At 43.3% G+C, this 141,051-nt stretch overlaps 15 protein-coding genes and 3 pseudogenes across 27 annotated transcripts in view; 5 read left to right on the forward strand and 13 right to left on the reverse strand.

Annotated features, from left to right (window-relative positions):
- The window catches only part of LOC310713136 (proto-oncogene Mas-like), a 1,222-nt gene extending 123 nt beyond the window's left edge, over positions 1-1,099 (reverse strand). Inside the window, exon 1 of the mRNA XM_083516948.1 lies at positions 1-1,099. This exon is cut by the window's left edge and continues 123 nt beyond it. Within this exon, the coding sequence (XP_083373074.1) occupies positions 89-1,087 (999 nt within the window). The 5' untranslated portion in view covers positions 1,088-1,099 and the 3' untranslated portion in view covers positions 1-88.
- Positions 1,100-12,726: 11,627 nt separating this feature from the next.
- LOC310713143 (mas-related G-protein coupled receptor member H-like) lies at positions 12,727-15,241 on the forward strand. Its single transcript, XM_083516959.1, has 2 exons — positions 12,727-13,196; positions 13,976-15,241. Exon 2 carries the CDS (start codon positions 14,016-14,018, stop codon positions 15,009-15,011), a length of 996 nt encoding a protein of 331 aa, XP_083373085.1. The 5' UTR covers positions 12,727-13,196; positions 13,976-14,015; the 3' UTR covers positions 15,012-15,241.
- Positions 13,574-22,920, forward strand: LOC310713130 (proto-oncogene Mas-like; annotated as a pseudogene). Its single transcript, XR_014530102.1, has 2 exons — positions 13,574-13,651; positions 21,871-22,920. The product of XR_014530102.1 is annotated as a proto-oncogene Mas-like (transcript).
- Positions 22,921-32,744: 9,824 nt separating this feature from the next.
- On the forward strand, positions 32,745-35,826 carry LOC310713153 (proto-oncogene Mas-like). The gene is made up of 2 exons (XM_083516977.1): positions 32,745-32,872; positions 34,762-35,826. Exon 2 carries the CDS (start codon positions 34,806-34,808, stop codon positions 35,787-35,789), a length of 984 nt encoding a protein of 327 aa, XP_083373103.1. The 5' UTR covers positions 32,745-32,872; positions 34,762-34,805; the 3' UTR covers positions 35,790-35,826.
- A 6,456-nt stretch (positions 35,827-42,282) lies between these two features.
- LOC310713138 (proto-oncogene Mas-like) lies at positions 42,283-67,738 on the forward strand. Of its 2 annotated transcripts, none has more exons than XM_083516950.1 (2): positions 42,283-42,327; positions 66,420-67,738. In XM_083516950.1, the coding sequence occupies exon 2, from the start codon at positions 66,518-66,520 to the stop codon at positions 67,514-67,516; it is 999 nt and encodes a 332-aa protein (XP_083373076.1). In that variant the 5' UTR covers positions 42,283-42,327; positions 66,420-66,517; the 3' UTR covers positions 67,517-67,738. The 2 variants fall into 2 exon arrangements, with proteins under 2 accessions (XP_083373076.1, XP_083373075.1); XM_083516949.1 differs by lacking the exon at positions 42,283-42,327 and adding an exon at positions 65,525-65,704 and having other exon boundaries at positions 66,074-67,738.
- On the forward strand, positions 42,426-43,388 carry LOC310713801 (proto-oncogene Mas-like; the record flags this gene model as incomplete). Its single annotated transcript, XM_083518371.1, has 1 exon — positions 42,426-43,388. The coding sequence occupies one exon, from the start codon at positions 42,426-42,428 to the stop codon at positions 43,386-43,388; it is 963 nt and encodes a 320-aa protein (XP_083374497.1).
- LOC310713133 (proto-oncogene Mas-like) lies at positions 53,523-54,735 on the reverse strand (the record flags this gene model as incomplete). Its single annotated transcript, XM_083516945.1, has 1 exon — positions 53,523-54,735. The coding sequence occupies one exon, from the start codon at positions 54,733-54,735 to the stop codon at positions 53,734-53,736; it is 1,002 nt and encodes a 333-aa protein (XP_083373071.1). The 3' UTR covers positions 53,523-53,733.
- On the reverse strand, positions 58,771-99,790 carry LOC310713137 (mas-related G-protein coupled receptor member H-like; annotated as a pseudogene). Its single transcript, XR_014530103.1, has 3 exons — positions 99,704-99,790; positions 78,177-78,715; positions 58,771-59,917 (listed from the first exon to the last, which is right to left on the reverse strand). The product of XR_014530103.1 is annotated as a mas-related G-protein coupled receptor member H-like (transcript).
- LOC310713656 (mas-related G-protein coupled receptor member H-like) lies at positions 72,533-74,328 on the reverse strand (the record flags this gene model as incomplete). The annotated part of the gene is made up of 2 exons (XM_083518096.1): positions 74,297-74,328; positions 72,533-73,567 (listed from the first exon to the last, which is right to left on the reverse strand). Exon 2 carries the CDS (start codon positions 73,511-73,513, stop codon positions 72,533-72,535), a length of 981 nt encoding a protein of 326 aa, XP_083374222.1. The 5' UTR covers positions 73,514-73,567; positions 74,297-74,328.
- On the reverse strand, positions 76,383-78,159 carry LOC310713802 (proto-oncogene Mas-like; annotated as a pseudogene). The gene is made up of 2 exons: positions 78,141-78,159; positions 76,383-77,311 (listed from the first exon to the last, which is right to left on the reverse strand). The product of its transcript is annotated as a proto-oncogene Mas-like (transcript).
- On the reverse strand, positions 80,831-81,946 carry LOC310713140 (proto-oncogene Mas-like; the record flags this gene model as incomplete). The annotated part of the gene is made up of 1 exon (XM_083516952.1): positions 80,831-81,946. The coding sequence occupies one exon, from the start codon at positions 81,944-81,946 to the stop codon at positions 80,948-80,950; it is 999 nt and encodes a 332-aa protein (XP_083373078.1). The 3' UTR covers positions 80,831-80,947.
- Positions 86,945-89,252, reverse strand: LOC310713131 (proto-oncogene Mas-like). 3 transcript variants are annotated; one of them, XM_083516942.1, is made up of 2 exons: positions 88,989-89,252; positions 86,945-88,191 (listed from the first exon to the last, which is right to left on the reverse strand). In XM_083516942.1, the coding sequence occupies exon 2, from the start codon at positions 88,149-88,151 to the stop codon at positions 87,150-87,152; it is 1,002 nt and encodes a 333-aa protein (XP_083373068.1). In that variant the 5' UTR covers positions 88,152-88,191; positions 88,989-89,252; the 3' UTR covers positions 86,945-87,149. The 3 variants fall into 3 exon arrangements, with proteins under 3 accessions (XP_083373068.1, XP_083373067.1, XP_083373069.1); XM_083516941.1 differs by having other exon boundaries at positions 88,953-89,252; XM_083516943.1 differs by lacking the exon at positions 88,989-89,252 and adding an exon at positions 88,356-88,395.
- LOC310713144 (mas-related G-protein coupled receptor member H-like) lies at positions 91,941-96,428 on the reverse strand. 2 transcript variants are annotated; one of them, XM_083516961.1, is made up of 2 exons: positions 96,356-96,428; positions 91,941-93,017 (listed from the first exon to the last, which is right to left on the reverse strand). In XM_083516961.1, exon 2 carries the CDS (start codon positions 92,971-92,973, stop codon positions 91,978-91,980), a length of 996 nt encoding a protein of 331 aa, XP_083373087.1. In that variant the 5' UTR covers positions 92,974-93,017; positions 96,356-96,428; the 3' UTR covers positions 91,941-91,977. The 2 variants fall into 2 exon arrangements, with proteins under 2 accessions (XP_083373087.1, XP_083373086.1); XM_083516960.1 differs by lacking the exon at positions 96,356-96,428 and adding an exon at positions 94,099-94,187.
- Positions 99,791-99,992: 202 nt separating the features above from the next.
- LOC310713145 (proto-oncogene Mas-like) lies at positions 99,993-102,466 on the reverse strand. Of its 4 annotated transcripts, none has more exons than XM_083516962.1 (2): positions 102,023-102,466; positions 99,993-101,254 (listed from the first exon to the last, which is right to left on the reverse strand). In XM_083516962.1, exon 2 carries the CDS (start codon positions 101,212-101,214, stop codon positions 100,219-100,221), a length of 996 nt encoding a protein of 331 aa, XP_083373088.1. In that variant the 5' UTR covers positions 101,215-101,254; positions 102,023-102,466; the 3' UTR covers positions 99,993-100,218. The 4 variants fall into 4 exon arrangements, with proteins under 4 accessions (XP_083373088.1, XP_083373089.1, XP_083373090.1 ...); XM_083516963.1 differs by having other exon boundaries at positions 99,993-101,258; XM_083516964.1 differs by lacking the exon at positions 102,023-102,466 and adding an exon at positions 101,582-101,599 and having other exon boundaries at positions 99,993-101,258.
- A 5,891-nt stretch (positions 102,467-108,357) lies between these two features.
- On the reverse strand, positions 108,358-120,166 carry LOC310713146 (proto-oncogene Mas-like). Of its 2 annotated transcripts, none has more exons than XM_083516966.1 (2): positions 119,628-120,166; positions 108,358-109,615 (listed from the first exon to the last, which is right to left on the reverse strand). In XM_083516966.1, the coding sequence occupies exon 2, from the start codon at positions 109,569-109,571 to the stop codon at positions 108,576-108,578; it is 996 nt and encodes a 331-aa protein (XP_083373092.1). In that variant the 5' UTR covers positions 109,572-109,615; positions 119,628-120,166; the 3' UTR covers positions 108,358-108,575. The 2 variants fall into 2 exon arrangements, with proteins under 2 accessions (XP_083373092.1, XP_083373093.1); XM_083516967.1 differs by lacking the exon at positions 119,628-120,166 and adding an exon at positions 114,044-114,326.
- On the reverse strand, positions 117,447-118,693 carry LOC310713139 (proto-oncogene Mas-like). The gene has a single exon (XM_083516951.1). It carries the CDS (start codon positions 118,635-118,637, stop codon positions 117,639-117,641), a length of 999 nt encoding a protein of 332 aa, XP_083373077.1. The 5' UTR covers positions 118,638-118,693; the 3' UTR covers positions 117,447-117,638.
- Positions 120,167-123,080: 2,914 nt separating the features above from the next.
- Positions 123,081-126,266, reverse strand: LOC310713151 (mas-related G-protein coupled receptor member H-like). 2 transcript variants are annotated; one of them, XM_083516975.1, is made up of 3 exons: positions 126,190-126,266; positions 125,857-126,044; positions 123,081-124,599 (listed from the first exon to the last, which is right to left on the reverse strand). In XM_083516975.1, the coding sequence occupies exon 3, from the start codon at positions 124,550-124,552 to the stop codon at positions 123,569-123,571; it is 984 nt and encodes a 327-aa protein (XP_083373101.1). In that variant the 5' UTR covers positions 124,553-124,599; positions 125,857-126,044; positions 126,190-126,266; the 3' UTR covers positions 123,081-123,568. The 2 variants fall into 2 exon arrangements, with proteins under 2 accessions (XP_083373101.1, XP_083373102.1); XM_083516976.1 differs by lacking the exon at positions 126,190-126,266 and having other exon boundaries at positions 123,081-124,596; positions 125,857-126,138.
- Positions 126,267-130,729: 4,463 nt separating this feature from the next.
- On the reverse strand, positions 130,730-133,087 carry LOC310713155 (mas-related G-protein coupled receptor member H-like; the record flags this gene model as incomplete). Its single annotated transcript, XM_083516979.1, has 2 exons — positions 132,927-133,087; positions 130,730-131,757 (listed from the first exon to the last, which is right to left on the reverse strand). Exon 2 carries the CDS (start codon positions 131,711-131,713, stop codon positions 130,730-130,732), a length of 984 nt encoding a protein of 327 aa, XP_083373105.1. The 5' UTR covers positions 131,714-131,757; positions 132,927-133,087.
- Between the last annotated feature and the right edge of the window lie 7,964 nt (positions 133,088-141,051).

The raw sequence follows: 141,051 nt of genomic DNA on the forward strand, positions 1-141,051 counted from the left end.
TAATAAAATAGTGAGTACAGAGGAAAAGAAGTACCAAGAAATACACCAAGAGATAGAACATGACACTTTCTGAGCTACTTTGAAGTCTTCACATCCGGGTTTGAACTGAAACTTCTTGTTCCTCTCTGCAGTTTTCCTCCTCTTTGAAAAGTTTCTGGAGTATGACCTTCATGCTCTCCCTGGAACGAGCCTTCTTGTTTCTCCCAATCAGGAAATAAATCAGTGGGTTAATACTGCTATTCAGGCAGCTGCATAATAACCCAACAGATATTGCAACAAAGTACATTTTATAGTCTATATCTGGAGGGAAAAAACTGATTAATGAAATGCAAGATAATGGAAAATCTAAGAAGAGGAAGAAGAGGAGGGCAAGTAGGATGGCTGTTACAGCTTTTCCCTTCTTTCTCTGTTGTGATCTGAAGTAAACTTTTGTAAACAGGACCAGAGTGGAAACAGTCATGAGTGGGAGGCAAAGTATAGCATTCAGTAGAAAGTGGAATAAAAGTGTATACCGTAGAACAATAAAAATAGCAACAATCAAGTTGATTGCAATGAACAGGAAAGAAATGATCCATATTGTGGCACACACAAGGGTGGAAAAGTGTGGTGGTCGGTGGCATCGATGCCAAAGTGGGAAGACGACAGAAACACACCTGTCCATGCTAATAGCTGTCAGCAGATATTGACCAGTGTTGTACATGAAGAAAAAAAGAATGGAAACCACTGTGACAATCCAATGCATGTAGGGAGTTAAGAATGACTCCAGAAGATATATAATGGAAAAAGCAAATAAGCATATGAGAGCCCCAAGGTCAGCCGCAGCCAGATGCAGGATGAAGGTGGTGAAAGGATTCCTCTTCATGCAAAAGCCAAGAAACCAGATGACAGTTCCATTCCCAATGATTCCAAAAATGCTAATAAGTAAAATGGAGATAAGTAAAATGGGGATAAGAATGTCTGCTATACGATATGGTGATAATTCATTTTCAAAACCATCCTGGGGAGTTAGGTCAGTTTCATCTTCTGCTCCAATATCTTCCAACGAAGCATTCAAAGTGGACGAGGATCCCAGGCCATCATTGCTCATCTTGTTGGATCTCTACTTCTGAGATTTTTCTTGTATAGCTCTTACTACCAGGAGAAAATAAACAAAGGTGGAGCCCGTTTTAGCTATAAAGTTCAACCTATTAAATTGAGACAAACAATAATAAAAGAGACATGCTATAGTGGGAATTAATGACTGATAAACAAACACATTAGGAATATGGTTCACAGGAATGTTTGTCACAACTTATCAGTTTCAAAGGCTTAGGGGGGAAATGGAGTTTGCCAATGTGTTGTGGATCTTTCTTCTAAGTAAAAAAACTGCATTCACAACATCAGTAAGCACATCGTTTTAGAACTCAAATTCTCCTCTTCTGCTCTCTGACTCAGCCTTAAGATCAGAAACTAACCTCTTGTGTCGTGAACTTTGGTTGGTTGGGTGTTGGAGAAGAGGAGTGTGAGAAGGAGTTGAAGAGCTCTTGTGATTCTGAAATGAATTGGGAAGGCATGTGTAATTTTATTGTTATTGAAATGTGATTTTGAACAAAAGTGGGTAAATAAAATTCAAGTTGAATAGGGATTGTTAAGAAATATGAAAATTAGAAAAAGCCCCACAATAGATTAGCAAGACAGCAAGAGTTGCGGAATGTAGAATGTATTAGACAAACCATTGCTCTATCCTGCGTAGTACTTTCTGCTCTGACTGGATGTGGGAACCAAAAATTTCTGCCGTCTTCACCAGCCATCCACCTGGTATCCTTCTAACAGAACACTCCAGGGAGTTAGCTTGTCCCACCTATCAGCCAAAGGTGCACAGCATTGTCATTCAGCTACAGATCCCCTCTTACCTTTGCTAATGAATGATACCAAAAGTAGCTATTCGCATTGCTCTCAAAAACTTTGGATCAGCATCCCTCCAGCATGGTGAGTGGGAGCAGCAAGTGGTGCTGGAATAAGCAGGTAATTGGAAGATTTTCAGAAATTGTTAAGGCGCCTCATCTTGCTCTTAGCAAGATGTGTAGGATTCTGCCCATGTGTCTTCAGTTCTGTGTAATCCATTTGCCAGCATCGTGTGATAAGCTGGTTGCTTTGTGCCTTGGGTCTCAGGATAGCATTTGGCAAACTCAGGAGGAGATTCTTGCCTTCTAAAGTTCAGTGTCCCAAGCAAGCACTCTTGAGAAGAGAGAGTTTGCAAGTGGTAAGCAGGTCCAACTTCTCTTTGCCCCTATCTGGAGAAATATCTTCCTTGATTAGAGTGTCACCTGATCCATTAACAGAAAGACTAACCAGTGTATTCAGAGAGTAATCAGTTTGCGATTGGTTCTGCTGGGGAAGAACTTAGGCTGGGGTGGAGAATTATATCTGAAGAACAAAAAAAGAGAGTCCTTATATATCAGGTCAGTGGCCCTTGCAGTCAATTGTCCTGGTCTCACAGTGGCCAAACAGATGCTTCAAGGAAGACGACAACAGCTTCTGAACACAACAGTACTCTGCTCCCCCGTGATGTTCTGCTGGCAGGCCTCAATCGCCTTAATTTTCCAACCCCCTTGGGAAAACTCTGACATGTCTGGGAGGCCAATCTGCTTTTTTGGGTGGGTTGTGGGCACACTTCTGTCCGATCCCATATGCACCTGTTCTTTACAGCCTCTATTTATTGATATCGAGCACTCTTCATTCCATCTTGGCGACAAGGAAAAAAATAATTCTCAGTCTGAATAAGGCTGCAATCTAGCCAGGTCAAGGGATTGTGTGTGTGTGTGTGTGTGTGTGTGTGTGTGAGAGAGAGAGAGAGAGAGAGAGAGAGAGAGAGAGAGAGAGACCTACTGCATGCCCCCTTCCACCTGGTTCTTAGTTTTTTTCCATTCAGTCATTCCATATCCCATTCCACTGAATTTTTTTCGGGTTGTTCTGGGGGTTTTATGCCCCTCTCAGCGCTACACAAAGCATGTCTCTTATGCAATGGTGGTATAGTTTTGGATACAGAAGCCCAAACATGGGAAGTATCAGCTTGATATTGCTGCACATGAGACTTAGATATGTGATATAGAAGACTCTGTATGAGAATGGTCTACTGGGCACATGTTCAAGACCGTTAAATGCTAGGACATTGTTATCCCCCACCAGAGCTATCTTGCTTGAACTTCTGTAGCACCCTGCTTGTGGTTAACGCTTAGCTGGAATGAAATATTCAACGCAGCAATAGAGAAATTAAAATAATTATTTATTTGTCAGACAAATAAATGAGAGGCACAGTGGTATATGGTTACCAAGCTCTGGCCTGCCCTCCTGCCATTATGGCCAGCCCTTATATTCCCTTAATCCAGCCCCCTTTGCTCCTCCTGTGGCTGCCTCTGTCCAATCAGCCTGGTTGGATTTCCTATTGGCTGATTGCTAGAACCAATCACAAAAAGATACACCCATATTCTCCTGTCCTTATATGGAACACAAAGAGCTATATATTGTTACATCTATAAATGACAAATAAGTAGTAATATATCTTACATGTGTCTCAACAAGGAATCTTAATTACCAGCTCACCTCTTGCCCTCCTTGCCCTATTGCCTTCTAAAACAAATGGTTAATCTTAAATTTTTATCTTAAACATATGTCAAGGATCTTGAGTTTCACATCAACATTGAAAGATCTCCTTCATTTGAAGGTTTCCAAACAAATGTCTGACAGCCATATATCAGGACCGCTTGGATGGCGTCTTCCTGTCTGGCAAGAGGGCTGGGCTGGTGGCTGACTTAATTCCAGGATAAATACTCTTACAACTATATGAAATCTAGCATTTCTTAAATCCTTTGCATAATTACATTTAAGCCAATATATTTAATACACAACACAAGTAGCCTCTTAAAAGGAATAAGGTCTTTGTAAAGAAGGAACTCAGTTTAAAACAGTTTCAGAAGAAACCTCTTTAGTTTACATCCCCCCCTTCAGCCAGCTGCTTTCCCCTTAGCTCTTCCCAACATTTATTGCCCTTAAACTCTCTCAGTTTAAGAAAGAAACAGCTTTAAAAAGACTTCCCAAAAATGCTTTAAAAAGACTTCCCAAAAAGCCTCTCTTTCTGCCAGCTAGATGCTTTCTCCATTTGGCCTTTAACCTTGGAAAGAAGATATGGCTCATTTTACTGGGAGGCACATTGGCATTATTTTACTATTTACTCATTCCTAATTATATTTATCTCTGCCTTTGTTATCTTCTGTAACATGTAGGGTCAGTGTCCTTACTCAGTCTGTAATTTCAGCTTTTACGACTTTGAGAATTGTTTTCTGCTATCAATCAAAAAGGGGCCCCTTGTCTAGGAGGAAAACACTGTCAGTGTTTTCTTAAGCAGCTGGTCTGCCTGGCATGAAACTTTTGAAAATTAAGCTCTCTCTTTAATATACAAGTCCTGATCAAACATTAATAAAATGCAGGCTTATGCCTGATGCCTCACTTCTGCAGAAGATAGTTGGGTGTTTCCTGTGAGAGGAGACAGTTACAAAAGCATCAAACCCAAAAATTATATTATGGGGGGAAATAACTACCGTATTTTTCACTCCATAGGGCACGCAGGACTATAGGGTGCACCTAGTTTTTAGGGGGGGGGGGTTCAAGAAAAAAAAATATTTAAACGGAGTGCTGAGCAGAGCCTGTATGCATCCCAGGCTCTGCTCAGCGCTCCCTTTCACAAGCCGCGTGGAGTGTGTCTGTGGCTCTTGGGGGCTTTTCCCCGAGGAGGGAGAAGGGCAGCCCTTCAGTGATTGACTCTCCTCCTCCCTCCTTGGGGGAAAGCCCCCAAGAGCATCTCCGGAGGGCAGCGGGATGAAGGCTCGCTGCTGCCCTGTGGAGGCTTCGTGGGCTACCCCAGAGCTGCTCAGGAGCTTATCGGGGCTGGCGTGGAAAGCCCAGACTTCCCCCACCAGCCCCAACAAGCTCTGGGAGTATTCCCCATCTCCCGCAGAATCCGCACACTCTTTAAAGGGGCTGCACGGCTTCTACTGGCTTTTCTACTGGCAGAAGCCGATCGCTCCTTAAAGGGGCTGCGCGGCTTCTACTGGCTTTCCCCCCACCTCCCACAGAAGCCGCACACTCTTTAAAGAGCGCACCGCTCTTGGGGGCTTTTCCCTGAGGAGGGAGAAGGGACTAACTGGCTGCGTCAGTCCCTTCTTCCAACTCATAGAAAAGCCCGCAGGAGCCGCACGCTCTTTAAAGGGCGCGTGGCTCCTGGGGGCCTTTCTACAAGGTGGGAGAAGGGACTGATGAGGCCAGTCAGTCCCTTCTCCCTCCTGGGGAAAAGCCCGCAAGAGCCACACGGAGCTTGTGTGAGGCTCTTGGGGGCTTTTCCCGCCTGCCTCCCCCCTGCATTCGCTCCATAAGACGCACACACATTTTCCCTTGCTTTTTAGGAGGGAAAAAGTGTGTCCTATGGAGCGAAAAATACGGTATATATGCAATAATGATATGCAAAAGAATTCCAAAACATAATGGGGGTAATTAAAGTTCTGGGCCTCAGACCAAATCCAGTTCTGAATCCTTGGGTTCAATCCTTCTGCATCAGTCCAACAGCAAGTTAATTCCTCTCTTTTGAAACATCAGATTTACTTTCATTAATCGTGCACACACACACACACACACACTTAGAGAGAGAGAGAGAGAGAAAGACAGACAGACAGACAGACAGACAGAGAGATACAGAGACTGCAGGAGCTGGGTTTGAAGACAGTAATCTTTCTCTGCCACCCATCAGGGCTTTGTGCCATTCTGATGATGAGTCTTACTTGCTCATGCTGATTTTCGGTTAACCTTTTATGTGAGCAGCTTGCACACTGTGGTGGGTCACTTAGGTTGTGCCAGTGAAAAGCTAATCAGCTTAAGAGGAACCCAATCATCTTCCCCCCTGCTCAGAGGTGACTCTTTGCTCTGCAATGCACAGTGGACTGCATGGTTTCACCTGACTGCTTTATTCTGATGCCCCATCCCAATCCTTCTTAATAAGTATTGACCAGAATGATGTGTCATGGATGATGTCTCTATCCATAGCGATTTCAGTTCTTCACCATGCAGAGGAGTCTAGTGTAGCTTTGGATATAGGCTTGATGGCTAGCATTGAGTGGAAAGTGCATTGAGGCATGTTATGGAACCCCCCCTCCCAGTATGCTCTGGATTTCCCCCAAAGAACTTTTTGGGAAAGATAGTGAAGCATTGATGTCATGAATCACTTCTGCTAATTGTCACATTGCCCTATAAAGTTGTAGATGGCAGAATTTTGTGGATTTCTATATCCACATAGTTACAATGTCTATATCACTACCTTCGTATAATAAGCAGGGATATTTTTCAGCCAGAACTTTCCGGAACTCAATTCCGGCACCTCTCAGATGGGTGCCATTGAAATTGTAATAGAACAAAGGAGACCTTTATGGTGAGTTTCTGCACCTCTTTTTCTAGAAAAATAGCACAGAAAATAGGGGTTATACTGGTGGAATGTCCCATAATGCACTTTTTTCAAAAAATCTGGGGAAAATATTTTCTTCTGTTTTCTTCAAACATTTGGGCCCTACGTGTGAAGATTTCTTTACTTCATTCACTTTGGCAACAAATCTCTTTTCTATACCATTTAGCAAGTAATCCCACTTGTCAAAGTCTGTTGAAGTGGCATTTCTTTTTATTTTATTTCTTTTTATTTCATTTTCTCAAACATGTAAAACACTTATCCTGCAAATTAGGGGAATCCAAGGGGCTTGTAATGATACTACTGAAACGAGGACAGAAATTAAGAGTAAATGAATCCAAAATAATTAAAAAATGGTGAGTACAGAGGAAAACAAGTACCAAGAAATACACCAAGAGATAGAAAATGAAGCTTTCCTAGCTAGTTTGAAGTCTTCACATCTGGGTTTGAACTGGAACTTCTCGTTCCTCTCTGCAGTTTTCCTCCTCTTCGAAAAGTGTCTGGAGTACAACCTTCATGCTCTCCCTAGACTGAGCCCTCTTGTTTCTCCCAATCAGGAAATAAATCAGTGGGTTAATACTGCAATTCAGGCAGCTGCATAATAACACAACAGATACTTTAAAAGATGAAACATTATAGTCCAAAGGTGGATTGAAAAAATAGATTAATCAAATAAGAAGATAAGCAAATGAGGGTCCCAAGGTCAGCAACAGCCAGATTTAGTATGAAAGTGGTGAAAGGATTCCTCTTCATGCAAAAACCAAGAAACCAGATGACAGTCCCATTCCCTATAAGTCCAAAAATGCTAATAACTAGAATTAAGAAATATAGAATATTTACTGCTGTAAGATATAGTGATGATTTGTGATCAAAACCATCCTGGGAGGTTAGGTGGTCAGTTCCATTTTCTGCTCCAATATCTTCCCATGAAGCATTCAAAGAGGACGAGGATCCCAGGCCATCGTTGCTCATCTTGCTGGATCTCTACTTTTGAGCTACTTCTTGTATAGCTCTTACTACCAGGAGAAAATAAACAAAGGTGGAGCCCGTTTTAGCTATAAAGCTCAACCATATTAAACTGAGACAAGCAATAATAAAAGAGACATGCTATAGTGGGAATTCATGACTGATAAACAAACACTTTAGGAATATGGTTCACAGGAATGTTTGTCACAACTTATCAGTTTCCAAGGCTTTGGAGGGAAATGGAGTTCGCCGATGTGTTGTGGATCTTTCCTCTGAGTAAAAAAAACTACATTCACAACATCAATAAGCATATCATTTTAGAACTCAAATTCTCTTCCTCTGCTCTCTGACTCAGCCTTAAGATCAGAAACTAATGTCTTGTGTCGTAGACATTGGTTGGGTTGTGGAGAATATATAATTGGTGGTACTGCTATTATTGCAATATGGAAAGATTTGCTTTGATTTGTCATTAATTCAAGATTTTCAATGAAAAAGAATAAAAATTAGTTAAAAAACAAAAAAAGAACAAGAGAGATATAGTTAGAAGTGAAAATCTTTTGAAAGCATCATAACTGAGTGCTGTAGGTTTGAGTTGTGGAGCTCTCTCTCTCTCTCTCTCTCACACACACACACACAGACACAAACACACACACACACCCCAACCAACACACACAGAGAGACTGCATGAGCTAGATTTGATGAAAGTAATTTCCCCCCAAAAGCCACTGGTTGTTTCATGCCATTCTGATAGTGAGTGTTCCCTGTTTAGGCTGACATTCTGTTAGCTGTTGATGTCACTTTTAGAATGGGTGAGCTGCTTGCTGCCAGTGGGTTGGATAAGCACATTAGCGCATTGTGCTGGGGCAATTAGTTTGTTCAAGTCCAAAATGAATCAGTTTAAGAGGAGCCCAGTTATTGACCCCCCCCCCCTTAGGAGATGGTGTGTGGAAGGCAGAAGGAAGTAGAATATTCTGTGCTGATAAAAGTAGGGGGACAGAGCATTTTCAGAAATGAATGTAACTCCAAAGAAACAGCAGATGTTTCGTCAAGCTTCCAGCTAGATGTTCAGCACTCCAGCCACTATTTTTTATCTGTTCTTCAGCAGCTTCTCAATATCACGTGGTAAGATTTCCCCCCACCATTGGTTATCAATATGGCTTATGTAGGAGAAGAATCTTAACTTCTAAAGCTTCATGTCATACAAAGGAGTTCTTAAGGAAAGTGGGTAAGCAACTTCTAGGCAGAAGGAACCAGGCAACCAGGATACAAAAATATCCTTACTGATGATGCCATGTTTTACCTTTATCTTCCCATGTTCAAGCCAGTTAACAGCATTGTGAGTACACAATAAATGATATGCATACAAGGGTGTATCAAACACAAGACACATCATAATAAGAAAATAATTCATAAAACAAGCTCTTAATGAATGCCAACTCTTCAGTTTCCCTTCATGACTTATGATGTGTCTTAATATATATATTAGGTGGGCTTACGACAAATAACCATTCAGACCTTCTGACATCAATGCCCAATTCTATTCACGGGATTTCCAGGATGTTTCCCAGCACAAATACCTCATTGTTGACATTTATTTTCTCCACTCTCCGAGCTTATGGAGTATGGCCAATGGGAATTTTTAATTAGAAAAATGCTTGACTTTCGGTCAGAGAGCCACACCACTGTCACTGGTATAAGCTGGTATAGCAGATATTATTATTATTATTATTATTATTAATAATAATAAATAATAGCCAGGAACAAAGTAAAAGAACCACAAAGAACTGCTAGCATCACTCATCTGAGACCTCCAGCTATAGGACAGTATATGAATTCAAAAAATAATATTAATATATAATTCTGTCATTGAAAATAATGGAAAGAGGGTTTACCTCTATGTCTCCCCAGAGATATACAATCTGTGGATATTAACAAGTAGACTTATAGTAATAAGTTACAGAGTTCAGAGTAGAACAATTACCTGTCATGGTCCAGTTTACGGGCGGTCGAAGTCCTGGCAGAGGAAAAAAATAAATGCTCAATCTGAATAAGGCTGCAATCTAGCCAGAACAAGAGATGGTATTTCTCTTTCTCTCTCTCTCTCTCTCTCTCTCTCTCTCTCTCTCTCTCTCTCTCTTTCTCTCTCTCTCTCTCTCTGTGTGTGTGTGTGTGTGTGTGTGTGTGTGAGAGAGAGAGAGAGAGAGAGAGAGAGAGAGACCTACATCATGTCCCCTTCCACCTGGTTCTTAGTGGTGATATAGTTTTGGATACAGGAACCCAAACATGGGAAGTATCAACTTGATATTACTGCACATGAGACTTAAATATGTGATATAGAAGACTCTGTATGAGAATGGTGTATAGTGGACACTTGGATTGCGAACCTAAGTGACCCACCACAGTGTGCAAGCTGCTCACATAAAAGGTTAACCAAAAATCAGCATGAGCAAGTAACACTCATGATCAGAATGGCACAAAGCCCTGATGGGTGATAGAGAAAGATTACTGTCTTCAAACCCAGCTCCTACGGTCTCTGTCTCTGTCTGTGTCTCTGTATCTCTCTCTCTGTCTGTCTGTCTGTCTGTCTCTCTCTCTCTCTCTCTTAGTGCGCGCGCACACACACACGAGCACGATTAATGAAAGTAAATCTGATGTTTCAAAAGAGAGGAATAAACTTGCTGTTGGACTGATGCAGAAGGATTGAACCCAAGGATTGAGAACTGGATGTGGTCTGAGACCCAGACCTTTAATTACCCCCATTATGTTTTGGAATTCTTTTGCATGTCATTACAGTGGTGCCTCGCAAGACAAAATTAATTCATTCCGCGAGTTTTTTCGTCTTGCGATTTTTTTCGTCTTGCGAAGCACGGTGTCGGGAAAGTTTTGGGAAAGCTTCAAAAATCACCAAAGTCTTCAAAAACCTCAAAAAAGGGGGGTGCTTGGGAGGGAGGGAGAGGCGGGCACGGGCGTGGGGGGAGGTGGGGCGGAGGTTGCTGCCTGAGCCCCCAGGATCGGTTCGGCTCGCCTTGCTCCGACTCTTTGCACTACAGTCGGTGCCATCTTGCTGCTGCTGCTGCTGTCGCCGTGGTAGTCAAAACTCCTACCGGCCTAAAAGTTGTCTGGTGCAAAATCCTTTCTGCAGCAGCAGCCCGAAAGAAAGCGAGAGCACCAGCCAGCCAGCCGCCCGCCACGGGCAGGAGGGAGGGAGGAAGCGTCGGCGACGGTGGATGCCTATTGCCCCTGTTGCTGCTGCAGCCGGCCAGCCAGCCAGAAGCGCGCGAGCGGAGAGGGGTGCATCCAGCCCGTTGGAGAGGAGTGCGGGGGCGTGTCCCCGGTGGCTCCTGAGCTGACCTTGCCTGGCCCGGCGCCTTCCGAGCTGCCAAAGGGCGACTCACCTGCTGCCTGCGCTGTGCCGGGACTAACTCGAGCGGGGCGAGGAGAACACACACTCGCGCACACACACACCGAGAGGCAAACTTGCCGCAGCCGGCGACGTCGCGGGGTTGGAAAGCGCGGAGATGCAGGTAGGGGGCGCCCCTCGCAGGGCGAGCGCTGGAGGGCCCGGGCAGGTGCTCTTGTCACCACCAGGGGGCTGGGGGGAGAGAAGGAAGGAGCCCCGTCCGAAGAGCCCCAGAGCCTGGCCTCCCTAACTGGGAGTTGTGGGGAGGGAAGTGTGCGCGCCTTGCTATTTTTTGTCGAAACAAAGCTCCCTCTCCCTCAGAACCCTCCTTCATGCGTTCTTGCCCCTACAGAGACGCACACCGCATGCTATGAGTTGCTCCTCGAAGTCAAGTCGCAACTGTATTAACGGTTTTAAGAAAAAGGAAACAAACTTGCAAGACGTTTCCGTCTTGCAAAGCAAGCCCATAGGGAAAATTGTCTTGCGAAGCAACTCAAAAACGGAAAACCCTTTCGTCTTGTGAGTTTTCCGTCTTGCGAGGCATTCGTCTTGCGAGGTACCACTGTATTGCATGTATAGTTATTTCCCCTCATAATATAAGTTTTGGGTTTGATGCATTTGTAACTGTCTCCTCTAACAGGAAACACCCAACTATCTTCTGCAGAAGTTCAAGCAAGATAGCTCTGGTGGCAGATAACAAGGTCCTGGCATTTAACGGTCATGAACATGTGCCCAGTAGACCATTCTCATACAGAGTCTTCTATATCAGATATCTAAGTCTCATGTGCAGTAATATCAAGTTGATATTTCCCATGTTTGACCTCCTGTATCCAAAACTATGGGGATGCGGGTCACGCTGTGGGTTAAACCACAGAGCCTAGGACTTGCTGACCAGAAGGTTGGCGGTTCAAATCCCCGTGACGGGGTGAGCTCCTGTTACTCGGTCCCTGCTCCTGCCAACCTAGCAGTTCGAAAGCACATCAACGTGCAAGTAGGTAAATAGGTACCACTCCAGCGGGAAGGTAAACGGTGTTTCTGTGCACTGCTGCGGTTCGCCAGAAGCGGCTTAGTCATGCTGGCCCCATGACCCGGAAGCTGTACACCGGTTCCCTCGGCCAGTAAAGCGAGATGAGCGCTGCAACCCCAGAGTCGGCCACGACTGGACTAATGGTCAGGGGTCCCTTTACCTTTACCTTTTATCCAAAACTATACCACCATTGCATAAGAGGCATGCTTTCGTAGCACGGAGAGGGGCATAAAAACCACAGAACTACCCAAAGAAAATTCAGTGGAATGGGATATGGAATGGCAGAATAGAAAAAACTAAGAACCAGGTGGAAGGGGCATGATGTAGTGCTCTCTCTCTCTCATACTTATACTTATACTCATACACATAAACACACACACACACAGAGAGAGAGAGAGAGAGAGAGAGAGAGAGAGAGAGAGAAATACCACCTCTTGGTCTGGCTAGATTGCAGCCTTATTTAGAAAGAGAATTTATTTTTTCCTTGTCACCAGTATGGAATGAAGAGTACTCAGAAAAAAGAGAGGCTTTAAAGGATTGATGCATCTGGGATTGTGCAGAAGTGTGCCCACACCCCACCAAAAATAGCAGGTTGACCTCCCACATGTGTCATGTCGTCCCAAGGGGGTTGGAAAATTAACGCGATTGAGGCCTGCCAGCAGAACATCACGGGGGAGGAGAGTACTGTTGTGTTCAGAAGCTGTTGTGGGCTTCCATGAAGCATCTGTTTGGCCACTGTGAGACCAGGACAATTGACTGCAAGGGCCACTGACCTGATCTAGAAGGACTCTTTTTTTTTCTTCAGATATATTTCTCCACCCCAGCCTACGTTCTTCCCCTGCAGAACGAACCGCAAGCTGATTTCTCTCTGAATACACTGGTTAGTCTTTCTGTTAATGGGTCAGGTGACACTCTAATCAATAAAGATGTTTCTCCAGATAGGGGCAAAGAGAAGTTGGACTTGCTTACCACTTGCAAACTCTCTCTTCTCAAGAGTGCTTGCTTGGTGCACTGAACTTTAGAAGGCAAGAATCTCCTCCTGAGTTTGTCAAATGCTATCCTGAGACCCAGTGTGGAATACAGTCATCTTATAACATGATGCTGGCAAATGGATTACACAGAACTGAAGACACATGGGCAGAATCCTACACATCTTGCTAAGAACCAGATGAGGCGTCTTAACAATTTCTGCAAATCTTCTGATTACCTGCTGATTCCAGCACCACTCGCTGCTTCCACTCACCATGCCGGAGGGATGCTGATCCAAAGTTTTTGAAAGCAATGTGAATAACTACTTTTGATGTCATTCATTAGCAAAGGTAAGAGGGGATCTGTAGCTGAATGGCAATGCTATGCACCTTTGGCTGATAGGTGGGACAAGCTAACTCCATGGAGTGTTCTCTTAGAAGGATACCAGGTGGATGTCTGGTGAAGACGGCAGAATTTTTTGGTTCCCACATCCAGTCAGGGCAGAAAGTACTAGGCAGGATAGAGTAATGGTTTGTCTAATACATTCCACATTATAAAACTCTTGCTGTCTGGCTAATCTATTGTGGGGGTTTTTTCTTCTAATTTTCATTTTTCTTAATAATCCCAATTCAACTTGAGTTTTATTTATCCACTTTTGTTCAAAATCACAGTTTAATAACAATAAAATTACAAATGCCTTCCCAATTCATTCTAGCTTTTGTTTCCCGAATCACAAGAGCTGTTCAACTCCTTCTCACACTCCTCTTCTCCAACACCCAACCAACCAATGTCCGTGACACAAAAGGTTAGTTTCCGATCTTAAGGCTGAGTCAGAGAGCAGAAGAGGAGAATTTGAGTTGTAAAACAATATGCTTACTGATATTGTGAATGTAATTTTTTTACTCAGAGCAAAAGATCCACAACACATTGGCGAACTCCATTTCCCCCCAAAGCCTTTGAAACTGATAAGTTGTGGCAAACATTCCAAAGACTATATTCCTAAAGTGTTCATCAGTCATGAATTCCCACTATAGCATGTCTCTTTTGTTATTGTTTGAGTGTCTCAGTTTCATATGGTTGAGCTTTACAGCTAAAACCGACTCCACATTTGTTTATTTTCTCTTGTTAGAACTATACAAGAAAAGGCCCAAAAGTCCAGATACAGCAAGATGAGCAATGATGGCCAGGGATCCTGGTCCACTTTAAATGCTTCATTGGAAGATATTGGAGCAGAAAATGGAACTGACTTCCTAACCCCCCAGGACGGTTTCGATCACGAATTATCACCATATCATATAGCAGACATTCTTATCTCCATCTCCATTTTACTTATTAGCATTTTTGGACTTATGGGGAATGGAACTGTCATCTGGTTTCTTGGCTTTTGCATGAAGAGGAATCCTTTCACCACTTTCATACTACATCTGGCTGTTGCTGACCTTGGGGCTCTCATGAGCTTATCTTCTCATTCGATTATGAGAATTTTGAGTTTATTTTCATCCTTACCTTTGTATAGTTACTTGTTCATAGTATTCGACTATTTCTTGTTGTTCATGTACAACACTGGTCAATATCTGTTGACAGCCATTAGCATTGACAGGTGTGTTTCTGTTGTTTTCCCACTTTGGCATCGATGCCACCGACCACCACACTTTTCCACCCTTGTGTGTGCCACAATATGGATCATTTCTTTCCTGCTCTCTGTAATCAGCATGATTCTTTTTATTTTTAGAGATACAATGAATCCCCTTTTCTATCTGCTTCTAATGAATGCTATACTTTGTCTCCCACTCATGACTGTTTCCACTCTGGTCCTGTTTATAAAAGTTTACTTCAGATCACAACTGAGGAAGAAGGGAAAAGCTTTAAGAGCCATCCTGCTTGCCCTCCTCTTCTTCCTCTTGTTAGCTTTTCCATATACTTGCATTTTATTAATCAGATTTTCCCCTCCACTTATAGACTATAAGGTTATATTTTTTGCAATACCAGTTGGGTTGTTATGCAGCTGCCTGAATTGCAGTATTAACCCACTGATTTATTTCCTGATTGGGAGAAACAAGAGGGCTCGATCCAGGGAGAGCATGAAGGTCATACTCCAGAGACTTTTCAAAGAGGAGGAAAACTGCAGAGAGGAACAAGATGTTCCTGTTCAAACCTGGATGTGAAGACTTCAGAAAAGTTCAGAAAGCTTCATTTTCTATCTCTTGGTGTAATTCTTGATATTTGTTTTCCTCTGTACTCACTATTTTATGATTTTGGATTTATTTACTCTGTTAATTTTTGTCCTTGTTTCAGGAGTATCGTTAAAAGCCCCGTGGATTGCTCATTTGGCAGGATTAATATTTAGTATGTTTTAGAAAATGAAATAAAAATAAATGCCGCTTTAACAGTGTAAGTTGAGTGGGATGACTTGCTAAATGGTATAGAAAGCAGACTCATTGCCAAAGGGAATGAAGTAAAGAAATCTTCACATGTAGAGCTCGAATGTTTGAAGAAAACAGAAGAAAGTATTTTCCGCAGATTTTTTAAAAAGTGCATGATAGTAAATTCCACCAGTACAATCCCTATTTTCTGTGCTATTTTTCTAGAAAATGAGGTGCAGAAACTCACCATAAAGGTCTCCTTTGTTCTATTACAATTTCAATGGCACCCATCTGAGAGGTGCCGGAATTGAGTTCCGGAAAGTTCTGGCTGAAAAAGATCCCTGCTTATTATACGAAGGTAGTGATATAGACATTGTAACTATGTGCATATAGAAATCCACAAAATTCTGCCATCTACAACTTTATAGGGCAATGTGACAATTAGCAGAAGTGATTCATGACATCAATGCTTCACTATCTTTCCCAAAAAGTTCTTTGGGGGAAATCCAGAGCATACTGGGGGGGGGGGGGTTCCATAACATGCCTCAATGCACTTTCCACTCAATGCTAGCCGTCAAGCCTATATCCAAAGCTACACTAGACTATTTTCCATGGTGTAGAACTGAAATCGCCATGGATAGATACTCACATTGACACATCATTCTGGTCAATACTTATTAAGAAGAATTGGCATGGGGCATGAGAATAAAGCAGTCAGGTGAAACCATGCAGTCCACTGTGAATTGCAGAGCAAAGAGTCACCTCTGAGCAGGGGGGAAGATGATTGGGCTCCTCTTAAGCTGATTAGCTTTTCACTGGCACAACCTAAGTGACCCACCACAGTGTGCAAGCTTTGGTTAACCAAAAATCAGCATGAGCAAGTAACACTCATCATCAGAATGGCACAAAGCCCTGGTGGGTGATAGAGAAAGATTACTGTCTTCAAACCCAGCTCCTGCAGTCTCTGTATCTCTCTGTCTGTCTGTCTTTCTCTCTCTCTAAGTGTGTGTGTGCGTGTGTGCACGATTAATGAAAGTAAATCTGATGTTTCAAAAGAGAGGAATTAACTTGCTGTTGGACTGATGCAGAAGGATTGAACCCAAGGATTCAGAACTGGATTTGGTCTGAGGCCCAGAACTTTAATTACCCCCATTATGTTTTGGAATTCTTTTGCATATCATTATTGCATATATACCGTATTTTTCGCTCCATAGGACACACTTTTTCCCTCCTAAAAAGCAAGGGAAAATGTGTGTGTGTCTTATGGAGTGAATTCAGGGGGGAGGCAGGTGGGAAAAGCCCCCAAGAGCCTCACACAAGCTCCGTGTGGCTCTTGCGGGCTTTTCCCCAGGAGGGAGAAGGGACTGACTGGCCTGATCAGTCCCTTCTCCCACCTTGTAGAAAGGCCCCCAGGAGCCACGCACCCTTTAAAGAGCGAGCGGCTCCTGCGGGCTTTTCTATGAGGTGGGAGAAGGGACTGACGCAGCCAGTTAGTCCCTTCTCCCTCCTCAGGGAAAAGCCCCCAAGAGCAGTGCGCTCTTTAAAGAGTGTGCGGCTTCTGCGGGAGGTGGGGGGAAAGCCAGTAGAAGCCGCGCAGCCCCTTTAAGGAGCGATCGGCTTCTGCCAGTAGAAAAGCCAGTAGAAGCCGCGCAGCCCCTTTAAAGAGTGTGCGGATTCTGCAGGAGGTTGGGAATACTCCCAGAGCTTGTTGGGGCTGATGGGGGAAGTCTGGGCTTTCCACGCCAGCCCCGATAAGTTCCTGAGCAGCTCTGGGGTAGCCCGCGAAGCCTCCACAGGGCAGCAGCGAGCCTTCATCCCACTGCCCTGTGGAGATGCTCTTGGGGGCTTTCCCCCGAGGAGGGAGGAGGGCAGCCAATCACTGAAGGGCTTCCCTTCTCCCTCCTCGTAGAAAAGCCTGCAAGCGCCGCACACACACTCCACGCGGCTTGCGAAAGGGAGCGCTGAGCAGAGCCTGGGATGCATACGGGCTCTGCTCAGTACTCCCTTTAAATATATTCTTTTCTTGAACCCCCCCCTAAAAACTAGGTGCGCCCTATAGTCCTGCGCGCCCTATGGAGCAAAAAATATGGTAGTTATTTCCCCCCATAATATAAGTTTTGAGTTTGATGCTTTTGTAACTGTCTCATCTCACAGGAAACACCCAACTATCTTCTGCATAAGTTAAAGCAAGATAGCTCTGGTGGCAGATAACAAGGTCCTGGCATTTAACGGTCCTGAACATGTGCCCAGTAGACCATTCTCATACAGAGTCTTCTATATCTCATATCTAAGTCTCATGTCCAGTAATATCAAGTTGATACTTCCCATGTTTGGGCTTCTGTATCCAAAACTATACCACCATTGCATAAGAGACATGCTTTGTGTAGCGCTGAGAGGAGCATAAAACCCCCAGAACAACCCAAAGAAAATTCAGTGGAATGGGATATGGAATGACTGAATGGAAAAAACTAAGAACCAGGTGGAAGGGGGCATGCAGTAGGTCTCTCTCTCTCTCTCTCTCTCTCTCTCTCTCTCTCTCTCTCACACACACACACACACACACACACACACACAATCCCTTGACCTGGCAGCCTTATTCAGACTGAGAATTATTTTTTTCCTTGACGCCAAGATGGAATGAAGAGTGCTCGATATCAATAAATAGAGGCTGTAAAGAACTGGTGCATATGGGATCGGACAGAAGTGTGCCCACACCCCACCAAAAAAAGCAGATTGGCCTCCCAGACATGTCAAAGCTTTCCCAAGGGGGTTGGAAAATTAACGCGATTGAGGCCTGCCAGCAGAACATCACGGGGGAGGAGAGTACTGTTGTGTTCAGAAGCTGTTGTGGTCTTCCTTGAAGCATCTGTTTGGCCACTGTGAGACCAGGACAATTGACTGCAAGGGCCACTGACCTGATCTAGAAGGACTCTTTTTTGTTCTTCAGATATATTTCTCCACCCCAGCCTAAGTTCTTCCCCAGCAGAACCAATCGCAAACTGATTACTCTCTGAATACACTGGTTAGTCTTTCTGTTAATGGGTCAGGTGACACTCTAATCAAGGAAGATATTTCTCCAGATAGGGGCAAAGAGAAGTTGGACCTGCTTACCACTTGCAAACTCTCTCTTCTCAAGAGTGCCTGACTGGGACACTGAACTTTAGACGGCAAGAATCTCCTCCTGAGTTTGCCAAATGCTATCCTGAGACCCAAGGCACAAAGCAACCAGCTTATCACACGATGCTGGCAAATGGATTGCACAGAACTGAAGACACATGGGCAGAATCCTACACATCTTGCTAAGAGCCAGATGAGGCGTCTTAACAATTTCTGCAAATCTTCTGATTACCTGCTGATTCCAGCACCACTCGCTGCTTCCACTCACCATGCCGGAGGGATGCTGAGTCAAAGTTTTTGAGAGCAATGCGAATAGCTACTTTTGATGTCATTCATTAGCAAAGGTAAGAGGGGATCTGTAGCTGAATGGCAATGCTATGCACCTTTGGCTGATAGGTTGGACAAGCTAACTCCCTGGAGTGTTCTTTTAGAAGGATACCGGGTGGATAGCTGCTGAAGATCACAGAAAATTTTGGTTCCCACATTCAGTCAGAGGAGAAAGTACTAGGCAGGATAGAGTAATGGTTTGTCTAATACATTCCACATTGTAAAACTCTTGCTGTCTGGCTAATCTATTGTGGGTTTTTTTTCTAATTTTCATATTTCTTAACAATCCCTATTCAACTTGAATTTTATTTACCCACTTTTGTTCAGAATCACATTTTAATAACAATAAAATTACACATGCCTTCCCAATTCATTCCAGAATCACAAGAGCTCTTCAACTCCTTCTCACACTCCTCTTCTCTAACACCCAACCAACCAAAGTCCACGACACAAGAGGTTAGTTTCTGGTCTTAAGGCTGAGTCAGAGAGCAGAAGAGGAGAATTTGAGTTCTAAAACGATGTGCTTACTGATGTTGTGAATGCAGTTTTTTTACTTAGAAGAAGAAATAAGGAAGATATTTCAAAAATATTATAAGGACTTATATAAAAGAGGAAAGGAAACAAAACAAGAAATAGAGCAGTTTTTGCAAGAACATCATTTAAAACAAATCCCAAAAGAAGAAAAAGAGATACTAGACCTGGAAATTACCCAAGAAGAGATAAAGAAGGCTATTAAAAAGATGAAAAACGGGAAAGTGCCAGGCAAATATTTGGCGTGGCAAATAAGAGAAAGAAGAAAACAAAACACGATTAGTAAGATAAGGGAAGGAGAAAGATTGTGGAAGAGCCAAAAGAAATAAGGGGAGTCCAGGATACAAGAGGTTAGTTTCTGATATTAAGGTTGAGTCAGAGAGCAGAAGAGGAGAATTTGAGTTCTAAAACGATGTGCTTACTGATGTTGTGAATGCAGATAAGAAATGACCAGCAGGTTAAAGGTGTGCAGGTCGGAGCTAAACATTATAAGTTAAGAGCGTTTGCAGATGACCTAGTATTGACTTTGCAAGAGCCAAACACTAGTACGAAAAAGGTTTTAGAAATAATACAACAGTTTGGCCAGGTAGCTGGATTTAAGTTGAACAAGCAAAAAACTAAAGTTTTAGGGAAAAACTTAACAGATATGGAAAAGGAGAAATTTCAAGAGGAAACAGGTTTGACTGTGGTAAAGAAGGTGAAATACCTAGGGGTTTATTTAACATCTAAAAATCTGAATTTGTATAAGGACAACTATGAAAAATGTTGGTCAGAAATTAAAAAAGATCTAGAAATATGGTCAAATTTGAAACTGTCAATGCTAGGCCGAATCGCTGTGATTAAAATGAATGTATTGCCTAGAATGCTTTTTCTGTTTCAGACCTTGCAGATTCTCGACAAGATGGAATGTTTCAAGAGGTGGCAGAAAGATATTTCGAAATTTGTCTGGCAGGGCAAAAAGCCCCGAATTAAATTTAAGATATTGACAGATGCCAAAGAAAGAGGGGGTTTTGCCCTGCCGGACTTAAAATTGTACTACGAGGCAGCAGCTTTCTGCTGGCTGAAAGAATGGATGCTCCTCGAGAACACTGATATCTTGGATCTAGAAGGTTTTAACAATGCTTTTGGTTGGCATGCATATCTTTGGTATGATAAAGTAAACAGCGCTTTTAAAAATCACATTGTTAGGAAAGCATTGATTAATGTTTGGATAAGATACAAAGATCTATTGGAAAATAAAACCCCTAGATGGGTGTCACCAGTGGAGGCCAAAGCAGTGAAGAGACTCAATACGGAGGCCGGATGGCCGAAGTATTGGGAAATCTTAGAACAGGATGGAGACAAGTTCAGACTACAAAGTCAGGAGAAATTGAAGCATAAAGTTGGAAACTGGTTTCAATATCGTCAAATAATGGAATTTTTTAAACAGGACAGGAAAATTGGTTTCCAGGTGGAAAAATCAAAATTAGAAACTGAACTGTTAGAACCCAATACTAAGATTTTATCTAGAATGTATAACTTGCTGTTGAAATGGAACACACAGGATGAAACAGTAAAATCTGCTATGATTAAGTGGGCTCAGGATGTTGGACATAACATCATGTCAGCTGACTGGGAATGGTTATGGAACACCGGTATTAAATTTACGGCATGTAATGCCTTAAAGGAAAACATTATGAAAATGGTATACAGGTGGTACATGACCCCAGTCAAGCTGGCAAAAATCTATCATTTGCCTGATAATAAATGTTGGAAGTGTAAAGAGACTGAAGGTACCTTTTATCACCTTTGGTGGACTTGCCCGAAGATTAAGGCCTTCTGGGAAATGATCTATAATGAAATGAAAAAGGTACTTAAATGTACCTTTCCCAAAAAGCCAGAGGCCTTTCTTCTGGGCATTGTCGGCCAATTGGTGACAAAGAAGGATAGAACTTTTTTTATGTATGCTACAACAGCGGCAAGAATACTCATCGCAAAGTATTGGAAGACACAAGATTTACCCACTCTGGAAGAATGGCAGATGAAAGTGATGGACTATATGACATTGGCCGAGATGACAGGCAGAATCCGTGACCAACGAAAAGAGACGGTGGAAGAAGACTGGAGAAAATTTAAAAGTTATCTGAAGGATTATTACAAACTTAATGAATGTTAAAAATGTCGTGGTTTTCAGAAACAAGGGGGTACAGGGATATATGGTTAGAGGATAGAAAAGGACTAAGTTGACAGAGATTTGAAAGCAATAATTGGGAGTTGCTAGTTGAAGTATGGACATTGGGATGCAGAGAGGGGGGTATGGGGAAGTCCAAGAAAAGAGGTTTATAAGAAAATATGTATGAAACTATGCGTGTTTGTTTGTCATTTTCATTGTTTGTTTGTCTTTTTAAAACGTTGTAAAACCAATAAAAATTTTATAAAAAAAAAAAAAAACTGATGTTGTGAATGCAGTTTTTTTACTTAGAGGAAAGATCCACAACACATTGGCAAACTCCATTTCCCCCCTAAGCCTTTGAAACTGATAAGTTGTGACAAACATTCCTGTGAACCATATTCCTAATGTGTTTGTTTATCCGTCATTAATTCCCACTATAGCATGTCTCTTTTATTATTGTTTGTCTCAGTTTAATAGGTTGGACTTTATAGCTAAAACGGGCTCCACATTTGTTTATTTTCTCCTGGTAGTAAGAGCTATACAAGAAAAAGCTCAGAAGTAGAGATACAGCAAGATGAGCAATGATGGCCCGGGATCCTGGTCCCCTTGGAATGCTTCATGGGAAGATATTGGAGCAGAAAATGGAACTGACCTCCTAACTCCCCAGGATGGTTCTGATCATGGATTGCCACAATATCGTATAGCAGACATTCTTATCCCCATTTTACTTATCTCCATTTTACTTATTAGCATTTTTGGAATCATTGGGAATGGAACTGTCATCTGGTTTCTTGGCTTTTGCATGAAGAGGAATCCTTTCACCACCTTCATCCTGCATCTGGCTGCTGCTGACCTTGGGGCTCTCATATGCTTATTTACTTTTCCCATTATATATCTTCTGGAGTCATTCTTAACTCCCTATATGCATTTGATTGTATTATTGGGTTCCATTCTTTTTTTCTTCATGTACAACACTGGTCAATATCTGTTGACAGCCATTAGCATGGACAGGTGTGTTTCTGTCGTTTTCCCGCTTTGGCATCGATGCCACCGACCACCACACTTTTCCACCCTTGTGTGTGCCACAATATGGATCACTTCTTTCCTGCTCATTGCAATCAACTTGATTGCTGCTATTTTTAACATTCTACCGTATACCATTTTATTCCAGTTTCTAATGAATGCTATACTTTGCCTCCCACTCATGACTGTTTCCACTCTGGTCCTGTTTAGAAAAGTTTACTTCAGATCACAATAGAGGAAGAAGGGAAAAGCTTTAACAGCCATCCTACTTGCCCTCCTCTTCTTCCTCTTCTTAGCTTTCCCATTTTCCTGCATTTCATTAATCAGTTTTTTCCCTGTAGTTATAGACTATAAAATGCAATTTGTTGCAATATATGTTGGGTTATTATGCAGCTGCCTGAATAGCAGTATTAACCCACTGATTTATTTCCTGATTGGGAGAAACAAGAGGGCTCAATCTAGGGAGAGCATGAAGGTCATACTCCAGAGACTTTTCAAAGAGGAGGAAAACTGCAGAGAGGAACAAGAAGTTCCAGTTCAAACCCGGATGTGAAGAAATACTTCAAGATAGCTGAGAAAGCCTCATTTTCTATCTCTTCTTTCTATCTATTTCTTGGTACTTGTTTTCCCCTGTCCTCACTATTTTATTATTTTGAATTCATTTACTCTGTTAATTTTTGTCCTTGTTTTAGCAGTATCGTTAAAAGCCCCTTGGATTGCCCATTTGGCAGGATTAATGCTTTGTATGTTTTAGAAAATTAAATAAAAAAGAAATGCCACTTCAACAGACTTTGAGTTGAGAAGGATGACTTGCTAAATGGTATAGAAAACAGACTCATTGCCAAAGGGAATGAAGTAAAGAAATCTTCACATGTAGAGATTGAATGTTTGAAGAAAACAGAAGAAAGTATTTTCCCCAGGTTTTTTAAAAAGTGCATGATAGTTAATTCCACCAGTACAATCCCTATTTTCTGTGCTATTTTTCTAGAAAAAGAATGCAGAAATTCACCATGAAGGCCTCCCTTGTTCTCTTATAACAGCCATGGCACCCATCTGAGGGGTGTGGGACTTGAGCTCTGGTGAATTGTGGCTGAAAAAAAAGCCATGTTTATATCGATGTAGTGATATAGAAATTATAACTATGTGCATATAGAAATCTACACCTTTATAGGGCAATGTGACAATTAGCAGAAGTGATTCATGACATCAATGCTTCTCCAACTTTCCAATAATTTTTTGGGGAAAAAACACCAGAGCATACCGGGGGGGAGATGGCTCCATATCATGCCACAATGCACTTTCCACTCAATGCTAGCCGTCAAGCCTATATATTCAAACATGCACTAGACTCTTTTGCATGGTGAAGAACTGAAATCACCATGTATAAAGACTCACCTTGACACATCATTCTCGTTAACACTTATTAAGAATGATTAGGATGGGGCATGAGAATAAAGCCGTCAGGTGAAACCATGCAGTCCACTCTGCACTGCAGATCAAAGAGTCCCCTTTGAGCAGGGGAGAAGATGACTGGGCTCCTCTTATGCTGATTAGCTTTTCACTGGCACAAGCTAAGAGACCCACCACAATGTGCAAAGGCTCTAATGCAATTGAGAGGAAGCAAGATGCTCACATAAAAGGCTAACCAAAAATCAGCTTGAGCAAGTAACACTCATCATCAAAATGGCACAAAGCACCTGATGGGTGTCAGAGAAAGATTACTGCCTTCCAACCCAGCTCCTACAGTCTGTGCGTGTGTGTGTGTGTGTGTCTGCGCGCGCGCGCGCGTGATTAATGAAAGTACCGTAAATCTAATTATTCAAAAGAGAGGAATTAACTTGCTGTTGGACTGAAGCAGAAGGACTGAACCCAAGGATTGAGAATTGGATGTGGTCTGAGGTCCAGAACTTTAATTACCCCCATAATGTTTTGGAATTCTTTTGCATATCATTATTGTATATATAGTTATTTTCCCCCATAATATAAGTTTTGGGTTAGATGCTTTTGTAACTTGTCTCCTCTCACAGGAAACACCCAAATATCTTCTGCAGAAGTTCAAGCAAGATAGTTCTGGTGGCAGATAACAATGTTCTGGCATTTAACGGTCATGAACATGTGCCCAGTAGACCATTGCGTGTTGAGTCCCACAAAGCCACCCTCACCAATAACTCACACTTCACACGTTAATTTTGTTTAAGGTTTTTGGCATGATTTTGGCCACAACTTTATTAAAATACATATACGTGAGTGGTTGCTTAGGCATTGGTTAAGACTATCTGTCCTTGCCCAGGGACAGGGCTGGCCTTCCGGATTCCAGCGGAAGCCAGCCTGGGAAACAAGTATTGGGTGAGAAGGTGAGGCTGGGTAACAGTCCCACACCTCTCACCCTCATGTTCCTGTGGGGCTTGCACGGCCCAGGTCCGACTCCGGGGACAAGGACGAAAGAATGGCAAGCCCCTGGATTCCTTTAACGGAATTCCCTTTCCGCCACCATTGGAGGGGTAGGCACTTACCCCTCCCAACCAATTTTAAACCAATGCCTAACCGCCAATGGAGCCTTAGCTCGCCGCCAAACCACTCACGAACTCAGCCAAGACCTTAGCTTAGCCACCACAGCACCCAACCACGCCTTATTCCCTAAGGCCGAAAGATGCACCCCATCATCCCTGAATAGAGATTCCTCCCTAGGCAGAATCTCAGGATGGGAAATCACGTCACCTCCCAACTCGAAAACTTTTTCCGAGACCGCTGAATTGATCCGCTTCCTAGCCCTCTCAGTGGCAGTTGGGCAACGACTGCCTCTCCAACTGCGCCTTTGCAAAAACTTTGACCAGAAAATTTTTGTTGCCGGCACCATTGCCCGCAGCACTTCAAGATCTCCCAGGATAGCAGCACGTAACGAAGCACAGTCCATAGAAACCAGGTCGTTCTCACCCAACTGCACCACAATGGCCGTGGGCGGCCCTTCCTCTGCCAGCTGCCTACGAATCAGTGGCAGAAACTCAGTCCAGGACATCCCCCTTCTGGCCAGCCAAGATACGCGCACGTGAGGAGGAAGGCCGAGACCCGGTCCCAATCTGAGCTGCCTGGCTCCAACAGCGGCCCAATGTACGATACTGTGCCCCACCATCCATATGCGTACGGCTGCTAAACCTGGTATAGAGAAACAAAATATAAAACATCATGTTAGCGAACATAGCCTCTAAACGCGTTCGACTTCCAACGACCCAAGTTCTTTATCCTGCCCGCAGACAGGCCCCAATGTGCTGCCATCGTGGCAGCCCCGATCCTGAAAGAATGTGGGGCAAAATCACTAGCAGAAGCACCACAAGCCGCAATGGCCTTCCGCATCACCCTTGCAAACTGTCGCCTAGACAGAGGCGACCCATCTTCGTGCTGCAATAATGGACCTTCTCCCGGAGCCCGGAGGGACAAGTACCTCCTGACATCTTTGACCGGACACGGACCCACCTCCCTTGCGGCCGGTAAACGAATGAGGGCTCCCCTTCCACCCTGATCCGTTTTAGAATTCCTGATGAGGAGTCTTAGCTCATCTGGAGATAGCTGTGCATCCTGAAACAATAACCCCCTGGAACGACCATTATTGTGCTCCTCCCATACGAGCTCACCAACCCTTAGTGCTCCGAAGAAGGCAATAGAAAAGGCCGCAGAAAAAAGGCGAGCCTCATACCTAGACCAGCAAACGCTCCTCAGCTCTTTGCGCATCTTGCACAGCAAATCATATGATATAGGGTGCCTAGTAGCTGGCTGGGAAGGACAAAGCCTACCCCATCCCTCAAGAGCCTTACGTACGGAAAACTTAGCGCAAGGATCCTTGTCAAAATAAGCTTTGCAGAAAAAGGCAATGGCAGCTGCCTGAATTCTTAGCGTCTTCGCTGCACGTCCTAACTGAAACAGGTGCGCCAAATATCTTAGCACCTGAGAAGTCAAGGGGGAAGCCCCCCTTTGCTCCCCGGCCGACTGATATGTAAAGGACAAAAAATCAGCCCATGCTTTGGTGTATGACCTGAGTGTAGAAGGAGAAATAGAAGCCATTACTCCCTGAAACACTAGCTCCTGCCAAGGCTCCAGAGATGATCCGGGAAACATTCCGGACGTTTCCGAGCCTCTGGAACCAGAAGTCTGAACCGCTCCATCTGAAAACGGGACAGAGCATCAGCAATTTCGTTAGACACCCCCGGAACAAAACGTGCGGAAAAGACTATATTATAGCGTAAACAATGTAAAACAAAAGCCCGTAAGAGGGCCGACACCCTAGGAGAGCGGGAGGACAGCTTGGCCAACACGTTTACCACCGCCTGGTTATCAGTCCAGAAGCAGACTCGTCGGTCCCTGAACTCTTCGACCCACAAGTGCACTGCCACTGCAATGGGAAAGAACTCAAGAAAAGTTAGGTCCCGAGTAATGGCTGTTCCCTGCCAATCAAGAGGCCAGCGCTTGGCACACCACCTACCCATCCAATATAGACCAAAACCTTGGGATCCTGCAGCATCTGAATGCACCTGAAAATCGTTCTGCAAGTTCAGAGTATCTTGCCATAACGATACCCCATTAAAATCCTCCAAAAATTCCAGCCATATGCTGAGATCAGCCCTCACCTCCCTGGAAAGACGAACACGATGATGCGGGGCCTTCAAGCCCACCGTGAGGCGAGCCAATCGAGAGCAAAAGGGGCGGCCAGGGGCCACCACCCTACAGGCAAAATTCAGGTGACCTAACAGCGACTGGATCTGCAGTAGGGACACCTTCTTTAAGGGAAGCAATTCCTCTATAACATTTTTCAAAGCCACCAGCTTATCCTTTGGCAAGCTAGAGGTTTGAGACACCGTATCCAAAAGGATGCCCAAATACGTAAGCTGAGTCGAGGGGCCCTCAGTCTTTTCAGCCGCCAATGGGACCCCTAGCTCCTCAGTAAGGGCAGCTAAAGCACGCAACAGAACCGAGCAATTGTCAGTATTACACTCAGAAGCCAATAAAAAATCATCCAAATAATGAGTAACCCCTTCCAACCCGGTTTTCAGCTTGAGGGCCCATTCCAAAAAGGTGCTAAAAGATTCAAAAGCAGCGCACGCTATAGAGCAGCCCATGGGCATGGCCTTGTCAAAATAGTATTTTCCCTCAAACTGGAAACCGAGCAGCCAGAAATCCTCCGGATGAATCGGGAGCAAGCGGAATGCCGACTCAATGTCGCATTTTGCCAATAACGCAGCTGGTCCAAACTTCCGGATCATCTTGATCGCGTGATCAAGAGAGGCATACCTAACTGAGCAAAGTTCTGGAGGAATCACATCATTAACTGAAGTACCCCTAGGGTGAGATAAATTATGAATCAAACGGAATTCACCAGGGGCCTTCTTTGGCACGATGCCCAGTGGGGAAACATGCAAATTAGTAAATGGAGGGGCACAAAAGGGGCCAGCCATCCGATGCATAGCCACCTCTTTCGTCATCTTCCTTCGGGCAATCTCTGGCAATTCACGAACTGATTTCTGATTAGACGAATTCCGAGCCACGGGAGGCTTGGCTACCGGAATCCGAAAACCAACTGAAAAACCGTCGCTCAGGTAACGAGCGGCCTCCCTATCCGGGTAAAACCTGAGCCACTCTTTTAGGGCCGGCAGACGAATAGGAGTCTGGGCCAGTGAAGTCAGCACCTCATTTTGCTGTTCCTGAGGTTGAGGGTGTGGGGGGGGCTGCCTTGGGGGGTTGTTGAGAGCCCCCTTTTCCCCCACGAAAGGGCCGCCGCCCACCAAAACAAGAGGAAGCCGGATGCAATCCATTGCACTTCTCACAAGTGTGCGCAAATCTACAAGTTGAACGCTGACAGGAAGTCCTGTTAAAATCCCAACACGGCAATCGACGGCCAGGTCTGAAGGCAGAGACACCCTGTTTCTGCTGCTCCGGTACCTTTTTGTCAATGAGTGGGGCAACATGAGTAGTCCACACATCGAGATCTTTCCGATCCCAGCGTGCAGACGGAATCTTGGCCGCACGACGCCTAAAGTTCTCATCATATTTGATTGCGGCTTTATCGCCAGCCTTGGTAAAGGCAGAGCGTACAATCGACAGATAAACTAACAAATGAAGGGACCTACGTGGATAAGCTGCCATGACTATACCGGCGAAGACCTGAAAACAGTCAAGCCAGTGTTCGAAGGTCCTGCCCGCCGCAGAAACCCCTGAGCGCTTTTTAGTAGAAGCGCTTCCTTTTTCCTGCTCTTCAGAAGGCGGGGCTAACTTGAAAATGTCTACATAGCGTCCATTTAAAATCCTGGCCCGCCATTTCGATGACAAGTGTGAGCCTGGGATAATATCCCTGGCCGAATTGGTTGAGACTTTAATGTCGGGAACCAACACACCATCCCTGCATTCTTGAACAGCTCCATACTTTGCCCGATGAGCGTTGGACCTGCGCTCCCAAGCCCACCTAGGAAGCCCCGAAGCCGATTCACCAAAACCCCAATAAAGTTCCAAGTGAGTACCCTCATCGTCGGAGCTAGAGGAAGACGTACCCGAAGTGGAGGAAGTGGAGTCATCCTTCCTGCGCTTTGCACGTTTCCGAGACGCCCTCTTGTGGCGACGCTTCCCTCCCAAGGACTTCCTGGCGGGGACCGGGAGACTGTCTTCGACAGAGGATTCCGAATCAGGGTGCTGCTGAGACGGAACTGAAACAGACTGCATAGAGACAACATGTGAGATACCAGAACCGGATGCCACAACCGGTAGAGAGCGAGCAGGTGTGCGCCGGCGAGTGGACGCAGCCAACGGTGCGCTCCTTCCCGAGGCCCGCCTGGAAAGGCGGCCTGACCGCCGAGGCCAGTTCTGTATTACAGGTAAGCCAGGAGACTGGGATAACTGTGGATTCCTAATTAAACCCTGTGGTGACGATCCTTCTCCCTCATCCTCGCTAGATGACGATGAAGCCGGAGGCGGCACCACTGCTGAAGAGGGCGGGCCCCCAGACGTGGACGGTTGAGAAGAACGATGTTGCAGGAAAAGGTCCAAATCAGCTGCGAAGCGAGATAGAGCCGCAGGGTCACCTGCCATGCCTGCCACCAACGATTGCACTCGCCCCACCGGTTGATTGGTGGGGGGAGAGCGGAGCACTTGGGATGGACCTCTGATAGGCCGTTTTGACGTGATGGCAGAGCTGGAGCGCGTAGCAGCTTTCTTTGGAGCCATACCTGCTAGCAGGAGATAAAATCAAAACCAGTTAAATTACCGATCGCAACAGCAAAATAAGGCTAGCAACCTCCAGACAATAAGCCCTGCTGGGCCTTCCACCAGCTGTTACTAGATCACCTCAAATGAATTCTAGGCCGCAGCTCGGAAAAGACTGTCTCTTGGCCAAGGCAATAGCCAGGTGTATTCGTCTCTTACAGTATCTATCTATCTATCTATCTATCTATCGGAAAATAAAACAAAGATGCAGTCGTAAGCACTGATGCCAGCCCAAGAGGCCCCAGCAGGCCCAAACGCAAATAAATTACCACCAAGCAGCAGTAATATTACTTGCCCAGTCACTTATTTAGCGGCAGTGTGATAAATTAGCAGCCAGCAGGGGCAGGGGTAGGGGGGGTGGGGGGTGAGGCCCAGTCCCTCACAAAACAATTGAGGCGCAGTACCTCTCAGAGCCACTAGGGGGAGCCTCCGTCGGCAAGACGATGCCCCAAAATGGCGGAGCCAACCAGAATGACTCGGCAATAGTAGCTAGGCCGCGAGCGCGCCCAGGGCCGCGGCGCTGACGCGACGGGCCTGTATTTGCCCCCCCCGCACGCCCACGCGAGGCGGGCGGGCCCGCTGGCTCAAGAATGGGGCCCGCTGAAATCACCCCGGCGGGGCGCTCCCCCGCCGCCGCCGCCGCGCGGCCGCCGGACACAGCCCCGGAGAACGGGGCGTCGCCGACGCGGCAGCGACCTCGGCGAATTGGGCCTGGATCCCGCCGCCCGCCGCGACCCCAGGTAGGCCCGAGTGCACAGGAGCCGCAATGAGGGCGGGGGGGGGGGTCTAAGGCGCTCCGCTACGGAGCTATGGATGGGAGAAGGGCGGGCCGCGGCCCTGCGAGGGCACGGGCGCTTCCCCCGGCGCACGGGAGGAGGCCTCCCCTGGACTGGGGGGGGCACCCCCGCTCCCACTAAACTGCAATTAAATTAACTAAAGAAGCCAAATTAAATTAACTAATAAATAAACAAAAGGACAGATCTAGACGAAAGAGGAGGAAGGGAAAAAACGGGAAGGAAATAATAAAGGGAGAGGAACAGAAGGCAATAAGGCCCAAAGAAAATCAACGTCCAATAAACAATTCTTTATACTCAGCAACCGGCTCCAGACAATCTGCTCCGTGATCCGATGCAGAGGCCAAGAGGACTTCCCCACGTGAGTAACCTGTATTTATAGCCTCTGTCCTTCTCTCTCAATTGGAAACATGCTAAACTCCCCAGCAACCCAATTAACCCTTTAAGGGATTCTACTTTGTCCAAACCTGCCTGGTAACAGCAGGGTGGCTTGTATTCTCCCACCCGCAACCCATGCTCTCTTTTGATGGAGAACACGCTTTCCCATACAGAGTCTTCTATATCACATATCTAAGTCTCATGTGCAGCAATATCAAGCTGATACTTCCCATGTTTGGGCTCCTGTACCCAAAACTATAGCACCATTGCATAAGATACATGCTTTGTGTAGCACTGAGAGGGGCATAAAACCCCCAGAACAACCCGAAGAAAATTCATTGGAATGGGATATGGAATGACTAAATGGAAAAAAACTAAGAACCAGGTGGAAGGGGGCATGATGTATGTTGGTCTCTCTCTTTCACACAAACACACACAGAGAGAGAGAAAGAGAGAGAGAGAGACCATCTCTTGGTCTGGCTAGATTGTAGCCTTTTTTCCTTGTCCCCAGGATGGAATGAAGAGTATTCCCAAAAAATAGAGGCTTTAAAGAATTGAGGCATGTGGGATTGGGCTGAAGTATGTTGAAGACCCAGCAAAAAAAGCATATCGGCCTCCCACACATTTCAAAGTTTTCCCAACAGGATTGAAAAATCAAATAGATTAAGGCCTGCCAGCAGATCATCATGAGGAGGATAGTCCTGTTGTGTTCAGAATGAGAAATGGTGGTCAGTTTTGCATCTACGCTGCAGCAAGAAGAAAAAAGAGGAACTAGTGGCAGAACGAACAGCACAGTCAGATGCACTTTGCCCATGCTTGAAATCCTAAGTAACACAAAATGTATACAGTGGTACCTCGGGTTACATACGCTTCAGGTTACATACACTTCAGGTTACAGACTCCGCTAACCAAGAAATAGTGCTTCAGGTTAATAACTTTGCTTTAGGATAAGAACAGAAATCGTGCTCCGGCAGCACAGCTTCAGCAGGAGGCCTCATTAGCTAAAGTGGTGCTTCAGGTTAAGAACAGTTTAAGGTTAAGTACGGTCCCCTCTCCATTTGTGTCTTTTCCCCAGCCATTTAAATAACATATTTATCGTGAAAATTGATAATGGCCATATCTGCCCAATTCAAACTACACAAATTTTCAAATGTTTCCATTCATGTCTATGACTGACCCTCTAACATCCACTGGGATATATAAAAACAGGTTCTCAGGGCTCCTCCACACCTCATTTGGCCTTCCATTTCCCACCAGGAAAACCTTCTCCTTACTTCTGAATCGAAACAAATGACCATTGGGTTTTAACACAGATTGCTGTTCATTTCAATTCAGAGGGAACGAGCATGGTTTTCAGGGGAAAGCTGAACAGCAAAGACAATGTCACTCGGACCGGTGCCTGGAAAGAACCTGAAAACTGCGTGAAACTGTGCCTTTTTGGAATGGGACTGGTGGAAGGTGGACAAGCCCTCAATCTGAACAAGGAAAATGATCCAGCCAGAAAGTGCCATGTTATTTACTCTACATAGATGTTTACATACATATGTGTGTCTGACATCTTATTCAGCCATTCCATTCTGTTCTCCTCTCCCTCCTGGTTCTCCATTTCCCCCCTCTTAGATATTCAGAAGCCCCCTCCCCCCGGTCTGATTTCCAGGTTCCATAGTTACACCTGTGGGGCTCCATACACACCATGTAGTCAAAGCATATCATTTCCCCCAAAGAAAACCAGACACTGTAGTTTTACCCCTCACCCAGTTGTTCCTGGCAACTTATTTACTCACTTTTCTCAAGAATGCTTCTCTATGACATCAAGACTTTGGAGGCAAGAACCTCCTCTTAACTTTCTTGACAACCAGTGAACAAAATTCTTCTTGCCACAGGATGTTGGCATACTGCTTAAGAACAGATGAAGAGTAATGGCTGGAGCCCTAAACATCTTGGGGAGAGCTTGGTGATACATCTATTTTCTCCTCCTTGGGTCTGTAGTCAGTTCTGCCAATCTTCCGACTACCTCCTCATTCCAGCACATGATTTTTTGCTTCTTGCTGCCTCCAACTCACCATTTTCTTAGACTGCTGATCAACAATTGCTCACAGGTATGTGAATGTCTCAAGTTGACATGGTTCATTTGCAAAAGTGGGAGAGGAACCAAAGGCAGAAGTGTACATGCATTTCGGGCAGAAAAGCCCAGGTTGAATACTGGGCTGGACCAACCAATAAACTGCCTCACAAGTGCCGTACAGTAGGGATACAACAGTTTACTGGTGGTGGCAATTGTCCTTCTTATGATAGGAAATACTATGTGAGAGACAAAGAATGGGGATTGAGGAGGGTCAATAGGAGAGGAATTAAAAATGACCCTATTTTCATCTGAGGAATATTCAGGGATATGTCAATGTATTGGGGATTGAACAGAAGTGTCCCCATGTCCCGTAAAAAAACAAAAAAACAAAAAAAACAAAACAGGTTGCTCTTCAAAGTTGCCCCGAGTGGGTTGGGAAATTAAAGAGCTGATGGGCCAGTAGAAAACCAGAGGAGTGGAGATGACTGTTGTGTTCTGAAGCTGTTTGTAGGCTTCCCTTAAGCATCTGTTTGGCCATTGGGAGACCAGGACAGTGGATTTCAGTTGAGATTTATTTTATCTGGTTTTGTTAAATATCACATTTTAATAATAGTACAAACTTACATGTGCCTTCCCAAAGCATCGTTTTGTTATGGTTTTTTTATGTTGAAAGCTTTCCACTGTGGCTGGGGAAAGCAGTCAGATGTGTGGTGTACTAATAATCAAAATGGCTTTTGTTTTGGTGGTCACCAGAGCTGCTCAACTCCTTCTCCCGTTCCTCTTCTCCATTCTAGATTTGAAGCACTGAGCCCATCCAACCATCCCACTCCCAGGGTTTAGGACACGGTATGTTAGTTTGAGACGTCAAGTTTGACTCACAGAGCAGTAGAGGGGAATTTTAGTTCAAAAATGAAATGGTTAAAGACTTTCTGAGAGATCAGACACAAAGAGTAAGGATTGGACCTGTTACATCTACCTTCCTGAAGCTCAGCACTGGCACTCCACAGGGACGCGTGCTAAGTCCATACCTGTATTCGTTGTATACATATGATTGCATTTCATCTGACCCATCTACTGCAATTATTAAGTTTGCTGATGACACCACCATAATGGGTTTTATTACAGGCGGAAATGAATCTGCGTACAGGGGGGAGGTTCAAATGGTATCCACATGGTGCTCAGAGAACAATCTGCACCTAAACATTGGCAAGACAAAGGAGATGGTGTTGGACTTTTGGAGGAAGAGAGGGGAGCTAGTCCCGTTGTTTATCACGGGGGGCTGTGTGGAGAGAGTCTCTTCCTTTAAATACCTGGGAGTCCATCTTAGTGAAGACCAAACTTGGAAGGTCATACAGCACAGGTGGTTAGGAAGGCCCAAAAGAGACATCATTTCCTTAGGGTCTTGTGAAAGAACAAGGTTGGACAGCAACTGATGATTTCCTTCTATCAGCCTCATACTGTATTATGGTGTGGTACGCTGGTTTGACAGCCATAGACAGAGTTCCTATGGAGGGTGGTTAAGACAACACACGATATCGTGGGCTGTCCCCTGAGTCCACTAGATGTCATTTTGGGAGACCGTTGTCTCAGAAGAGTGAGGAACATTCTAAGGGATGACTCACACCCTGGCCAGCACATGATAAGCTGCACCAACAGACTAAAAAACATTTTCTACCCATGGGCTGTGAGGCTGCTGAATGGAAGACAGCAACATTGCAGCTGACGTTCAGGGTTGGTACGTACGACAGCACACAGAGTGTAACAAGGACTGAGAGATTGGGGGGGGGGGGTTATTTAATCTCACTGTAAACAAGTGTACAGTGACAATAAAGTATTTCTATTTCTAATATGAGTGTCTCACTTTAATATGGTTGAGCTTTGTAGGCAAAACTGACTCCACATTTGCTTCTTTTCTCCTGGTAGAAAGAGCCATTGAAGGAGTAGCTCAGAAGCAGAGATCCTGCAAGATGAACAATGATGGCCTGGGATCCTTGTCCCCTTGGAATGCTTCATGGGAAGACATTGGAGCAGAAAATGGAACTGACATCCTAACCCCCCAGGACAGTTTTGATCATGAATTATCACTAAATCATCCTATACCAGCAATTATTCTATATTTCATAATTATAGTTATTAGCATTTTTGGACTTATGGGGAATGGAACTGTCATCTGGTTTCTTGGTTTTTGCATGAAGAGGAATCCTTTTACCACTTTCATACTACATCTGGCTGTTGCTGACCTTGGGGCTCTCATGACCTTATCTTGTTGTTCGATTATGAGAATTTTGAGTTTATTTCAATTCTTCACTTTTTATATTTACTTGTTTGAAGTATTCGAGTATTTGTTGCTGTTCATGTACAACACTGGTCAATATCTGTTGACAGCCATTAGCATGGACAGGTGTGTTTCTGCTGTCTTCCCACTTTGGCATCGATGCCACCGACCACCACACTTTTCCACCCTTGTGTGTGCCACAATATGGATCCTGCTCACTGTAATCAGCATGATTCTTTATCTTTTTAGAGATACAATGAGTCTCCTTCTCTATCTGCTTCTAATAAATGCTATACTTTGCCTCCCACTCATGACTGTTTCCACTCTGGTCCTGTTTATAAAAGTTTACTTCAGATCACAACTGAGGAAGAAGGGAAAAGCTTTAACAGCCATCCTACTTGCCCTCCTCTTCTTCCTCTTCTTAGCTTTCCCATTTACTTGCATTTTATTAATCAATTTTTTCATTTTAGACTATAATGTTGTATTTTTTGCAATACCAGTTGGGTTATTATGCAGCTGCCTGAATAACAGTATTAACCCACTGATTTATTTCCTGGTTGGGAGAAACAAGAGGGCTCGATCCAGGGAGAGCATGAAGGTCATACTCCAGAGACTTTTCAAAGAGGAGGAAAACTGCAGAGAGGAACAAGAAGTACCAGTTCAAACCCAGATGTGAAGACTTCAAAATAGCTCAGAAAGCTTCATTTTCTATCTCTTGATGTATTTCTTGATATTTGTTTTCCTCTGTACTCACTATTTTATGATTTTGGATTTATTTACTCTGTTAATTTTTGCCTTGTTTCAGGAGTATCGTTAAAAGCCCCATGGATTGCTCATTTGGCAGGATTAATATTTTGTATGTTTTAGAAAATGAAATAAAAAGAAATGCCACTTCAACAGACTTTCAGTCGAGGATGACTTGCTAAATGATATAGAAAACAGATTCATTGCCAAAGGGAATAAAGTAAAGAAATCTTCACATGTAGAGCTTGAATGTTTGAAGAAAACAGAAGAAAATATTTTCCCCAGATTTTTAAAAAAGGGCATTATGGAACATTCCACCAGTACAATCCTTATTGGCTCTGCTATTTTTATAGAAAAAGAGCTGCAGAAACTCGCCATAAAGGTCTCCCTTGTTCTCTTATGCAATCCACGTGAGAGATGCCAGAAATGAGTTCCGGTGAGTTCTGGCTGAAAAAAACCCCTGCTTATTATATGGATGTAGTGATATAGAAATTATAACTATGTGCATATAGAAATAAAAAGAATTCTGCCATCTAACCTTTATAGGGCAATGTGACAATTAGCAGATGTCGTTCATGACATCAATGTTTCTCTATCTTTCCAATAAAGGTTTTGAAAAGAACACCAGAGGATACAGGGGGGGAGATGGTTCCATATCATGCCACAATGCACTTTCCACTCAATGCTAGCCATCAAGCCTACATCCAAACCTACACTAGACTCCTTTGCATGGTGAAGAAGCAAAATCACCATGGATAAAGACTCACCTTGACACATCATCCTATTTAGAAGGATTGGGATGAGGCATGACAATAAAGCAGTCAGGTGAAACCATGCAGTCTACTCTGCAATGCAGAGGGAAGGGTCACCCCTGGACATGGGAGAAGATGACTGGGCTCCTCTTAAGCTGATTAGCTTTTCACTGGCACAACCTAAGTGACCCACCACAGTGTGCAAAGGCTCTAATGCAATTGAGAGGCAGCAAGCTGCTCACATAAAAGGCTAACCAAAAATCAACCTGAGCAAGTAACACTCATCATCAGAATGGCACAAAGCCCTGATGGGTGACAGAGAAAGATTACTGTTTTCCAACCCAGCTCCTACAATCTCTCTCTCTCTCTCTCTCTCTCTCTCTCTCTCTCTCTCTCTGTGTGTGTGTGTGTGTGTGTGTGTGTGAGAGAGAGAGAGAGAGAGAGAGAGAGAGAGAAAGAACCTTAAATTTGATTATTCAAAACAGAGGAATTAACTTGCTGTTGGACTGATGCAGAAGGATTGAACCCAAGGGTTGAGAATGACTTGTGAGCCCAAGGATTGTGAATAGAATTGGGGATTGATGTCAGAAAATCTGAATGGTGAGGAAAGGGAATGATTCTGACATCTGAGTGTTGGATTGATTGGACAGCCAAGCTAATTCAGAGCTGAGCAGTTCACCCTTCCCCATGTGAGAGATAGACAGAGAGAGTGTGAAGGTATTTGTCCATAAGCCCAGCCACCTTTTCTCCACATCCCACTGATCCTGCTGCTATAGTCAAACAAATAGATATCAAACATAAGGCACATTGTAAGAAGAAAACAAGTCATAAAGGCCAGCTGAAGAGTTGGCCTTTATGAAGAGCTTGTTTTATTAATCATTTTCTTATTATGATGTGTCTTGTGTTTGATACAACCTTGTATGCAAATCATTTATTGTGTACTTGCCGATCAGAAGGTCAGTGGTTTGAATTCCCACGACGGGGTGAGCTCCCGTTGCTCGGTCCCTGCTCCTGCCAACCTAGCAGTTCGAAAGCACGTCAAAGTGCAAGTAGATAAATAGGTACCGCTCTGGCGGGAAGGTAAGCGATGTTTCTGTGCGCTGCTCTGGTTCGCCAGAAGTGGCTTAGTCATGCTGGCCACATGACCCAGAAGCTGTACGCCGGCTCCCTCGGCCAATAAAGCGAGATGAGCACCGCAACCCCAGAGTCTGCCACGACCGGACCTAATGGTCAGGGGTCCCTTTACCTTTACCTTTACCTATAGCTCTGTTTAGAGTAGGTAATGTCTTGATAATATAATGTTTTAAGTTTTTTTGAATTAATCCAGCATATTTCCTTTTAATTGTTGAATGATTCTGTGTACATTGCGGCAGCCTTTGGCTATGTGCAATAAAACTGACTGACTCAGGTATGTGAATGTTTCAAGTTGGTGAAGTTCATTTGCAAGAGCAAGAGGGGGACCATAATTGGGTGGCAGAGGTGAACGTGCAGGAGGACTACTCTTGAAGCGAAACCAGTTTCTTTGTGACATAAATGGTCCTGTTGTTCTTCTTCATTATATGCATTCTGTGATTAGAGAGCATGGAAGAGAGCAAATTGGGGTATAATAAACTGTAGGTTAAAATAATGTGTATTTTTTTTCCATATGTCAGTAGCTGACTGGATTGTTTGTCTGTGTATTTAATATGTGGATTTAGGAACAGACCAAGATGTGTAATTCCAAGTCGGACTTTCTGATCCCCTTGGTCAGCACTGTCTGCTGTAAAGGGGGGGGGGAGCATTCTCAATGATCCTATAGGATCTCAAGGAGAGGATCTCCAGGATTTCCCCTCCCTTGGTCCCTTGAACTAGAGTCACCACAGCTTAAATTTTGGCACCTCTGCATGTAACATATGTATTATAATCCCCAAACTATAGTCCCTCTCCAGAACCACTTCTTATTATAGCTGCACAGACTGTGATTTTCATTTTTTTAAAAAAGTGATGAAAAAGAGAATTTAAATTGGACCAATAAGAACAATGACCGCTCCCCACATCAAATGGGGGGTGCCTTTTGCCTGGTTGCACACAGCCCCCCCCCCAGATCCCAGTGTGGACCCTGGTAGTTTGGGCTGGCTTCATCCTCCCCAGGTTGGATATCTGGAGGTCTCTGCCTACCTCAGCCAATTGCCCAATCCCGCCTGGGGAGGCGTTACAAGGAGTTCGGCCAGGTAAGGGGAGGGACCACCCTGCCCACACAACAGAAGGTGAATCCTACCTGCGAAGTGTCAGTTGATTCCAGAGCTTCTCCCACCCTGCCCTCCCTCCGTTAAGTCTTCTTTTGCAGGTTAACCTCTTCTGCACAGGTATGCAGGCGCTGCTATGTCTTGGTCACTGTTGAAGGGCCGGAAAGGAATTTTCCAGCATTGGCAGGTTTTGCCTTTCCAGTAGCAAAACATCAAAACTTTGGCAGTTTCAGGCCTTGGGCGGGATCCTTTAGTCTATCTTCCTAAATGGGGTGTGTGTGTGAAGTGGTGACCCACGCCCCCCTTGCGGCGGTCAGCCCAGGGTTCACTGTTAAAGGGGTCTTGAGGGGAGGCATTGGCGAAACACCAAGAGGTTGTCATTGCTGTCCCCTCCAACGGCGGCGAAACAGGGGCGGGCTCTCTGCTTGAACATATGTTCTCCAGAGCCAGCACAATCCCCACACATTCTGGGTAACCCTGATGTCTTCCAGATCCCCGGCTGCGGATTCGGAAGGATAAACGCCCAGTGCCTGAGCCAAGGTCTCCCTACACCTGAAATTTAATAAAGTTGTGGCCAATTGCAATCCCATAGCACGTTGTTTTGAGTCATTATTCCGCTCAGGGGTTGCCTGGGGTTGGGGGGACTCTGCCTGTCCACGCAAAAGTTACATACACTTTTTAACACTGCTGCTGTTGTTTTCCCAATATATTGCCTTGTTTTTGCCTCATTATCCTTTGAGTTACTCCACCATAAGTACCAAGCCCCATAAGTGCCAATCATAGGTACGAAACTCAGAACCAAGAAATCAAAGGAAGTCTTTAGATTCACAACTGAGATTCTTCTTGGTGTCCTATCTGTTATCAGATTTCTGTTTCACACTTAACAGCTAAGTTCTGATTGTATCAGAATAGGAAATAGTGGTTAGTTTTGCAACTAGGTTGCAGCAAGAAGACAAAAGAGGAACTAGTGGCCGAATGAACAGCACACTTAGATGCTCTTTGCCCATGCTTGAAATCCAAAGAAACACAAAATGTATACTTGGAACATAGAGGCAAATGTCCAGGGTTTTGGCAGGAACAATAGGTGAGTATTTCAAGTAATCAGTTCCCTGTTTCTTCTCTGTCACTTTGCAAAATCCTATTGAGCTCAATGAGCATTGGATTAATTGGAGGGTCCCCTCTCCATTTGTGTCTTTCCCCCCAACTATTTATTTGATATATCTGTTGTGAAAAATCAATAATGGCCATATCTGCCCAATTCAAACTACGCAAATTTTCAAATGTCTCCATTAATGTCTATGGCTGACCATCTAACACAGTGGTGGCCAAACTTGGTCCTCCAGCTGTTTTGGGACTACAACTCCCATCATCCCTAGCTAACAGGACCAGTGGTCAGGAATGATGGGGATTTTAGTCCCAAAACAGCTGGAGGACCAAGTTTGGCCACCACTGCTCTAACATCTCACGGGGCATATAAAAACAGGTTCTCAGGGCTCCTCCACACCTCATTTAGCCTTCCATTTCCCGTCCAGGAAAACCCTCTCTGTACTGCTGAATCGAAACAAATGACCATTGGGTTTTCTGCAGATTGCTGTTCATTCCAATTCAGAGTCAAAGAGTGTGTTTTTCAACGGAAAGCTGCACTGCAAAGGCAAGGTCACTTGGACCAGTGCCTGGAAGGTCCCCGGAGAAGGCTTGAAACTGTGTCTTTTTGGAATGGGACTGGTGGATGGGTGGATGAACCCTCAATTTGAACAAGGAAAATGACCTAGCCAGAACATGCCATGTTATTTACTGTACATAGATCTTTACATACATATGTGTGTGTGTGCCATCTCATCCAACCATTCCATCATGTTCTCCTCTCCTACCTGGTTAACCATTGTCCACCTCTTAGTCATTCAAAAGCCCCCCCCCCCCCATGATTTCCAGGTTCCATAGTTACGCCTGTGGGGCTCCATACACACCATGAATTCAAAGCATATCATCCCCCCCAAAGAATCTCAAGCACTGTAGTTTTGACCCTCACCCAGTTCCTCCCTGCAATTTATTTTCTCACTTATCTCAAGAATGCTATTCTATGACATCAAGACTTTGGAGGCAAGAACCTCCTGTGTAATCAGCTCTCTTGACAACCAATGAACAAAATTCTTCTTGCCACAGGATGTTGGCAAATTGCTTAAGAACAGATGAAGAGTAATGGGTGGAGCCCTAAACATCTTGGGGAGAGCTTGGTGATACATCTATTTTCTCCTCCTTGGGTCTGTAGTCAATTCTGCCAATCTTCTGACTACCTCTTCATTCCAGCACATGATTTTGTGTTTCTTGCTGCCTCCAACTCACCTTGTCTTTAGACGGCTAATCAACAGTTGCTCACAGGTATGTGAATGTCTCAAGTTGACATGGTTCATTTGCAAAAGTGGGAGAGGAACCAAAGGCAGAAGTGTACATGCATTTAAGGCAGAAAAGCCCAAGTTGAATCCCTGAAGAAGGAATACTGGGATGGAGAAACCAATAACCTGCCTCACAAGTGCTCTACAGTAGGAATACAACAGTTTACTGGTGGTGGCAATTGTCCTTCTTATGATAGGAAATGCTATGTGAGAGTCAAAGAATCGGGATTGAGGGGGATCAATAGGAGAGGAGTTTAAAATGACCCTATTTTCATCTGAGGAATGTTTGGGGATATGTCAATGTATCTGGGATTGAACAGAAGTGTCCCCAATGCCCTGTAAAACAACAACAACAGGTTGCTCTTCAGAGTTGCCTGAAGTGGGTTGTGAAATTAAAGAGCTGATGGGCCAGCAGAAAACCACAGGTGTGGAGATGACTGTTGTGTTCTGAAGCTGTTTGTAGGCTTCCCTTAAGGATCTGTTTGGCCATTGGGAGACCAGGACAGTGGATTTCAGTTGAGTTTTATTTATTCTGGTTTTGTTAAATATCACATTTTAATAACAACAACAACAACAACAACAACAACAACAACAACAACAACAACTTACATATGCGTTCCCAAGGCATTGTTTCATTATGTTTTTATTTATGTTGAAAGCCATCAACTGTGGCTGGGGAACCCAGTCAGATGGGCTGGATACTAATAATAATAATGGCTTTTGTTTTCCTGATCTCCAGAGCCATTCAACTCCTTCTCCTGTTCCTCTTCTCTTCTCCACTCCAGTTCTGAAGCACTGAGCCTATCCAACCACCCCACTCCCAGGACAAAATACGTAAGTTTCAGATGTTAAGACTGACTCCGAGAGCAGAAGAGGGGAAATTTAGTTTAGCTTACTGATGCTGTGCCTGCAGATTTTTCTACTGGGTGGAAAAATCTATAACCATACTGCATTTCCCCCTAAACCTTTGAAACTGATAAGTTTTGACAAGAATTCCAATGAACAATATTCCTAAAGTGATTGTTTGTTTGTTTATCGGTCATGAATTCCCACTACAGCATGTCTCTTTTGTTATTGTATGAATGTCTCACTTTAATATGGTTGAACTTTATAGCAAAAAAATGAATCCACATTTGTTTATTTACTCTTGGTAGGAAGAGCCATACAAGAAATAGCTGAAAAGCAGAAATTAAGCAAGATGAGCTATGGTAGCCTGGGAACCTGGTCCACTTTGAATGGAACCGGCAATGGAACTGGGCTCCCCAACTCCCAACATGGTTCTGGTGATATATTTTCATCGATTTTTTTAACAGAAATTATCATCATCTCCGTTTTACTTATTAGCATTTTTGGACTTATGGGGAATGCAACTGTCATCTGGTTTCTTGGCTTTTGCATGAAGAGGAATCATTTCACCACCTTCATCCTGCATCTGGCTGCGGCTGACCTTGGGACTCTCATATGCTTATTTACTTTGTCCATTATACGTCTTCTGGGGTTATTTTCATTTTCATTCTTAGATTATTATTATTTGTTATTACCTTGGGGTTCCATTCTTTTTTTATTCATGTGCAACACTGGTCAATATCTGTTGACAGCCATTAGCATGGACAGGTGTGTTTCTGTCGTCTTTCCCCTTTGGCATCGATGCCACCGACCACCACACTTTTCCACCCTTGTTTGTGCCACAATATGGATCATTGCTTTCCTGATCTCTGTAATCTTCATAATTCTTTATGTTTTTAGACTTCCAATGAGTTCCCTTTTCTATCTGCTTCTAATGAATGCTATACTTTGTCTCCCACTCATGACTGTTTCCACTCTGGTCCTGTTTATAAAAGTTTACTTTAGATCACAACAGAGGAAGAAGGGGAAAGCTTTAACAGCCATCCTACTTGCCCTCCTCTTCTTCCTCTTCTTAGCTTTCCCATTAACTTGCATTGTATTATATATTCTCTGCAATGGTGGAAACAATACTAAACTATTTCTTGGCCTCTTATGCAGCTGCCTAAACAGCAGTGTTAACCCACTGATTTATTTCCTGGTTGGACGAAAGAAAAACAGTCCATCAAGGGAGAGCTTGAAGGTCATATACCAGAGGGTTTTCAAGGAGGAAGATTGCAGAAAGAAGCGAGATGTTCCGGTCCAAACCCAGATCTGATGACTTTAATAAAGAATTGAGCCATAAAAAAGATTATGAACTGAAAGTGGAGATGACAGATGTACCTTTCCCTGTTTATCTGTTTGCTTTGTAACACAAAGCCTTTAATGTATTTATTTTTTTAAAAAAAAATTGATTAGGTTTTTCCCCAGAAGGCTTCATTTTCTATCTCTTCTTATATTTCTTGGTACTTGTTCTACTCTGAACTCAGTATCATATTATTATGAATATATATGTTAATATCCACAGATTGTATATCTCTGGGGAGTCATAGAGGTAATCCCTCATTTCCATTTTTTTTTCAATGGCAGATTATTATTCATTGAATTTATATATTATTAGTATTTATTGAATTTATATACCACCCTATACCTGGAGGTCTCAGATGAGTAAAGCCTGCAGTTCTTTGTGGTTCTTTTAATTTCTTCTTAACTGTTTCATTATTTATTATTATTATTATTGATTTTTTTTTTAAAAAAATGCTATACCAGCTTATGCAGTGATGGTTGTGTGCTCTCTGAACAAAAGCTAAGCATTTTCCTAATTAGAAATTGCCACTGGGCCATACTCCATAACATATGACAGTGGGGACAATTAATGTCAAAATGAGGTATTTGTGCTGGGGAAAATCCTGGATATCCCATGAATAGAATTGGAGATCGATGTCAGAAGGTCTGAATGGTGAGAGAAGGGAATAATTCTGACACCTGAGTATTGGATAGATTGGACAGCCAAGCAAATTCGGAGTTGAGCAGTTCATCCTTCCCCTTGTGAGGGAGGGACAGAGAGTGTGTGAAGTGAGGAAGCAGAGCTGAGTATAAAGGTATTTGTCTTAATCCTACCCACCTCTCCTCCATTGTCCACTGATCCTGAAGCCATAGTACAACAAATAAATATCGAACATAAGGCACCAAAGTCCATTATCTTCATGTTATTTTAGATGCTGTTCAATTGTGCAGCAAAACATTGTCATCTGACCGATTAATGAAAGAAAATCTAATGTTTCAAAAGAGAGGAATGAACTTGCTGTTGGACTTCTGCAGGATTGAGCCCAAGGATTGAGAATTGAATGTCGTCTGAGGTTCCAGATCTATAATCATCCCCATAATGTTTATGCATATAGTTATTACATATATAGTTATTTCCCCCATTATATAAGTTTGGGGTCTGATGCTTTTGTAACTGTCTTCACCAACAGGAAACACCCAACTATCTTCTGCAGATGTCCAAGCAAGATAGCTCTGGTGGTAAAAAAACAAAGTCCTGGCATTTAACTGTCAAGAACATGTGCCCAGTATACCATTCTTATACAGAGTCTTCTATACCACATATTTCAATCTCATATGCAGTACTATCAAGTTGATACTCCCTATGTTTGGGCTCGTGTAGCATAAAAGGCATAAACCCACAGAACAACTCAAAGAAAATTCAGTGGCATGGGATATTGAATGAGTGAGTGGGGGAAAACTGAAAACCTGATGAAAGTGTTGGTTTACAAGCCCCCTCCAGAGAGGCTGGCCCCTCTCACTGCTCTTTTTTTTTCCATATAAGTATTTATTGATTTTCCAAAAGTAAGAAAAAGAAAAAAAGAATAAGATACCAAAGCAAAGATTAAAGAAAAGAAATAACAGCACAAAACAGATACTCCGTATATACAATAAAATTTTCCATCTGTCAAATTAACATGGTCATCTCTTTCTGGACTTCCTTCAGCCCGCCTGTGAATCTTCCGCAATAAGAATCTAAGATACACATTACCTATTATGTATTGTCATTAGATACTCTTTTACCTCTGTTTTCCTTAGACAATACCTCTTCCTCTTTCACAGTGCTTCTCTGAATCCCCTTAACGTTATTTGACCTTCACTAAGGTGTTCCAAGTAATCTACATATTTCCCCCATTCCTTGACAAACTTTTGGTCTCTTAGATGTCTGATCTTTCCCGTTAACCTATCCAAATCCACGTAGTCTAGTAACTTCGATCTCCACTCCTCTATTGTTGGCATTTCCTTTTTTTCCACTTCTGAGCAAGGACTATCCTTGCAGCTGTTGCTGCATAGTACATAAATTTGTGATCTTTCTTTTTAATTTCATTCCCTAGTATTCCTAGCAGGAAGATTTCAGATTTTTTGGTGAATGTATACTTTAGGACCTTCTTTAATTCAATATATACTTCTTCCCAAAATTCTCTCACTCTCCTGCACTCCCACCACATGTGGTAGAAAACACCCTCCTTCTCCTCACAAGCAAGAAGACAAAAGAGGAACTAGTGGCAGAATGAACAGCACTGTTAGATGCACTTTGCCCATGCTTGAAATCCAAAGAAATACAAAATGTATACTTGGAACATAGAGGCAAATGTCTAGGGTTTTGTCTGGAACAATAGGCGAGTATTTCAAGTAATCAGTTCCCTGTTTCTTCTCTGCCATTTCCCAAAATCCTATTGACCACAATGAGTAATGGATTAATTTGGAGGGTCCCCTCTCCATTTGTGTATTTTCCCCAGCTATTTAATTAACATATTTATTGTGAAAATAGATAATGGCCATATCTGCCCAATTCAAACTATACAAATTTTCAAATGTTTCCATTCATGTCTATGGCTGACCCTCTAACATCCACTGGGATATACAAAAACAGGTTCTCAGGGCTCTGCCACACCTCATTTGGCCTTCCATTTCCCACTAGGAAAACCCTCTCTTTACTGCTGAATCGAAACAAATGACCATTGGGTTTTTCCGCAGATTTTTGTTCATTCCAATTCAGAGGCCAAGAGTGTGTTTTTCGGGGGAAACTTTTTGGAATGGGACTGGTGGAAGGTGGACAAGCCCTCAATCTGAACAAGGAAAATGATCTAACCAGAATGTGCCATGTTATTTACTCTACATAGATCTTTACATATATATGTGTTTCTGACATCTTATCCAACCATTCCATTCTGTTCTCCTGTCCCACCTGTTTCTCCATTTTCCCTCTCTTACAGAAGCCCGCCCAGCACCTTTCCATGTTCCATAGTTACACCTGTGGGCCTCCACACACACCATGCATTCAAAGCATATCATTCCACTCAAAGAATCCCAAGCACTGTAGTTTTTCCCCTCACCAGTCTGTGGCTCTTGGGGGCTTTTCCCCGAGGAGGGAGAAGGGCAGCCCTTCAGTGATTGGCTGCCCTCCTCCCTCCTTGGGGGAAAGCCCCCAAGAGCATCTCCGGAGGGCAGCAGGATGAAGGCTTGCTGCTGCCCTGTGGAGGCTTCGCGGGCTACCCCAGAGCTGCTCAGGAGCTTATCGGGGCTGGCGTGGATATAGAAGCGCTGGGAGTATTCCCAACCTCCCGCAGAATCCGCACACTCTTTAAAGGGGCTGCGCGGCTTCTACTGGCTTTTCTACTGGCAGAAGCCGATCGCTCATTAAAGAGGCGGCACGGCTTTTACTGGCTTTTTCCCCACCTCCCACAGAAGCCGCACACTCTTTAAAGAGCGCACCGCTCTTGGGGGCTTTTCCCTGAGGAGGGAGAAGGGACTAACTGGCTGCGTCAGTCCCTTCTCCCACCTCATAGAAAAGCCTGCAGGAGCCGCACGCTCTTTAAAGGGCGCATGGCTCCTGGGGGCTTTTCTACAAGGTGGGAGAAGGGACTGATGAGGCCAGTCAGTCCCCTCTCCCTCCTGGGGAAAAGCCCGCAAGAGCCACCCTGAGCTTGTGTGCGGCTCTTGGGGGCTTTTCCCGCCTGCCTCCCCCCTGCATTCACTCCATAAGATGCACACACATTTTCCCTTGCTTTTTAGGAGGGAAAAAGTGTGTCCTATGGAGCGAAAAATACGGTATATATGCAATAATGATATGCAAAAGAATTCCAAAACATAATGGGGGTAATTAAAGTTCTGGGCCTCAGACCAAATCCAGTTCTGAATCCTTGGGTTCAATCCTTCTGCATCAGTCCAACAGCAAGTTAATTCCTCTCTTTTGAAACATCAGATTTACTTTCAATAATCGTGCACGCGCGCACAGACACACTAAGAGAGAGAGAGAAAGACAGACAGACAGACAGACAGACAGAGAGATACAGAGACTGCAGGAGCTGGGTTTGAAGACAGTAATCTTTCTCTGCCACCCATCAGGGCTTTGTGCCATTCTGATGATGAGTGTTACTTGCTCATGCTGATTTTTGGTTAACCTTTTATGTGAGCAGCTTGCACACTGTGGTGGGTCACTTAGGTTGTGCCAGTGAAAAGCTAATCAGCTTAAGAGGAGCCCAATCATCTTCCCCCCCTGCTCAGAGGTGACTCTTTGCTCTGCAATGCACAGTGGACTGCATGGTTTCACCTGACTGCTTTATTTTCATGCCCCATGCCAATTCTTCTTAATAAGTATTGACCAGAATGATGTGTCTGTTGGGAAACTGCCAGGGAGATAGTGTCCATCATGAGCCCCCAAGCCGGAGTTCTGGACGTCCATCGGCCTCCCGTACTCACGCAGATCCAACAGTTAGGGGCACAAAGCCTTTGGAAATTCCTGGCATCATTCCTAGGCTGGTGCACCCTCTTTATCAGCAGAAACACAGCCAAAAGCTTGCATCACAGAAGAGCATAATTTACAGACTTTATTTAGCGTTTAACAGAACAAAAGAAAACACGTCCATTCTGTCAGCGTGTCTGAGCCGACTGCAAAAACGAAAGGAATCAGCAAACATAAACATCCTGTGAATAGGACATGCGCAGACTCTGTAACTTACAAAAGCCTGCTCCATTTTAAGGTGGAACGGAAATATCCTAACATCCTCCCCCTTTCCGTGTAACCTGTTGTACCTGTGGTTCACCCAATTGCAACCTTTGTACATAAACCTTAAGTTGTTCTTTGTTAACAACCTTAGACAACAGATCAGCAGGAATTTCATTTCCTGCCATGTAGGACACCTGAATCAGTCCTTTCTGAATACACTCTCTTGCACGATGTAGCTTAATCTGCAAATACTTGGTTCTCTGCTTGCAACTCTCGGAGTTCAGCAAAGCCAAACACGATCTATTGTCTTGATACACTTGTATAGGACATTTCACAGACACCCTGATGTCCTTAAACAGTTGCATCAACCATTCACAATCCATGAGTGAAAATGACAGAGCATTGAGTTCTGCTTCACAGGAACTTAGGCTCACTGTTGTCTGCTTCCTGCACAACCAGTCAAACAGGCAGTGGTTGTACATGTAGCATACTCCAGAAGTGCTTGTACCATCCGTGGTGTCACTTCCAAAACTAGCATCTGCAAAGATTTCAAGACCTCCAGTCTTCTGACTGGTGAACCTCAGCCTGTGGTGCATAGTCCCTTTCAAATAGCGGGCTATGCGCTTCAGAGCTTTCCAATCCTGAACCGTAGGATTGTTGGCATGTCTGCTAAGCAGATTACAGTTTACAGCTATGTCAGGTCTTGAACATCTGGCAATGAAATTCAGCTTGCCTAGAATGCATCTGTACAGCGTTGTGTCAGAAAACGCTTCAGCAGTACTGTCTACCTGGTAACCTGTCACCATCGGTGTGTCTGCTGGATTTGCATCAACCAAATTCAACCTGGTTAATACATCAGCAATTTTCTGTGTTTGGTGTACCAGAAAATTACCTGCTTGGTCCTTCTCCACCTGCAGAGAAAGATAGTTGGATACCTCACCAAGATCCTTCATGTCAAAGTGCTCCTTCAGCTGAGCTAGGGTGCTTTGGTAAAAAGCCTGATTCTTCCAAAACATCAGAAGATCATCAACAAAACATAAACAATACAGTTTGTTTTGCCCCTCCTCCTTGACAAACACACATGGATCAGCTTTGCCCTGGTGAAAACCTAGAGAAAGCAATGTCTCAGTGAGTTTTGTGTTCCAACACCTGGCACTCTGCTTGAGACCATATAAGGATTTCCGCAGTTTACAGACCATACCCTTCTGTATCTCCATCCCATCAGGTGGAAGCATGAACAGCTGTTCATTCAAAATCCCGTACAAAAAAGCTGTATTAATGTCGTGGTGGGAAACATGCAGTTTCTCCTCCGCAGCGACCTTGAGCATCAGCCGAATGCTCTCATATTTGACTGTGGGAGAGTAGGTCTCGTGGTAATCCTGTCCTGGTACCTGTGAAAAACCTCTGGCAACCAATCTGGCTTTGTGTCTGACTACCTTGCCATTCTGGTCTGTCTTGGCCTTGAAGACCCATTTGCTGCCAACCAGTCTCATTCCTGGGACTACCGGTACCAATTCCCAAGTTTGGTTCCTGTTCAAGGAATCAACTTCAGCCTTCATGGCATTAAGCCAAGGCTCAGCATCTTTAGAGGTTAACTCCTGAACCTCTTTGAAGCTTGAAGGTTCCCATACCTTCTCTGAGCTACTAAGAACAGCAGTTGCTGTCTTAGCAAACTCATCAGCATACCTCTTTGGAGGTCTGCCTTTGGTCGCCCTTTCAGATCTGCGTACTAGACGCAAGTCTTCTGGACTCATCTCCTCTTTCTTAGGAGAAAAATGACCAATGGTGAACAGTGGTTCTTCCAGTTCATTGTCAGACGCATCAGATGGTCTGACTGAGGCCTTTGCGCTCTGGTAGTCTGCTGTGTCATCACTTTCACTGACATCAGCAGCAGCGCCGCCCACTGAACTGGAATCCGAACTCTGATCATCATCATCATCCTCATCCTCATCCTCATCATCATCAGCAGCATCAGCAGCTTTAGCTGCTTGCTTGACATCACCTTCATCCTCCTCTGGGTAACTCTGGAAAATTCCCACATTTTTCCCCCACTTAGGATTGTACTCAACACTCCTTGTGAACTTAATGGATTTAGAGTCAGTCATCCATACCCTGTATGCACCTTTTTCGTACCCCATAAACAAACCATGTGCCCCACGCTTCCCAAGCTTGTTGGTTTGTTGTGTGCGTACCCACATGTCCGAACCAAAGATTCTCATGTGTTTGGTGTTGGGTTTCTTGCCAAACATCTTCTCATAGGGGGTACAACCAATGGGTGATGACAATCTGCGATTATAACTGTAAACCAAATTCCCCAAAGCCTCCCCCCAAAACTTATCAGGGAGATTGGCATCATGCAACAAGGTTTTGATTCCTTGCAGCAATGTTTGATTTGCTCTCTCCGCAAGCCCATTCATCCATGGCGATCTGGGCGTTGACATGTCATGCTGGATTCCCTTCTCAGTCAGGAAAGCTTCAAACTGCTGAGAAGTAAACTCCCCGCCCCGATCAGTAAACAAACAAGAAATACGTTTACTGTGCACATTCTCCAACCAAGCACAGAATTCCTTAAACTTCGGAAACGCTTGCGATTTCTGTTCGAGCAAATACACATGAATGTACCTGGAAAAAGAATCAATCAGAATCATGAAGTACCTTGCTCCTCCTAAAGAGGGCGCTAGTGGACCAACCAGGTCCGCATGCACTAGCTGGTAGGGTTTGGAAGCCTGCCTGCTAGACTCCTTGCCTTTTGGAGCAACCTTCACCTTGTTCTCTGCACAAGATACACATTTCATGTGAAATTTACAGGGTTTGATGTTCAAACCTTCAACCACCTCTGGCATCTTGGCCAGTGCCTTCCAAGAGAGGTGACAAAATCTTCGATGTGCATCATGAATGCAACCTGCATGAAGAACTTTGTTAGTTTGTGCAACACAACAAGAATCAGCATTAGATACAGCAACAGTGTCATCATAAGTTATATGGAACAAACCATCCATAAACTTTGCATGCAAATAGTCCTCTTTGCCTTTACTGATGACACAGACGCTCCTCTTGAAGGAAATCTGAAAACCACGCCCAGTAAGCTGTGGGACACTCAACAAGTTGCTTGCAGCGCCTGGAACATATAGTACACCACTGATGGTTGTGTGCAAACTTGCAAGTTTCACAGTCCCTTCTCCAGCAATTTGCAACGTCCTTCCATCAGCCAGGTGGATCTCACCTTCCTGAGGCTTGAAGGAGATAAAAAGATGCCTGTCCTTGGAAACGTGGCGGCTGGCACCTGAGTCCACAATAAATCTGCCTTTGGCTGTTGGAGCAGTCCTTACAGCAAGCAAACCCTTGTTTTTCATTGGCGTGGGCTTTTGCAGCTTGCCCCCCTGCTGCTCCTGGCCAGCAGACGTGCCTTTAGCCTTTGGTGAAGCTGTGCCAGCAAGCAAAACCTTGCTTTCCACTGGCGTGGGCTTTTGCAGCTTGCCCCCCTGCTTCTGGCCATCTGCAGACGTGCCTTTAGCCTTTGGTGAAGCTGTGCCAGCAAACAATGCTTTGTTTTTCTCTTGCGCGGGCTCTTCACCCTCCCTCTGCTCCTGGCCATCTGTAGGCATCTGTTTACCTTTGCCTTTCCGGCCTCTGCAAAGGCGATGGCCTTGGTTCTCACGAGAACCAGAGCTCTCAGCTGCCGACTCCTTGGCTCCCCCTGGAGGCTGGAATGCTGCCTGGGATGACGTGACGGTCAGCTCCCCCTGCAGCTTGCAACCGGTGCCCTCAGCATCCCTGCAATCACTCGCATTCTGGGAAACATCTAGGACCTCCGATGCATTCAAACTCTGGGCTGGGATTATTGGCTTGTGAGCTTTTTTTAAAGCAGACCACATTGCACGTGCAGTGGTGTTGCCAGCCAGCGTCTTAATTTCCTCAAGAGATACAGATAGGACTATTATGTCAATCGCTTTCGAATTCTGGCCTTTCCATCTCTCTGTCAGAGGAACTGGGGGGGCTTCAGAAACAACATGCCAGACCCCAAACTGACGCAGCAAAGATTCACACCATTTTGCCCAGGGTTCATAATTCTGCCCATCCAACTTAGGACACGGAGCAGTTCCCTCTGAAGCTTCAAAAGCGTGGAAATACTCCATTCCAGCTTTTGGCAGTAGCCGTGAGTCTATTTTAACTTGAAAGACTCCTTATCTTGGCAGCTCATTAATCACGAAGCCTTTCTGGCTCGGCTCCCAGGCCAATTAAGCCTTGCCGTAGATCAAAGGCTCTTTGCTGAGGTATAACAGAAAAAGCGTCCGGCCCTTTCGCTTTTCCCCCCTTCATACCTCTAACGCAGTCTGTTGCAGCTTTACTCTCCTGTAGGTGCCGTGAATCTGGGCCCGAAACCTTGTTGTTGGGAAACTGCCAGGGAGATAGTGTCCATCATGAGCCCCCAAGCCGGAGTTCTGGACGTCCATCGGCCTCCCGTACTCACGCAGATCCAACAGTTAGGGGCACAAAGCCTTTGGAAATTCCTGGCATCATTCCTAGGCTGGTGCACCCTCTTTATCAGCAGAAACACAGCCAAAAGCTTGCATCACAGAAGAGCATAATTTACAGACTTTATTTAGCGTTTAACAGAACAAAAGAAAACACGTCCATTCTGTCAGCGTGTCTGAGCCGACTGCAAAAACGAAAGGAATCAGCAAACATAAACATCCTGTGAATAGGACATGCACAGACTCTGTAACTTACAAAAGCCTGCTCCATTTTAAGGTGGAACGGAAATATCCTAACATCGTCAAGGTGAGTATCTATCCATGGCGATTTCAGTTCTTCACCATGGAAAAGAGTCTAGTGTAGCTTTGGATATAGGCTTGACGGCTAGCATTGAGTGGAAAGTGCATTGAGGCATGTTATGGAACCCCCCCCTCCCCAGTATGCTCCGGATTTCCCCCAAAGAACTTTTTGGGAAAGATAGTGAAGCATTGATGTCATGAATCACTTCTGCTAATTGTCACATTGCCCTATAAAGTTGTAGATGGCAGAATTTTGTGGATTTCTATATGCACATAGTTACAATATCTATATCACTACCTTCACATAATAAGCAGGGATCGTTTTCAGCCAGAACTTTCCGGAACTCAATTCTGGCACCTCTCAGATGGGTGCCATTGAAATTGTAATAGAACAAAGGAGGCCTTTATGGTGAGTTTCTGCACCTCTTTTTCTAGAAAAATAGCACAGAAAATAGGGATTGTACTGGTGGAATTTACTATCATGCACTTTTCAAAAAATCTGCGGAAAATACTTTCTTCTGTTTTCTTCAAACATTCGAGCTCTACATGTGAAGATTTCTTTACTTCATTCCCTTTGGCAATGAGTCTGCTTTCTATACCATTTAGCAAGTCATCCCACTCAACTTACACTGTTAAAGCGGCATTTATTTTTATTTCATTTTCTAAAACATACAAAGCATTAATCCTGCCTAATGGGCAATCCAAGGGGCTTTTAACAATACTGCTGAAACAAGGACAAAAATTAACAGGGTACATGAATTCAAAATAATAAAATAGTGAGTACAGAGGAAAGGAAGTACCAAGAAATACACCAAGAGATAGAACATGACACTTTCTGAGCTACTTTGAAGTCTTCACATCCGGGTTTGAACTGAAACTTCTTGTTCCTCTCTGCAGTTTTCCTCCTCTTTGAAAAGTTTCTGGAGTACAACCTTCATGCTCTCCCTGGATCGAGCCCTCTTGTTTCTCCCAATCAGGAAATAAATCAGTGGGTTAATACTGCTATTCAGGCAGCTGCATAATAACCCAACAGATATTGCAACAAAGTACATTTTATAGTCTATATCTGGAGGAAAAAAACTGATTAATGAAATGCAAGATAATGGAAAATCTAAGAAGAGGAAGAAGAGGAGGGCAAGTAGGATGGCTGTTACAGCTTTTCCCTTCTTTCTCTGTTGTGATCTGAAGTAAACCTTTCTAAACAGGACCAGAGTGGAAACAGTCATGAGTGGGAGGCAAAGTATAGCATTCAATAGAAAGTGGAATAAAAGTGTATACCATAGAACATTAAAAATAGCAACAATCAAGTTGATTGCAATGAGCAGGAAAGAAATGATCCATATTGTGGCACACACAAGGGTGGAAAAGTGTGGTGGTCGGTGGCATCGATGCCAAAGTGGGAAGACGACAGAAACACACCTGTCCATGCTAATGGCTGTCAGCAGATATTGACCAGTGTTGTACATGAAGAAAAAAAGAATGGAACCCAATAATACAATCAAATGCATGTAGGGAGTTAAGAATGACTCCAGAAGATATATAATGGAAAAAGCAAATAAGCATATGAGAGCCCCAAGGTCAGCAGCAGCCAGATGCAGGATGAAGGTGGTGAAAGGATTCCTCTTCATGGAAAAGCCAAGAATCCAGATGACAGTTCCATTCCCAATGATTCCAAAAATGCTAATAAGTAAAATGGAGATAAGTAAAATGGGGATAAGAATGTCTGCTATACTATATGGTGATAATTCATAATCAAAATTATCCTGGAGGGTTAAGAGGTCAGTTTCATCTTCTGCTCCAATATCTTCCCATGAAGCATTCCAAGTGGACCAGGATCCCGGGCCATCATTGCTCATCTTGCTGTATCTCTACTTCTGAGATTTTTCTTGTATAGCTCTTACTACCAGGAGAAAATAAACAAATGTGGAGCCAATTTTAGCTATAAACCTCAACCTGTTAAACTGAGACAAACAATAATAAAAGAGACATGCTATAGTGGGAATTAATGACTGATAAACAAACACATTAGGAATATGGTTCACAGGAATATTTGTCACAACTTATCAGTTTCAAAGGCTTAGGGGGGAAATGGAGTTTGCCGATGTGTTGTGGATCTTTCCTTTAAGTAAAAAAACTGCATTCACAACATCAGTAAGCATATCGTTTTAGAACTCAAATTCTCCTCTTCTGCTCTCTGACTCAGCCTTAAGATCAGAAACTTACTTCTTGTGTGGTGGACTTCAGTTGGTTGGGTGGTGGAGAAGACAAGTGTGAGAAGGAGTTGAACAGCTCTTGGAATTCTGGAATGAATTGGGAAGGCATGTGTAATTTTATTGTTATTAAAATTTGATTTTGAACAAAATTCAAGTTGAATTGGGATTGTTAAGAAATATGAAAATTAGAAAAAACCCCACAATAGATCAGCCAGACAGCAAGAGTTTTACAATGTGGAATGTATTAGACAAACCATTACTCTATCCTGCCTAGTACTTTCTCCTCTGACTGAATGTGGGAACCAAAAATTTATGCCATCTTCAGCAGCCATCCACCTTCTAAAAGAACATTCCAGGGAGTTAGCTTGTCCCACCTATCAGCCAAAGGTGCACAGCATTGTCATTCAGCTACACATCCCCTCTTACCTTTGCTAATGAATGATACCAAACGTACCTATTCACATTCCTCTCAAAAACTTTCGATCAGCATCCCTCCGGCATAGTGAGTGGGAGCAGCAAGTCGTGCTGGAATAATCAGGTAATTGGAAGATTTGCAGAAATTGTTAAGACGCCTCATCTGGTTCTTAGCAAGATGTGTAGGATCCTGCCCATGTCAATTCGGTCCTGTGTAATCCATTAACAGAAAGACTAACCAGTGTATTCAGAGAGAAATCAGCTTGTGATTGGTTCTGCTGGGGAAGAACTTAGGCTGGGGTGGAGAAATATATCTGAAGAAAAAAAAAGAGTCTTTCTAGATCAGGTCAGTGGACCTTGCAGTCAATTGTCCTGGTCTCACAGTGGCCAAACAGATGATTCAAGGAAGACCACAACAGCTTCTGAACACAACAGTACTCTCCTCCCCCGTGATGTTCTGCTGGCAGGCCTCAATCGCGTTAATTTTTCAACCCCCTTGGGAAAACTTTGACATGTCTGGGAGGCCAATCTGCTTTTTTTGGTGGGGTGTGGGCACACTTCTGTCTGATCCCATATGCACCAGTTCTTTACAGCCTCTATTTATTGATATCGAGCACTCTTCATTCCTTCTTGGCAACAAGGAAAAAAATAATTCTCAGTCTGAATAAGGCTGCAATCTAGCCAGGTCAAGGGATTGTGTGTGTGTGTGTGTGTGTGTGTGTGAGAGAGAGAGAGAGAGAGAGAGAGAGAGACTTACTGCATGCCCCCTTCCACCTGGTTCTTAGTTTTTTCCATTCAGTCATTCCATATCCCATTCCACTGAATTTTTTTTCGGGTTGTTCTGGGGTTTTTATGCCCCTCTCAGCGCCACACAAAGCATGTCTCTTATGCAATGGTGGTATAGTTTTGGATACAGAAGCCCAAACATGGGAAGTATCAGCTTGATATTACTGGACATGAGACTTAGATATGTGATATAGAAGACTCTGTATGAGAATGGTCTACTGGGCACATGTTCATGACCGTTAAATGCCAGGACATTGTTATCTGCCACCAGAGCTATCTTGCTTGAACTTATGCAGAAGATAGTTGGGTGTTTCCTGTGAGATGAGACAGTTACAAAAGCATCAAACCCAAAACTTATATTATGGGGGGAAATAACTACCGTATTTTTGGCTCCATAGGGCACGCAGGACTATAGGGTGCACCTAGTTTTTAGGGGGGGGGTTTCAAGAAAAGAATATATTTAAAGGGAGTGCTGAGCAGAGCCAGGATGCATCCCAGGCTCTGCTCAGCGCTCCCTTTCACAAGCCGCGTGGAGTGTGTGTGTGGCTCTTGGGGGCTTTTTCCCGAGTAGGGAGAAGGGCAGCCCTTCAGTGATTGGCTCTCCTCCTCCCTCATCGGGGGAAAGCCCCCAAGAGCATCTCCGGAGGGCAGCGGGATGAAGGCTCGCTGCTGCCCTGTGGAGGCTTCGCGGGCTACCCCAGAGCTGCTCAGGAGCTTATCGGGGCTGGCGTGAAAAGCCCAGACTTCCCCCACCAGCCCCAACAACCTCTGGGAGTATTCCCAACCTCCCGCAGAATCCGCACACTCTTTAAAGAGCGCACCGCTCTTGGGGGCTTTTCCCTGAGGAGGGAGAAGGGACTAACTGGCTGCGTCAGTCCCTTCTCCCACCTCATAGAAAAGCCTGCAGGAGCCGCACGCTCTTTAAAGGGCGCATGGCTCCTGGGGGCTTTTCTACAAGGTGGGAGAAGGGACTGATGAGGCCAGTCAGTCCCCTCTCCCTCCTGGGGAAAAGCCCGCAAGAGCCACCCTGAGCTTGTGTGCGGCTCTTGGGGGCTTTTCCCGCCTGCCTCCCCCCTGCATTCACTCCATAAGATGCACACACATTTTCCCTTGCTTTTTAGGAGGGAAAAAGTGTGTCCTATGGAGCGAAAAATACGGTATATATGCAATAATGATATGCAAAAGAATTCCAAAACATAATGGGGGTAATTAAAGTTCTGGGCCTCAGACCAAATCCAGTTCTGAATCCTTGGGTTCAATCCTTCTGCATCAGTCCAACAGCAAGTTAATTCCTCTCTTTTGAAACATCAGATTTACTTTCATTAATCGTGCACGCGCGCACAGACACACTAAGAGAGAGAGAGAAAGACAGACAGACAGACAGACAGACAGACAGACAGAGAGATACAGAGACTGCAGGAGCTGGGTTTGAAGACAGTAATCTTTCTCTATCACCCATCAGGGCTTTGTGCCATTCTGATGATGAGTGTTACTTGCTCATGCTGATTTTTGGTTAACCTTTTATGTGAGCAGCTTGCACACTGTGGTGGGTCACTTAGGTTGTGCCAGTGAAAAGCTAATCAGCTTAAGAGGAGCCCAATCATCTTCCCCCCCTGCTCAGAGGTGACTCTTTGCTCTGCAATGCACAGTGGACTGCATGGTTTCACCTGACTGCTTTATTCTGATGCCCCATCCCAATCCTTCTTAATAAGTATTGACCAGAATGATGTGTCATGGATGATGTCTCTATCCATAGCGATTTCAGTTCTTCACCATGCAGAGGAGTCTAGTGTAGCTTTGGATATAGGCTTGACAGCTAGCATTGAGTGGAAAGTGCATTGAGGCATGTTATGGAACCCCCCCCTCCCCAGTATGCTCTGGATTTCCCCCAAAGAACTTTTTGGGAAAGATAGTGAAGCATTGATGTCATGAATCACTTCTGCTAATTGTCACATTGCCCTATAAAGTTGTAGATGGCAGAATTTTGTGGATTTCTATATGCACATAGTTACAATGTCTATATCACTACCTTTGTATAATAAGCAGGGATATTTTTCAGCCAGAACTTTCCGGAACTCAATTCCGGCACCTCTCAGATGGGTGCCATTGAAATTGTAATAGAACAAAGGAGACCTTTATGGTGAGTTTCTGCACCTCTTTTTCTAGAAAAATAGCACAGAAAATAGGGGTTATACTGGTGGAATGTCCCATAATGCACTTTTTTCAAAAAATCTGGGGAAAATATTTTCTTCTGTTTTCTTCAAACATTTGGGCCCTACGTGTGAAGATTTCTTTACTTCATTAACTTTGGCAACAAATCTCTTTTCTATACCATTTAGCAAGTAATCCCACTTGTCAAAGTCTGTTGCATTTCTTTTTATTTCATTTTCTCAAACATGTAAAACACCTATCCTGCAAATTAGGGAATCCAAGGGGCTTGTAACGATACTACTGAAACGAGGACAGAAATTAAGAGTAAATGAATCCAAAATAATTAAAAAATAGTGAGTACAGAGGAAAACAAGTACCAAGAAATACACCAAGAGATAGAAAATGAAGCTTTCCTAGCTAGTTTGAAGTCTTCACATCTGGGTTTGAACTGCAACTTCTCGTTCCTCTCTGCAGTTTTCCTCCTCTTTGAAAAGTTTCTGGAGTACAACCTTCATGCTCTCCCTGGAACGAGCCCTCTTGTTTCTCCCAATCAGGAAATAAATCAGTGGGTTAATACTGCAATTCAGGCAGCTGCATAATAACACAACAGATACTTTAAAAGATGAAACATTATAGTCCAAAGGTGGATTGAAAAAATAGATTAATGAAATGCAAGTAAATGGGAAAGCTAAGAAGAGGAAGATTATGAGGGCAAGTAGGATGGCTGTTAAAGCTTTTCCCTTCTTCCTCTGTTGTGATTGAAACCAAACTTTTATAAACAGGATCAGAGAGGAGACAGTCATAAGTGGGAGGAAAAGAACAGCATTTAACAGATGCTGGTAGAAAAGGAGGCCCAGAAAAATATTAAAAATAAAAAGAATCAAGTTGATTACAAAGAACAGGAAAGAAATTATCCATATTGTGGCACACACAAAGGTGGAAAAGTGTGGTGGTCGGTGGCATCTATGCCAAAGGGGGAAAACGACAGAAACACACCTGTCCATGCTAATGGCCGTCAACAGGTATTGACCAGTGTTGTACATGAACAAGAAGAAAAACTCAAACAAGTGTACACACAAGATAATATTCACAGATTAGGATGAAAATGACACCACAAGATACACAATCAAATAAGAAGATAAGCAAATGAGGGTCCCAAGGTCAGCAACAGCCAGATTTAGTATGAAAGTGGTGAAAGGATTCCTCTTCATGCAAAAACCAAGAAACCAGATGACAGTCCCATTCCCCATAAGTCCAAAAATGCTAATAACTAGAATTAAGAAATATAGAATATTTACTGCTGTAAGATATAGTGATGATTTGTGATCAAAACCATCCTGGGAGGTTAGGTGGTCAGTTCCATTTTCTGCTCCAATATCTTCCCATGAAGCATTCAAAGAGGACCAGGATCCCAGGCCATCGTTGCTCATCTTGCTGGATCTCTACTTTTGAGCTACTTCTTGTATAGCTCTTACTACCAGGAGAAAATAAACAAAGGTGGAGCCTGTTTTAGCTATAAAGCTCAACCATATTAAACTGAGACAAGCAATAATAAAAGAGACATGCTATAGTGGGAATTCATGACTGATAAACAAACACTTTAGGAATATAGTTCTTTGGAATGTTTGTCACAACTTATCAGTTTCCAAGGCTTTGGAGGGAAATGGAGTTCGCCGATGTGTTGTGGATCTCTCCTCTGAGTAAAAAAAACTACATTCACAACATCAATAAGCATATTATTTTAGAACTCAAATTCTCTTCCTCTGCTCTCTGACTCAGCCTTAAGATCAGAAACTAATGTCTTGTGTCATAGACATTGGTTGGGTTGTGGAGAATATATAATTGGTGGTACTGCTATTATTGCAGTATGGAATGATTAGCTTTGATTTGTCATTAATTGGAAGATTTTCAATGAAAAAGAATAAAAATTAGTTAAAAAACAAAAAAGAACAGGAGAGATATAGTTAGAAGTGAAAATCTTTTGAAAGCATCGTAACTGAGTGCTGTAGGTTTGACTTGTGGAGCCAGTGTGGTGTAGTGGTTAAGAGCGGTAGTCACGTAATCTGGGGAACCGGGTTCGTGTCTCCGCTCCTCCACATGCAGCTGCTGGGTGACCTTGGGCCAGTCACACTTCTGTGAAGTCCCTCAGCCCCACTCACCTCACAGAGTGTTTGTTGTGGGGGAGGAAGGGAAAGGAGAATGTTAGCCGCTTTGAGACTCCTGAAGGGGAGTGAAAGGCGGGATATCAAATCTAAACTCCTCCTCCTCCTCCTCCTCCTCTTCTTCTTCTTCTTCTTCTTCTTCTTCTTCTTCTTCTTCTTCTTCTTCTTCTTTTCTCTCTCTCTCTCTCTCTCTCTCTCTCTCTCTCTCTCTCACACACACACACACACACACACCCCAACGAACACACACACAGAGACTGCATGAGCTAGATTTGAGGAAAGTAATTTCCCCCCAAAAGCCACTGGTTGTTTCGTGCCATTCTGATAGTGAGTGTTCCCTGTTTAGGCTGACATTCTGTTAGCTGTTGATGTCACTTTTAGAATGGGTGAGCTGCTTGCTGCCAGTGGGTTGGATAAGCGCATTAGCACATTGTACTGGGGCAATTAGTTTGTTCAAGTCCAAAATGAATCAGTTTAAGAGGAGCCCAGTTATTGACATCCCCCCCTTAGGAGATGCTGTGTGGAAGGCAGAAGGAAGTAGAATATTCTGTGCTGATAAAAGTAGGGGGACAGAGCATTTTCAGAAATGAATGTAACTCCAAAGAAACAGCAGATGTTTCGTCAAGCTTCCAGCTAGATGTTCAGAGCTCCAGCCACTAATTTTTATCTGTTCTTCAGCAGCTTCTCAATATCACATGGTAAGATTTCCCCCCACCATTGGTTATCAATATGGCTTATGTAGGAGGTGAATCTTAACTTCTAAAGCTTCATGTCATACAAAGGAGTTCTTAAGGAAAGTGGGTAAGCAAGTTCTAGGCAGAAGGAACCAGGCAACCAGGATACAAAAATATCCTTACTGATGATGCCATGTTTTACCTTTATCTTCCCATGTTCAAGCCAGTTAACAGCATTGTGAGTACACAATAAATGATATGCATACAAGGGTGTATCAAACACAAGACACATCATAATAAGAAAATAATTCATAAAACAAGCTCTTCATAAATGCCAACTCTTCAGTTTCCCTTCATGACTTATGATGTGTCTTATGTTATATATATATATATATATATATATATATATTTGCTTTCGTAGATTTTCACGGGTACAGGAATGCAGGTTTTGGTGTCTTCGGGTGTCTTCCCGTGTAAGAGTTGGGGTGTCTAGGCGACGTTTCGACGAGGTCTCACTCGTCATCTTCAGGCTGGTGCTTTCGGCTTCTTGTTACTCTGTTCCAGTAACAAGAAGCCGAAAGCACCAGCCTGAAGATGACGAGTGAGACCTCGTCGAAACGTCGCCTAGACACCCCAACTCTTACACGGGAAGACACCCGAAGACACCAAAACCTGCATATATATATATATATATATATATATATATATATATATATGTATGTTGTACTATGGCTTCAGGATCAGTGGGAAGTGGAGGAGAGTTAGGTGGGCTTACGACAAATAACCATTCAGACCTTCTGACATCAATGCCCAATTCTATTCACCGGATTTCCAGGATGTTTCCCAGTACAAATACCTCATTATTGACATTTATTTTCTCCACTCTCCGAGCTTATGGAGTATGGCCAATGGGAATATTTAATTAGAAAAATGCTTGACTTTCTGTCAGAGAGCCCCACCACTGTCACTGGTATAAGCTGGTATAGCAGATATTATTATTATTATTATTATTATTATTATTATTATTAAATAATAGCCAGGAACAAAGTAAAAGAACCACAAAGAACTGCTAGCATCACTCATCTGAGACCTCCAGCTATAGGACAGTATATGAATTCAAAAAATAATATTAATATAAAATTCTGTCATTGAAAATAATGGAAAGAGGGTTTACCTCTATGTCTCCCCAGAGATATACAATCTGTGGATATTAACAAGTAGACTTATAGTAATAAGTTACAGAGTTCAGAGTAGAACAATTACCTGTCATGGTCCAGTTTACGGGCGGTCGAAGTCCTGGCAGAGGAAAAAAATAAATGCTCAATCTGAATAAGGCTGCAATCTAGCCAGAACAAGAGATGGTATTTCTCTCTCTCTCTCTCTCTCTCTCTCTCTCTCTCTCTCTCCCTCTCTCTCTCTCTCTCTCTCTGTGTGTGTGTGTGTGTGAGAGAGAGAGAGAGACCTACATCATGCCCCCTTCCACCTGGTTCTTAGTGGTGATATAGTTTTGGATACAGGAACCCAAACATGGGAAGTATCAACTTGATATTACTGCACATGAGACTTAAATATGTGATATAGAAGACTCTGTATGAGAATGGTGTATAGTGGACACTTGGATTGCGAACCTAAGTGACCCACCACAGTGTGCAAGCTGCTCACATAAAAGGTTAACCAAAAATCAGCATGAGCAAGTAACACTCATCATCAGAATGGCACAAAGCCCTGATGGGTGATAGAGAAAGATTACTGTCTTCAAACCCAGCTCCTACGGTCTCTGTCTCTGTCTGTGTCTCTGTATCTCTCTCTCTGTCTGTCTGTCTCTCTCTCTCTCTCTTAGTGCGCACGCACACACACACGAGCACGATTAATGAAATAAATCTGATGTTTCAAAAGAGAGGAATAAACTTGCTGTTGGACTGATGCAGAAGGATTGAACCCAAGGATTGAGAACTGGATGTGGTCTGAGACCCAGACCTTTAATTACCCCCATTATGTTTTGGAATTCTTTTGCATGTCATTACAGTGGTGCCTCGCAAGACAAAATTAATTCATTCCCGAGTTTTTTCGCCTTGCGATTTTTTTCGTCTTGCGAAGCACGGTGTCGGGAAAGTTTTGGGAAAGCTTCAAAAATCACCAAAGTCTTCAAAAACCTCAAAAAAGGGGGTGCTTGGGAGGGAGGGAGAGGCGGGCATGGGCGTGGGGGGAGGTGGGGCGGAGGTTGCTGCCTGAGCCCCCAGGATCGGTTCGGCTCGCCTTGCTCCGACCCTTTGCACTACAGTCGGTGCCATCTTGCTGCTGCTGCTGCTGTCGCCGCGGTAGTCAAAACTCCTACCGGCCTAAAAGTTGTCTGGTGCAAAATCCTTTCTGCAGCAGCAGCCCGAAAGAAAGCGAGAGCACCAGCCAGCCAGCCGCCCGCCACGGGCAGGAGGGAGGGAGGAAGCGTCGGCGACGGTGGATGCCTATTGCCCCTGTTGCTGCTGCAGCCGGCCAGCCAGCCAGAAGCGCGCGAGCGGAGAGGGGTGCATCCAGCCCGTTGGAGAGGAGCACGGGGGCGTGTCCCCGGTGGCTCTTGAGCTGACCTTGCCTGGCCCGGCGCCTTCCGAGCTGCCAAAGGGCGACTCACCTGCTGCCTGCGCTGTGCCGGGACTAACTCGAGCGGGGCGAGGAGAACACACACTCGCGCACACACACACCGAGAGGCAAACTTGCTGCAGCCGGCGACGTCGCGGGGTTGGAAAGCGCGGAGATGCAGGTAGGGGGCGCCCCTCGCAGGGCGAGCGCTGGAGGGCCCGGGCAGGTGCTCTTGTCACCACCAGGGGGCTGGGGGGAGAGAAGGAAGGAGCCCCGTCCGAAGAGCCCCAGAGCCTGGCCTCCCTAACTGGGAGTTGTGGGGAGGGAAGTGTGCGCGCCTTGCTATTTTTTGTCGAAACAAAGCTCCCTCTCCCTCAGAACCCTCCTTCATGCGTTCTTGCCCCTACAGAGACGCACACCGCATGCTATGAGTTGCTCCTCGAAGTCAAGTCGCAACTGTATTAACGGTTTTAAGAAAAAGGAAACAAACTTGCAAGACGTTTCCGTCTTGCAAAGCAAGCCCATAGGGAAAATTGTCTTGCGAAGCAACTCAAAAACGGAAAACCCTTTCGTCTTGTGAGTTTTCCATCTTGCGAGGCATTCGTCTTGCGAGGTACCACTGTATTGCATATATAGTTATTTTCCCCCATAATATAAGTTTTGGGTTTGATGCTTATGTAACTGTCTCCTCTAACAGGAAACACCCAACTATCTTCTGCAGAAGTTCAAGCAAGATAGCTCTGGTGGCAGATAACAATGTCCTGGCATTTAACGGTCATGAACATGTGCCCAGTAGACCATTCTCATACAGAGTCTTCTATATCACATATCTAAGTCTCATGTGCAGTAATATCAAGTTGATATTTCCCATGTTTGACCTCCTGTATCCAAAACTATGGGGATGCGGGTCACGCTGTGGGTTAAACCACAGAGCCTAGGACTTGCTGACCAGAAGGTTGGCGGTTCAAATCCCCATGACGGGGTGAGCTCCTGTTACTCGGTCCCTGCTCCTGCCAACCTAGCAGTTCGAAAGCACATCAACGTGCAAGTAGGTAAATAGGTACCACTCCAGCGGGAAGGTAAACGGTGTTTCTGTGCACTGCTGCGGTTCGCCAGAAGCGGCTTAGTCATGCTGGCCCCATGACCCGGAAGCTGTACACCGATTCCCTCGGCCAGTAAAGCGAGATGAGCGCTGCAACCCCAGAGTCGGCCACGACTGGACTAATGGTCAGGGGTCCCTTTACCTTTACCTTTTATCCAAAACTATACCACCATTGCATAAGAGGCATACTTTCGTAGCACGGAGAGGGGCATAAAAACCCCAGAACAACCCAAAGAAAATTCAGTGGAATGGGATATGACAGAATAGAAAAAACTAAGAACCAGGTGGAAGGGGCATGATGTAGTGCTCTCTCTCTCTCATACTTATACTCATACACATAAATACACACACACACACACACACACACAGAGAGAGAGAGAGAGAGAGAGAGAGAGAGGGAAATACCATCTCTTGGTCTGGCTAGATTGCAGCCTTATTTAGAAAGAGAATTCATTTTTTCCTTGTCGCCAGTATGGAATGAAGAGTACTCAGAAAAAAAAGAGAGGCTTTAAAGGATTGATGCATCTGGGATTGTGCAGAAGTGTGCCCACACCCCACCAAAAATGGGCAGAATCCTGCACATCTTGCTAAGAACCAGATGAGGCGTCTTAACAATTTCTGCAAATCTTCTGATTACCTGCTTATTCCAGCACCACTTGATGCTCCCACTCACCATGCCGGAGGGATGCTGATCCAAAGTTTTTGAGAGGAATGCGAATAGCTACTTTTGATGTCATTCATTAGCAAAGGTAAGAGGGGATCTGTAGCTGAATGACAATGCTGTGCACCTTTGGCTGATAGGTGGGGCAAGCTAACTCCCTGGAGTGTTCTGTTAGAAGGATACCAGGTGGGTGTCTGGTGAAGACGGCAGAAATTTTTGGTTCCCACATCCAGTCAGGGCAGAAAGTACTAGGCAGGATAGAGTAATGGTTTGTCTAATACATTCCACTTTGTAAAACTCTTGCTGTCTGGCTAATCTATTGTGGGGGGTTTTGTTTTTTTTTAATTTTCATATTTCTTAACAATCCCAATTCAACTTGAGTTTTATTTATCCACTTTTGTTCAAAATCACATTTCAATAACAATAAAATTACATATGCCTTCCCAATTCATTCCAGAATCACAAGAGCTGTTCAACTCCTTCTCACACTCATCTTCTCCACCACCCAACCAACCGAAATCAATGACACAGAGGTTAATTTCCGATCTTATGGCTGAGTCAGAGAGCAGAAGAAGAGAATTTGAGTTCTAAAATGATGTGCTTACTGATGTTGTGAATACAGTTTTTTTACTTAGAGGAAAGATCCACAACACATCGGCAAACTCCATTTCCCCCCAAAGCCTTTGAAACTGATAAGTTGTGACAAACATTCCTGTGAACCATATTCCTAATGTGTTTGTTTATCAGTCTTTAATTCCCACTATAGCATGTCTCTTTTATTATTGTTTGTCTCAGTTTAATAGGTTGAGCTTTATAGCTAAAACTGACTCCACATTTGTTTATTTTCTCCTGGTAGTAAGAGCTATACAAGAAAAAAGCTCAGAAGTAGAGATCCAGCAAGATGAGCAATGATGGCCTGGGATCCTGGTCCACTTTGAATGCTTCGTTGGAAGATATTGCAGCAGAAGATGAAACTGACCTCCTAACCCCCCAGGATGGTTTTGATCATGAATTATCACCATATCATATAGCAGACATTCTTATTTACATATTCATTTTACTTATTAGCATCTTTGGAATCATTGGGAATGGAATTGTCATCTGGTTTCTTGGCTTTTCCATGAAGAGGAATCCTTTCACCACCTTCATCCTGCATCTGGCTGCTGCTGACCTTGGGGCTCTCATATGCTTATTTCCTTTTTCCATTATAAATCTTCTGAGGTTATTTTTATATTTACCTCCCTATATGCATTTGATTGACACATTGGTTTCCATTCTTTTCTTCTTCATGTACAACACTGGTCAATATCTGTTAACAGCTATTAGCATTGACTGGTGTGTTTCTGCTATCTTCCCACTTTGGCATCAATGCCACCGACCACCACACTTTTCCACCCTTGTGTGTGCCACAATATGGATCATTTCTTTCCTGCTCACTGCAACCAGCATGATTCTTTATCTTTTTAGAGATACAATGAATCCCCTTTTCTATCTGCTTCTAATGAATGCTATACTTTGCCTCCCACTCATGACTGTTTCCACTCTGGTCCTGTTTATAAAAGTTTACTTTAGAACACAACAGAGGAAGAAGGGAAAAGCTTTAACAGCCATCCTCCTTGCCCTCCTCTTCTTCCTCTTCTTAGCTTTCCCATTTTCCTGCATTTCATCAATCAGTTTTTCCTCTCCAGATATAGACTATAAAATGAAATTTGTTGCAATATCTTTTGGGTTCTTATGCAGCTGCCTGAATAGCAGTATTAACCCACTGATTTATTTCCTGATTGGGAGAAACAAGAGGGCTCGATCCAGGGAGAGCATGAAGGTCATACTCCAGAGACTTTTCAAAGAGGAGGAAAACTGCAGAGAGGAACAAGAAGTTCCAGCTCAAACCCGGATGTGAAGATTTCAAAATAGCTCAGAAAGCGTCATATTCTATCTCTAGGTGTATTTCTTGGTACTTGTTTTCCTCTGTACTCACTATTTTATTATTTTGGATTCATGTACCCTGTTAATTTTTGTCCTTGTTTCAGCAGTATTGTTAAAAGCCCCTTGGATTGCCCATTTGGCAGGATTAATGCTTTGTATGTTTTAGAAAATGAAATAAAAATAAATGCCACTTTAACAGTGTAAGTTGAGTGGGATGACTTGCTAAACGGTATAGAAAGCAGACTCATTGACAAAGGGAATGAAGTAAAGAAATCTTCACATGTAGAGCTTGAATGTTTGAAGAAAACAGAAGAAAGTATTTTCCGCAGATTTTTTAAAAAGTGCATGATAGTTAATTCCACCAGTACAATCCCTATTTTCTGTGCTATTTTTCTAGAAAAAGAACTGCAAAAATTCACCATGAAGGCCTCCCTTGTTCTCTTATAACAGCCATGGCACCCACCTGAGGGGTGTGGGAATTGAGCTCTGGTGAACTGTGGCTGAAAAAAAGCCATGTTTATATCGATGTAGTGTTATAGAAATTATAACTATGTGCATATAGAAATCTACACCTTTATAGGGCAATGTGACAATTAGCAGAAGTGATTCATGACATCAATGTTTCTCCAACTTTCCAATAATTTTTTGAAAAAAACACCAGAGCATACAGGGGGGAGATGGCTCCATATCATGCCACAATGCACTTTCCACTCAATGCTAGCCGTCAAGCCTATATCCAAACATGCACTAGACTCCTTTGCATGGTGAAGAACTGAAAACACCATGTATAAAGACTCGCCTTGACACATCATTCTCGTTAACACTTATTAAGAAGGATTAGGATGGGGCATGAGAATAAAGCAATGAGGTGAAACCATGCAGTCCACTCTGCACTGCAGAGCAAAAAGTCCCCTTTGAGCAGGGGGAGAGGTTGACTGTGCTCCTCTTAAGCTGATTAGCTTTTCACTGGCACAAGCTAAGTGACCCACCACAGTGTGCAAAGGCTCTAATGCAATTGAGAGGAAGCAAGATGCTCACATAAAAAGCTAACCAAAAATCAGCTTGAGCAAGTAACACTCATCACCAAAATGGCACAAAGCACCTGATGGGTGGCAGAGAAAGATTACTGCCTTCCAACCCAGCTCCTACAATCTGTGTGTGTGTGTGAGCGCGCGCGTGCTCGCGATTAATGAAAGTACCGTAAATCTAATTATTCAAAAGAGAGGAATTAACTTGCTGTTGGACTGATGCAGAAGGACTGAACCCAAGGATTGAGAATTGGATGTGGTCTGAGGTCCAGAACTTTAATTACAACCATAATGTTTTGGAATTCTTTTGCATATCATTATTGTATATATAGTTATTTTCCCCCATAATATAAGTTTTGGGTTATAGTCTCCATAGATGACTTTGGTGTCTTTACAGCTCTCCTCAGTATTATTTTGCCTGTTGTAATTCTCTGTGGGGAATTCTATTCTGTTTATGTGAATAAAATATTATTATTTGAACTATTTTTCTTCACATATTCTGTTGGCCAGCTTCTACTGACAGCCATCAGCAATGATACGTCTGTGGCTGTTCTCTTCCCACTTTGGCATCAATGCTACAGTCCAACACATTTATTCACCATTATCTGTTTCCTTTTTTCTGGAATTCACTTTACCCTTTCTAAATGCTCCTATTGCTCTATCCCAGCACCTGCCAATCTAGCAGTTCAAAAGCAAATAAACAAATAAATAGGTACCGCTGCAGCAAAAAGGTAAACGGTGTTTCTGTGGGCTCTGGCCCTCGTCACAGTGTTCTGTTGCAGCACAAGAAGTTTAGTCATGCTGGGCACATGACCCAGAAAGCTGTCTGTGGACAAACAGTGGTTCCCTCATCCTGCAAAGCAAGATGAGCGCTGCACCCCATAGCCACCTTTGACTGGACTTAACCGTCCAGGGGTCCTTTACTTTTACCTCTACATATTGTCCAAAGAATGAGATTTAGACTAGGAGTTCTGAGTTGAATTATTTCCTTTGGAAAGAAGAACCCTTTCCAAAGGAAACAGATTTATGCTTGAGCACAAACGTCTCCACCCCTATAAAATCTAAAAGGTTGTGCTAAATCTTCTTTCTCAATGCCTACCCCATTATAATATTGACCCATAGACCCATGTTCTGGCCCATAGACAGCAGTGGGACATCATGGCATGACATAGCCACCACCATAACTACAGCCCCTTGCTCATGCTGCCTGAGGTGGCAACCATATGGCAGGCACAAGCTTGCTCTAGGCTAAACCACTTGTAGCTATATAGTGATCAGGCCCAATCCCAACTAGTGTTGACTGTAGTGTCAGTTCAGAATCCACCAAATCCCTTTGTATCTCACCTAATTTCTGTCTCCAGGAGCCTGGGAAGCCCTCTGGAATGTCTTTCTACCTACTATTATATTGCCAGGCAGAACAGGAAGTTCTTTGCCAATGGGGGGGGGGCTATAAGGTCACTCCTTGGGCAGAGGCCAAGGGACCAGAGGCTTGGAATGTGCACCAAGAACCTCAATCTGAATTAAATCACTCAGTAGGAAGAACGCAGAAGGCCATCAAAATGCAAGCAGAAATTCCCCAATGGCAGACCTCTTCAACACACATCAGGTCCTAAGGAAGTTTATGGATGAGGCTCTACTCTACTTTTATTATTATTATTATTATTATTATTATTATTATTATTATTATTATTATTACTCTACGATGCCTCTGCATGGAGTCTGCTTCAAACAGCTTTTGTGCAGTGGTAGATTGAGTGGTACAGCCTCACACAAAGATGCCACTAAAGTTCATGTCTTCTACTAAAGAATCAGATGGCAAAAAAAAACACAAAATTATTTGGAGATCCGGGGTGTCTCAATGCATGTTAGACCAAAAAATGGAGTGGAAAGGAAGCAAACATTGGTGAAAGACACTGTAGCTTATGAAAGACCTTTGATGTTTTATTGTATTTTTAATATTCTGTTGGGAGCCACCCAGAGTGGCTAGGGAAGCCCAGCAAGATGGGTGGGGTATAAATAAATTATTATTATTATTATTATTATTATTATTATTATTATTATTATTATTATTATTATAGCTGAATGTCTTTCTTGGACACACAAATATCACTTTTCCTGCTTTAAGCATCTCCCTCTTTCACTTTTTTAAAAAATCATCCTGGTCAGTTTGTTCTAAGACACTCTTTTGGGCCTAGATACTTGGGTTTTGGGTTGATGCATGGTTTTCCCTCAGATGTTTTGATATTTCCCAAAATCCATTTTATTTTTATTTTCTGTTTATTCCTGTGTAAGACTCCAACTTCACTACAATTTTAGACACATTCATCTTTTTTTTTTCTTTTTTTGAACCCAAATTCATTTTCCATTTGGAGCCCTCTGAGCCACATGCATTCCGTACACTTTTCCAAACTCTCTCCCTGAGTCCACAGGATCCTGTTCAGCAGATCCCTCCCTGATCCTTAGGTTGAACTGCTATGTACTTTGGAATTAAGTAAGCTTTGAACTAATTAGATTGGAAGATGCAGTTTAGAACACAGGATTTGTGTTATTGATAGCTGCTTGGTCGGTACTTAAAAAACAACCACCACCTATCAATTATTTCTTTTAGTTATAGCACAATCCCACCCCCACCCCCCATTTTGGGGGATTTGCACCAACTGATGCTGAACAGGGTTTGGATCTATTGTAACTTGACACCAGCTTAAATTACACCGATTTTCTTCAGGCCATCTTGTGCATAGGTTTGCTTCATTAGTCAATAAGCAGCACTACTGCTGCTGCTCCTGCTGCTCCTCCTCTTCCTCCATAGAAGTATACAGGCAAACTGCATAAACCCTGATCAGATTAGAAACCATAGGAAGGATACTGAGAAAGCAAATGGCACATGAGTGACAAGGATACTACTACTACTACTACTACCAATAATAATAATAATTTTTTATTTCTACCCCACCACTCTGGGTGGCTCCCAACAGAATATTAAAAACACAATAAAACATCAAACATGAAAAACTTCCCTAAACAGGGTTGCCTTCAGATGTCTTCTAAAAGTCAGATAGTTGTTTATTTCCTTGACATCTGATGGGAGGGTGTTCCACAAGGCGGGCACCACTTCCGAGAAGGCCCTCTGCCTGGTTCCCTGTAACCTCACTTCTCGCAGGGAGGGAACCAGCAGAAGGCTCTCAGAGCTGGACCTCAGTGTACGGGCTGAACGATGGACGTGGAGATGTTCCTTCAGGTATGCTGGGCAGAGGATGATGAGTGGAGAAGATGCCAGGCCTAGGGAGCTGGTATGAGTTTTCATTTCATTTCATTTCACTTTTAATTTGTATACCACTTTTCTATATTGCTATACACAGGAAAGTTTACAAGCTGAAGAAACAACAAAATAGACAGCAAATCTATCACACACCTAATAATCTGATCCAATATAGAAAGTCATAATAAAAAACATAACTTTAAAATAGACAACCTAACCAAATATAGCAATATTCAATAATCCATTTGAATATAATAGTAAACTTCAAAATTAAATATCAGCAAATAATAATTAAACAGTTTACACTACTACCAAGAAGGCCCTCTGCCTAGTTCCCTGTAGCTTCACTTCTTGCAGTGAGGGAACAGCCTGGAATTGTTGTCATTTATTAATTTATATGCCACCCAATGCCCAGATTAGTTTTGCATTTAAAAAGCAAAATAAGAAGCCCATAGAACGCATTATCCAACTAAATGGAATAAAGTAAAAATAGATGTATATGCCCCTTAATTCCCGTATTAGCTTCTAAGCAAATTGTAAGTGTAAAATCCAATGATGCAAACATTTTTGAAAATCAACATCCGTAATTAAAATATGCATTGAGTTCTGCAGAAAAACCGGATCTGTGGAAGCTTTTCCAGAAGCGAATATTGCATTTGGTTATCTCTTATGAAATCCCCACAGCATAGCTTATCGGGGGGATTTAAGAAGTCATCATCATTGAATCTGTCATGGTTGGAGGATTCTGATCCTCTGTGCAATCAGCTTTGTCAGTAAATACTCTTTCCAGCACTACCTTCAAGGGTTCTCTGGGTCGATGTTTCTTTCCCCTTCCAATTAGGAAGTAAAGGAATGGATTAACACTGCTGTTGATAATAGCACATGTCATACATATTAGTGGTTCCCATAACATGCTTTGAATGTCAATCAGTTGAAAAGCTAGAAGGGTCATCAGCGCACTGAATGGTACACCGAAAATAAAGAAGAAAAGAAGAGCAAGGAAGAGGACTGTGTAGAACTTTTCCCGTGGGCGTCGATGTAAACTGCAGCAGACCTTGGTGAAAAGGATCACAGTACAGATGACTACAACAATTGGGCAAAATACAGAGTTGATCGTGGAAATGACTTGAAAAGTTATGGTAGATTGTATTTCAAAGAAATCCGTTCCAAAGAATAGGCTGGACATTGCCCATATTAATGCACAAACAATTGCAGACAGGTGTTCTGGACGGTGGCATCTGTACCAGATTGGGAAGACAACCAAGAGACACTTCTCAACACTGATGGCTGTCAGGAGATATCCGCTCGTGGTATATGTGTAAAAAAGCAGCTCTTGTGATATGGAGTCTAGGGAATTAGGATCACTTTTATTCAAAGAGAAAGCGAAAACTACCGCAGAAACAAGGACACAAGCATCAGCAACAGCCAAGTTGAAGATGTAGGTGGTGATGGGGTTCTTCTTAAGAATAAAGCAGAGATAATAGATGACGATTGCATTCCCCACCAGACCACATATAAATATTATAAGGATGATGAGAATACCAAAGAGCAGTAGGCAGTCTATGAAGGAAGAAAGCTCAGATTCAATATCATCTTCTGGGAATGTTGAAGGGCTGAATTTTCCAGAGACCCCATCAGTGGTGTGTGTTAAAATAAGTGATACTGCTGTGCTCAGCTCTGTCATGATGAAATCTCTTCCTTTGGATTCTACCTGATTTTTCCTTTACCTACACAACTGCTGCAAGCAGAAAGGATGAAGATCAGAAGAAATCATCACTAAAGGGCAGTTAAAACGCATACCTAATGCATAGCAATATATCTTTTTCCTTAACTGAAGTTTCTCCACGCATACTCTCCAGGGCTTATCCCAAGGCAGTCACTCATAACCCCATTTATGTCTCCTCACTCAAACCATAATTAAGAACTATTTGGGAGGAATAACAAAATAAGATTACACATGAACATAACATATTTAGAACAAAATATATTCAAAGCCCTGAATTGTACATTGTGGCTTATGAATCTGAGGAAAATAAGAAGATCAATTTTTTTGTGAAAATGAAAACCACATTTGGGTGATTTTCCATGATGTTTTTAACATTTCAAACTGTTTCAAGTTCATTGCATACACTGCCTTGAGCAGTCACAAAAAAGGTAAACATTTGTTTTTTAAAATATTAAAAGTAACACTCCCAAATGCTTTCTGAATAATATCTACAGATGGCTTCCTAAGCATGTCTACTCAGAAGTAAGTTTCCATTAACAAGTTCTACTTATCTTGGTGGTAACTTACTTTGCATAGTAAGTGCACTTAGGACACTAAACCATAATATCCCAGTCTACTCATGGAAGTCTCATTGAACTAAACAGGACTTAATTTGCAAGTAAGTGACAATTTGCAAAGCTTATAACTTTTTTTCAAAAAAAAGTAGCACTGGAAAAAGATTAAGTTTTTGGCAATACTCACCTGCTGAAGATTCAAGAAGAATTAAAAGGGTTGGGTGAAGCAAAGATGAGGCACAACTTTCCAAATGCATATGAATTTGACTTCTGGTTACACAATCTTCGCTTACCCCTCCTCTAAGATGCTATCTAGGCCAACTGTTGAGACTGTTTATCAGACTGCAACCCAAGGGAAGCATGTAGGACAGAAGAGAACTTGTGGACACGTTTTGAGATAGTACGATTTGAAGCAAGCCTTCCCCAATCTGGTGCCCTCCAGATGTTTTGGACTACAACTCCCATCTGGCTGTGCCGGATGGGACTGTTGGGAGTTGTAGTACAAAACATGGTGGTCACCAAGTTGGAAAAACAAAGTAGTAGAAAAGATTATGTTGGCAAATGTTGTCTGTTATGTAGTGTAGTTTCACCCTGGGCCAACAGGGGGATACTGTATATAGTTTTCACTCAGGTCTGTAGATAGTTTTCACTCAGGTCCGCGGCAGTTATTTTTGGCGGGAACTCTGGGGTTGTGGTTACAATGTTGACAGCCGGCTGCCTATAAATACAGGCCGGCTGAGCTGTTCGCAGTCAGTTCTATTTCAGCTTACCAGAATAAAAGAGCTACTTGAAGAAATCGCTGTGCCGGCTACTATGTCAACCCACGACTTAACATTGTCCCTATTTTCAAAAAGGGGAAAAGAGAGGACCCAAAAAATTACCGCCCAGTCAGTCTGACATCAATACCAGGGAAGATTCTGGAGCAGATCATTAAGCAAACAGTCTGTGAGCACCTAGAAAGGAAAGCTGTGATCACCAATAGTCAGCATGTATTTCTGAAAAATAAGTCATGTCAGACTAACCTGATCTCGTTTTTTGACAGAATTACAAGCCTGGTAGATGAAGGGAACGCAGTGGATGTAGCCTACCTTGATTTCAGCAAGGCATTTGACAAGGTGCCCCATGATATTCTTGTAAAGAAGCTGGTAAAATGCGGTCTTGACTATGCTACCACTCAGTGGATTTGTAACTGGCTGACTTACCAAACCCAAAGGGTGCTCATCAATGGTTCCTCTTCATCCTGGAGAAGAGTGACTAGTGGGGTGCCACAGGGTTCTGTCTTGGGCCCGGTCTTATTCAACATCTTTATCAACGACTTGGATGATGGACTCAAGGGCATCCTGATCAAATTTGCAGATGACACCAAACTGGGAGGGGTGGCTAACACCCCAGAGGACAGGATCACACTTCAAAACGACCTTGACAGATTAGAGAACTGGGCCAAAACAAACAAGATGAATTTTAACAGGGAGAAATGTAAAGTATTGCACTTGGGCAAAAAAATGAGAGGCACAAATACAAGATGGGGGACACCTGGCTTGAGAGCAGTACATGTGAAAAGGATCTAGGCGTCTTGGTTGACCACAAACTTGACATGAGCCAACAGTGTGACGCGGCAGCTAAAAAAGCCAATGCAATTCTGGGCTGCATCAATAGGAGTATAGCATCTAGATCAAGGGAAGTAATAGTGCCACTGTATTCTGCTCTGGTCAGACCTCACCTGGAGTACTGTGTCCAGTTCTGGGCACCACAGTACAAGAAGGACACTGACAAACTGGAACGTGTCCAGAGGAGGGCAACCAAAATGGTCAAAGGCCTGGAAACGATGCCTTATGAGGAACGGCTAAGGGAGCTGGGCATGTTTAGCCTGGAGAAGAGGAGGTTAAGGGGTGATATGATAGCCATGTTCAAATATATAAAAGGATGTCACATAGAGGAGGGAGAAAGGTTGTTTTCTGCTGCTCCAGAGAAGCGGACACGGAGCAATAGATCCAAACTACAAGAAAGAAGATTCCACCTAAACATTAGGAAGAACTTCCTGACAGTAAGAGCTGTTTGACAGTGGAATTTGCTGCCAAGGAGTGTGTTGGAGTCTCCTTCTTTGGAGGTCTTTAAGCAGAGGCTTGACAACCATATGTCAGGAGTGCTCTGATGGTGTTTCCTGCTTGGCAGGGGGTTGGACTCGATGGCCCTTGTGGTCTCTTCCAACTCTATGATTCTATGATTCTATGAGATAGAATATGATGCTTTCTGAGCTATTTTGAAGTCTTTCTTCACATCCGGGTTTGAACTGAAACTTCTTGTTTCTCTCTGCAGTTTTCCTCCTCTTTGAAAAGTTTTTGGAGTATTACCTTCATGCTCTCCCTGGATCGAGCCTCTTGTTTCTCCCAATCAGGAAATAAATCAGTGGGTTAATACTGCTATTCAGGCAGCTGCCTAAGAACCCAACAGATTCTGCAAAATAGGCTATAAATGGAGTGAAAAAACTGATTAATACAAGGGAAAGCTAAGAAGAGGAAGAAGAGGAGGGCAAGTAGGATGGCTGTTAAAGCTTTTCCCTTCTTCCTTTGTTGTTATCTAAAGTAAAGTTTTGTAAACAGGACCAGAGTGGAAACAGTCATGAGTGGGAGGCAAAGTGTAGCATTCATTAAAAGGTGGTAGAAAATGGTATACAGACTGTAAAAAATATAAAGGATGCTGACGATTACAGTGAGCAGGAAAGCAATGATCCATACTGTGGCACACACAAGGGTGGAAAAGTGTGGTGGTCGGTGGCATCGATGCCAAAGTGGGAAAACAACAGAAACACACCTGTCCATGCTAATGGCTGTTAACAGATATTGACCAGTGTTGTACATGAAGGAAAAAAGAATGGAAACCAACGATGCAATCAAATGCATATAGGGAGGTAAAGATAAGAATGACCTCAGAAGATGTATAATGGACATATGAGATAAGCATATGAGAGCCCCAAGGTCAGCCGCAGCCAGATGCAGGATGAAGGTGGTGAAATGATTCCTCTTCATGGAAAAGCCAAGAAACCAGATGACAGTTCCATTCCCAATGATTCCAAAAATGCTAATAAGTAAAATGGAGATAAGTAAAATGGGGATAAGAATGTCTGCTATACGATATGGTGATAATTCATAATCAAAATCATCCTGGGGGTTTAAGAGGTCAGTTCCATTTTCTGCTCCAATCTCTTAAAATGAAGCATAAGTACCTAGCTATATCTGTACTTTTGGGTACTTTTTCTTGTATAGATCTAACTACCAGGAGAAAATAAACAAATGTGGAGTCAGTTTTAGCTGTAAAGCTCAACCATATTAAATTGAGACACTGAAACAATAACAAAAGAGACATGCTATAGTGGGAATTCATGACTGATGAACACTTTAGGAATATAGTCATTGGAATGTTTGTAACAATTTATCAGTTTCAAAGGCTTAGGGGGGAAATGGAGTTCGCCAAGGTGTTGTGGATCTTTGCTCTGAGTAAAAAAATTACATTCACAACATCAGTAAGCATATTGTTTTAGAACTCAAATTCTCCTCTTCTGCTCTCTGACTCATCCTTAAGATCGGAAATTAACCTCTTGTGTCATGGACATTGTTTGGTTGGGTGTCGGAGAAGAGGAGTATGAGGAGTCGAGCAGCTCTTGTGATTCTGGAATGAATTGGGAAGGCATGTGTAATTTTATTGTTATTAAAATGTGATTTTGAACAAAAGTGGATAAAATAAAACTCTAGTTGAATTGAGATTATTAAGAAATATGAAAATTAGGGGGGGGAACCCCACAATAGATTAGCCAGACAGCAAGATTTTTGCAATGTGGAATGTATTAGACAAACCATTACTCTATCCTGCCTAGTACTTTCTGCTCTGACTGGATGTGGGAACCAAAAATTTCTGCCGTCTTCACCAGCCATCTACCTGGTATCCTACTAACAGAACACTCCAGGGAGTTAGCTTGTCCCACCCATCAGCCAAAGGTGCACAGCATTGTCATTCAGCTACAGATCCCCTCTTACCTTTGCTAATGAATGACATCAAAAGTGACTATTCACATTGCTCTCAAAAACTTTGGATCAGCATCCCTCTGGCATGGTGGGTGGGAGCAGCAAGTGGTGCTGGAATAAGCAGGTAATCAGAAGATTTTCAGAAATTGTTAAGATGCCTCATCTGGCTCTTAGCAAGATGTGTAGGATCCTTCCTTTGTGTCTTCAGTTCTGTGTAATCCATTTGCCAGCATCATGTTATAAGGTGATTGGATTCCACATTGGGTCTCAGGATAGCATTTGACAAACTCAGGAGGAGATTCTTGCCTTTTAAAGTTCAGTGTCCATATCAGGAACTCTTGAGAAGAGAGAGTTTGCAAGCAGTAAGCAAGTCCAACTTCTCTTTGTCCCTCCTGCTGATACAGGAGCCCAAACATGGAAAGTATCAACCTATATTACTGCATATGAGACTGAAATACGTGATAGAGAAGAGTCTGTATGAGAATGATATACTGGGCACATGTTCATGACTGTTAAATGTCAGGACCTTTTTATCTGCCACCAGAGCTATCTTGCTTGAACTTCTGCAGAAAATAGTTGGGTGTTTCCTGTGAGATGAGACAGTTACATAAGCATCAAACCCAAAACTTATATTATGGGGGAAAGTGACTACAGTATATATGCAATAATGATATGCAAAAGAATTCCAAAACATTATGGGGGTAGTTAAAGTTCTGGGCCTCAGACCACATTCAGTTCTCAATCCTTGGGTTCTATCCTTCTTCAGCAGAACAACACCAAGTTAATTCTTCTCTTTTGAATAATCATATTTACTTTCATTAATAGCACACACAGACAAGCACACACACACTAAGAGAGGGAGAAAGACAGCCATAAACACGGACACAGACACAGACTGCAGGAGTTAGAATTGAAGACACTAATATCTCCCTGTTACCCATCAGGTGCTTTGTGCCATTCTGATGATGAGTGTTACTTGCTCAGGCTGATTTTTGGTTAGCCTTTTATGTGAGCAGCTTGCTGCCTCTCAATTGCATTAGAGCCTTTGCACGTTGTGATGGGTCACTTAGGTTGTGCCAGTGAAAAGCTAATCAGCTTAAGAGGAGCCCAGTCATCTTCTCCCCTGCTCAGTGGTGACTCTTTGCTTTGCAGTGCTGAGTGGACTGCATGGTTTCACCTGACTGCTTTATTCTCATGCCCCATCCCAATCCTTCTTAATAAGTGGTTCTTCAACGTGCAAAGTAGTCTAGTGTAGCTTTGGATATAGCATCAATGGCTAGCATTGAGTGGAAAGTGCATTGTGACATGATATGGAACCATCTGCCTCCTGCATCCACTGGTGTTTTTTTCAAAAACTTTATTGGAAAGATAGAGATACATTGATGTCATGAATCACTTCTGCTAATTGTCACATTGCCCCAGAAAGGTGTAGATGGCAGAACTTTGTGTATTTCAATATGCACATAGATGGGATCCTCATAACAGAGTCCTGGTTGCGCTCGGGATCCAAGAGCTCACCTGACAGGGTTAAAATGGGGGGGGGGGGAGCAGGAAGTCCTGGCCATTCCACTGGGAGCATGCTAGGTGGTTTTCGCCAATAGCCAGTAGGTGGTGTGATCCCAGGTGCTTTAAAAACAGCAGTGTGATGCAAGTGAGGCACTTGCATTTGCACGACTGAACACCCGCCCACCCTCCCAAGTTTAGGTAGAGTCGTTTGGCCTTGCTTTGGTTTGGGTCGCCTGTATTGGAACAGGGGCTGGATAGGATTCCCCCCCCCCCATTTGGCAGATTGGCTTTAGCCATTTGATTTTTGCCTACCCCTCAGCAAATCATCACATCTTCTAAGGTGGCGGTTAGGCATTGGCTCAGTTGGATTGTGGGGAGGGGAGGTGTGGCCATCACCTGCCCCTCCAGGAACTGGGTATTCCGTTAAAGGAATCTGTGGGTCCCGGATCTTGTCCAAAGTCCACTTGAGGGGCTAGGGTCATGCCAGGGCCACAGGAACCCCAGGGTGAGCTTAGGTTGGTTCTCATCAAGCTTGCTCCCTCATTTGGTTTACCCCATTTGACGATCACCCTGAGAGGTGGAGTCAGTTATAGTGGGGAGTCAATGCCTAAGCCAATACCGCTCACGTGATTGTATTTCAATAAAGTTTTGGCCAAAGTTTGCCCCAAAAGTTAAACTAATACAAGTGTCCAAGTGTATTTATTTTAGGGGTAGGTCTTGGGGTCTTGATACGCAATTATAATTTATGTATCACTACATCCATATAATAAGCAGTGCTCTTTTTTAGCCGTAACTAATTGGAACTCAGTTCCAGCACCTCTCAAGTGCTTGCCATTGAAATTATAACAGAACAAGGCAGGCCTTTATGGTTAGTTTCTGCAGCTCTTTTTCTAGACAAATAGCACAGAAAATAGGGATTGTACTGGTGGAATGTTCTATCATGCACCTTTTAAATAATCTGGGGAAAATATTTTCTTCTGTCTTCTTCAAACATTCGAGCTCTACATGTGAATATTTCTTTACTTCATTCCCTTTGGCAATGAGTCTGTTTTCTATACCATTTAGAAGTCATCCTTCTCAACTCAAAGTCTGTTGAAGCGGCATTTCTTTTTATTTTATTTTATAAAACATGTAAAACATTAATCCTGCCCAATGGGCAATCCAAGGGGCTTTTAACGATACTCCTGAAACAAGGACAAAAATTAACAGAGTAAATAAATCCAAAATAATAAAATAGTGAGTACAGAGGAAAACAAGTACCAAGAAATACACCAAGAGATATTAATGAAGCTTTCTGAGCTATTTTGAACTCTTCACATCTGGGTTTGAACTGGAACTTCTTGTTCCTCTCTGCAGTTTTCCTCCTCTTTGAAAAGTCTGTGGAGTATGACCTTCATGCTCTCCCTGGATCGAGCCCTCTTGTTTCTCCCAATCAGGAAATAAATCAGTGGGTTAATACTGCTATTCAGGCAGCTGCATAAGAACCCAACAGATATTGCAACATATCCCACATTAAAGGCTATAAATGGAGTTAAAAGAATGAATAAATAAATGCAAGTAAATGGGAAAGCTAAGAAGAGGAAGAAGAGGAGGGCAAGAAGGATGGCTGTTAAAGCTTTCCCCTTCTTCCTCAGTTGTGATCTGAAGTAAACTTTTCTAAACAGGACCAGAGTGGAAACAGTCATGAGTGGGAGGCAAAGTATAGCATTCATTAGAAAGTGGAATAAAATGGTATGTGGTAGAATGTTAAAAATAGAAACAATCAAGTTGATTGCAGTGAGCAGCAAAGAAGTGATCCATATTGTGGCACACACAAGGGTGGAAAAGTGTGGTGGTCGGTGGCATCTATGCCAAAGTGGGAAGACGACAGAAACACACCTGTCCATGCTAATGGCTGTCAACAGATATTGACCAGTGTTGTACATGAAGGAAAAAAGAATGGAAACCAACAATTCAATCAAATGCATGTAGGGAGGTAAAGATAAGAATGACCTCAGAAGACGTATAATGGACAAAGTAAATAAGCATATGAGAGTCCCAAGGTCAGCCGCAGCCAGATGCAGGATGAAGGTGGTGAAAGGATTCCTCTTCATGCAAAAGCCAAGAAACCAGATGACAGTTCCATTCCCAATGATTCCAAAAATGCTAATAAGTAAAATGAGGATGTACATAAGAATTTTTACTATGTGATATGGTGATAATTCATGATCAAAACCATCCTGGGGGGTTAGGAGGTCAGTTCCATTTTCTGCTGCAATATCTTCCAATGAAGCATTCAAAGAGTACCAGGATCCCAGGCCATCATTGCTCATCTTGGTGGATCTCTACTTTTGAACTACGCCTTGCATTGCTCTTCCTACCTGGAGAAAATAAAGAAATGCGAAGTCTGTTTGCGTTATAAAACTCAATGATATTAAACCGAGAGACTGAAACAATAATAAAAGAGTAATGCTATCCCAGAAATGATATGCTTTGATATGCACGGTGTGTGGGGAGGCCCACAGGTGTAACTATGGAACATGGAAGGGTGCTGGGCGGGCTTCTGTAAGAGACGGAAAATGGAGAACCAGGTGGGACAGGAGAACAGAATGGAATGGTTGGATAAGATATCAGAAACACATATATATGTAAAGATCTATGTAGAGTAAATACCATGCCACATTCTGGTTAGATCATTTTCCTTGTTCAGATTGAGGGCTTGTCCACCTTCCACCAGTCCCATTCCAAAAAGGCACAGTTTCACACAGTTTTCAGACACCGGTGCAAGTGACCTTGCCTTTGCTGTGCAGTTTCCCCTGAAAAACACACTCTTTGCCTCTGAATTGGAATGAACAAAAATCTGCGGAAAAACCCAATGGTCATTTGCTTCGATTCAGCAGTAAAGAGAGGGTTTTCCTAGTGGGAAATGGAAGGCCAAATGAGGTGTGGAGGAGCCCTCAGAATCTGTTTTCATATGTCCGGTGGGATGTTAGAGGGTCAGCCATAGACATAAATGGAGACATTTGAAAATTTGTATAGTTTGAATTGGGCAGATATGGCCATTATCTATTTTCACAATAAATATGTTAATTAAATAGCTGGGGAAAATACACAAATGGAGAGGGGACCCTCCAAATTAATCCATTACTCATTGTGGTCAGTAGGATTTTGGGAAATGGCAGAAAAGAAACAGGGAACTGATTACTTGAAATACTCACCTATTGTTCCAGACAAAACCCTAGACATTTGCCTCTATGTTCCAAGTATACATTTTGTATTTCTTTGGATTTCAAGCATGGGCAAAGTGTTGAATGGTTTCTTTAAATGTAAAGGTTCATCATTGTTCCACTCCATGTGTATGTCTTTAAGGGGCCGGAGCAAGGGCCAGAGCAAACTAACGAGACCCAGCTTTACAGCTGTGAAACATAGCAGGTGCTGCTGAGTTGTATTTGATTAAGGTGTGTCAGCATTTGGGTAGAGTATATAAGGAGCAGCATCTAGCTCTCCCATTACCCTGGGGGATGGGTTGGTGGTTGGGTCTGGTTTGTTGATGTATTTAGTGTAAATGGAGTTTTTGTTTTTCTTATTAAAACCTTCTTTAAGTTATTTTTGAGTCCCTTCTTTTTAATGCATGGTCTCCCCAGCAAGCTCTCTGCAGCGTCACTATACTGCAAAAAGCCAACACAAAGTGCATCTAACAGTGCTGTTCATTCTGCCACTAGTTCCTCTTTTGTCTTCTTGCTGCAGCGTAGATGCAAAACTAAGCACCATTTCTCATTCTGATACGATCAGCACTTAGCTGTTAAATTTGGAGCATAAATCTGATAACAGATGTCACCGAGTTGTGCCAGAGCACTAAGAATAAGCATATGTAGCTTTTTTTACTATTTATCCAATTTTGTTCCGTAGAGAAACACATCTGGGTCTGTTCCTTAATCCACATATCAAATACACAAGCAAACCAGTCAGTCATGGTTCACATATGGAAAAACAACAATGATATTTTAATCTACAGTTTATTGTGCCCTAATCTGCTCTCATCCGTGCTCTCTAATCACAGAATGCATATAGTAAAGAATAATAGGAATGCCATTTATGTCCCAAAGGAACTGGTATCTCTTCAAGGGTATTCCTCCTGCATGCAGACCTCTGCTACCCTATTATGGTTCCCCTCTTGCTTTTACAAATAAACTGCATCAACTTGAAACATTTGCATACCTGTGAGAAACTCTTGATCAGCAATCTTCAGAGATGGTGTGTGGAATGCAGAAGGAAGTAGAATATCCTGTGCTGGAAGAAGTAGGGGGGTCAGAGCATTTTCAGAAATGAATGTAGCTCCAAAGAAACAGCAGATGTTTTATCAAGCTTCCTGCTAGATGTTCAGGGCTCCACCCACTAATTTATATCAGTTCTTTTATCTGTTCTTGTCAATATCATGAGGTAAGATCCGCCCCCATTGGTTATCAAGATGGCTGGTGTAGGAGGAGCTTCTTAACTGCATTCAAGGTTGTATCAAACATAAGACACATCAGAAGAAAATGATTCATAAAGACAAGCCCTCCACAAAGGCCAACTCTTCAGCTTGCTTTTATGATGTGTTTTCTTCTTACAATGTGCCTTGCGTTTGATAGATGGCCCTTGTGTTCTCTTCCAACTCTATGATTCTATGATATCTATTTGTTGTACTATAGCAGCAGGATCAGTGGGAGGTGGAGGAGAGGTGGGTGGGCTTACGACAAATAACCTTCTACTCAGCTCTGCTTCCTCACTTCACATTCTCTCTGTCCATCTCACATGGGGAAGGCTCAGCTCTGAATTTGCTTGGCTGTCCTATCTATCTAACACTCAGGTGTCAGTAGCATTCCCTTTCCTCAATGTTCTGACCATCTGACATCAGTGCCCAATACTATCCATGGGATTACCATGGTGTTTCCCAGCACAGATGCCTCACTGTTGACATTTATTTTCTCCACTCTCCTAGCTTATGAAGTATAGTCCACTGCCAATTTCTGATTAGAAAAATCCTTGACTTTCAGTCAGGGAGGCCCACAACCATCTCTGCATAAGCTAGTATAGCAGTGGAAAAAATTCAAATGAAAAAAATAGCCAAGACGAAAGTAAAAAGACCACAAAGAACTGCTGGCATCAATCACTTGAGACCTCCGTCTATAGGACAGTATATAAATTCAACTAATGATGATGATGATGATAATAATAATAATAATAATAATAATAATAATAATAATAATAATAATAAAAAAATCTATCGTTTAAAAAAATGGAAAGAGGGTTTACCTCTATGTCTCCCCAGAGATATACAATCTGTGGATATTAACAAATAGATTAATAATAATAAGATACTGAGTTCAGAGTAGAACTAGAACCTGTCATGGTTCGTTTTATGAGTGGTTGAAGTATTGGCAAATGAAAAAAAAATGCTCATATAGCTTCTGAACAAAACAGGACTATGCTCCCCATGATGATCTGCTGGCAGGCCTTAATCTATTTAATTTTTCAATCCTGTTGGGAAAACTTTGAAATGTGTGGGAGGCCGATATGCTTTTTTTGGTGGGTCTTCAACATCCTTCAGCCCAATCCCACATGCATCAATTCTTTAAAGCCTCTATTTTTGGGGAATACTCTTCATTCCATCCTGGGGACAAGGAAAAAAGGCTACAATCTAGCCAGACCAAGAGATGGTCTCTCTCTCTCTCTCTCTCTCTGTCTGTCTCTCTCTCTCTGTGTGTGTGTGTGAAAGAGAGAGAGAGACCAACATACATCATGCCCCCTTCCACCTGTTTCTTAGTTTTTTCCATTCAGTCATTCCATATCCCATTCCAATGAATTTTCTTCGGGTTGTTCTGGGGGTTTTATGCCCCTCTCAGCGCTACACAAAGCATGTCTCTTATGCAATGGTGGTATAGTTTTGGGTACAGGAGCCCAAACATGGGAAGTATCAGCTTGATATTGCTGCACATGAGACTTAGATATGTGATATAGAAGACTCTGTATGATAATGGTCTACTGGGCACATGTTCATGACCGTTAAATGCCAGAACATTGTTATCTGCCACCAGAGCTATCTTGCTTGAACTTCTGCAGAAGATAGTTGGGTGTTTCCTGTGAGAGGAGACAAGTTACAAAAGCATCTAACCCAAAACTTATATTATGGGGAAAAATAACTATATATACAATAATGATATGCAAAGAATTCCAAAACATTATGGGGGTAATTAAAGTTCTGGACCTCAGACCACATCCAATTCTCAATCCTTGGGTTCAGTCCTTCTGCATCAGTCCAACAGCAAGTTAATTCCTCTCTTTTGAATAATTAGATTTACGGTACTTTCATTAATCGCGAGCACACGCGCGCTCACACACACAGATTGTAGGAGCTGGGTTGGAAGGCAGTAATCTTTCTCTGCCACCCATCAGGTGCTTTGTGCCATTTTTATGGTGAGTGTTACTTGCTCAAGCTGATTTTTGGTTAGCTTTTTATGTGAGCATCTTGCTTCCTCTCAATTGCATTAGAGCCTTTGCACATTGTGGTGGGTCTCTTAGCTTGTGCCAGTGAAAAGCTAATCAGCTTAAGAGGAGCCCAGTCATCTTCTCCCCTGCTCAAAGGAGACTCTTTGCTCTGCAGTGCAGAGTGGACTGCATGGTTTCATCTGACTTCTTTATTCTCATGCCCCATCCTAATCCTTCTGAATAAGTGTCAAGGTGAGTCTTTATACATGGTGATTTCAGTTCTTCACCATGCAAAGGAGTCTAGTGCATGTTTGGATATATAGGCTTGATGTCTAGCATTGAGTAGAAAGTGCATTCTGGCATGATATGGAGCCATCTCCCCCCTGTATGCTCTGGTGTTTTTTTTCAAAAAAAATTGGAAAGTTGGAGAAGCACTGATGTCATGAATCACTTCTGCTTATTATCACATTGCCCTATAAAGGTGTAGATTTCTACATGCACATAGTTATAATTTCTATATCACTACATCAATATAAACATGGCTTTTTTTCAGCCACAATTCACCAGAGCTCAAGTGCCACACCACTCAGATGGGTGCCATGGCTGTTATAAGAGAACAAGGGGGGCCTTCATGGTGAATTTTTGCAGTTCTTTTTCTAGAAAAATAGCACAGAAAATAGGGATTGTACTGGTGGAATTAACTATCATGCACTTTTAAAAAAATCTGGGGAAAATACTTTCTTCTGTTTTCTTCAAACATTCAATCTTTACTTCATTCCCTTTGGCAATGAGTCTGTTTTCTATACCATTTAGCAAGTCATCCTTCTCAACTCAAAGTCTGTTGAAGTGGCATTTCTTTTTTATTTCATTTTCTAAAACATACAAAGCATTAATCCTGCCAAATGGGTAATCCAAGGGGATTTTAACAATACTGCTAAAACAAGGACAAAAATTAACAGAGTAAATGAATCCAAAATAATAAAATAGTGAGTACAGGGGAAAACAAGTACCAAGAAATACACCAAGAGATAGAAAATGAAGCTTTCTGAGCTATCTTGAAGTATTTCTTCACATCCGGGTTTGAACTGGAACTTCTTGTTCCTCTCTGCAGTTTTCCTCCTCTTTGAAAAGTCTCTGGAGTATGACCTTCATGCTCTCCCCGGATCGAGCCCTCTTGTTTCTCCCAATCAGGAAATAAATCAGTGGGTTAATACTGCTATTCAGACAGCTGCATAATAACCCAACATATATTGCAACAAATTGCATTTTATAGTCTATACCTACAGGGAAAAAACTGATTGATGAAATGCAGGAAAATGGGAAAGCTAAGAAGAGGAAGAAGAGGAGGGCAAGCAGGATGGCTGTTACAGCTTTTCCCTTCTTTCTCTGTTGTGATCTGAAGTAAACCTTTCTAAACAGGACCAGAGTGGAAACAGTCATGAGTGGTAGGCAAAGTATAGCATTCAATAGAAAGTGGAATAAAAGTGTATACCATAGAACATTAAAAATAGCAACAATCAAGTTGATTGCAATGAGCAGGAAAGAAATGATCCATATTGTGGCACACACAAGGGTGGAAAAGTGTGGTGGTCGGTGGCATCTATGCCAAAGTGGGAAGACGACAGAAACACACCTGTCCATGCTAATGGCTGTCAACAGATATTGACCAGTGTTGTACATGAAGAAAAAAAGAATGGAACCCAATAATACAATCAAATGCAGATAGAGAGTTAAGAATGACTCCAGAAGATATATAATGGAAAAAGTAAATAAGCATATGAGAGCCCCAAGGTCAGCCGCAGCCAGATGCAGGATGAAGGTGGTGAAAGGATTCCTCTTCATGCAAAAGCCAAGAAACCAGATTACAGTTCCATTCCCAATGATTCCAAAAATGCTAATAAGTAAAATGGAGATAAATAAAATGGGGATAAGAATGTCTGCTATACTATATGGTGATAATTCATTATCAAAACCATCCTGGGAAGTTAGGAGGTCAGTTTCATCTTCTGCTCCAATATCTTCCCATGAAGCATTCCAAGTGGACCAGGATCCCAGGCCATCATTGCTCATCTTGCTGGATCTCTACTTCTGAGCTTTTTCTTGTATAGCTCTTACTACCAGGAGAAAATAAACAAATGTGGAGCCCGTTTTAGCTATAAAGTTCAACCTATTAAACTGAGACAAACAATAATAAAAGAGACATGCTATAGTGGGAATTAATGACTGATAAACAAACACATTAGGAATATGGTTCACAGGAATATTTGTCACAACTTATCAGTTTCAAAGGCTTAGGGGGGAAATGGAGTTTGCCGATGTGTTGTGGATCTTTCTTCTAAGTAAAAAAACTGCATTCACAACATCAGTAAGCACATCGTTTTAGAACTCAAATTCTCCTCTTCTGCTCTCTGACTCAGCCTTAAGATCAGAAACTAACCTCTTGTGTCGTGGACTTTGGTTGGCTGGGTGTTGGAGGAGTGTGAGAAGGAGTTGAAGAGCTCTTGTGATTCTGAAATGAATTGGGAAGGCATGTGTAATTTTATTGTTATTGAAATGTGAATTTGAACAAAAGTGGGTAAATAAAATTCAAGTTGAATAGGGATTGTTAAGAAATATGAAAATTAGAAAAAAACCCCACAATAGATTAGCCAGACAGCAAGAGTTGCGGAATGTGGAATGTATTAGACAAACCATTACTCTATCCTGCCTAGTACTTTCTCCTCTGACTGAATGTGGGAACCAAAAATTTATGCCATCTTCAGCAGCCATCCACCTGGTATCCTTCGAAAAGAACACTCCAGGGAGTTAGCTTGTCCCACCTATCAGCCAAAGGTGCACAGCATTGTCCTTCAGCTACAGATCCCCTCTTACCTTTGCTAATGAATGATACCAAAAGTACCTATTCACATTCCTCTCAAAAACTTTGGATCAGCATCCCTCTGGCATGGTGAGTGGGAGCAGCAAGTCGTGCTGGAATAATCAGGTAATCGGAAGATTTGCAGAAATTGTTAAGACGCCTCATCTGGCTCTTAGCAAGATGTGTAGGATTCTGCCCATGTGTCTTCAGTTCTGTGTAATCCATTTGCCAGCATCGTGTGATAAGCTGGTTGCTTTGTGCATTGGGTCTCAGGATAGCATTTGGCAAACTCAGGAGGAGATTCTTGCCGTCTAAAGTTCAGTGCCCCAGTCAGGCACTCTTGAGAAGAGAGAGTTTGCAAGTGGTAAGCAAGCCCAACTTCTCTTTGCCCCTATCTGGAGAAATATCTTCCTTGATTAGAGTGTCACCTGATCCATTAACAGAAAGACTAACCAGTGTATTCAGAGAGTAATCAGTTTGTGATTGGTTCTGCTGGGGAAGAACTTAGGCTGGGGTGGAGAAATATATCTGAAGAACAAAAAAGAGTCCTTCTAGATCAGGTCAGTGGCCCTTGCAGTCAATTGTCCTGGTCTCACAGTGGCCAAACAGATGCTTCAAGGAAGACCACAACAGCTTCTGAACACAACAGTACTCTCCTCCCCCGTGATGTTCTGCTGGCAGGCCTCAATCGCGTTAATTTTCCAACCCCCTTGGGAAAACTTTGACATGTCTGGGAGGCCAATCTGCTTTTTTTGGTGGGGTGTGGGCACACTTCTGTCCGATCCCATATGCACCAGTTCTTTACAGCCTCTATTTATTGATATCGAGCACTCTTCATTCCATCTTGGCGTCAAGGAAAAAAATAATTCTCAGTCTGAATAAGGCTGCAATCTAGCCAGGTCAAAGGATTGTGTGTGTGTGTGTGTGTGAGAGAGAGAGAGAGAGAGAGAAAGAGAGAGAGAGAGAGAGAGAGAGAGAGACCTACTGCATGCCCCCTTCCACCTGGTTCTTAGTTTTTTCCATTTAGTCATTCCATATCCAATTCCACTGAATTTTCTCTGGGTTGTTCTGGGGTTTTTATGCCCCTCTCAGCGCCACACAAAGCATGTCTCTTATGCAATGGTGGTATAGTTTTGGATACAGAAGCCCAAACATGGGAAGTATCAGCTTGATATTACTGGACATGAGACTTAGATATGTGATATAGAAGACTCTGTATGAGAATGGTCTACTGGGCACATGTTCAGGACCGTTAAATGCCAGGACCTTGTTATCTGCCACCAGAGCTATCTTGCTTGAACTTCTGCAGAAGATAGTTGGGTGTTTCCTGTGAGAGGAGACAGTTACAAAAGCATCAAACCCAAAACTTATATTATGGCGGGAAATAACTACTGTATTTTTCGCTCCATAGGGCGCGCAGGACTATAGGGTGCACCTAGTTTTTAGGGGGGCGGGGCTTCAAGAAAAAAAAACATTTAAAGGGATTGCTGAGCAGAGCCTGTATGCATCCCAGGCTCTGCTCAGCGCTCCCTTTCACAAGCCGCGTGGAGTGTGTGTGTGGCTCTTGGGGGCTTTTCCACGAGGAGGGAGAAGGGCAGCCCTTCAGTGATTGGCTGCCCTCCTCCCTCCTCAGGGGAAAGCCCCCAAGAGCATCTCCGGAGGGCAGCGGGATGAAGGCTCGCTGCTGCCCTGTGGAGGCTTCGCGGGCTACCCCAGAGCTGCTCAGGAGCTTATCGGGGCTGGCGTGGAAAGCCCAGACTTCCCCCACCAGCCCCAACAAGCTCTGGGAGTGTTCCCAACCTCCCGCAGAATCCGCACACTCTTTAAAGAGCGCACCGCTCTTGGGGGCTTTTCCCTGAGGAGGGAGAAGGGACTAACTGGCTGCGTCAGTCCCTTCTCCCACCTCATAGAAAAGCCCGCAGGAGCCGCACGCTCTTTAAAGGGTGCGTGGCTCCTGGGGGCTTTTCTACAATAATAATTTATTTATAATAATAATTTATTAATAACCCACCCATCTGGCTGGGTTTTCCCAGCCACTCTGGGCAGCTTCCAACAAAGATTAAAAATACAGTAATCTTTCTCTGCCACCCATCAGGGCTTTGTGCCATTCTGATGATGAGTGTTACTTGCTCATGCTGATTTTTGGTTAACCTTTTATGAGAACAGCTTGCAAACTGTGGTGGGTCACTTAGGTTGTGCCAGTGAAAAGCTAATCAGCTTAAGAGGAGCCCAATCAGCTTCCCCCCTGCTCAGAGGTGACTCTTTGCTCTTTGACGGCTAGCATTGAGTGGAAATGCACTGAGGCATGATATGGACCCCCCCCCCGTATGCTCTGGATTTCCCCAAAAAACGTGTTTGGAAAGATAGAGAAGCATTTACATCATGAATCACTTCTGATAATTGTCACATTGCCCCATAAAGTTGTAGATGGCAGAATTTGTGGATTTCTATATGCACATAGTTACAATGTCTATATCACTACCTTTGTATGATAAGCAGGGATCTTTTTCAGCCAGAACTTTCCGGAACTCAATTCCGGCACCTCTCAGATGGGTGCCATTTAAATTGTAATAGAACAAAGGAGACCTTTATGGTGAGTTTCTGCACCTCTTTTTCTAGAAAAATAGCACAGAAAATAGGGATTGTACTGGTGGAATGTTCTATCATGCCCTTTTTTAAAAAATATGGGAGAAATATTTTCTTCTGTTTTCTTCAAACATTCGAGCTCAACATGTGAAGATTTCTTTACTTCATTCCTTTGGCAATGAATCTGTTTTCTATACCATTTAGCAAGTCATCCCTCTTAACTCAAAGTCTGTTGAAGTGGCATTTCATTTTATTTGATTTTCTAAAACATACAAAGCATTAATCCTGCCAAATGAGCAATCCATGGGGCTATAAACGATACTCCTGAAACAAGGACAAAAATTAACAGAGTAAATAAATCCAAAATCATAAATAATGAGTACAGAGGAAAACAAATATCAAGAATTACACCAAGAGATAGAAAATGAAGCTTTCTGAACTTTTCTGAAGTCTTCACATCCGGGTTTGAACTGGAACTTCTCGTTCCTCTCTGCAGTTTTCCTCCTCTTTGAAAAGTCTCTGGAGTATGACCTTCATGCTCTCCCTGGATCGAGCCCTCTTGTTTCTCCCAATCAGGAAATAAATCAGTGGGTTAATACTGCTATTCAGGCAGCTGCATAAGAACCCAACAGACATTGCAACAAATCCAACATTATGGTCTATAAGTGTAGGGGAAAGTCTGATTAATAAAATGCAAGTAAATGGGAAAGCTAAGAAGAGGAAGAAGAGGAGGGCTAGCAGGATGGCTGTTAAAGCTTTTCCCTTCTTCCTCAGTTGTGATCTGAAGCAAACTTTTATAAACAGGACCAGAGTGGAAACAGTCATGAGTGGGAGGCAAAGTATAGCATTCATTAGAAGCAGATAGAAAAGGGGATTCATTGTATCTCTAAAAAGATAAAGAATCATGCTGATTACAGAGAGCAGGAAAGAAATGATCCATATTGTGGCACACACAAGGGTGGGAAAGTGTGGTGGTCGGTGGCATCGATGCCAAAGTGGGAAGACGACAGAAACACACCTGTCCATGCTAATGGCTGTCAACAGATATTGACCAGTGTTGTACATGAACAACAACAAATACTCGAATACTTCAAACAAGTAAATATAAAAAGTGAAGAATTGAAATAAACTCAAAATTCTCATAATCGAACAACAAGATAAGCTCATGAGAGCCCCAAGGTCAGCCACAGCCAGATGTAGTATGAAAGTGGTAAAAGGATTCCTCTTCATGCAAAAGCCAAGAAACCAGATGACAGTTCCATTCCCCATAAGTCCAAAAATGCTAATAAGTAAAATGGAGATGGAGATAAGAATGTCTGCTATTTCATATGGTGATAATTCATGATCAAAACCATCCTGGGGGGTTAGGAAGTCAGTTCCATTTTCTGCTCCAATGTCTTCCCATGAAGCATTCCAAGGGGACAAGGATCCCAGGCCATCATTGTTCATCTTGCTGGATCTCTACTTCTGAGCTACTCCTTCCATGGCTCTTCCTACCAGGAGAAAAGAAACAAATGTGTAGTCAGTTTTGCCTACAAAGCTCAACCATATGAAAGTGAGACACTCATATTAGAAATAGAAATACTTTATTGTCACTGAACCACTTGTTTACAGTGAGATTAAATGAGCCCCCCCCCCCACAATCTCTCAGTCCTTGTTACACTCTGTGTGCTGTCATACGACCACCAACCCCAAACGTCAGCTGTAATGTTGCTGTCTTCCATTCAGCAGTCTCACAGCCCATGGGTAGAAAATGTTCTTTAGCCTGTTGGTGCAGCTTATCATGTGATGGCCAGGGTGTGAGTCATCCCTTAGAATGTTCCTCACTCTTCTGAGACAACGGTCTCCCACAATGACATCTAGCGGACTCAGGGGACAGCCCACGATATCGTGTGTTGTCATAACCACCCTCCATAGGGACTCTGTCTATGGCTGTCAAACCAGCGTACCACACCATAATACAGTATGAGGCTGATAGAAGGAAATCATCAGTTGCTGTCCAACCTTGTTCTTTCACAAGACCCTAAGGAAATGAAGTCTCTGTTGGGCCTTCCTAACCACCTGTGCTGTATGACCTTCCAAGTTTGGTCTTCACTAAGATGGACTCCCAGGTATTTAAAGGAAGAGACTCTCTCCACACAGCCCCCCGTGATAAACAACGGGACTAGCTCCCCTCTCTTCCTCCAAAAGTCCAACACCATCTCCTTTGTCTTGCCAATGTTTAGGTGCAGATTGTTCTCTGAGCACCATGTGGATACCTTTTGAACCTCCCCCCTGTACGCAGATTCATTTCCGCCTGTAATAAAACCCATTATGGTGGTGTCATAAGCAAAATTAATAATTGCAGTAGATGGGTCAGATGAAATGCAATCATATGTATGCAACGAATACAGGTATGGACTTAGCACGCGTCCCTGTGGAGTGCCAGTGCTGAGCTTCAGGAAGGTAGATGTAACAGGTCCAATCCTTACTCTTTGTGTCTGATCTCTCAGAAAGTCTTTAAGCATTTATTTTTGAACTAAAATTCCCCTCTTCTGCTCTGTGAGTCAGACTTGACATCGCAAACTAATATACCGTGTCCTAAACCCTGGGAGTGGGATGGTTGGATGGGCTCAGTGCTTCAAATCTGGAGTGGAGAAGAGGAACAGGAGAAGGAGTTCAGCAGCTCTGGTGACCAGCAAAACAAAAGCCATTATGATTATTAGTACCCCACACATCTGACTGCTTTCCCCAGCCACAGTGGAAAGCTTTCAACATAAAAAAACCATAACAAAACGATGCTTTGGGAAGGCATGTGTAAGTTTGTACTATTATTAAAATGTGATATTTAACAAAACCAGATAAAATAAATCTCAACTGAAATCCACTGTCCTGGTCTCCCAATGGCCAAACAGATGCTTAAGGGAAGCCTACAAACAGCTTCAGAACACAACAGTCATCTCCACTCCTCTGGTTTTCTACTGGCCCATCAGCTCTTTAATTTCCCAACCCACTCGGGGCAACTTTGAAGAGCAACCTGTTTTTTTGTTTTTGTTTTTTTACGGGACATGGGGACACTTCTGTTCAATCCCAAATACATTGACATATCCCTGAATATTCCTCAGATGAAAATAGGGTCATTTTTAATTCCTCTCCTATTGACCCTCCTCAATCCCCATTCTTTGTCTCTCACATAGTATTTCCTATCATAAGGACAATTGCCACCACCAGTAAACTGTTGTATCCCTACTGTAGAGCACTTGTGAGGCAGATTATTGGTTTGTCCAGCCCAGTATTCAACCTGGGCTTTTCTGCCTGAAATGCATGTACACTTCTGCCTTTGGTTCCTCTCCCAGGAGGGAGAGGAGAAGAGAATGGAATGGCTGAATAAGATGTCAGGCACACATATGTATGTAAACATCTATGTAGAGTAAATAACATGGCACTTTCTGGTTGGATTATTTTCCTTGTTCAGATTGAGGGCTTGTCCACCTTCCACCAGTCCCATTCCAAAAAGGCACAGTTTCACTAAGTTTTCAGGTACTTTCCAGGCACCGGTCCAAGACCTTGTCTTTGCTGTTCAGCTTTCCCCTGAAAACCATGCTTGTTCCCTCTGAATTGAAATGAACAGCAATCTGTGGAAAAACCCAATGGTCATTTGTTTCGATTCAGAAGTAAGGAGAAGGTTTTCCTTTGGGAAATGGAAGGCCAAATGAGGTGTGGCAGAGCCCTGAGAACCTGTTTTTATATGTCCCATGGGATGTTAGAGGGTCAGTCATAGACATGAATGGAGACATTAGAAAATTTGTGTAGTTTGAATTGGGCAGATATGGCCATTATCTATTTTCACGATAAATATGTTAATTAAATGGCTGGGGAAAAGACACAAATGGAGAGGGGACCCTCCAAATTAATCCATTGCTCATAGTGGTCAATAGGATTTTGGGAAATGACAGAGAAGAAACAGGGAACTGATTACTTGAAATACTCACCTATTGTTTCAGACAAAACCCTAGACATTTGCCTCTATGTTCCAAGTACAGTGGTACCTCAGGTTAAGTACTTAATTCATTCCGGAGGTCCGTACTTAACCTGAAACTGTTCTTAACCTGAAGCACCACTTTAGCTAATGGGGCCTCCTGCTGACGCTGCGCTGCCGGAGCACGATTTCTGTTCTTATCCTAAAGCAAAGTTCTTAACCTGAAGCACTATTTCTGGGTTAGCGGAGTCTGTAACCTGAAGTGTATGTAACCTGAAGCGTATGTAACCCGAGGTACCACTGTATAGATTTTGTGTTACTTAGGATTTCAAGCATGGGCAAAGTGCATCTAACTGTGCTGTTCGTTCTGCCGCTAGTTCCTCTTTTTTCTTCTTGCTGCAGCGTAGATGCAAAACTAAGCACCATTTCTCATTCTGATACAATCAGCACTTAGCTGTTAAATTTGGAACATAAATCTGATAACAGATGTCACCGAGTTGTGCCAGAGCACTAAGAATAAGCATATGTAGCTTTTGTTACGATTTATCCAATTTTGTTCTGTAGAGTAACACATCTGAATCTGTTCCTAAATCCACATATCAAATATACAAACCATCCAGTCAGTCATGACTCACATATGGAAAAACAACAGTGATATTTTAATCTATAGTTTATTGTGCCCTAATCTGCTCTCATCCGTGCTCTCTAATCACAGAATGCACATAGTAAAGAATAATAGGAATGCCATTTATGTCACAAAGGAAGTGGTATCTCTTCAAGGGTATTCCTCCTGCATGCACACCTCTGCCAGCCAATTATGGTTCCCCTCTTGCTTTTACAAATAAACTGCATCAACTTGAAACATTTGCATACCTGTGAGAAACTCTTGATCAGCAATCTTCAGAGATGGTGTGTGGAATGCAGAAGGAAGCAGAATATCCTGTGCTGGGATAAGTAGCGGGTCAGAGCATTTTCAGAAATGAATGTAGCTCCAAAGAAACAGCAGATGTTTTATCAAGCTTCCTGCTAGATGTTCAGGGCTCCACCCACTAATTTATATCAGTTATTTTATCTGTTCTTGTCAATATCATGAGGTAAGATCCACCCACATTGGTTATCAAGATGGCTGGTGTAGGAGGAGATTCTTAACTGCATTCAAGGTTGCATCAAACATAAGACACATCAGAAGAAAAACATTCATAAAGACAAGCCCTCCACAAAGGCCAACTCTTCAGCTTGCTTTCATGATGTGTTTTCTTCTTACGATGTGCCTTGTGTTTGATATCTATTTGTTGTACTATAGCAGCAGGATCAGTGGGAAGTGGAGGAGAGGTGGGAGGGCTTACGACAAATAACTTTCTACTCAGCTCTGCTTCCTCACTTCACACTCTCTGTGTCCATCTCTCACATGGGGAAGGGTGAACTGCTCAGCTCTGAATTTGCTTGGCTGTCCAATCTATCCAACATTCTGGTGTCAGAATCATCCCCCTTCCTCACCATTCAGACCTTCTGACACCAATCCCCAATTCTAGTCACAGGATTTCCAGGATGTTTCCCAGCACAAATACCTTATTGTTGACATTTATTTTCTCCACTCTCCTACCTTATGGAGTATGGCCCACTGGCAATTTCTAATTAGCAAAATGCTTGACTTTCAGTCAGAGAGCCCCACAACCATCTCTGCATGAGCTGCTATGGCAGATATTATTTTTGAATAATAACAATAGCCGGGAAGAAAGTAAAGTGGTACCTCGGGTTAAGTACTTAATTCGTTCCGGAGGTCTGTACTTAACCTGAAACTGTTCTTAACCTGAAGCACCACTTTAGCTAATGGGGCCTCCTGCTGCCGCCTCGCCGCCAGAGCCCAATTTCTGTTCTTATCCTAAAGCAAAGTTCTTAAACCGAAGCACTATTTCTGGCTTAGTGGAGTGTGTAGCCTGAAGTGTATGTAACCTGAAGCGTATGTAACCTGAGGTACCACTGTAAAAGAACCACACAGAACTGCAGGTGTCACTCACCTGAGACCTTCGTCTATAGGACAGTATATAAATTCAACAAATAATAAAAATATATAAATCTGTGGTTGAAAAAAATGGAAAGAGGGTTTACCTCTATGTCTCCCCAGAGATATACAATATGTGGATATTAATAAATAGATTTATAATATTAAGATACTGAGTTCAAAGCAGAAGAAGTACCAAGAGATATAAGAAGAGATAGAAAATGAGGTGTTTTTTGGAGAAAAACTTAATCAGTTTTTTATTAAAGCCTTTGTGTTACAAAGCAAACAGATAAACATGTCGTCTCCACTTTTAGTTCATAGCCTTTCTCATGGGTTGATTTTTTTTTAAGTCATCAGATTCAGGATTGGATCTGAATATCTCTCTTCTTTCTCCCACCTTCCTCCTCCTTGAAAACCCTTTGGATTATTACTTTCAAACTCTCCCTTGACCGACTATGTTTCTTTCTTCCAACCAGGAAATAAATCAAAGGGTTAACACTGCTGTTTAGGCAGCTGCATAAGAGCCCAAGAAATATTTCAGTATCATTTCCATCTTTACTGGAAAAATGGATTAATGAAATGCAAGTAAATGGGAAACCTTATAAGAGGAAGAAGAGGAGGGCAAGTAGGATGGCTGTTAAAGCTTTCCTCTTCTTCCTTTGTTGTGATCTAAAGTGAACTTTTATAAACAGGACCAGAGTGGAAACAGTCATGAGTATAGCATTCATTAGAAGCAGGTAGAAAAGGGGATTTGTTGTAACTCTAAAAATAAAAAGAATCATGAAGATTACAATAAGCAGGAAAGCAATGATCCATATTAAGGCACACACAAGGCTGGAAAAGTGTGGTGGTCGGTGGCATCGATGCCAAAGTGGGAAGACAGCAGAAACACACCTGTCCATGCTAATGTCTCTGTGTGTGTGTGAGAGAGAGAGGGGGGGGGAGAGAGAGACCTACAGAATGCCTCCTTCCACCTGGTTCTTAGTTTTTTCCATTCAGTCATTCCATATCCCATTCCACTGAATTTTTTTCGGGTTCTTCTGGAGTTTTTATGCCCCTCTCAGCGCTACACAAAGCATGCCTCTTACGCAATGGTAGTATAGTTTTGGATACAGGAGCCCAAACATGGGAAGTATCAACTTGATATTACTGCACATGAGACTTAGATATGTGATATAGAAGACTCTGTATGAGAATGGTCTACTGGGCACATGTTCATGACCGTTAAATGCCAGGACATTCTTATCGGCCACCAGAGCTATCTTGCTTGAACTTCTGCAGAAGATAGTTGGGTGTTTCCTGTGAGAGGAGACAATTACAAAAGCATCTAACCCAAAACTTATATTATGGGGGAAAATAACTATATATGCAAAAATGATATGCAAAAGCATTCCAAAACATTATGGGGGTAATTAAAGTTCTGGACCTCAGACCACATCCAATTCTCATTCCTTGGGTTCAGTCCTTCTGCATCAGTCCAACAGCAAGTTAATTCCTCTCTTTTGAATAATTAGATTTACGGTACTTTCATTAATCGCGAGCGCGCGCACGCACACACACACAGATTGTAGGAGCTGGGTTGGAAGGCAGTAATCTTTCTCTGGCACCCATTAGGTGCTTTGTGCCATTTTGATGATGAGTGTTACTTGCTCAAGCTGATTTTTGGTTAGCTTTTTATGTCAGCAGCTTGCTTCCTCTCAATTGCATTAGAGCCTTTGCACACTGTGGTGGGTCACTTAGCTTGTGCCAGTGAAAAGCTAATCAGCTTAAGAGGAGCCCAGTCAACTTCTCCCCTGCTCAAAGGGGACTTTTTGCTCTGCAGTGCAGAGTGGACTGCATGGTTTCACCTCATTGCTTTATTCTCATGCCCCATCCTAATCCTTCTTAATAAGTGTTAACGAGAATGATGTGTCAAGGTGAGTCTTTATACATGGTGTTTTCAGTTCTTCACCATGCAAAGGAGTCTAGTGCATGTTTGGATATAGGCTTGACGGATAGCATTGAGTGGAAAGTGCATTGTGGCATGATATGGAACCACCTCCCTACTGTACCCTCTGATGATTTTTTCAAAAAAAATATTGGAAAGATAGAGAAACATTGATGTCATGAATCACTTCTGCTAATTGTCACATTGCCCTATTAAGGTGTAGATAGCAGAATTCTAACAATTTTTATAACATCCATATAATAAGCATGGCTTTTTTCCAGCCGCAACTCACCAGAACTCAATTCCCACACCTCTCAGGTGGGTGCCATGGCTATAATAGGAGAACAAGGCAGGCCTTTATGGTCAGTTTCTGCACCTCTTTTTCTAGAAAAATAGCACAGAAAATAGGGATTGTACTGGTGGAATTTTCCATCATGCATTTTCTCAAAAAATCTGGGGGAAATACTTTCTTCTGTTTTCTTCAAACATTCGAGCTCAACATGTGAAGATTTCTTTACTTCATTCCCTTTGGCAATGAATCTGCTATATATACCATTTAGCAAGTCATCCCACTCAACTCACACTGTTAAAGTGGCATTCATTTTTATTTCATTTTCTAAAACATATAAAACATTTATCCTGCCAAATGGGCAATCCAAGGGTCTTTTAACGATACTCCAGAAACGAGGACAAAAATTAACAGAGTAAATGAATCCAAAATAATAAAATAGTGAGTACAGAGGAAAACAAGTACCAAGAAATACACCAAGAGATATTAATGAAGCTTTCTGAGCTATTTTGAAGTCTTCACATCTGGGTTTGAACTGGAACTTCTCGTTCCTCTCTGCAGTTTTCCTCCTCTTTGAAAAGTCTCTGGAGTATGACCTTCATGCTCTCCCTAGATCGAGCCCTCTTGTTTCTCCCAATCAGGAAATAAATCAGTGGGTTAATACTGCTATTCAGGCAGCTGCATAATAACCCAGCAGATTCTGCAAAATAGGCTGTAAATGGAGTGAAAAAACTGATTAATAAAATGCAAGTTAATGGGAAAGCTAAGAAGAGGAAGAAGAGGAGGGCAAGTAGGATGGCTGTTAAAGCTTTTCCCTTCTTCCTCTGTTTTGATCTAATGTAAACTTTTATAAACAGGACCAGAGTGGAAACAGTCATGAGTGGGAGGCAAAGTATAGCATTCATTAGAAACTGGAATAAAATGGTATACGGCAGAATGTTAAAAATAGAAACAATCATGCTGATTGCAGTGAGCAGGAAAGAAGTGATCCATATTGTGGCACACACAAGGGTGGAAAAGTGTGGTGGTCGGTGGCATCTATGCCAAAGTGGGAAAACAACAGAAACACACCTGTCCATGCTAATGGCCGTCAACAGGTATTGACCAGTGTTGTACATGAAGATAAAAAGATTGGAAAACAATAATACAATCAAATGCATATTGGGAGGTACAGATAAAAATGACCTCAGAAGATATATAATGGAAAAAGTAAATAAGCATATGAGAGCCCCAAGGTCAGCTGTGGCCAGATGCAGGATGAAGGTGGTGAAAGGATTCCTCTTCATGCAAAAGCCAAGAAACCAGATGACAGTTCCATTCCCAATGATTCCAAAAATGCTAAGAAGTGAAATGAAGATAAGTAAAATGGGGATAAGAATGTCTGCTATACGATATTGTGGCAATCCATGATCAGAACCATCCTGGGTGGTTAGGAGGTCAGTTCCATTTTCTGCTCCAATATCTTCCCATGAAGCATTCCAAGTGGACCAGGATCCCGGGCCATCATTGCTCATCTTGCTGGATCTCTACTTCTGAGCTTTTTCTTGTATAGCTCTTACTACCAGGAGAAAATAAACAAATGTGGAGCCCGTTTTAGCTATAAAGCTCAACCTATTAAACTGAGACAAACAATAATAAAAGAGACATGCTATAGTGGGAATTAATGACTGATCAACAAACACATTAGGAATATAGTTCACAGGAATGTTTGTTCACAACTTTTCAGTTTCAAAGGCTTTGGGGGGAAATGGAGTTTGCCGATGTGTTGTGGATCTTTCATCTGAGTAAAAAACTGCATTCACAACATCAGTAAGCACATCGTTTTAGAACTCAAATTCTCCTCTTCTGCTCTCTGACTCAGCCATAAGATCGGAAATTAACCTCTTGTGTCATTGACTTGGTTGGTTAGGTGTTGGAGAAGAGGAGTGTGAGAAGGAATTGAACAGCTCTTGTGATTCTGGAATAAATTGGGAAGGCATATGTAATTTTATTGTTATTAAAATGTGATTTTTAACAAAAGTGGATAAATAAAAATCAAGTTGAATTGGGATTATTAAGAAATATGAAAATTAGAAGAAAAAACCCCCACAATAGATTAGCCAGACAACAACATTTTTATAATGTGGAATGTATTAGACAAACCATTACTCTATCCTGCCTAGTACTTTCTGCTCTGACTGGATGTGGGAACCAAAAATTCATGCCGTCTTCACCAGCCATCCACCCGGTATCCTTCTAACAGAACACTCCAGGGAGTTAGCTTGCCCCACCTATCAGGCAAACGTGCACACCATTGGCATTCAGCTACAGATCCCTTCTTACCTTTGCTAATGAATGACATCAAAAGTAGCTATTCGCATTGCTCTCAAAAGCTTTGGATCAGCATCCCTCCGGCATGGTGAGTGGGAGCAGCAAGTGGTGCTGGAATAATCAGGTAATCAGAAGATTTTCAGAAATTGTTAAGGCGCCTCATCTGGTTCTTAGCAAGATGTGTAGGATTCTGCCCATGTGTCTTCAGTTCTGTGTAATCCATTTGCCACCATCGTGTGATAAGCTGGTTGTATTCCACATTGGGTCTCAGGATAGCATTTGACAAGCTCAGGAGGAGATTCTTGCCTTTTAAGGTTCAGTTTCCCAAGCAGGAACTCTTGAGAAGAGAGAGTTTGCAAGTGGTAAGCAAGTCCAACTTCTCTTTGTCCCTCCTGTTGATACAGGAGCCCAAACATGGAAAGTATCAACCTGATATTACTTCATATGAGACTGAAATATGTGATATAGAAGACTCTGTATGAGAATGGTCTACTGGCCACATGTCCTTGACAGTTAAATGCCAGAACATTATTATCTGCCACCAGAGCTATCTTGCTTGAACTTCTGCAGATGATAGTTGGGTGTTTCCTGTGAGAGGAGACAGTTACAAAAGCATCAAACCCAAAAATTATATTATGGGGAAAATAACAATATATGCCGAAATGTTATTCAAAAGCATTCCAAAACATTATGGGGGTAATTAAAGTTCTGGGTCTCAGACCACATCCAGTTCTCAATCATTGGGTTCAATCCTTCTGCATCAGTCCACCAGCAAGTTACCGTATTTTTTGATCTATAAGACTCACTTTTTCCATCCTAAAAAGTAAGGGGAAATGTGTGTGCGTCTTATGGAGCGAATGCAGGCTGCGCAGCTATCACAGAAGCCAGAACAGCAAGAGGGATTGCTGCTTTCACTGCACAGCGATCCCTCTTGCTGTTCTGGCTTCTGAGATTCAGAATATTTTTTCTTCTTGTTTTCCTCATTCAAAAACTAAGTACGTCTTGTGGTCTGGTGTGTCTTATAAAGCGAAAAATACGGTAATTCCCCTCTTTTGAAACATCAGATTTACTTTCATTAATCGTGCGCACACACACAAACACAGACAGACAGACTGACTGACTGCAGGAGCTGGGCTGGAAGGCAGTTACCTTTCTCTGCCACCCATCAGGTGCTTTGTGCCATTCTGATAATGAGTGTTACTTGCTCAGGGTGATTTTTGGTTAGCCTTTTATGTGAGCAGCTTGCTTCCTCTCAATTGCATTAGAGTCTTTGCACACTGTGGTGGGTCACTTAAGTTGTGCCAGTGAAAAGCTAATCAGCTTAAGAAGAGCCCAGTCATCTTCTCCCATGTCCAGGGGTGACCCTTTCCTCTGCATTGCAGAGTGGACTGCATGGTTTCACCTGACTGCTTTATTCTCATGCCCCATCCCAATCCTTCTTAATTAGTGTTGACTAGAATGATGTGTCAAGGTGAGTCCATGGTGATGTCGGTTCTTCATCGTGCAAAGGAGTCTAGTGTAGCTTTGGATATAGCATCAATGGCTAGCATTGAGTGGAAATTGCATTGTGACATGATATGGAACCATCTCCCTCCTGTATCCACTGGTGTTTTTTTCAAAAACTTTTTTGGAAAGATAGAGATACATTGATGTCATGAATCACTTCTGCTAATTGTCACATTGCCCTATAAAGGTGTACATGGCAGAACTTTGTGTATTTCAATATGCACATAGATGGGATCCTCATAACAGAGTCCTGGTTGCACTCGGGTCCCAAGAGCTCACCTGACAGGGTTAAAATGGGAAGTCCTGGCCATTCCCCTGGGATCATGCCAGCTGGCTTTAGCCAATAGCCAGTAGGTTGTGTGATCCCAGGCGCTTTAAAAACCGCAGTGTGATGCAAGTGGGGCACTTGCATTTGCATGGCTGAACAACCACCCACCCTCCCAAGTTCAGGTAGAGTCGCTTGGCCTTGCTTTGGTTTGGGTTGGCTGTTTTGGAATAGTGGCTGGGTAGGAATTTTTTTCCCAATTGGCAGATAGGCTTTAGCCATTTGATTTTTGACTACCCCTTAGCAAATCATCACATCTTCTAAGGTGGCGGTTAGGCATTGGCTCAGTTGGATTGTGGGGAGGGGAGGTGCGGTCATCAACTGCCCCTCCAGGAACTGGGTATTGTGTTAAAGGAATCTGGGGGTCCTGGATCTCGTCCGAAGTCCGCTTGAGGGACTAGGGCCATGCCAGGACCACAGGAACCCTGGGGTGAGCTTAGGTTGGTTCTCATCAACCAGATGAGATGTCATCTCATCTGTCCTCACAGTTGAATGACGTGGCCCAGGGAGAGAGGGAAAAATAGTGGAAGTGAACAGCTGGCTTCGCAAATGGTATAAACAGGAACGGTTTGGATTCTTAGATCATGTACTGCAGTTTCTTGAAGATGGACTTCTGGCAAGCAATGGGCTGCACCTCACAACAGTTGGGAGGAATGTTTTTGCAAAAAATCTCAGAAACCTCATCAGGAGGGCTTTAAACTGACTAATGTGGGGGAGGGAGACAGTGCTCCTGAAGGTAGGAGTCTATCAATTGATGAAGATGATCATCCAAATGTCATAGACCAAATGGAGCAAACAGCACGCAGACCTAGTGGTGGGAGGAAAAAATCTTTAAATAAGAGTCACGGAGGAATGATTAATGGACTTCAGTGTCTGTACACTAATTCACAAAGCATGGGAAATAAACAAGATGAGCTTGAGCAAACTAAATATGACATCATAGGCATCACTGAAACCTGGTGGGATAAGTCCCATGATTGGAATGTAATAATGGAGGGATACAATCTATTTCAGAGAAACAGACCAGACAAGAAAGGAGGAGGAGTGGTGTTATATGTCAGGGATGTGTATACCTGTGAAGAGATCCAAGATTTAGAACCTCAAAGCCAAAGTGAGAGCATTTGGGTCAAAATTAAGGGAGAGAAGAATAACAGAAACCTCATTGTGGGAGTTTACTATAGATCCCCAAGCCAAACGGAGGACATAGATGATGCCTTCCTGGAACAGATGGCCAAGCATGCAAAAAGAAGGGAGATAGTAGTAATGGGGGACTTCAGTTACCCGGATATTTGTTGGATGTCAAACCCAGCCAAGAGCATAAGGTCAAACAGATTCCTCACTGGCCTTGCAGACAACTTCATTGTCCAGAAAGTGGGAGAAGCAACAAGAGGAACAGCCATTTTAGATCTGGTCCTAACCAATGTTGATGACCTGGTTAGTGAGGTAGAAGTGGAAGGATCATTAGGCGTGAGTGATCATGCTCTTCTGAAGTTTACTATACAGCGGAAAGGAGCAGCCAAGCATACTAGGACTTAATTTCTTGACTTTAAGAAAGCCGACTTCATAAAACCTAGGGAAGTGCTGGGTGAGATCCCATGGACAGTATTACTAAAAGGAAAGGGAATTCATGATGGCTGGGAGTTTGTTAAGAGGGAGATAGTAAAAGCACAACGTCAGGCAATACCAATGAAACGGAAACATGGAAGGTGCCTAAAGAAGCCAGGGTGGCTATCTAAAGAACTTTTAACTGAGTTAAGATTAAAAAAGGATGTGTACAAAAAATGGAAAAGGGGGGAAACCACCAAAGAGGAATTCAAACAAATAGCCAGCACGTGTAGACACAAAGTCAGAAAAGCTAAATCATAGAATGAACTCAGGCTTGCTATAGAGGTTAAAAGCAACAAAAAAGGCTTTTATGGGTGTGTTCGTAACAAAAGGAAGAACAAAGAAACAGTGGGGGCACTCAGAGGTGAAGATGGGGAAATGCAAACAGGGGACACAGAAAGGGCTGAACTCCTCAATGCCTTCTTTACCTCAGTCAAAATAAAAAAATTCCTTCCAGTAGCACCTTAAAGACCAACTAAGTTAGTTCTTGGTATGAGCTTTCGTGTGCATGCACACTTCTTCAGATACACGTATGTATCTGAAGAAGTGTGCATGCACACGAAAGCTCATACCAAGAAGTGTGCATGCACACGAAAGCTCATACCAAGAACTAACTTAGTTGGTCTTTAAGGTGCTACTGGAAGGAATTTTTTTATTTTTTCTTTACCTCAGTCTTCTCCGATAAAGAAAACAATGCCTGACCTGAAGAATTTGGAGCAAATGATTCAGCAGAGGAAACACAGCCCAGAATAACTAAGGAGATAGTACAAGAATACTTGGCTAGTTTAGATGTATTCAAGTCTCCAGGGCCAGATGAACTGCATCCAAGAGCATTAAAAGAACTGGCAGATGTGATCTCAGAACCACTGGCAGTCATCTTTGAGAATTCCTGGAGAACAGGCGAAGTCCCGGCAGACTGGAGGAGGGCAAATGTTGTCCCTATTTTCAAAAAGGGGAAAAGAGAGGACCCAAATAATTACCGCCCAGTCAGTCTGACATCAATACCAGGGAAGATTCTGGAGCAGATCATTAAGCAAACAGTCTGTGAGCACCTAGAAAGAAATGCTGTGATCACCAATAGTCAGCATGGATTTCTGAAAAATAAGTCATGTCAGACTAACCTGATCTCATTTTTTGACAGAATTACAAGCCTGGTAGATGAAGGGAACGCAGTGGATGTAGCCTACCTTGATTTCAGCAAGGCATTTGACAAGGTGCCCCATGATATTCTTGTAAAGAAGCTGGTAAAATGCGGTCTTGACTATGCTACCACTCAGTGGATTTGTAACTGGCTGACTGACCGAACCCAAAGGGTGCTCATCAATGGTTCCTCTTCATCCTGGAGAAGAGTGACTAGTGCGGTGCCACAGGGTTATGTCTTGGGCCCAGTCTTATTCAACATCTTTATCAACGACTTGGATGATGGACTCAAGGGCATCCTGATCAAATTTGCAGTTGACATCAAACTGGGAGGGGTGGTTAACACCCCAGAGAACAGGATCACACTTCAAAACGACGTTGACAGATTAGAGAACTGGGCAAAAACAAACAAGATGAATTTTAACAGGGAGAAATGTAGAGTATTGCACTTGGGCAAAAAAAATGAGAGGCACAAATCCAAGATGGGGGACACCTGGCTTGAGAGCAGTACATGTGAAAAGGATCTAGGAGTCTTGGTTGACCACAAACTTGACATAAGCCAACAGGGTGACGCGGCAGCTAAAAAAGCCAATGCAATTCTGGGCTGCATCAATAGGAGTATAGCATCTAGATCAAGGGAAGTAATAGTGCCACTGTATTCTGCTCAGGTACTGGAGTACTGTACTCAGGTATTCTGGAGTACTGTGTCCAGTTCTGGGCACCACAGTTCAAGAAGGACACTGACAAACTGGAATGTGTCCAGAGGAGGGCCACCAAAATGGTCAAAGGCCTGGAAACGATGCCTTATGAGGAACAGCTAAGGGAGCTGGGCATGTTTAGCCTGGAGAAGAGGAGGTTAAGGGGTGATATGATAGCCATGTTCAAATATATAAAAGGATATCACATAGAGGAGGGAGAAAGGTTGTTTTCTGCTGCTCCAGAGAAGCGGACATAGAGCAATGGATCCAAACTACAAGAAAGAAGATTCCACCTAAACATTAGTAAAGAACTTCCTGACAGTAAGAGCTGTTCGACAGTGGAATTTGCTGCCAAGGAGTGTGGTGGAGTCTCCTACTTTGGAGGTCTTTAAGCAGAGGCTTGACAACCATATGTCAGGAGTGCTCTGATGGTGTTTCCTGCTTGGCAGGGGGTTGGACACGATGGCCCTTGTGGTCTCTTCCAACTCTATGATTCTATGATTCATCAAGCTTGCTCCCTCATTTGGTTTACCCAATTGGATAATCACTCTGAGAGGTGGAGTCAGTTATAGTGGGGAGTTAATGCCTAAGCCAATACAGCTCACGTGATTGTATTTCAATAAAGTTATGGCCAAAATTTGCCCAAACAGGTAAACTAATGTAAGTGTCCGTGTGTATTTATTTTAGGGGTGGGTCTAGGGGCCTCGAGATGCAATTACAATTTCTAGATCACTTGATCCATATAATAAGCAGTGCTCTTTTTTAGCCGTAACTAATTGGAACTCAGTTCCAGCACCTCTCAGGTGCGTGCTGTTGCAATTGTAAAAGAATAAGGGAGGCCTTTATGGTGAGTTTCTGCACCTCTTTTTCTAGAAAAATAGCACAGAAAATAGGGATTGTACTGGTGGAATGTTCTATCATGCACTTTTTAAAAAAATCTGGGAGAAATCTTTTCTTCTGTTTTCTTCAAACATTTGAGCTCAACATGTGAAGATTTCTTTACTTCATTCCCTTTGGCAATGAATCTGTTTTCTATATCATTTAGCAAGTCATCCCTCTTAACTCAAAGTGTGAAGCGGCACTTCTTTTTATTTCATTTTCTAAAACATGCAAAGCATTAATCCTGCCAAATGGGGAATCCAAGGGGCTTTTAATGATACTGTTAAAACAAGGACAAAAATTAACAGAGTAAATGAATCCAGAATAGTAAAATAGTGAGTACAGAGGAAAAGAAGTACCAAGAAATACACCAAGAGATATTAATGACACTTTCTGAGCTATTTTGAACTCTTCACATCTGGGTTTGAACTGGAACTTCTTGTTCCTCTCTGCAGTTTTCCTCCTCTTTGAAAAGTCTGTCGAGTATGACCTTCATGCTCTCCCTGGATCGAGCCCTCTTGTTTCTCCCAATCAGGAAATAAATCAGTGGGTTAATACTGCTATTCAGGCAGCTGCATAATAACCCAACTGGTATTGCAAAAAATTCAACATTATACTCTATATATGGAGTGAAAAATTTGATTAATAAAATGCAAGTTAATGGGAAAGCTAAGAAGAGAAAGAAGAGGAGGGCAAGTAGGATGGCTCTTAAAGCTTTTCCCTTCTTACTCAGTTGTGATCTGAAGTAAACTTTTATAAACAGGACCAGAGTGGAAACAGTCATGAGTGGAAGGCAAAGTATAGCATTCATTAGAAGCAGATAGAAAAAGGGATTCATTGTATCTCTAAAAAGATAAAGAATCATGCTGATTACAGTGAGCAGGAAAGCAATGATCCATATTGTGGCACACACAAGGGTGGAAAAGTGTGGTGGTCGGTGGCATCGATGCCAAAGTGGGAAGACAGCAGAAACACACCTGTCAATGCTAATAGCTGTCAACAGATATTGACCAGTGTTGTACATGAACAACAACAAATACTCGAATACTGCAAACAAGTTAATATAAAAAGATAAGAATGGAAATAAACTCAAAATTCTCATAATCGAAAGAGGAGGTAAGCTCATGAGAGCTCCAAGGTCAGCAACAGCCAGATGTAGTATGAAAGTGGTGAAAGGATTCCTCTTCATGCAAAAGCCAAGAAACCAGATGACAGTTCCATTCCCAATGATTCCAAAAATGCTAATAACTGAAATTAAGACAAGGAAAATAATGTCTGCTATACGATATGTTGATAATTCATGATCAAAACCGTCCTGGGGGGTTAGGAAGTCAGTTCCATTTTCTGCTCCAATGTCTTCCCATGAAGCATTCCAAGGGGACCTGGATCCCAGGCCATCATTGCTCATCTTGCAGGATCTCTACTTCTGAGCTACTCCTTCCATGGCTCTTCCTACCAGGAGAAAAGAAACAAATGTGGAGTCTGTTTTGGCTACAAAGCTCAACCATATTAAAGTGAGACACTCATATTAGAAATAGAAATACTTTATTGTCACTGTACACTGCACACTCTGTGTGCTGTCGTACGACCACCAACCCCAAACGTCAGCTGTAATGTGGCTGTCTTCCATTCAGCAGCCTCACAGCCCACGGGTAGAAAATGTTCTTTAACCTGATGGTGCTGCTTATCGTGTGCTGGCCAGGGTGTGAGTCATCCCTTAGAATGTTCCCCACCCTTCTGAGACAACGGTCTCCCACAATGACATCTAGCGGACTCAGGGGACAGCCCACGATATTGTGTGTTGTCTTAACCACCCTCCATAGGCACTCTCTGTCCATGGCTGTCAAACCAGCGTACCAAACCATGATACAGTATGAGACTGATAGAAGGAAATCATCAGTTGCTGTCCAACCTTGTTCTTTCACAAGACCCTAAGGAAATGAAGTCTCTGTTGGGCCTTCCTAACCACCTGTGCTGTATGACCTTCCAAGTTTGGTCTTCACTAAGATGGACTCCCAGGTATTTAAAGAAAGAGACTCTCTCCACACAGACCCCCTATGATATACAACGGGGCTATCTCCCCTCTCTTCCTCCGAAAGTCCAACACCATCTCCTTTGTCTTGCCAATGTTTAGGTGCAGATTGTTCTCTGAGCACCATGTGGATACCTTTTGAACCTCCCCCCTGTACATAGATTCATCTCCGCCTATAATTAAACCCATTTTAATGGTGGTGTCATCAGCAAACTTAATAATTGTAGTAGATGGGTCAGATGAAATGTGATCATATGTATACAACAAATACAGGTATGGACTTAGCACGCATCCCTGTGGAGTGCCAGTGCTGAGCTTCAGGGAGGTAGATGTAACAGGTCCAATCCTTACTCTTTGTGTCTGATCTCACAGAAAGTCTTTAATCCAATCACAGATATTAGAAGAAAGGTCCAGGTCCCTTAACATTCTGAAGAGAATGTCCGGAAGGATGGTATTGAAAGCCGAGCTATCATCAATAAACAGCATTCTGACATAACTCCCTGGTCTCTCCAGATGACTCTCTGCAAGGTGAAAAGCTGAAGCAATGGCATCATCTGTTGACCTATTTTTCCTATAGGCGAACTGGTGTTTATCAAAGCCCGGTGGAAAACATGTTCTCAGGTGTCTCTCGAAACATTTCATCACTACAGATGTTAATGCAATGGATCTATAGTCATTTAGGCAGCTAATTGCTGCTTTCATTGGGACTGGGATAATGGTGGCTGCTTTCAAACATGATGGAACACAAGCGGTTTGCAGAGGGATGTTAAAAATCCTCATCAAGACCCCTGCTAATTGATCGGTGCAATTTCCCCCCACTATGCCCAGCACCCCATTTGGGACAGCAGCTTTGCAGGGATTGACCGCCCACAATACAGCTTTCACTTGATGGTCATATAAAACAGGTGGCTGTGAGTTTGTAGACTGGCAGACAGGAGCTAAGATATCTGCTCTTTTTGCCTCATAGCGGGTGAAGTAGATGTTTAGCTCCTGTGCCAACAACTCATTGGCTGTGACCATGTTCGTCATATTGCCTTTACAGTTGGTTAGGTGCTGCAATCCTTGCCACACATTCAGTAATAAAAGAGACATGCTATAGTGGGAATTCATGACTGATAAACAAAGGTTTAGGGGGGAAATGCAGTTTGCCAATGGGTTATGGATTTTCCCTTCAATAAAATATCTGCAGGCATAGCATCAGGAAGCATATCGTTTCTGAACTAAAATTCCCCTCTTCTGCTCTCTGAGTCAGACTTGACTTCTCAAACTAACATATTGTGTCCAAAACACTGAGAGTGGGATGGTTGGATGGGCTCAGTGCTTCAAATCTGGAGTGAAGAAGAGGAACGGGAGAAGGAGTTGAGCAGCTCTGGTGATCAGGAAAACAAAAGCCATTATGATTATTAGTACACCGCCCATCTGACTGGGTTCCCAAACCACAGTGGGCAGCTTCCAAAATATATTATAAAAACATAACCAAATGATGCATTGGGAAGGCAGGTATAAGGTTTTTTATTATTAAAATGTGATTTTTGTAAAACCAGATGAAATAAAACTCAAGACAAATCCACTGTCCTGGTCTTACAGGGGCCAAACAGATGCTTAAGGGAAGCCTACAAACAGCTTCTGAACACAACAATAGTCTCCTCTCCTGTTTTTTCTACTTGTCAACCAGCTCTTTCATTTCCCAACCCCACTAGGGGCAACTTTGACATTGCTGCGAGACCATCCTGTGTTTTTACTGGGACATGGGGACACTTCTGTTCAACCCCACATACATTAACATACTTCACATACATTCCTTACATTTTTCACTCCTCTCCTGTTGACCCTCTTTGACCAATATTTTCTAATATATCATTTCCAAGCATAAGAAGGAGACATGCCAACACCAGTAAACTGTTTATGGAGGAAACAATATGAATTATAACAGAAAAATAAAACACAAGTTAAAGTGAATTCAAGCAGTAAAATGACAGCTAGTAATAAAAAAAAAATGATGATGAGCCTTACATTGAGATTTTAAAAAAATAATCTTGTATCCCCATTGTAGAGCACTTGTGAGGCAGATGATTGGTTTGTCCAGCCCACTATTCCCTTCTCCAGGGATTCAACTTGGCCTTTTCTGCCTGTAATGCATGTACAGTTCTGCCTATGGTTCCCCTTCCATTTTTGCAAATGAACCATGTCAACTTGAGACATGACTAAGAGGGGGACAACCTGTGAGCAACTGTTGATCAGCAGTCTAAGGACACAGTGAGCTGGAGGCAAGAAGCACAAAATCTTGTCCTGGAATGAGGAGGTACCAGGAAGATTGGCAGAATTGACTACAGCCCCAAGGAGGAGAAAATTTCACCAAGCTCTCCGCAAGATGTTTAGGGCTCCACATATTACTCTTCATCTGTTCTTAAGCAGTTTGCAAATATCCTGTGGCAAGGAGAATTTTGTTCATTGGTTGTCAAGAAAGTTAATTTAAGAGGAGGTTCTTGCCTCCAAAGTCTTGGTGTCATAGAGAAGCATTTTTCAGAAAAGTGAGGAAATAAGTTGCAAGGATCAACTGGGTGAGGGGTAAAACTACCGTGTCTGGGTTTCTTTGGGGGAAATGATATGCTTTGATTGCATGGTGCGTATGGAGCCCCACAGGTGTAACTATGAAACCTGAAGGGGGGGGGGCTTTTGAATGACTAAGAGGGGGACAATGGTTAACCAATTGGGAGAGGAGAACAGAATGGAGTGGTTGGATGCAATGGCATACACACACACAAACGTATGCAAAGATCTATGTAGAGTAAATAACATGGCACATTCTGGCTAGATCATTTTCCTTGTTCAGATTGAGGGCTTTCCCAGCCTTCCACCAGTCCCATTCCAAAAAGGCACAGTTTCACACACTTTCCAGGCACTTTCCAGCCACTTTCCAGGCAATGGTCCAAGTGACCTCCCATTTGCTGTGCAGCTTTCCCCTGAAAAACGTTCTCGTTGTCTCTGAATTGGAATGAACAGCAATGTGCAGAAAACCCAATGGTCATGTGTTTTGATTCAGCAGTAAAGAGAAGGTTTTCCTAGTGGGAAACGGAAGGCCAAATGAGGTAAGGAGGAGCCCTGAGAACCTGAGAATTCATGACTGATAAACAAACAAACAAACATGTGAGAAATATTGTTCACTGAAATGTTTGTCAAACCTATCAGCTTCAAAGGCTTGCGGTAGGCTGCAGTTCGCCAATGGGTTATGGATTTTTCCTCCAAATAAAAAAATCTGCAGGCACAGCATCGGTAAGCATATCATTTCTGAACTAAAATTCTTATATTGTGGTCTCTGACTCAGCCTTAAGATTGGAAACTAATCTCTTGTGTCGTACACATTGAGGGTGGGATGGTTGGGTGGTAGAGAAGAGGAGTGGGAGAAGGAGTTGAACAGCTCTTGTGATTAGGGAAACAAAAGCCAGAATGAATTGGGAAGGCATCTGTTTTTGATAATTATTAAAATGTGATTTTTAACAAAAGTGGATAAAATAAAACTCAAGTTGAATTGAGATTATTAAGAAATATGAAAATTAGAGGGAAAAATCCCCCACAATAGATTAGGCAGACAGCAAGATTTTTATAATGTGGAATGTATTAGACAAACCATTACTCTCTCCTGCCTAGTACTTTCTGCTCTGACTGGATGTGGGAACCAAAAATTTCTGCTGTCTTCACCAGCCACGTACCTTGTATCCTTCTAACAGAACACTCCAGGGAGTTAGCTTGTCCCACCTATCAGCCAAAGGTGCACAGCATTGTCATTCAGCTACAGATCCCCTCTTACCTTTGCTAATGAATGACATCAAATTTAGCTATTCACATACCTGTCAAAAGCTTTGGATCAGCATCCCTCCGGCATGGTGAGTGGGATCAGCAAGTGGTGCTGGAGTAATCAGGTATTCAGAAGATTTGCAAAAATTGTTAAAATGCCTCATCTGGTTCTTAGCAAGATGTGTAGGATTCTGCCCATGTGTCTTCAGTTCTGTGTAATCCATTTGCCAGCATCATGTGATAAGCTGGTTGTTTTGTGCATTGGGTCTCAGGACAGCATTTGACAAACTCAGGAGGAGATTCTTGCCTTCTAAAACTCAGTGTCCCAGTCAGGGACTCTTGAGAAGAGAGAGTTTGCAAGTGGTAAGCAAGTCCAACTTCTCTTTGTCCCTATCTGGAGAAACATCTTTATTGATTAGAGTGTCACCTGACTCATTAACAGAAAGACTAACCAATGTATTCAGAGAATAATCAGCTTGCGGTTGGTTCTGCTGGGGAAGAACATAGGCTGGGGTGGAGAAATATATCTGAAGAACAAAAAAGAGAGTCCTGCTAGATCAGGTCAGTGGCCCCTGCAGCCAATAGTCCTCGTCTCACAATGGCCAAACAGATGCTTCAAGGAAGCCCACAACAGCTTCTGAACACAACAGTATGTTCCACCCAAATGATGTTCTGCTGGCATGCCTCAATCTCCTTAATTTTCCAACTCCCTTGGGACGACATTGACATCTGTGGGAGGCCAACCTGGTATTTTTGGTGGGGTGTGGTCACACTTCTACACAATCCCAGATGCATCAATCCTTTAAAGACTCTATTTTTTGGAGTACTCTTCTTTCCATACTGGCGACAAGGAAAAAATAAATTCTCTTTCTGAAGAAGGCTGAAATGTAGCCAGACCAAGAGATGGTATTTCTATTTCTCTCTCTCTCTCTCTCTCTCTGTGTGTGTTTATGGGTATGAGTATAAGTATAAGTATAAGTATAAGTATAAGTATAAGTATAAGTATAAGTATAAGTATAAGTATGAGAGAGAAAGTGACCTACTGCATGCCCCCTTCCACCTGGTTCTTATTTTTTTCCATTCAGTCATTCCATATCCAATTCCACTGAATTTTCTTTGGGTTGTTCTGGGGTTTTTATGCCCCTCTCAGTGCTACAGAAAGCATGCCTCTTATGCAATGATGGTATAGTTTTGGATACAGGAGCCCAAACATGGGAAGTATCAGCTTGATATTGCTGCACATGAGACTTAGATATGTGATATAGAAGACTCTGTATGAGAATGGTCTACTGGGCACATGTTCATGACCGTTAAATGCCAGGACCTTGTTATCTGCCACCAGAGCTATCTTGCTTGAACTTCTGCAGAAGATAGTTGGGTGTTGCCTGTGAGAGGAGACAGTTACAAAAGCATCTAACCCAAAACTTATATTATGGGGGGAAATAACTATATATACAATAATGATATGCACAAGAATTCCAAAACATTATGGGGCTAATTAAAGTTCTGGGCCTCAGACCACGTTCAGTTCTCAATCCTTGGGTTCTATCCTTCTTCAGCAGTCCAACACCAAGTTAATTCTTCTCTTTTGAATAATCATATTTACTTTCATTAATAGCACACACAGACAAGCACACACACACTAAGAGAGGGAGAGAGACAGCCACAAACATGGACACAGACACAGACTGCAGGAGCTAGGATTGAAGACACTAATATCTCCCTGTTACCCACCAGGTGCTTTGTGCCATTCTGATAATGAGTGTTACTTGCTCAGGCTGATTTTGGTTAGCCTTTTATGTGAGCAGCTTGCTGCCTCTCAGTTGCATTAGAGCCTTTGCAAATTGTGGTGGGTCACTTAGGTTGTTCCAGTGAAAAGCTAATCAGCTTAAGAGGAGCCCAGTCATCTTCTCCCATGTCCAGGGGTGACGCTTTCCTCTGCAATGCAGAGTGGACTGCATGGTTTCACCTGACTGCTTTATTCTCATGCCCCATCCCAATCCTTCTTAATAAGTGTTGACTAGAATGATGTGTCAAGGTGAGTCCATGGTGATGTCGGTTCTTCATCGTGCAAAGGAGCCTAGTGTAGCTTTGGATATAGCATCAATGGCTAGCATTGAGTGGAAAGTGCATTGTGACATGATATGGAACCATCTCCCTCCTGTATCCACTGGTGTTTTTTTCAAATACTTTATTGGAAAGATAGAGATACATTAATGTCATGAATCACTTCTGCTAATTGTCACATTGCCCCATAAAGGTGTAGATGGCAGAGCTTTGTGTATTTCTATATGCACATAGATGGGATCCTCATAATAGAGTCCTGGTTGTGCTCAGGTCCCAAAAGCTCACCTGACAGGGTTGAAATGGGAGGGAGGGGCGTGACGTCCTGGCCATTCCCCTGGGATCATGCCAGCTGGCTTTAGCCAATAGCCAGGAGGTTGTGTGATCCCAGGTGCTTTAAAAACAGCAGTGTGATGCAAGTGGGGGACTTGCATTTGCACAGCTGAACAACCAAACACCCTCCTTGCTTTAGTTAGAGTCGCTTGGCCTTGCTTTGGTTTGGGTCGCCTGTATTGGAACAGGGGCTGGATAGGATTATTTTTTTTCCATTTGGCAGATTGGCTTTAGCTATTTGATTTTTGCCTAACCCTTAGCAAATCGCCACGACTTGAAAGGTGGTGGTTAGGCATTGGCTCAGTTGGATTGTGGGGAGGGGAGGTGTGGCCATCACCTGCCCCTCCAGGAACTGGGTATTCTGTTAAAGGAATCTGGGGGTCCTGGATCTTGTCCAGAGTCCGCTTGAGGGCTAGGGCCATGCCAGGACCAATGGACTCACGGGGTGAGCTTAGGTTGGTTCTCATCAAGCTTGCTCCCTCATTTGGTTTACCCCATTTGACGATCACCCTGAGAGGTGGAGTCAGTTGTAGTGGGGAGTTAATGCCTAAGCCAATACTGCTCACGTGATTGTATTTCAATAAAGTTGTGGCCAAAATTTGCCCCAAAGGTTAAACTAATATAAGTGTCCGTGTGTATTTATTTTAGGGGTGGGTCCTGGGGCCTCGAGATGCAATTATAATTTCTAGATCACTTGATCCATATAATAAGCAGTGCTATTTTTAGCCGTAACTAATTGGAACTCAGTTCCAGCACCTCTCAGGTGCGTGCCGCTGAAATTATAACAGAACAAGGGAGGCCTTTATGGTGAGTTTCTGCAGCTCTTTTTCTAGAAAAATAGCCCAGAAAATAGGGATTGTACTGGTGAATGTTCTATCATGCACTTTTTAAAAAAATCTGGGAGAAATCTTTTCTTCTGTTTTCTTCAAACATTCGAGCTCAACATGTGAAGATTTCTTTACTTCATTCCCTTTGGCAATGAATCTGTTTTCTATACCATTTAGCAAGTCATCCCTCTTAACTCAAAGTGTGAAGCGGCACTTCTTTTTATTTCATTTTCGAAAACATGCAAAGCATTAATCCTGCCAAATGGGGAATCCAAGGGGCTTTTAACAATACAGCTAAAACAAGGACATAAATTAACAGAGTAAATGAATTCAAAATAATAAAATAGTGAGTACAGAGGAAAACAAGTACCAAGAAATACACCAAGAGATAGAAAATGACGCTTTCTGAGCTTTTTTGAAGTCTTCACATCCGGTTTTGAACTGGAACATCTTGTTTCTCTCTGCAGTTTTCCACCTCTTTGAAAAGTCTCTGGAGTATGACCTTCACGCTCTCCCTGGAACGAGCCCTCTTGTTTCTCCCAATCAGGAAATAAATCAGTGGGTTAATACTGCTATTCAGGCAGCTGCATAATAACCCAACAGACATTACAAAAAATTCAACATTATACTCTATAAGTGAAGTGAAGAAACTGATTAATAAAATGCAAGTAAATGGGAAAGCTAAGAAGAGGAAGAGGAGGAGGGCAAGTAGGATGGCGGTTAAAGCTTTTCCCTTCTTCCTCTGTTGTGATCTAAAGTAAACTTTTATAAACAGGACCAGAGTGGAAACAGTCATGAGTGGGAGGCAAAGTATAGCATTCATTAGAAGGTGGTAGAAAATGGTATGCGGTAGAATGTTAAAAATAGAAACAATCAAGTTGATTGCAGTGAGCAGGAAAGAAATGATCCATATTGTGGCACACACAAGGGTGGAAAGGTGTGGTGGTCGGTGGCATCGATGCCAAAGTGGGAAGACAGCAGAAGCACACCTGTCCATGCTAATGGCTGTCAACAGATATTGACCAGTGTTGTACATGAAGAAAAAAAGAATGGAAACCACTGTTGCAATCCAATGCATATAGGGAGGTAAAAATAAAAATGACCTCAGAAGATTTATAATGGAAAAAGGAAATAAGCATATGAGAGCCCCAAGGTCAGCAGCAGCCAGATGCAGGATGAAGGTGGTGAAAGGATTCCTCTTCATGGAAAAGCCAAGAATCCAGATGACAATTCCATTCCCAATGATTCCAAAAATGCTAATAAGTAAAATGGAGATGGAGATAAGAATGTTTGCTATACGATATTGTGGCAATCCATGATCAGAACCATCCTGGGGGGTTAAGAGGTCAGTTCCATTTTCTGCTCCAATCTCTTCCCATGAAGCATTCAAAGTGGACCAGGATCCCGGGCCATCATTGCTCATCTTGCTGTATCTGTACTTTTGAGTACTTTTGGGTACTTTTTCTTGGATAGATCTTACTACCAGGAGAAAATAAACAAATGTGGCGTCAGTTTTGGCTATAAAGCTCAACCATATTAAACTGAGACACTCAAACAATAGCAAAAGAGACATGCTATAGTGTGAATTCATAACTGATTAACAAACAAACACTTTAGGAATATTGTTTATTGGAATGTTTGTTAAAACTCATCAGTTTCAAAGCCTTAGAGGGGAAATGCAATATTCCGGTGGGTTATGAATCTTTCCCACAGGTAAAAAATCGACATTCACAATATCAGTAAGCATATCATTTTGGAAAGTCCAATTTCTCAACTTCTGGTCTCTGACTCAGCCTAAAGATCTGAAACTAACCTCTCGTGTTGTAGACACTGAGGGTGGGATGATTGGGTGGTGGAGAAGAGGAGTGGGAGAAGGAGTTGAACAGCTCTTGTGATTAGGAAAGCAAAAGCCAGAATGAATTGGGAAGGAATCTGTAATTTTATTATTATTAAAATGTGATTTTTAACAAATGGATAAATAAAACTCAAGCCAAATTGAATTTGATAAGAAATATGAAAATCAGAAAATGACCCACAATAGCTTAGCCAGACAGCAAGATTTTTACAATGTAGAATGTATTAGACAAACCTTTAGTCTATCCTGCCTAGTACTTTCTGCTCTGACTGGATGTGGGAACCAAAAATTCCTGCCGTCTTCACCAGCCATCTACCTGGTAACGCAAGACTCCATGAATTTAGCATGGCTAACCTATCTACCAAAGCTGCACAGCATTGCCATTCAGATCCCCTCTAATCATTGCTAATGAATGACATCAAATTTAGCTATTCACGTACCTGTCAAAAGCTTTGGATCAGCATCCCTCTGGCATGGTGAGTGGGAGCAGCAAGTGGTGCTGGAATAAGCAGGTAATCGGAAGATTTGAAGAAATTGTTTAAATGCCTCATCTGGCACTTAGCAAGATGTGTAGGATTCTGCCCATGTGTCTTCAGTTCTGTGTAATCCATTTGCCAGCATTGTGTGATAAGATGATTGTATTCCGCACCCGGGTCTCAGGATAGCATTTGACAAACTCAGGAGGAGATTCTTGCTTTCTAAAGTTTAGTGTCCCAGTCAGGCACTCTTGAGAAGAGAGAGTTTGCAAGTGGTAAGCAAGTCCAACTTCTCTTTACCCCTGTCTGGAGAAATATCTTCCTTGATTAGAGTGTCACCTGACCCATTAACAGAAAGACTAACCAGTGTATTCAGAGAGTAATCAGCTTGCGGTTGGTTCTGCTGGGGAAGAACGTAGGCTGGGGTGGAGAAATATATCTGAAGAACAAAAAAGAGAGTCCTGCTAGATCAGGTCAGTAGCCCTTGCAGTCAATTGTCCTGATCTCACAGTGGCCAAACAGATGCTTCAAGGAAGACCACAACAGCTTCTGAACACAACAGTACTCTCCTCCCCCGTGATATTTTGCTGGCAGGCCTTTATTGCCTTAATTTTCCAACCCCCTTGGGACAAGTTTGACATGTCTGGGAGGCCAATCTGCTTTTTTTGGTGGGGCGTGGGAACACTTCTGTCTGATCCCATATGCACCAGTTCTTTAAAGCCTCTATTTATTGATATCAAGTACTCTTCATTGCATCCTGGGGGACATGGAGAAAAATATCTCAGTCTGAGTAAGGCTTAGCCATACCATAAGATGTTATTTTTGGTGCTTTTTCGTGGGAGAGAAAAAAAGAAAGGAGAGAAAGCCACTCCATTCTATGCCACTCCAACTCACTTCTCACACTCTCACTTATTCAACATTCCATCCCACTGAGTTTTCAGTGGGGTGTTCAGAGGTTTTTATGCCCCTCTCAGAGCTACCCAAATCTACTGAAGTATGCCTCTTATGTAAAGGTCATACAGTTTTGGCTACAGGAGTATCAACTTGGTGTTACTGCACATGAGACTGATATATGGATTTCTGAAAAATAAGTCATGTCAGACTAACCTGATCTCGCTTTTTGACAGAATTACAAGCCTGGTAGATGAAGGGAACGCAGTGGATGTAGCCTACCTTGACTTCAGCAAGGCATTTGACAAGGTGCCCCATGATATTCTTGTAAAGAGGCTGGTAAAATGCGGTCTAGACTATGCTACCACTCAGTGGATTTGTAACTGACTGACTGACCGAACCCAAAGGGTGCTCATCAATGGTTCCTCTTCATCCTGGAGAAGAGTGACTAGTGGGGTGCCACAGGGTTCTGTCTTGGGCCCAGTCTTATTCAACATCTTTATCAACGACTTGGATGATGGACTCAAGGGCATCCTGATCAAATTTGCAGACGACACCAAACTGGGAGGGGTGGCTAACACCCCAGAGGACAGGATCACACTTCAAAATGACCTTGACAGATTAGAGAACTGGGCCAAAACAAACAAGATGAATTTTAACAGGGAGAAATGTAAAGTATTGCACTTGGGCAAAAAAAAAATGAGAGGCACAAATACAAGATGGGTGACACCTGGCTTGTGAGCAGTACATGTGAAAAGGATCTAGGAGTCTTGGTTGACCACAAACTTGACATGAGCCAACAGTGTGATGCGGCAGCTAAAAAAGCCAATGCAATTCTGGGCTGCATCAATAGGAGTATAGCATCTAGATCAAGGGAAGTAATAGTGCCACTGTATTCTGCTCTGGTCAGACCTCACCTGGAGTACTGTGTCCAGTTCTGGGCACCACAATTCAAGAAGGACACTGACAAACTGGAACGTGTCCAGAGGAGGGCAACCAAAATCGTCAAAGTCCTGGAAACGATGCCTTATGATGAACGGCTAAGGGAGCTGGGCATGTTTAGCCTGGAGAAAAGGAGGTTAAGGGGTGATATGATAGCCATGTTCAAATATATAAAAGGATGTCACATAGAGGAGGGAGAAAGGTTGTTTTCTGCTGCTCCAGAGAAGCGGACACGGAGCAATGGATCCAAACTACAAGAAAGAAGATTCCACCTAAACATTAGGAAGAACTTCCTGACAGTAAGAGCTGTTTGACAGTGGAATTTGCTGCCAAGGAGTGTGGTGGAGTCTCCTACTTTGTAGGTCTTTAAGCAGAGGCTTGAGAACCATATGTCAGGAGTGCTCTGATGGTGTTTCCTGCTTGGCAGGGGGTTGGACTCGATGGCCCTTGTGGTCTCTTCCAACTCTATGATTCTATGATTCTATGATTCTATATACGAATATGTATGACATACTGGGCACATGTTCTTGGCAGTTAAACACCGGGGCATTATTATCTGCCGTCAGAGCTATCTTGCTTGGGCATATGTAGATAATAGTTAGGTGTGTCCTCTTGATGAAGACAGTTACAATATGTCATGTGAAAAATAACTATATACAAAAGCATTCCCAAACAGCCTTCTGCAAAATAAATAAAATCACTAGTCTTGTCAACACTCCTTTGATTCATCTCCTTTGATTCAGCAAGCCCAAGAGGCTCTGTGGTTTAACCCACAGCACCACCCGCGTCCCTTCCTTTACCTTTACTTATACCATATTTAGTTGGCATAGCAGAAGTGCATACCCCTTATCCCAGGCCTCAAACTGAAGGAGAGTAGGGAGGCTTTCTTGGCGTCCCCATGCCTTTGCATGCTGGTGAGGCATTCCTTATCCGGCTCCTAAAAGCTATTGCTAAGCAAACGCTGCTGGCAAGAAGCTTTGGGGAAGAGGTAGGTGAAATCTTGCTCCCCTCGTGTGCCCCAGCTGCATGTGAGTTGGGGGCAGGGGCAGAAAAAGCACCTGATATGTCCAGCTGCAATTGCATGACATCACCTCAGAGTTCTCTGTGTTTACTTTTAGTCAGGGTGAAGCAAGGAGTCTCATGCAAAGTGCTCCCAGTGTGTTTGATTAATAGTGCTCTGATGTTGCCTTCCACAAATGCAGAGCCATAGCTGGGGGGGGGGGGAGGTTTACGCCAGGACTTTTGCCCTGGGTGAAATCTCCAAGGGGTACCATTGATGCTCCTAGCCTGTCAGTCATTTTACTGTCTGGGCTTTAGAACAGTTCTCCCTGCAGCTCTGTGTGTGTGAGACCGAGAGTGGGAATGTAGGGTGGGGAGAAGACTCTTTCCAAATCCTTTCCCTCCTCCTTCCTTTTTTCCCACCCAGATTCTGGACTTCTCTCTGTCGCAGCCTCTTCCTGCTCACTAAACCCTGTTACCTCTTCAGCTTCCAATACCACCACCACCACCACCACCTCCACCTCCACCTCCTCCTCCCCCCAGTCTCCTCCCTCTGACCACTCATCGTTGTCCCACCACCAATCCCCTGGCTCTGAGTCTTCTTCCCTGGGGGTTCTTCAGCTGGTGCCTCCCACCACTTCTCTGCCCCCACCCAGTCCATGACAGCATTTTACAACAGCAATGAAAACAAGTGTAGACATGATACAGCTAGATGCAAACTTGTATTAGAAACGGTGGCTTACAAAGAAATGCAAGGGGTGATTATACAAACAAGATTACAGTATATCAAATATAGATGATGGGTTTTTGTACATTCATGATTCTGGTAACTAGTTGTAAAACAGAGAGACATGGTTTTGATGGTATAGCATGCTTTGCTTCATAACTCTACAAGACTTAGAATAATTAAGAGCTTCTGAGTTCATTTAGTTCACCCTGCTGAAATTCTAAACACATCCTGGAATCAATAGCCCACACTGAACACAAGTCAAGAAAAGTACTGGTAATGGAAACCAAAATTACACATGTATGCTTCAAAGAAACTAGGATTATAAATCTTTTGGAGCCATCAAAACTTAATCTCAGCAGTGGAATACAAATGTACACTTGTTTACTTGGTAGGAGCTAGAAGCTAGAACAACTTATAGTAACCAGAGTGGTATAGCTATAAGTTGTACTCTTTCAAAGCCATCACAAGGGACCTAAAGCACAGGTCTCCACTTCCTCTGTAGGGTTTTCTTCTTCCTTGAAAATATTTTGGAGTATGGCTTTCATGCCCTTTACATGCCCGCCTTTCTTTCGTCTCCCAAACACAAAATAGAGCAAAGGGTTAACACTGCTGTTCAGAGTGGCGCACAAGTAACCATATTGCAATCGATGCAAAGTTGGAATATGGAAAACATAATGGCCAATGTAAAAGGCATTCAGTGGAAAAGAAAGAAAGATAAAGAAGAAAAGACTAAGGAGGATGACTATAATGAGCTTGCCCCGCTTCTGCTGTTGTGTTTTAAAGCAGACCTTGATGAACAGGATCAGTGTGGAGACAATTATTAGTGGGAGACAAAAGAAGCCATTCTCAATGTACTGGTAGAGTCTTACGGAACCATGATACTCTTTAAGAGCCAGGTAGAGAATGAAATGTGTTCCAGGGAGAAAGAAAGAAAGCACCCATATGAAAGCACACAAAACAATGGACAAACGTGGCGGTCGGTGGCATCCATACCAAACTGGGAAGAGTACAGACACACACCTGTCAATGCTGATGGCCGTCAGCAGAAACTGACCTGCGTTGTACATGAATTGGAAAATATCTTCAAAGAATTCAAACGCAACACCCTCATCCTGTTTGCGATTCTGAAGCCAGCGTATTTCTAGAATAAGGTCCACAGCGAGTAAACCAAAGTCTGCAACGGCGAGGTTCAGGATATACGTGGTGAAGGGGGTCCTCTGAATACGGAATCCAAGCAGCCAGATGACAGTTCCATTCCCCAAGCATCCCAAAATGCAAACTATAATTATTGATACACACACTATATACATTGTTACTGTATTGTATACAAATTCTGGATCATCATTACTGTGGCTACTGTTGGGGTAAGCGCTTGCGTTGAAGGCTGCATAATATTTCTCTCCAGCATTCAAAGGGGACAGGGATGTTGGGCTGAAGATGGCCATTGTGCTCAACCTTTGCTTTTGTGTATCGTCTGGTGTGGATAGTCCTGCTGGAAGACATGGGGGAAAAGTGGGATTAGCCTTTGCAGTTGGTCAGCAATGATAAAAAGTAACATGTTCATTGGGACGCAGGTGGCACTGTGGTCGAAACCACAGCGCCTAGTGCTTGCCGATCAGAAGGTCGGTGGTTCGAATCCCCGCGACGGGGTGAGCTCCTGTTGCTCGGTCCCTGCTCCTGCCAACCTAGCAGTTCGGAAGCGCGTCAGAGTGCAAATAGATAAATAGGTACCTGTGTGCTGCTCTGGTTTGCCAGAAGTAGCTTATTCATGCTGGCCACATGACCCAGAAGCTGTACACCGGCTCCCTCAGCCAGTAAAGTGAGATGAGCGCTGCAACCCCAGAGTTTTCTGCGACTGGACCTAACGGTCAGGGGTCCCTTTACCTTTAACATGTTCATTGGAGTCAACAAAGAGACCATGTCAAGAAGGGGCCAGATTGCCAGCAGAAACAGTGAGAGTAGGGGAAAGAAAAATAGTATTCAAGGTAATATGCCCACAAGCTTTGGCTGGCTGGCTGGCTCACTAATTAGTAAGAATATATATAACCCCAGTACGTGACCCAGAAGTGTCTTTGAACAGCGCTGGCCCCCGGCCTCTTAAGCGAGATGGGCGCGCAACCCCAGAGTCGGTCATGACTGGCCCGTACGGGCAGGGGTACCCTTTATATAACCTTTATATAACCCCAGTAGCCTAAACTACCCAAGCTGGCTGCTTCGTGTTGTTTGTTTGTTGTTAGCAAATTCTAATGCTTCTGCTGCTGATAGTAATAATTCTCAGCAATGAGAACAGAATAAAAATATATTTTAAAAATGCAAAATGTTCTGGATTTCTTTTTCTTTTTTTAAGGATGGGAGAAGAATTAATTTGGAAAGGTTAGAAAGGAAATAAAAGCTGGACAAATGACAACAAGCACTTTCTAATAGACAGCATTTGCAAAAGCGTCCTGCATTTAAAAAAATTAAGACTTCACCACCTTACCCCAAGTACGGTGACTGGAGAGTTTTGGGTAAGGCGATAAGACTTTTAAGCTGGACCTGCAGATTTCAACAATTAAAACAATAATTAATTTGATTTTGCGTAAAGGCACGTAGATTTATTTTGTTTAGGATAAAGATGAAGAGGTCAAGCCAAAAGCTTTAGAGGAAATACTGACTTTGAGAAGGGGAGCGGAGGAAAAGAATGGAAAGTGATCTCTGAGATGAGAAAATTGTGCCATCAGCAAAAGAACCTCTACAAAACATTCCCTACCTTATTCCAACCACAGATGTTTGCTCACAAGGTTTGAGATGTTCTCTGATGCCTCTAGGATATCAGTTGATATCTCTTCTCTGTGTTCAAAATAAAATGCTCATCCAGAAGTCAGCACACATTTTGAGCAGAGAATGTCAAATGAAAGAGTTGTTTGTTCAGCAAGTGTGGGACAGATAATGGAAATCCTGTTAACAAGTGCAGATCCATAAGTTGGTGCCCAACTTAGCCACGGATTGTCTTTTGCTTCCTGATACTTCAAGAATCTCCTGTGAGTGTGTGTTCCTTTATAACTTACAAAAACCTCAGGTGATATATGCACTTTATACTTACAGGTGTTTCCAGGGTCACAGCTGATAGTAAAATTTGACATTTGGATTCCGGACAATCAACTGTCCGATGAACTTTAGTACTGGACACCGCGAGATCAATAGCTCAAATGAACTTTACTCCAGTAAACATGCAATTTCTTCTTTAGCCAATTTTTGCATGTGCCTAAGGGAGGGACAAGTGGATTTAGAGCGAACTGTTTCTATGCCATGCCCTTTGCCGGACCCCAAGAAGACATATTGGGCAAATGCTGAGATTTGGGAAATGCTGAGATGCAGGAATCATTAGTCAAAATAAAAAAATTCCTTCCAGTAGCACCTTAAAGACCAACTAAGTTAGTTCTTGGTATGAGCTTTCGTGTGCATGCACACTTCTTCAGATACACAGGAAAGCTCATACCAAGAACTAACTTAGTTGGTCTTTAAGGTGCTACTAGAAGGAATTTTTTTATTTTGACTATGGCAGACCAACACGGCTACCTATCTGTAACAGGAATCATTAGCTGAGATTCCTGCATTGCAGGGGCTGGACTAGATCACCCATGAGGTCCCTTTCAACTCTACAGTTCTATGATTCAATGAAATGCACCATAACATTTTAACCACAAATTGCCAAGCTAACTCTTTTAGAAGGTAAACATTCTAGTGTGGCCGAAGGCTGAAATATATACAGAGAGACAAATGGCTGGGTTGGTTAAGGTCCATTTCATTAAATGTTAGACGTAAACCTGCACAGAAGAGTTGTAGGTGAGGGAACTGACTATGATTAAGAAATCCCATATCTATTAGGGCAAACAAACCCCTGCTGGGTCAATGGCAAGGCTATCTTCTTACCCCAGCCAAAGTAGGTTCTGTGCCAACCACCACCCAAAAGTCAACTATTAAGAATAAACCAGGTACTGGCTAAGGCTAGTGTCTGGTGCTAGTACAAAGTCCACATGACCTAACCAGCCATAGGTCATGGGTTTATCATGGCCTGAATAATATTTCACCAATTCTGCTGCTCAAAATGGTCACCAGGCCAATGCCCTCAAACAGAACCTCCACGTGTCCCTATTTTCCAGGGGCAATCCTAGGTTTACAGATGACGTCCCAGTTTCTGATTTGATCCCAGAATGCCCCACTTTTCCTTAGGACATCCCTATTTCCATTAGATAAATGTTGGAGGGCATGGAGTTATGCGATCCCCAAGGCATGGAGATAAGTAACTATACAACCTTTAGAAGACTTCTGAAGGAAGCCCTGCATAGGAAGGGCAGTGTATTTTAAAAAATTAATTAATTAATTAATTAATTAATTAATTAATTAATTAAGTTTTATATATGTTGGAAGCTGCACTGTCAGATGTGTGGGGCATTATTATTATTATTATTATTATTAGTGCTTTTTTCTTAAAACATGTTTAGGGGTACTCTCATTTTGACTCAAGGAAATCACCATTTTATAGTTCAAATCAAGAAAAATAAATACAGTAAATGGACAAAAGTACAAAGATTCACAAAATGTTTAGGGGTAGGCATTCCCCTGCGTCCCACCAGAAAAAAAACCACTGATTATTATTATTGAATTGAATGTTCCTATTTTCATCAGAGAAATGTTTGAGGGCAAGTTCAGTGTGCTGAAGCCAGGACTGCTCTAAAATGGCTGCCACTGGGCTCTATAGCCAAAGTAGGTCTAAAATATCACGGCCACCAGCAGGCCTAATGGGAAAGGGCAGGTGGCTGATGCACTCACTCAAATCTGAGACAGAGATGACCATGGAGCCCTAACCTGCAACACTCTTGGCACAAAAGGAGGCAACTGATAACCAACTGCCCACAGGAGGGCGGAGGGGGCCCAAGCCAAACCAGCGACCAAGCGGTCAGCTCTGTGGCATGTGTTCTGCCCAAGTCCCACATTGTCCTTTCGACCAAGCTGCTCAGCAGCGGCTCACATGCCTGAAAGTCACAGAGGAGGAGAAGGTAGTCCAGCTCAAGGCTTGCCTATCTGCCAACTCAAAAAGTTTCCTGCCAGCTTCCCACGCTAAATGGAGCTCAAACGCCCCAAGAGACACCAGCAGTGAAAACAGAACAGTGGAGTCAGTAATTTTGAATAGCTATTTTATTAGCAAGCAGATACCTATATAAGTACAACATCCATCAGACACCATTTAACACTCTAACTGAATAAGCTAAGTGACTGGCTTGTTCTCAATAGTCTATTCATCCTAAAGATAAATTAATATATACCAGCAGTGAGTGCACATGCAAATGGTGCTTCAGAATAGGACAGAGGAGGGTGTATGGAAACGGGGCAGGGCTGTGTGCAAGGGAGAGCTGAAAAAAGGAGGAAAGAAGAGGTTGAACATGATACTGGTATGCTTGCAAAGGAGGCCATGCAATAAGAGAGAGGGGGAAGCTTTGTTTGTTTGCCAACCTTCATTTGAGTATCACAGGGTAGTTTAAAGTACAGTGGTACCTTGGGTTACATACGCTTCAGGTTACAGACTCCACTAACCCAGAAATATTACCTAGGGTTAAGAACTTTGCTTCAGGATGAGAACAGAAATCATGCTCTGGCGGTGCGGCAGCAGCAGCAGGAGGCCCCATTAGCTAAAGTGGTGCTTCAGGTTCAGAACAGTTTCAGGCTAAGTACGGACCTCCGGAACGAATTAAGTACTTAACCTGAGGTACCACTGTATAAAAACACAAAAAATACATAAGATAATGACACACAAAACGATGCCCCCCTACATACACAATTTAAAAGGCCATAGATTGTTTAACTATTCAAAGGTTTGTGAAAAGAGGAATGAGCCCCCCCCCCAGGACCTGATGATTCCCTGGGGAGAAGATTCCACAAGTGGGGAGCCATCACAGAAAAGGTTCGTTTTCATGTTGCCACTCTCTGGACTGTTCATGGGGGAGGTAAACAAAGAAGGACCTGATTATGATTTCAGGATCCGGGTTGGTTCATATGGCGAGAGGTGGGCTGTTGCTTCTTTCTTTCTTCTTTCTCTTTTAAATCCTGTATTCGGATGCTGCTTTAGAGGCCCTCAACCTCTTATTTATGTGCACTCTGTGAGCAGGATGTGCACTCTATGAGCAGGATGGAATACATCCTAAGAGTTCCTCTTCTTCTCTCCAGCTTCTCTCAGATTTCCTCTTTCTGCATTCGGCACAGAAATGGGTTGATCTCTGTGAAATGGAGACTGGAAGGGGGGAGGAAGATGGTGGAGGGGAAAGGGGTGAATGTGAAAATTGGGTTGCTAAGGGGCTTACAACAAAGCAGGGAGGAGGATGATTGGGGATGAGGTTGAGAGCAGGGGCAAGAAAAGGGTGAATAGGAGGGGGAGGTGTGTGAAAGAAGGAGGTGCACCTCTACTTAGTAGATGGTGAAATCTATCCCCTGCCCCATTCCTCCGTTCCTCTCTCAGCTGGTTTCATGGTATAGCCCCAATTCCTGCAGAGGCAGGTGGGAACCGTCTTGAAGAGGCAAGCTCAATGTAGGTCACTGCAAATCATCCCATATTCTTTGAAGAAATGGAAGGTGATTCTTGAGCACAGGGGCTAAGAATGTGTGATTGCATCTTTTGGATTAAATCTTTTTTTAAAATTTCTTTTTATTGAGTTCTTTACAGCAAAAAAACATAAAAACATTAAGAAACAAAACAGAGAAAAATACAAACGGGGGGAAAAAACGAGGAAAAAAAACGAAGACAGCACACATAGCAAATAAACTCTAAAACGCTAACTGACTTCCCTCCATCTCGGTTTGAGCTATACAAACACCATACCTCTCTGCAGTTTTATCTGATCAAATCTGTACGTCGCGGGTTTTATATTTCACCTACTATGATTTTAATATTTCCTAAATTTGCTTCAGTGTATGTTACAAATTTGTTCCAGTCATTAATAAACTTTCTACTTTTTTGATGTCTGATTTTCTGTGTCATCTTTGCTAATTCTATATACTCGGATAATTTAATTTGCCATTCTCTAACGGTTGGGATGTTAGGAGTTTTCCAGTTTTGCGCTAGCAGTATCCTGGCGGCTACTGTTGCGTACTGGAATAATGTTTCATCTTCTTTTTTAATCTCCTCTCCAATCATTCCCAAGAGAAAAGCTTCGGGGTTTTTGGGAAAGGTGTATTTCAATATTTTTTTAAATTCATCATAAATAAGTCCCCAAAACCTTTTCACTTCTTCACAGGTCCACCACATGTGGTGAAAGTTACCCTCTTTAGTTTTGCATTTCCAGCATGTTTTGTCTCCTGTCTTGTACATTTTTTCCAATTTCACAGGTGTGATGTACCATCGGTACATCATCTTTTCCATATTTTCTCGGAGTCCAACACATGCTGTAAATTTTATACCCTTGTTCCAGAGTTTCACCCAGCTGTCATACTCTAGATTATATCCAAGATCTATAGCCCATTTAATCATGATCTCCTTTATTCCTTCATCCTTAGTCTCCCAATCTAACAGTTGGTTATACATTTTGGATAAAAGTTTGGAGTTACTTTCTAAAATTTCCACCTGATTTGGATTAAATCTTTTGGAGCCATCATAACTTGGTTTCAGCCGAGGGTGCCATTTCATCTGGATGACTTTCTTCCTCTTTGAAAACATTCTGAAGTATGACTTTCATGCTTCTCCTAGGTTTGCCTCTCTTTGGTCTCCCAACCAGGAAATAGATCAAAGGGTTAACACTGCTGTTCAGAGTGGCGCACAAGTAGCCATATTGTATGCGATGCAAAGTTGGAGACTCAAAAATATAATGGCTTATGTAAAAGGCATTCATTGGGAAAGAAAAAGAAAGAAAGAAGAGGAGCGTAAGCAGGATGACCGTGATCAGCTTTCTCCGCCTTATCCGTTGTGTTTTAAAGCAGAACTTGATAAAAAGGATCAAAGTGGAGAAAGTCATGAGTGGGAGGCAAATGAAGCCGTTCACAATATACTGGTAGCAACTTATATACTTGTGTTCCTTCTTAGCAGTCAGGAAGAGAATGAAGTGAATTCCAGGGAAAATGAAAGAAAATATCCATATCAAGGCACACAAAATGGTAGACAAACGTGGCGGCCGGTGGTATCGATACCAAAGGGGGAACAGGATACAAACACACCTGTCGATGCTGATGGCTGTCAGCAGAAACTGACCAGTGTTGTACATGGATTGGAAAATATCTTCGAAGAATTCAAACACGATGCCTTCATCCTCTTTACGGTTTTGAAGCCAGCGTATTTCTAAAATAAAGTCAACAGCGAGTAAACCAAAGTCCGCAATGGCGAGGTTCAGGATGTACGTGGTGAAGGGGGTCCTCTGAATATGGAATCCAAGCAGCCAGATGACAGTTCCATTCCCCAAGCATCCCCAAATGCAAACTATAATTATTGATACACACACTATATACATTGTTACTGTCCTATATATAAATTCTGGGTCGTCATTACTGTGGCTGTTGTTGGAAAAAAGACTTGCATTGGATGTTCCATAATATTCCTCTCCAGCATCCAAAGGGTACAGGAGCGTTGGGCTGAAACTTGCCATTGTGTTCAACTTTGGCTTTTGTGTTCTGTCTGGTGTAGAGATTCCTGCTGGGAGAAATGTGAGAAAAGGTCACGTTAGCCTTTTGCTAACAAGGTGAACAAACCATTTCAGTCTAGTCTTTCTTGCTTCAGTCTTTGAAACCACTGCTAAGGTGAAATGCTTCTTATTATACCCTCTCCAGCTAAAGTTGCATTTTCAGAAAGACACATAGAGACAATAAAGTTATCCTACCACTTTCCATTGTTTCATTTTTCTACCCCATTGATTGCAGAGGACATGAAGCTATCCCAATTGGACTTGCTTTGAATGTGGCCAGCCAGGGCAGTAAAGGAGGCAAGATAGGTGAATGAATGGAAGGTTCTGAAACAGAAATCATGGAGTGATAGATGACAGTTTCACTCTTGCTGTCAATGTCTCCTTTCAAATAGTAAAATTTAGTTTTCTTTTCTCCCTCTTAAAGCCAGTATGGTGTAGTGGTTAAGAGCGGTAGTCTCGTTATCTGGGGAACCGGGTTCGCGTCTCCGCTCCTCCACATGCAGCTGCTGGGTGACCTTGGGCCAGTCACACTTCTTTGAAGTCTCTCAGCCCCACTCACCTCACAGAGTGTTTGTTGTGGGGGAGGAAGGGAAAGGAGAATGTTAGCCGCTTTGAGACTCCTTAAAAGGGAGTGAAAGGCGGGATATCAAATCCAAACTCTTCTTCTTGTTGTTGTTTTTGCTTGTTTGCAGTTCATACTATCCTGGTTCTAGTAGAGTTCAGTTTTTTCCTCTGTAAGCAGTGAATTTTCTCCCTTTAATAGTATCCTAGTTCTATACTTGTAACCCGAAAGCCAGCTCTTTTTTTGCACTTAATCAACTGCACAAAGCTGAACTGGAATGGGAGTGCCCCATCCATCTCAAGACTGTCCCATCCAAAAATACCCAGAAGCAGCAATATTACTGGGGAAAACCTGGGGACTGCAAGGGTGACAGTCACCATCCTGCCGTGACTTTGATCCATGGGGAAATATCAGAGGAACACACTGTTTAAATGACGACAGCAGAGAAGGCAATTTGGAAAGGAAGAGATGAATATGAGCAAAGGCATTTGGAAATAATTTCCCTACATTCTGGATGGAGGTGAAGAAGTTAAGCCCAAAGCTTTTGTCTTTAAGGTGGGGTGTGGAGGAAGGGAGAATGTAATGTGGCCTCAAAGAAGAGGAAGAATGTCCTACCTTAATTCCAATCACAGATGTTTGCTGTCTTAGAATTCGAAGGTCTGAGCCAGTATTTCTTCTCCTTTTCAAAACAAGTTGCCGATCCAGCTGTCAGCACTCAGCACTGAGCAGCGAACATCAGATAGAACATCATGTTGGTTTAGCAAGGGTGGGGCAGGTAATTGATATCCTGTTAAAATGTGCAAATCCATTAGCTGGTGTTTCAAAAAAAGGCGAGGTTTGGGTTAACTTTCTTTCCCGGTATGCATCAGGATTCCCCTTTGTGCGCTTCAAATTGTTTTGGTTGTAACTTAGCAAAGCCTCAGAAGATATTTGCAGCTTGTACTTGCAGATGTTTCAAGCTTAGTGGCATGTTGCATTAATAGTCAGATTCTGCACTGAATCAGCAACGACAATGGAGCTTTTCAATCTGTTGCATCTTCAGGCAGAGTTGTAAAAGGCTGTTGCCAGAAATCCTGGAGAACTCCTGTCAATCAGTGTTAACAGTACTGAACTAGAACCATAGAGTGGTAGAGTTGGAATGGATCCCAAGGCCCATGTAATCCAATCCCCTGTGGTGCAGGATAAAGCGTGTTCTCCTTCATGGAGAGCACATGTTGCAGTGGGGGCCACCAGAACACTCCAAAGTTGTGGGGCGGGCTAATTGATCGTTGGCCACTGATGCAATTGGGCTTCCCTTCTTGTTGGGATGAAGTTAATGTTGCCATTTGTTGATTGACATCCAGAAGTGCTAAAACTCCTTGCACGAGGCTAGGGCTTCCTCTTTTTACCCGTGCATCGGATTGCCCATCATCTGCTCTTGGGGCAGAGGCCCGGTAGGAATTTTGTCCATCTGGCTGATTGGCTGGGGCCATTTGGTTTTTGCCTACTGCATAGCAAATCGTCACAACTTGTAAGGTTGCGGTTAGACACTGGTTTATGGTTTGGTTGGTTGAGGGGCATGGATTGGTTGTGCCTGCCCCTCTAATGCTGCTGCTGCAAAGGATTCCATTAAAGGAATCAGGGGATAACTATTGCTTGTCCACCCTGTCAAGGGGGCTCGGGCCATTGCAAGAGCTCCTGGTCGGATTTGGTGAGGGCTGAGGGCAGGTTCCCTGCTCCGTTGCTACCCCCAAGTGTATTCCCCTTTTCTGACTTTCGCAGGCGTGCGGAATGTCAGTCTGTCCCCCATGGGGGTGGGGAGATAGTCGCAACCAATGCCTAAGCAACCACTCACATTTTTTGTGTATTTTAATAAAGTTGTGGCCAAAATTATGCCAAAACCTTAAACAAAAATTTCTGTGTGATGTGTGAATTACTGGGGTGGCCCTGGGGACCTCGACATGCAACTAGATGGAGTAATAAGTTTAACTTAGTATAAAGCAGCTTTCCTATGTTCCCACATTCACAGACTTGCACACATACATACCTTAAGAATTGAGCTGTGGACATGATGGAGGCCAAAAGAGACTGAAGGAGAGATCAGGGCAAAGGAATCAAACCAAGGGCTTTTCTGCAAATGCTGCTTTTGAAGAGGAGTGTAGCAAAAGAGAGAGAGAAGCAGAGGCAGCACAGAGAAGGAGAGAAAAAGCAGGAAGGAAAGATTTCATGAATCAGTGCCAGCCCATTGAAAATGCTGCTTTAAAAGGATTCCAAATGATACTGCAAATGCTTTCTTGCTGCCTTGTTAAAACACCAGTTCCTGATTACGCACTCACATTGCTGTAATTCTATCCCTGCAAGCAGCTGCTTTATGCTCTTGCCCAATTTTATATACACTACATCTGGGATGAAATAAGACTGAGGGATTTCAAGCCTTAAACATCCTACTTCCAGCCAAGCATTTGATCACAGATGAGAGCAGATAGGTTTGAGATATTCAGAACTTCATACAAGACTCCCCTCTCACAAGTGTGTTACGTGTCAAATGTAACCTGATCATATACTTGAGTTGGCAGAAACACACACACACACACACACACACACACACACACACACACACACACCATAATAACATGGACTTGGTTCCTTAGAGCATGCAAAGGTTCCAGGTTCAGTCTTAGAATTTTCAGGTAGGACTGGGAGAACACCAAGCGGTGATGGGGGTGTCTTCCATCTTCTTTCTTGTAGGTGGAATCTTGTAGGTGGAATCTTCTTTCTTGTAGTTTGGATCCATTGCTCCGTGTCTGCTACTCTCATTCTTAACCCAACTAATTGTTGCATTAAAACAACAATATCATAATAAGACAATCTCTTTCATGCATGAATCATATAATTCATATTACATCATGAATCATATTACAGGATCTCCAGATAGCCATTCTTACTGCTCTCTGGATAACCATAGTATAGAGCAGTGTTTCCCAACCGGTGTTCTGCGGCACACTAGTGTGCCGCGAGAGATTGCCTGGTGTGCCGTGGGAGGGAGGCGGGCGAGTCGGGCGGCGAGAGGCGGGCGGTGGCGGCGAGGATCCGCGTCGAGCCGGGGCGGCTCCGCGGTGGTGGTGCCGAGGTTTCTCTCTCCATTCTCCCCTCACACACACACACAGGAAATAACACAGGATCAGCTGACAGGACCCGGCCAATGGGGCGGCGGCGGGGCAGCGCGCGCAAAAGGGAGGAGCGCGAGACAGCGGACGAGGAGGAGGCCGGCATGTCCGGGCAGCAGCAGCAGCAGCAACAGCAGCAGCAACTCCCGGCGACGGCTCCTCAAGCCCCGGGCAACCCTACTCCCTCACCGGCCTCGGCCGCCCTCTTGCGCCACCCGCCGCCGCCTCCCCCGCCGCCGCCGGCCACCTCGGCCCCGCTGCCGCCCCCTCCTCCGCCCGCTATCGCCGCCGCCTCAGCTGCCCCCCCCCCGCCGCTGCGGCTGCGCTCCACTCACTGCTCGCAGGAGGAGCAGCCGCTGCAGCAGCGCCGACGCTGTGTGTGTAAGCAGAAGCAGGGATGGTTTGTGCTGCTGGAGTGGCTTCTCATGCTTTTGCAAAGCAGCGCAGGCAGAAAAAGGAGAGCGAGAGGCTGGGCAGCGGGCGAGGCAGCGGGAAGTGTGTGTGAGCGAGGCGCCGCCATTGCGAAGCATGTTGTTTACATGCCAAGGGGTGCCTTGTGGAAACAGGGTGGCGAGGGAGCGCGCAGGAGAGGCAGCAGCAGCGCAAGGCTGACATAGGCTGAGTCAGCAAAGTTGGGGGCTTGGAGCAGGGATGGGGTTGGGGGGTGAGAAAGAGGCATGCGGAAAAGGAGCCACGGGGGGGGGCAGCACAAGTGTGTGAGTGTGAGAGAGGAAGTGTCGGAAATAGTGAACCTTTAACAGCGCCTGGGGCAGTGCAAGTGTGTGCGTGGGAGCCACTAGGGAAAATTGATAGTGCAAGACAAACAGGCTGTGTGCTTGAAGCAGGGCAGGTGTGAGCGTGTGTGTGTGTGTGAGAGAGAGAGAGAGAGAGAGAAAGAAATGAGATGGGACACTACAAATATGTGTGTCTCTATGTTGTGAAATGAAAGCATAATCAATGCACATGCATGCTCTCGCTCTCTTTCTCACACAGACACACATAGAGCATGTGTGTTGAAACTGGCAAAGAGGATGTGAAAAAAGGGAGAGAGGAATTTTGTGTGTGAGAGACAGCAAGTGCATGGGTGCGAGTGCGAGTGCTTAAAAAAAATATGTTAAAAGATAGTTGCATGCCTGACGCCAGACGTGTGAGGGGGTCGCTCTGTGTCCCCAGGATGCTTTGGGGGAGGAAGCCATGTTGCTTTACATGTATGGTACACAGAGCCTCAGTCGCTAAACCTAACCTACTTCAAGGGCAGGCTGTGTGCGTGGGAGAACCATGCATGCCAACTTGAAGTGCTTGGGAGGATAAATAACTAACTAGAGGGGAGCAAGGGAGAAACACCATATAGTGATTAAAAAACAACAACACATGGAGATTGTGAATACATGTAGACACCGATTTCTTTCCATACATCCAGTGGCGTAGCGCCACCGACGCCTGGCCGGGCACAGGCAGCCTCCGCACCCCGACGCCGACGCCATCCCCTCGGCCCAGCCACAGGTGGCGGCTGCTTCTGCTGACTGGGAGGGAGGAGAGCTCCGAGGGGCCTCGCCGCGCCCTGCGCTCCCCAAAACCCTCCGAGAGGAAGCCGGCGGGCGGGCGAGGGTCTCCCAGCGGAAGGGGGCGCCGCTGGCTCCGGCTCTCAGCGCAAGTCTCAGCCACAGGGGTGGGGGGAGGACGGAGCACAGCTGGAAGCCCCCGGACCGGCCGGGAGGAGGAGAGGCGCTCGCCAAGCCCGGATCTGGAGCTCCACCTACAGCCCAAGGAGAGGAGGGGGCGGGGAGGCGCCCGAGGGGAGGGGGCTTCGGCTGCTTCGGCCCGCGGGGGCTCCGCAAATAATAAATTTAATAAATTCATGCTGAGCCTTTGGGGGGGGTCCTTGGCTCCTTCGCTCGCCCCCAGCCCCAGTGGCGTAGCGTGGGGGTGCAGGGGGACCCGGGCGCAACATCTGGGGGGCGCACGCTCGCACTCGAGTGCTAAAATCCACGGGTTAGGGGGCGCAAATTACTTGCCTTGCCCCGGGTGCTGACAACCCACGCTACGCCACTGCTTGGAGGTTCCCCGGCAAGGGGGAGGGAAAAAAATTGAAACTTACACTTTCGTGCGTCCCTCCCGGCGTGACGCTGCGCGCTGACGTCACGGGGCTGTAATGGTGGTGTGCCTCGAGATTTTTTTCATCAAACAAGTGTGCCTTTGCCCAAAAAAGGTTGGGAAACACTGGTATAGAGCAAGCATCACAATCTAAAAACATCACTCAGCAGTTGAAAAAATAAAATAAGTGGACATCTCTGAAGCTCTTCAGACATATACACTCTATGGTAAATACATTTGTTTGGGGAAAAAAAGCTGAAATGAGCATACACTATAATCAGAAGAGAAACGCAAAAGTTTCTGATTACTTTGAAGACATCATACCAGGTTTTGCTCCTAGAACTCTAGCTCCTCTGTATCTTCCTTCTCCTTCGAAAGAATCTGGAGTATGACCCATGTGTTCTGCTTAGATCAACCCCTTTTCTTTCTTCCAAACAGGAAACACATCAGTGGATGAAATATGATATTTAGACAGCTGCATAAGAACTAATAATGTGTAAGAGCCGAATGAAGAAATGATCAATTAAGAAAAACAAAATTAACGGGAAAGCTAAGTTAAGGAAGAAGCAGAGTACAAGCCAAATGGCTGCCTCCTCTGTTGTCATCTCAAAGATAGTTTTATGAACAGGATAAGAGTGGAGATAGTCCTTAGTGAGAGGCCACACACAGTGATATTTTTTTCTAGACAAAGAGGTGCCAGAACTCGCCATGAATGCCTCCCTTGTTCTCTTATAATGGAAATGGCGCCCACCTGAGAGGTGCCAGAACTGAGTTCCAATGAGTTCTGGTGGGGAAAAAAGCCCTGACCACACATGAAATAAAATTAAACCCACTTTTCAGAAGAGACACGGAGGAGGCACTAGAGAAGTCTTCGTTGTTCTCCTGACCTGTAGATCACTGCTATAGTAACTACATCAGGATAAATCCCTTTATTGATGTTAGTGATGCCTTGATTTTATATTTCCATGCTTAAGCTGCTTAGCAGAATCATGGATACACAACCCAAAACCCAGGATATCAGATATTGTACAGGTACAGTTTCAGATGGTGCCACAGATAGCGCTTCTCTCTGTGTTTGATGGAGATAATAAAAGCACGGCATGTAAAGAACTTGAAACATTTTTTCTTGGTAACTGAAAGTTTTATTATTTATTATTATGTACTATTATTATTATTATTATTAATCTGTTGTACAAAACTGGAAAGCTTTACAGGATTTTTGTGATGATCTTGCATAAGAAATGTATGGAAGTCTAATCCTTCTGAGAAAATTACATACTACCTTAAGGCCCTGAAAAGTTTGGCTAAAGGTACTCCATTTCAAGATATATGGCAGCATTTTATTACATGTGTAAACATGCATCTTTTATATCAACAGCTCCCAACAGTAACATTAAATCTTTGGAATTCCTAAATCTACTGGATTTATTTCATGAAGCAATATGCTACTATACATCTCCCCTGTTATTAAGATGATTACTTTTGTTAAATACAAATGCATTAATTTTAAAGAAAACAACCCACTCACATATATACATACAAGATTACAACCTAAGAATCATCATAACAAAATCCGTTCGGCAAACTGGAAAGTGGGAAAGATATCCCTCCCTTCCTGACATTTTCTGAGTTGGTCCCATAGCAGCATTAGTGGAAAATGGAGGAAGAATTGGCAACTCCATTATTCCTTGTACTTTGCTTTCCGTGTTTAGTCAGTCATGGTGCTTCTCCTTGCACAAATTGTTGGGATACTGCCAGGGAGACAAAGGCCATCACTGCCTCCACATTGCCTCCGGACGTCCATCGATCTCCCGTAGATACAGTATCTGTCAATTAGCGACATGAAGCCTCGGAAATAGCTTTCCACATTCCAGAGCTCATGCACGCTCTATCAGCAGAGTTCGCACAACGAAAGATGCACTCAGGAGAGCATATTTACAAGTTTATTCAGTGTTGGTCAGAACAAAGAAAAAAACATGACTGCCTGCTTCGATGTCTCAGGCACGGAGAGAAAACGAAAGCATATAGACAAACAGAAACTTCCTGTGAGCAGGAAATACGTAGGCTGTGACTCACAACAGCCTGTCCCCTTTTTAAGGTGGAACGGAAATATCATAACACAAATATCCTGCCATTCTTCTCCATCTCCTCAGTTTAAAAATGGTTCAAACTCTCAATGATTATCTCCTGCATGGTTTACTGTGACGCTTTCCTCTCTGGGCTTCCTCACTGTTCTACTTTATCCAACACTTGGCTGTCTCTTTATCCACCTACTTTATCCACCGCAACTATTTACATCTCCAGCCATTCACACCTTCTGTTGTCTCTCCCTGATTCCCTTCCCCAGCTTCCCAGTCATTTCCACCATTGGTAAAACTCTGTATCCCTGTAGCTGGATCTGAGCCGGTCTAAGATGAACCTCTATGCTAGTAAACCTCTATGCTAGTAAAAGCCATATTATATTTGGAACGGCACCCAAAAGGTCAGCAAGAGCAAAACTATAAGCAACTTTGGAAACAGAGTGCAAAATGCGATTGAAGAGATTTCTCGAAGGGTTTCTGTGTGTGCCTAGGTTGTCAGGGGGCTTTTCCAGATGTGCAGTTCACATCTGGTAGCTTTCCCTTGAAGGGAATCAAAATGATTTTGACATGACTCAGAAGGCTCCTTGGGAAGGTTCTTTTTTAACAAAACATAGTTATTTTTCTCATGGCATGGGTTTAGTATCAAATGCTGTTGTAACTGCCTTCACCACAGAACACACTCAAATCTAATCTGTATAGATCAAAACTTCCTGGCATTTAACAGCCAAGAGCATGTGCCCAGTATAACATGTTCTTGATTCTGTTTGGTTTTATGGTGAATTATTATTATTGTATTCTCTATATTGTGTGTAGGGGAATGGATGTAGTTCAGTGCTAGAACATCTGTCTTGCTTGCAGAGCATCACAGGTTCAATCCCTGGCATCTCCAGATAGGGCTGTGAAAGACTCCTGCCAGTCAGCATAGGTGCCAGCTCCAAAATAAAATATTTGAGGGGACTGGTCCCCCGCAAAGTTGATGGGCATTTCCATTCAAATGGTGGATGTGCACTGCGCCATGTGATTGATAATATGTGGCGGGGCTTGCCTGGGGCCCCACAATATTTCATTCAAGTTTGCACCCCTGCCAGTCAATGTATACAATACACTGAAGGTTGGCGGTTCAAATCCCCATGATGGGGTGAGCTCCTGTTGTTCTGTTCCAGCTCCTGCCAACCTAGCAGTTTGAAAGCACACCAGTGGAAGTAGATAAATAGGTAATGCTGCAGTGGGAAGGTAAACAGAGGTGTTTCCGTGCACTCTGGTTTCCATCACAGTGCTCCGTTGCACCAGAAACAGTTTAGTCATGCTGGCCACATGACCCGGAAAACTGTCTGTGGACAAACGCCGGCTCCCTTGATCTGAAAGTGATATGAGCACCACAACCCTATAGTTGCCTTTGATTAGACTTAACAACCCAGG

The sequence above is a fragment of the Podarcis liolepis genome (genome assembly GCF_965112155.1).
Source record: "Podarcis liolepis genome assembly, chromosome: 8".
NCBI lineage: Eukaryota > Metazoa > Chordata > Lepidosauria > Squamata > Lacertidae > Podarcis > Podarcis liolepis.

Excerpts from the sequence above, each read along its gene's own strand:
- LOC310713131 (XM_083516942.1), bottom strand. The coding sequence starts at position 88,151 with ATGAGCAATGATGGCCTGGGATCCTGGTCCACTTGGAATGCTTCATGG.
- LOC310713138 (XM_083516950.1), top strand. The coding sequence starts at position 66,518 with ATGAGCAATGATGGCCTGGGATCCTGGTCCACTTTGAATGCTTCGTTG.
- LOC310713145 (XM_083516962.1), bottom strand. The coding sequence starts at position 101,214 with ATGAGCAATGATGGCCCGGGATCCTGGTCCACTTGGAATGCTTCATGG.
- LOC310713143 (XM_083516959.1), top strand. The coding sequence starts at position 14,016 with ATGAGCAATGATGGCCAGGGATCCTGGTCCACTTTAAATGCTTCATTG.
- LOC310713151 (XM_083516975.1), bottom strand. The coding sequence starts at position 124,552 with ATGGCCATCTTCAGCCCAACATCCCTGTCCCCTTTGAATGCTGGAGAG.
- LOC310713153 (XM_083516977.1), top strand. The coding sequence starts at position 34,806 with ATGAACAATGATGGCCTGGGATCCTTGTCCCCTTGGAATGCTTCATGG.
- LOC310713144 (XM_083516961.1), bottom strand. The coding sequence starts at position 92,973 with ATGAACAATGATGGCCTGGGATCCTTGTCCCCTTGGAATGCTTCATGG.
- LOC310713139 (XM_083516951.1), bottom strand. The coding sequence starts at position 118,637 with ATGAGCAATGATGGCCCGGGATCCTGGTCCACTTTGAATGCTTCATGG.
- LOC310713146 (XM_083516966.1), bottom strand. The coding sequence starts at position 109,571 with ATGAGCAATGATGGCCTGGGATCCAGGTCCCCTTGGAATGCTTCATGG.